Raw genomic sequence first — 144179 nt, forward strand, 5'->3', positions numbered from 1 at the left:
AATTCTGGTCCCAAGCTTGTGCGCCAGTTATCACATAAGTCCAAATCATGATCGACACAATTTCATATGTAAGGGTCCTGAAGGTTCGATCTGCCATGTTTTCCGTGGCTCTGGTGCTTTCTTTACTCTTGAATAATGTATCTAAGCAGGTTGTTCCTTTATCTTCACTGCTGTAAAGGTGGTCAGTAATCACAGAATCACAGAATCACAGAATCCCAAGGGCTGGAAGGGACCTCAAAAGATCATCTAGTCCAACCCCCCTGCAAGAGCAGGGTAACCTACAGTACATCACACAGGAACTTGTCCAGGCGGGCCTTGAATATCTCCAGTGTAGGAGACTCCACAACCCCCCTGGGCAACCTGTTCCAGTGCTCTGTCACTCTTACAGTAAAAGATCTGTAAAAATCTCTGGTACGGTCCGCTCCACTTCTCCTGTAGAGGATCTCCTGAAAAATTCTTAACATAAACCCAGTCTCCAGATCTGAAAGGGTGAATAGGATAATCCAAACCTCTTGCTCTTGTCCCTACTATTCTCTTATTTATCTCTTCCAATTGTTTTCCTAAATTAATCAAAAACTGTCGTAGATAGCCTTCTCCCACTTCCTGAAGACTTTCCCCTGTAAACTGGGACTGATATGGTCTTCCATACAAAATCTCAAATGGGCTAACCTCTTCTTTCGACCGAGGTTTAGTTCGAATTCTTAATAGAGCCAGTGGTAACGCCTGGTACCAATATAAATTTGTTTCTTGACATATTTTACTAATCTGTTGTTTAATCAGATGGTTCATTTCTTCTACTTGCCCACTGGCCTGAGGCCTGTATGGAACACGTAGTTGCCAATCAATTTCTAATTTTTTGGTAATTTCTTGTAACAATTTTGCACTAAAGTGTGAACCCCGGTCGGAAGATATTGTCGCTGGTACTCCAAAACAAGGTATTATTTCATTTAATAATGTCTTAATCACCTGTCTTGCATTATTTATCCTACAAGGGAATGCTTCTGGCCAGCCTGAAAAAGTATCCGTTAACACCAACAAATATCGATAGCCCCCTTTTCTTGGTAATTCAGAAACATCTATTTGCCACTGCTGTCCCAGATAACTTCCTTTCCCAATTGTCTCAATTTGATTTCTATTTTCAGTTTTAGGATCATTCTTAAGACATAGCTGACATTGTTTTGTTACTAATTGAACTGTGGTGTATAGATTCCTTCCTACAATTTGTTTGTCTAAATATTTATGCAAAGAGTTGCTACCCCAATGAGTTTTATTATGTTCTTCCTGAACTAACTTCCAGAGTTGGTTATAGGGGATTACAATTCGCCCATCAGGTATTTGAACCCAACCCTCTTTATTTTCCTCTCCCTTTAGATCCTCAATCAATTTTCTATCCTTTTTTGAATATCTAGGTTTAGATTTTTCAATTATTAATTTGCCGTCAGGGATTAAGGACATGATTTGAGATTGTTCAGCTGCTCGTTTGGCTTCAAAATCAGCCAAATTATTTCTAATTTCCTGATCAGAGTCACCTTGTTGATGTCCTTTACAGTACATAATAGCTACTTCTTCAGGTAGCTGAACAGCTTCTAGTAATTGTAGAATTTCTGCAGCATGTTTAATCTGTTTCCCTTGTGTGTTCAAAAGTCCTCATTCTTTCCAGATAGCCCCATGTGCATGTACCACGCCAAATGCGTACTTAGAATCAGTCCAAATATTTATCCTTTGATCTTTAGCCAATTCCAGGGATCTCATTAATGTTATTATTTCTGCCTTCTGGGCTGAGGTGTTTGCAGGTAAAGGTTTAGCTTCTATTACCTGTGAAGTGGTGGTAACGGCATATCCTGCCTTTAGTTCACCATTTTTCACAAAGCTACTGCCATCAGTGAACCAAGAATCAGCGTCTTCCAGAGGTTTTTCTTTCAAGTCTGGTTGGCTCGAATATACAGTCTCTGTGGTGGCCAAGCAGTCGTGTGTTAGTGGTTCTGTTGAGTGTTCCTGCAAAAAGGATGCTGGATTCACAACGTTAGAGACCACAATTTCTATATCATCCTGTTCCACAAGGGTGGCCTGGTATTTTAAAAAACGTGAAGGAGATAACCAGTGGGCTCCTTTCTGCTCCAGGACTGCTGATACCGCATGGGACACTAGCACAGTAATCTTCTGTCCCAAGGTGAATTTGCGAGCCTCTTCAATATTTATGATGACTGCGGCCACAGCTCTTAGGCATCCGGGCCATCCTTTGCTCGCTTCATCCAGTTGTTTTGAAAAATACGCCACTGTCCTTCTGTATGGTCCTAGTTTCTGAGCAAGGACCCCCAAGGCTATTCCTTGTTTTTCATGGGAATATAGCTAAAATGGTTTAGTTACATCCGGAAGTCCCAGAGCTGGAGCTCTCATTAACTCTATCTTTAAATTTCTAAAAGCCCCCTCTGCTTTATCAGTCCAGTCCAAAGAGGGAGGGTTTCCCTTCAACAGTTCATATAGTGGTCTTACCAGAACTCCATAATCATGGATCCAAAGTCTGCACCATCCAGTCATTCCCAGGAATGTCCAGAGTTCCTTGACGGTTGACGGTCGAGGAGTCTGGCAAATGGCTTCTTTTCTGGCAGTTCCAAGTTCTCTCTGTCCTCCTGTTATTTCATATCCTAGATAGGAAACTCGGGTTTGGATTAGTTGGGCTTTTTGTCTGGATACCCGATAACCATTCAGCCACAGAAAATTCAATAATTCCACTGTCCACTGGATACATTCTTCCTTTGTTTCTGTAGCAATTAGCAGGTCATCCACGTATTGTAACAGAGTCCCCGTCTGAGTAGGTGGCTTCCAGGATTCTAGTTCATGTGCTAGCTGATTTCCAAAAATTGTTGGACTGTTTTTAAACCCCTGAGGTAATACTGTCCAAGTTAATTGGGTTTTTCTTCCTGTATCAGGATTTTCCCATTCAAAAGCAAATAAATTTTGGCTTTCTTTGGCTAATGGCAAGCAAAAGAAAGCGTCCTTTAAATCCAGGACGGCAAACCATTTCTGATTTAGTTTTAGTTTGGTCAATAAAGTATATGGATTAGCCACCACAGGGTGAATATCTTCTAGTATTTTATTTATTGCTCTTAAATCTTGAACTAGCCTATAGCTTTTCCCATCTGCTTTCTTTACTGGTAAAATGGGTGTGTTATATTCCAATTCACATTACACTAATAAACCGTATCTTAAAAAAAATTATCAATTATTCCTTTAATTCCCCTTCTATCTTGTATTCTTAAAGGATACTGTTTTATTCAAACTGGGCAGGCCCCCCTTTTTATTTCAATTTTAATAGGCAAAGCATTTTTTGCCTTACCTGGAATTTCTGATGCCCAAACTCCTGGATATAACTGATTAAGGTTTTCTTCTATTTCACGGAGGTCCTCCTGTTTGCTTTTCTGCTGAATTAAAGATAAACTTAAAACTGCAATTAATTGATTATTTTTAACTCTAAATTCCATTTTGCCTACTTTAAATGTTGCTTCTCACCCTAATAAAAATTTTAGAGAATTTGGCATACATAAAAATTTATGCATTCCTATATATTTTCCCAATTTGTACTTTAAAGGCTTCAGAAAGAATGCCTCTCTTCTTTTCTTTTTTTTTTTTTTTTTTTCTTGGTGGCCAGTAGCTCCCACATCTGTAGCAAATTCTTTTCTCTCTGATTTAATACCAAAAAACTTGCTCCTGTAACCACTAAAATTCCACTTTATTTCCTCTAGTCCCTAGTTTTAATTTAACCAGTGGATCTGGTAGGGTAGATTCCCCAGGTCCTCGTCAGTCTAGTTGCAATTCAGTCACCGGAGCCACCCCATGGCACTGCCCCCCCCCAACCCAGGGCAGTCTCACTTCCAATGTCCAAACTCCCCATAGCAGGCACACCGATCCACTTCCACAGAAGAAGAGCCCACTCCCCCACCTCTGCCCAACATCCCTCCTCCCAGGCTCAAACACAGGAGCTGCTTGAGCTCCCCTCCTTTTCCCCTTGGTTTTCCCTTTTTTTTTTCTCTCACAGTTGCTCACCCTGCTCTGCAGGGGCTTCAGATGCCTGCCTCTGCAACAGCACTTCTGGTTTAACCCTTTCTTAACTCTGAATGTGAATCTGCCGCTTTTTGCCAGTGACAGCAGTCTCTTCCTCCTTATCAATATCAGATAGGACAGGTGCAGAGGGTGCTCCTCTCAGAGGTACCTGTGACACATAATTTCCCAACCTATCTTCCTGATTACTGTTTTTTAACTTTAAACATCTTTCCCCAATATCACAGGCTGAACAGCATCTCTCCATCTTAACTTTCAGTTTTTCCCTGTCCTTTTCCAAAGCCAAAATTAAGGGATCTGGCAGAGCTATATTAATTTTGCATTCAGTCTGTTACTCCACGTGGTTTCTTAAAGTGAAAAACATATCTGCATACATTACTTCATCCCATTTTCCTTGCCACCTCAAAACAGCATCAATTGTAACAATGTATTACAGTTCAGAGTTCCATTTTTAGGCCATTTTCCCTGATTTTCCAAAATATACAAAGGCCACCATCGGTTACAATATTTTACCAATGTTTTCTTATTTACTGAGCCCCCAGGAGACCCTCCAAGTTCCTTCCGGTGTGCCAAAATGCACCCTAAAAGACTCTTTTTCAATATCTCTTCACTCTGCTGATCTTCCATTATCAATCTCACATTCACACATACACATGGGATCCCACAGACACACTCCACACAGTTACAACACTTGAGACAGAGACTAAAATTCTATCAGACAACAGTTAATAACACAGTTATAGCATCCTGTCACCAATACCAAATCACACGACCAAAATCCTTAATGTAACAAGCCACAAAATAAATCAAATACCAACAAGATCCAAAACCATTTCCACAAGACACCCCCTGCGTCTTGTATGACCCAAACCACAAGATGCCCCCTGCTTCTTGTGGGTGTATACCAAACGGACGCTAGCAGCCGGGTATACGCCTTTACCTACGAGATTTTTTATCTCGATTTATGGAAGGCTTCCAAACCTTGCATAAGCTTACCAAACCAACCCAATTACCAATGCAGTCTTTATGCAAGATGCCCCCTGCACCTTACAGACCATACAAAAGAAAAGAATACCTTTTATGAAGATGGTCCTTGTCTGCTCCTGCAGTGATCCGAATGAGTCGAGGGGTCCCTCTGGGAAAAATTCCCGAGGGCCCTAGGGAGCCCTGTCCTCAGCGGGTCCTGCAGCCGAGCAGAGAGGGTCCCATCTGGGGTGCCGAATTGATTCGGAGAAAACTCCAGGAACAAACTTGCCAACAAAGTTTTCAAGCTGACAAGCAGGTATTCTTTATTGCGGCTCCGGAAGACATGGGGGATAGCTCCTCCTAACATGTGTCTCTTGCATCTTGCATAAAGACTGCATTGGTAATTGGGTTGGTTTGGTAAGCGTACGCAAGGTTTGGAAGCCTTCCATAAATCGAGATAGGAAATCTCGTAGGTAAAGGCGTATACCTGGCTGCTAGCGTCCGTTTGGTATACACCCACAAGAAGCAGGGGGCTTCTTGTGGTTTGGGTCCTACAAGACGCAGGGGGTGTCTTGTGGAAAAGGTTTTGGATTTTACTGGAATACACCCCCAAGAAGCAGAGGGCTTCTTGTGGTTTGGGTCATACAAGACGCAGGGGGTGTCTAGTGGAAATGGTTTTGGGTCCAGTGTGCTGTCAACAGCCCATAAGGGGTTTGATTCAGTGATGCTGTCAGTGTGGGTCCCCGAATAGGTTAGTTGAATCACCATCCGATACAGTGGGCTGTCCCGTGCGGTTCCCACAGTGAGACGCAGACAGGCTGGTCGGACACAAGGGTCTCGTCCTTCTTGGGACACTGACAGGCTGGTCAAATATAAAGGGTTCAAGGAATCCCCCCTATTAATGTTACAATACGGTCTGAGCCATAGGGGTTAGGAAGTGTTGCTTTTGATTCTACTGGTATTTGTCTTATTTTGTGGCTTGTTACAGTAATGATTTTGGTCTTGTGATTTTGGTCTTGGTGACAGGATGTTATAACTGTGTTATCAACTGTTGTTTGTTTGATAGAATTTTAGTCTCTGTATTTGTCTCAAGTGTTGGCACTGTGTGGAGTGTGTCTGTGGGATCCCGTGTGTGTGTGTCAATGTGAGATTGATAATGGAAGATCAGCAGAGTGAAGAGATCTTGAAAAAGAGTCTTTTAGGGTGCATTTTGGCACACTGGAAATAACTGGGAGGGTATCCTGGGGGCTCAGTAAATAAGAAAACATTGGTAAAATATTGTAACCGATGGTGGCCTTTGTATATTTTGGAAAATCAGGGAAAATGGCCTGAAAATGGAACTCTGAACTGTAATACATTGTTACAATTGATGCTGTTTTGAGGTGGCAAGGAAAATGGGATGACGTAATGTATGCAGATATGTTTTTCACTTTAAGAAACCACGTGGAGTGACAGACTGAATGCAAAATTAATATAGCTCTGCCAGATCCCTTAATTTTGGCTTTGGAAAAGGACAGGGAAAAACTGAAAGTTAAGATGGAGAGATGCTGTTCAGCCTGTGATATTGGGGAAATATGTTTAAAGTTAAAAAACAGCAATCAGGAAGATAGGTTGGAAAATTTTGTATCACAAATACCTCCGAGAGGAGCACCCTCTGCATCTGTCCTATCAGATATTGATAAGGAGGAGGAGATTGCTGTCACTGGCAAAAAGCGGCAGATTCACATTCAGAGTTAAGAAAGGGTTAAACCAGAAGTGCTGTTGCAGAGGCAGGCATCTGGAGCCTCTGCAGAGCAGGGTGAGCAGCTGTGAAAAAAAGGGAAAACCAAGGGGGAAAGGAGGGGAGCTCGCACAGCTTCCGTGTTTGAGCTTAGGAGGAGGGATGTTGGGTGGAGGTGGGGGAGTGGGCTCTTCTTCTGTGGAAGCGGATCGGTGTGCGTGCTATGGGGAGTTTGGATGTTGGAAGTGAGACTGCCCTGGGTGGTGGTGGGGGCAGTGCCATGGGGTGGCTCCGGTGACTGAATTGCAACTAGACTGACGGGGACCTGGGGAATCTACCCTACCAGATCCACTGGTTAAATTAAAACTAGGGACTAGAGGAAATAAAGTGGAATTTTAGTGGATACAGGAGCAAATTATTCAGTGTTAAATCAGAGAAAAAAGAATTCGTTACAGATGTGGGAGCTACAGGCCACCAAGAAAAAGAGGGGGAAAAAAAAAAAGAAAAAAAAAAGAGGCATTCTTTCTGAAACCTTTATAGTACAAATTGGGAAAGCAAATAGGAATGTATAAATTTTTATGCATGCCAAATTCTCTAAAATCTTTATTAGGACGAGAAGCAACATTTAAAGAAGACAAAATGGAATTAAGAGTTAAAATTGTCAAGGAGCTCTAGACATTCCTGGGAATGACCGGATGGTGCAGACTTTGGATCCATGATTATGGTGTTCTGGTAAGAGCACTATATGAACTGTTGAAAGGAAACCCTCCCTCTTTAGAATGGACTGATACAGCAGAGGGGGCTTTTAGAAATTTAAAAACGGAACTAATGAGAGCTGCAACTCTTTGACTTCCAGATGTGACTAAATCCTTTTGGCTATATTCCTACGAAGAACAGGGAATAGCTTTGGGGGTCCTTGCTCAGAAACCAGGACCATACAGAAGGGCAGTCGCGTGTTTTTCAAAACAGCTGGATGAAGCAAGCAAAGGATGGCCTGGATGCCTAAGGGCTGTGGCAGCAGTTGTCATGAATATTGAAGAGGCTCGCAAATTTACCTTGGAACAAAAGATTACTGTGCTAGTGTCCCATGCGGTATCAGCAGTTCTGGAGCAGAAAGGATCCCACTGGTGGTCTCCTTCACGTTTATTTAAAATACTAGGCCACCCTTGTGGATCACGATGATATAGAAATTGTGGTCACTAATGTTGTGAATCCAGCATCCTTTGAACTATTGATGGACAATACCACTAACACACGACTGCTCAGCTACTATAGAGACTGTATATTTGAGCCGACCAGACTTAAAAGGAAAATCTCTGGAAGATGCTGATTCTTGGTTTACTGATGGTAGTAGCTTCATGAAAAATGTTGAACGAAAGGCAGGATATGCCGTTACCACCGCTTCACAGGTAATAGAAGCTAAACCTTTACCCGCGAACACCTCTGCCCAGAAGTGTTTAACCCTATTACTGAACGGCACACTACATTTCATAGTTTTGTAAGGTGGCTAATTCCATCTTTGGGAGTAAGTGAATTAGAGAAAGCAATTCTAAATATCTCAGCAACCATAGAGGAAATGGAAAGTAAAAACATTGATAAAATCCAGGCGGAACAACAAGAGATAACTAGCCTATCTAAGGTGGTATTACAAAACTGAATGGCTCTAGACATATTATTGGCATCACAAGTAGGGGTTTATTCCATAATCAGTGAAAGTTGTTGTTCCTATATAGACCAAAGTGGCAGAATTGAAACAGATCTGGAGGAAATTTGGAAACAAACTAAGATACTTCATGATAAGGCCATGGATGACACCTCCTGGGGTTTTGAAAAAATATGGAAAAAGATAACTTCATGGTTACCTGATCTCTCCTGGTTGAGGCAACTGGTTGCAGGTATATTGGTTTTAATTATTTTACTATTGATTACTCGTGGTATGATACAATGTTCCCTCTGGTGTTGTAAATGATCTATGATAAATTACGAAGACTGGAAAAGGAATGAAATTAAGCACCAAGTAGAAACAGGAAATTATTTCAAAAAGACTTTTGATGGTAATGGCAATATATAAAATGTTGCAAAAGAATTTGCAAAAGGACAGAAAAAGGGGGGATTTGAGACAAGGGGGACACAAAATCACAAAATGGAATATATAAACCTTTAGAATCAGTTTTAAGTAATGTTAAGTTTGATGGCTTTGTAACAGTAGCAATGGAAAATTACTAAAGTGCATAATACATAGAAAAAAATAGAATGCAGCTAGAGAACACACTGAGCATTCTTGTACAAGATAAATTGTTATAGTTGACACAGTTTTAAGAAAAACAGTCTAGAAGAACAGGACACAGGGATAAGGAGTATCTGGGAATGGCAGGTGTCCAGGATGGGCTACAGTTAAACTAACTGATAAGTAGGAGGATAGGAGGATTATTATGTCTCTGGTGCTAACGAACCAATTAAACTGGTATGAGCCTCTTCTGCGCGTGCTCCAAAGGCTGCCAGAAGTGATGAAGATTGTTGGAAGAAGTAAACGACCCTCAGAGACCACCACCACCACAATTCTGTACGCATGCGGGGAACTTTCTGGAAAATGACGTAATGTATGTATGCCCAGGGACTATATAAGGACTGCTTGTGTAGCAACAGGGGGACACACATTAGGAGGAGCTATTCCCCGTGTCTCCCGGCACCGCAGTAAAGAATACCTGCTTGTCAGCTTGAAAACTTTGTTGGCAAGTTTGTTCCTGGAGTTTTCTCCGAATCAACTTAAAACTAATTCTAAAGGTTTATATATTCCATTTTGCTATTTTGTGCCCCCCTTGTCTCAGTTCTCAACATAAAAAGGACATGGAACTGTTGGAACAAGTCCAAAGAAGGGCCATGAGTATGAGTTGCTGAGGTGAGTAGCTTGAGAGAGGACGCCTGCAACACCGGAGCGGAGAGGGGAGAGATCAGCATCCAGGAGCCTCACCTCAGAGCGACAAGAGCCACTGAGGAGGGAGCCTCAAGTCTTCAACAGGACTTGCCCAGGACTCGGAAGCTCAGCTCCCGCGAGGGGCTGACTCACAGGGGGCGGAGCCAGGAGGAGTGGCACCTGCTGGGAGTGGCTAAAAAACCTTCCCAGGGAGCGCGGCGAACAGAGAGCGTCGAGGCAGTTTGCGCGGCAGTTCGTGCGGGCAGGGGAGCGTTCCATCCGTCTCATCGAGAGGACTCGCCTGGAGTACAGGAGGGGGAAGGAGTGCTGAGAGACGTAGACGGATTGATTGACCAGATAGATCATGGTTACAACACGATCGAAAGTTGTAGTGAGTACTAATGTGGGTATCCAGACTGAGCCTTCCTGCAGACATGCAGCTGTGCAGGTCTCTGGCTGCAGCGAATGCCTGAGCCTGGCACTTGTATTGGAGGGAGCCAGTGACACTGCTTGTGTTCGCTGTGAGCAAATAAATGACCTGCTCAGGCAGGTGGCTGAACTCAGGGAGGAGGTAGAAAGGTTGAGAGCCATTAGAGAGTGTGAAAGTGAAATAGATTGGTGGAGCCACACCCTAAGGCAAGGGCAGAGGGAAGTGGTTCAACAAGTTATGGATCCCCTTCCCTCCTACCATCAGACAGAAGGAGAGAGCTTAATGGACAAGGATGGATGGAGGGAGGTTCCTCCTCAGAGAGGTAAGCGAAAACCCTCACAATCCCTTCCTCCCTCCCAATTGCCCTTGAATAACAGGTACGAGGTCTTGGAAATTCAGGGCCAGGTGAATGGAGATGGTGAGGCAAATCTATCTAGTGAGTCACCCAGGGCTAGTCACTCACCCACATGCCTCAGAACTTCCCCAACCAAGAAGAAAAGAAGAGTAATTGTGGTGGGTGACTCCCTTCTGAGGGGAACAGAAGGGCCCATTTGTCGACAGGATCCGCCCCACAGGGAGGTCTGCTGCCTGCGTGGGGCTCAGATTAGAGATGTTAAAAAGAAACTCTCTGAACTGGTGCAGCCGTCTGACTACTATCTGCTGCTGGTTTTTCAGGTTGGCAGTAATGGGTTAAAACTTAAACAGGGGAAGTTTAGATTGGATTTAAGGAGGAAGTTCTTTCCTATTATGGTGGTGAGGCACTGGAGTAGGTTGCCCAGGGAGGTTGTGAATGCTCCATCCCTGGCAGTGTTCAAGGCCAGGTTGAGTGAAACCTTGGGTGAGATGCTTTAGTGTGAGGTGTCCCTGCCCATGGCAGGGGGGTTGGCACTAGATGATCTTGAGGTCCTTTCCAACCCTAATTGTTTTATGATTCTATGACTTTCTCAGTCTCATGCTCTGCCTGTGAGGAAGGTCACAGTAAGCCAGGAGGAAGCATAGGCAGGACACTTGACCCCAAGTAGCCAAAGGGGTATTCCATACCACAGCACTTCATGCCTACTACATAAATCAGGGGGATATACCTGGAAGGCCCAGATCACTGCTCGTGTCGGGCTGGGTATTGATTGTTGGGTGGTGAGCAATTGGATTGTGCATCATGTGTGTTTGTTTTCTTTTTCCCTTGTAGTTTTATATTGTCTCCCCTTCTTATTTCTCGTATCGTTATTATTGTTGGTGGTGGTAGTGGTAGTAGTAGTTTTGTATTATACCTTAGTTACCAGACTATACTTATCTCAACCTGTGGGAGTTAGTTACATTCTTTTCATTCTCCTCTCCATCCCTCTTGGAGCACTGGGGAGAAGGGAGGGTAGTGAGTGAGTGGCTGCGTGGTTCTGAGTTACCGGCTGGGTTTAAACCGTGACAGAATACTATTGTAAAAGTCTGCATTTAGACTAACATGGGTATTTACTTGTGTTTTAAGCACAAGCTGCAAAATTACGTATGTTCAAATGTACTAAAATTTAAAGGCAGTAATCCTTTTCACTTATTTCTCACAAAGCATAGAGTGAGGAACTGATTGTTGAATATAAATAGTAGGCAAGATTAAACAGATGGCTGTAACATAATTCTCAAGTCTCAACTGGCATTTAGCACTACTTTCAATTTGACAAATAAGACACATATGTTGACATACATGCGTTGCACTTTTATTTATGTAACTAACTGAGGTAAATTGCCTTGAAATGCAGATGTCTAAAGAAGAGAAAATGAGTAAGAGAATAGTATCATTGGTTTCAGTCTTCAATGATTAGTAGCTCTTTGTTTTTTTCTTCCAATATCCTTTACTTATAATATTCGTGCAAAGTCTCTGTCTTACTCCTCCACTAGATAGGTAGCTTGGGAAGATGGGAGGAAATCCACCATTTCTCAGCAAGAATTAGTTAGGCAGACTTTTTTTTTAATGAAGTATAACAAGCTAAAAGTGTGTGCATCTCAAGCTGCATATAATATGCTTTGAATATATACACTGTCATTATACACAAGCATCTTGTATAGACACTGATACCACCTTCACTAGGAAATCAGAAGTCAATAGATAGTGAACCTTGGGTCATATCTTCTCTTCTTCGACCATAAATTTCACACGGAATCTCCTCAATCACCCTGTCTTCTATGACTTGCTCAGGGCAGTCATGCACTTGTTTGAAAGTGTAACTATTCTTGAACGTGCTGTTAAACGTTTTCATTGGCTGAGGCTGTGCAAAGTCATTGCGGAAGGGAAGTTCCATGGAAGTGAGGTTTGTCCTGCTTTGTTCTGTATTAGAGGCCTGGGAACCACAGTGGTGGTCATGAATGCATCTGGAAGCTGTTGAAGGGCGTCTCATTTTCTGGTAGTTTTCAAGTTCCTCTGATAAATCTTCCAGATCTGCAGAAATTTCTTTGTCCCTTAGTGAAAATAGTTCATAATGTGGAGGATCAAATACTTCCTGGAAGCCAGCTTTATTGAAAGCAGTCTTGCAAGCCGTAAGCTTTTTGCGAGGTTGTTTTACTTGTACTAGAATTGAAATGATGAGAAGTACTAAAACTATCCCTGATGTGATGCCAATGATTGTTCCATGAGTTTTGGTGATTTGTTCAAACAATCCAGTTATTTTCTGTTCTGCAAAGAAAAAATTAGGCTTATGATGGTTTTATGATTTTTCACGTTTGTGATCATGCTTAATGACTTAATGGCATTGGAGACTAGATCTGTGTGTCAATGGGATTTATAATCCTGGATCTGTGCATTTGTTCAACAAGTCTAATTCCCTGTCTGTGTTACTGGCCACCACACAGTATTTCAGTGGCAGGTGGAACTCTGTGGCCAGTGTAGGCTGACTGAGCTAGGATGCGGCTTTAATCCTGAACCTCTACTGATCAGTTCACATTCCAAAATCCACAAGTTAAGTAGGCTTAAAGTAACAGCTACAGCTGATACTTCTCTTACCATGTTTTGCTCCCACTGGTAACATTCCCATTGATGTCAATAGAAGGAAACATAGATTTAAAATTATCGATTTCTTCCTTAAAAGGGAAATATTATCATAGTGATGATGTGAAGGTGACTGTACTATTTGTTTACAAGGAGCTTTAGCATAGATATATTCCAGTTTTAACAGTCCAGAAATCAAGTCAGATGGAAAAAAAAAAAAGAGCATCAGAACAAGATGGTTTGGAGATTAAATTTTTCCATTTGGATTTCTGTTCCATAAATGTACTTGTTTGGCAGTGTTCAAGGCTAGTTTGGACGGGCCTTGAGCAATCCAGTCTAGTGGAAGATGTCCCTGCCCATGGAAGGGGGTTGGAACTGGATGAGCTTTAAGGCCCCTTCAACCCAAACCATTCTATGGTTCTATGATTGCCCTAGGGGACTAAAATAATTCTACACTGAGACTCTGCAACATCCTCTACTGGAGGAAAAAAGCATTTAAGACTATGTAGAAGAAAATACAGTAGCCTAGATGTTGCATATTATTTTCAGATATCTGGCTCCTGCCATCTGGATATCTGTATTATGCACTTAAGTACTCTGCACACAGTGCCTGGAGACAGTTATATACCATCATACACTATTTGAAACAATTCATACACTAAACAGACTCCCAAGGAGTTGGCTAGTAAGAAGTTATGTCTGAAATACAGTTCTACTTCAGAGTGTAGACTGTCTACTCTGAGTTACACTTGTACCTTTAATGTGAAGGGGATATCTCCCTTGTCCTGCTGTCATGGTTTAAACATGCCTAGCTTAGATTTCAGCATTACCATACATTGTGGGAGGTATGAATTTCAGCGCTATGGCAGTTCTCTCATCTGTGTCTAGGTTTCTTAATTCTTGGAAGATACTCTGGTCAAAAAGTTCTTATGCAAAAGGTGATGTACTCTCCAATCTCTTAAAATAAATTGCACACAACTGACTTTCCTATCAATTTTTGTGCCACTGGGCTTAGGTCAGAACATGCTCAGATTTAGGTAGCTATCAGTACAGACTACATGAGAACTCTGGGTGCCGGCAGGAATTTTACACAACTGTGAGAAGCTTTCTTTTTAAGGCTAGATATTGCTTATTTGGTTGCAGCAGTCTCCCTTCAGTCTGCCTAAGCTGGTAATATGGATCCAGTATTAAGCTGTCTCTTCATTATCTGCTGTGCAAGTATTACAGCAGAATTTAGATTGTATTCAGCATAAAGCACGGTAGGTTGTTCAGCAGCAGATAGAGCAATTTGCAAATACTGGGAAAGACACTTTCTTCACATTGTGACACAGTTTTCATGGAATTAATTTTTTAAATACTGCAGTATGTAAAGTGTGAATTCTAATCAAAATTCTAGGAAGTAGTTGGTAAAGATGGGAAAGTGATCTGGAAATTGCACTTAAGAGGGAATACTGAATATTAACAAAGCTAAGCACTGTTTAGAGAAACTCACTTTTACGTTGAAAACTTGGGAGTTATGGATCAGTTCTGTTAACTGGAAAGCTTCCAGAATATACCTTGCATTAGAGTATTTATGAGTGGTGTGTATTTTTTTGTTTGCCCCAAATAAAATGTCAAAGTAAGTTTTTTAATATGTGTCTACTAAAAAAATTAAGCAGGATTTGTGTGTTGAAAAGCCATTTTATTTCAAAATTTTCTGTAAAGGAGGTTTTGACCCTTCCTGCAGGGTCAATTTCTCTTTGAAACGGAGTATGTATTTAAATTAAAAAAGTCATGTGTTCAGAGCATTTATGCCATTCTTTGTCTCAAAAAAAAAAACCTGATATTGAGACACATTTTTCCTGTAGCTGTGATGATTTCAACAATACTCCTGTGCCCCATCTTCTAAAAGCAGTGATTTATATGTGTTCATTTTCCATAGTGATGACTTCTGCTTCCTAAACAATTCCTCCTACCCATTTTCACATCATATGCAGCAGCTGCATTTACTCTGATATAGCCTGTGATTAACAACTTAAAAAAAGTGTTTTAAAATTGTCTCTTTGAAGATTGTTGCCCAAGAAAGGCTTTTTGTGCTTGAAGGCTTGTGTCTTTTTCAAGCTCTGTATTTTTTTTCTCTAAAAGGTATTACCTGTCCATACAATCTTTGCTTCCTTTAAAGTTTAGAAATAGATAGGCTAAAACCTGGCAAATACTAAATTCTATTTCCTGTTAAGATGACATCCCTTTAAAATAAGATACTTTATGCTGAAGAGGAAGAAATTTAATTATAAAGCAGTAAGGTCAATATTCAGGATGCTTGCATGTCTCCTGAGTTTAAATAAAAAATTTGGAACACCTGTCTGAGATTAGTAGAATAGCTGTCTTCAGCATATTTCTGTTGGAAAAGAGCAGAATTTTGTATAATAAAACAATTGTATAAAATAGTAGAAATGATTATGTTTGAGAAATTTATAAATCAATAGTGAGGTTTTGTATATTACAAAACTACAAAGTTATAACATTTTCTATCACGGCTGTTCTGTAACCAGTGTTGCAATGGTAGTCTTAGTAAAAACCTAACATAACCATATATGGTAAAAGGTGTATGGGTGGATTTAGAAAAATATGTACTGGAGACTATACCCAAGTAGAACCTGTGCATAAGATAGCCAGAAGAGCATACCAGAAGCAGTCAAAGGAAGATAAGAAAATGCTAGCGTCCACACAAGGATTGGAATATACTCAAGTAAGGGAAAGGTGAAGAGGACAACCTGAGGAAGACTTTTTACTTCATCTGAGGAAGACTTACTTCATCGGAACGACCACCAGGCGACCACCAGAGGGGGCTGCGCAAGCGCAGAAGAGGCTGATGTCGTAATAGACTGATGTGGCAATCCTTAATGCATATGTATTAGTTAAATGTTGTAACCCATGTTGAATATGTATTAATTGTGAAACTTTTAGGATATAAATTGCAGATGCGATGTGACGAGGTTGGAAACAGATTTGGGTGCGTACCCCTGGTTTCCCAGCGCTGCAATAAAGCACCTCATATAACCATTCCGGTGGTTATGTGTTTGTTCCTACGCTAACATTTCCAGGAAGAAGACATTTCATGACTTTCTTGAAAGGCAAATTGACCAGCCTAGTTCACAAAGGCTATACTTTGTATAATATTCACCTCTGCAGTGATTTTCATCCCAAGGGTATGCACAGTTCTGAATACCATTGCACACTAAAGAATTGTTGATGCACATGTTGCTATGGCAGAAGTAAGTGTTGCCTGAGCAGGGAGCTGCAGGAGAGAAGAGAAAGAAAACATTAGGAATTTTCAGTAATTGATGCACTGCAATAAAACTAGTAAATTCCTGAGGTTTTTTTTTTTGTTGGTTTGTTTTTTTGGTTTTTTTTGGGGTTTTTTTTGGGGTTTTTTTGTTGTTTTTTTTTTTGTTTGTTTGTTTTAACATGCATACTAATTCTTTATCTCCATTTCAAACACAAGCACTTTTCTTGCACATCACTAATTACTGGATGATTTATTCCCTTCATATGGTTTCTGGCAAAGACATTATCAATGCTACAAAAAAATTCTCTCTCAAAATGGGTAGCAGATAGAGACAGTCACAACACAGATAATGGAAGAAGGCTTTAATACTTGTCTTTAAAATAATACTTTAATACTTGATTTTAAAATACTTGGCTTTAAATACGTAAAAATTGTATGCTCAGAATCAGTTTATATTTATTCAGTCTGCTGTGCATCTGCTATGTAGATGTGAAGAAGTTCCTGAACATATGCATTGGAGAGCCCATTAATATCTTAAGGCAAATCAGATTTCAGCTTCTAGAGGACTGTTTCAGTAATTGCAAGAGATTTCAGAAAATGGAGGCATCTAAGTCATTCTTGCTTGTGAATCAAAGCTCCTAGATCCTCCTATTAGAGCTAATGCAGGGATTGAGAGAGTACAGTTTAGCTTTTTTTCTATCTGTTGATATATATTTAGAAATTTGAAGAAATAAATTAAGTAGAAAGTTGCCCTAAAGATTTTGTTTCTATGAATGTTTGGTATAGCTCCTTGACATTAAAAAATATATGCTAAAAATAGTAATAATTCTTTTCAGTATGTTCTGTAATATTCATAGGGAGTTCTTTATGAATTCAGAGCACTGGACAAGAAAATTATTTTCTCTTTGTCTCAGTAATGTGGTATTTTTATGATAGAAATATCTATTATCAGTGGAGTCAGTTATACATTAAACAGCAAAGATGTATGGTAGATGTTCTACTCTTTGGTTTCATAGAAGGCATTTACTCTTGAGCAGTCTGGATTCTCTGAAACACAATACAAAACCCAAAGGGGTTGGAGGAGGGTGACTAGTCCTGAATACAGAATTTCTCACTCCTCCTGTGAGGCTTCAGAGTCTGTGACAGAAAAAGGAGTAGGCAGGTTCTCCTGAATTTGGAAAGAAAGGCTGCACAAGCTTTACTTTATAAAGGATAAATAGGATTGTCATTTAAACAGAACAGATTAAAAAGGCTATGTTTGTAAAAGGCTCCAATACCTACTGAAGCATTTCCGACATAAAGGACGAACTATGAAATTTGTGTCCAGAGTGGTTATCATGGATCCATGTGTATCTGTTGGTGTTCCAGTATGGATCTGTATGGAGTTGTAGTTCTTTTGGAGGCACAGAGGAAGAGTTACGATGTAAGACACATTCCCTTTATTTCCCCTGAACAGGGGAATTTGTTTCATCTTTCTGTATATTTGGATGACGCATTCTTCTGTTGCTGCTTCTCCATCTGCCAGCACAGTCTCTATTTTACATTTCTATGAAGTCTCCTTAATGTTTTTTGGGGATGGCTTTTGTTCACAAGTTTATAAAGATGGAACAAATAAACAGACTTCATTTTACTTTTGTTTATCTATCTGGGGATTACCAAGTCTGAAAGTCACAATGATTGATTGTCTCCACTCCAGGGCTTCAAGGACATAGCTGGACTCTTCTCATAACAGCTGGTGCAATGTTCAGTGTTCTTTGTACCTAGCATTATTCATGTACTGAACCAAGCCAGAAATCAAATACATTGATTTTTAACATTTGTCAATTCTGCAAACAGCTCTAGGCATGTGTTAGGTGACTGTCATGCACAGTTAGTTCATTTATGTAATTTTTTTTCAGAAATACTGATCATTTTCATGGTTGGCTTCATATAATTACAAATCATTAGTAAGGTAGAAGAAAAAAATAGCCTCATGATCTGAAAATAAGATAAGCAAGATTCACTTTTTTTTTTTCAGTTAGAAAAATTGCTTACCCCACTTCTGGTAGGAGCTTCCTTTGATCCTGCCCTCTACTCTGCTCTCATGAGACCTCACTTGGAGTACTATGTACAGTTCTTGTGTCCTCAACATAAGAAGGACATGGGACTATTGGAACAAGTCTAGAGGAGGGCCATGAGGATGATCAGGGGATTGGAGCACCTCCCGTATGAAGATAGGCTGAGAAAGTTGGAGCTGTTCAGCCTGGAGAAGAGAAGGCTGCGTGGAGACCTCATAGCAGCCTTCCAGTATCTGAAGGGGGCCTATAAAGATGCTGGGGAGGGACTCTTCATTACGGACTGTAATGATAGGAAAAGAGGTAACAGGTTAAAACTTAAACAGGGGAAGTTTAGATTGGATATAAGGAAGAAGGTTTTTTACTGTAAGGGTGGTGAGGCACTGGAAGTTGTGAATGCTCCATCCCTGGCAGTGTTCAAGGCCAGGTTGGACAGAGCCTTGGATGATATGGTTTAGTGTGAGACGCCCCTACCCATGTGTCCTGGGTTTACCAGTAGCCGTTTTGCTCCTTCTTAGTAAGTGGTGCAAGCTCTGTGTTTTGACTTCCAGCCTGGGAAGAGAGCTGATAACACCGATTGTTTTTTAGTTGTTGTTAAGTAATGTTTATTCTGGCCAAGGACTTTGTGAGTCTCATGCTCTGCCAGGGACAAGGGGAGGCCGGGAGGAAGCAGAGACAGGACACCTGACCTAAGCTACCCAAAGAGGTATTCCATACCACAGCACGTCATGCCCAGGGAGGTAACTGGGAGCTTTAAATATTCTTTTCAGTTTTTAAGTAGATTGGTAGAACTTTTACATATTGTAGAGGGGCCCCGCCTCCAGCCAAGTGGAGGTAGGGGATAATCGGATTTACTGGACTGTGTGGGTCAAATGGCCTGGCACATCAGTCCCACAGAAGTATAAGGCTTTAGTAGATACCAGTGCACAGTGTACCCTGATGCCGTCAAGCTGTCAAGGGGTGGAACCCATCTATATTTCTGGAGTGACAGGAGGATCCCAAGAGTTGACTGTACTGGAGGCTGAAATCAGCCTGACTGGGAGGAAATGGCAAAAACACCCCATTGTGACTGGTCCAGAGGCTCCATGCATCCTCGGCATAGACTACATCAGGAGAGGGTACTTCAAAGACCCAAAAGGGTACCAATGGGCTTTTGGTATTACTGCTTTGGAGACTGAGGAAATTGAACAGCTGTCCACCTTGCCTGGTCTCTCAGAGGACCCTTCTGTTGTGGGGTTGCTGAAAGTCAAAGAACAACAAATGCCAATCGCAAACACAACAGTGCACTGGCAGCAATATCGCACCAACCGAGACTCCCTGATTCCTATCCATCACCTGATTCATAGACTGGAGAGTCAGGGAGTGATCAGCAGGACCCGCTCACCCTTTAATAGCCCCATATGGCCAGTGTGAAAGTCTAACAAAGAGTGGAGACTAACAGTAGACTATCGTGGCCTGAATGAAGTCACACCGCCATTGAGTGCTGCCGTACCGGACATGCTAGAACTTCAGTATGAATTAGAGTCAAAGGCAGCCAAGTGGTATGCCATGATTGATATTGCCAATGCATTTTTCTCAATTCCTTTGGCAGCGGAGTGCAGGCCACAGTTTGCTTTTACTTGGAGGGGTGTCCAGTTCACTTGGAACCAACTGCTCCAGGGGTGGAAACACAGCCCTACCATCTGCCATGGACTGATCCAGACTGCACTGGAACAGGGGCAAGCTCCAGAACACCTGCAATACATTGATGACATTATCGTGTGGGGCGATACAGCGGAAGAAGTCTTTGAGAAAGGGAGGGAAATAATCCAAATCCTGCTGAAAGCCGGTTGTGCCATAAAACAGAGTAAGGTCAAGGGACTTGCACAAGAGATTCAATTTTGGGAATAAAGTGGCAAGATGGACGTAGACAGATCCCCACAGATGTGATCAACAAGATAACAGCAATGTCTCCACCAATAAGAAAGAAACACAAGCTTTCTTGGGTGCTGTGGGGTTCTGGAGAATGCACATCCCAAATTACATTTCGATTGTAAGCCCTCTCTATCATGTGACCCGGAAGAAGAATGATTTTAAATGGGGTCCTGAGCAACAACAAGCCTTTGAGCAAATTAAACGCAAGATAGTTCATGCAGTAGCCCTCGGACCAGTCCAGACCGGGCCAGATGTCAAAAATGTACTGTACACAGCAGCTGGGGAAAACGGTCCTACCTGGAGCCTTTGGCAGAAAGCTCCAGGGGAGACTCGAGGTCGACACCTCGGGTTTTGGAGCCGGGGGTACAAAGGATCTGAGGCCAGCTATACCCCAAATGAAAAAGAGATACTGGCAGCCTATGAGGGGGTTCGAGCTGCTTTGGAAGTGATTGGCACTGAAGCACAGCTCCTCCTGGCACCCCGGTTGCCCGTACAGGGCTGGATGTTCAAAGGCAGGGTCTCCTGTACACATCATGCAACTGATGCTACATGGAGTAAATGGGCTGCACTAATTACACAACGAGCTCAAATAGGAAATCCCAGTCGTCCAGGCATTCTAGAAGTCATCATGGACTGGCCAGAGGGCAAAGATTTTGGAATGTCACCAGAGGAGGAGGTGATGTGTGCTGAAGAGGCCTCACCATATAACAAACTGTCAGAAAGTGAAAAACAGTATGCCTTGTTTACTGATGGGTCCTGCCGTATTGTGGGAAAGCATCGGAGATGGAAGGCAGCCGTATGGAGTCCTTGACGACAAGTTGCGGAAACTGCTGAAGGAGAGGGCGAATCGAGTCAGGTTGCCGAGGTGAAAGCCATCCAGCTGGCCCTGGACATTGCTGAACGAGAAAAGTGACCAGTACTTTATCTCTACACTGACTCATGGATGGTGGCAAATGCCCTGTGGGGGTGGTTGCAGCAATGGAAGCGAAGCAACTGGCAATGCAGAGGTAAACCCATCTGGGCTGCTGCACTGTGGCAAGATATTGCTGCCCGGGTGCAGAACCTGGTGGTGAAGGTACACCATGTAGATGCACATGTACCCAAGAGTCGGGCCACTGAGGAACACCAGAACAACCAACAAGTGGATAAAGCTGCTAAGATTGAAGTGGCCCAGATGGACTTAGATTGGCAACATAAAGGTGAATTATTTTTGGCCCGGTGGGCCCATGACACTTCAGGCCATCAGGGCAGAGATGCAACATACAGATGGGCCCGTGACCGAGGGGTGGACTTAACAATGGACACTATTGCCCAGGTTATTCATGACTGTGAAACATGTGCTGCAATTAAACAAGCCAAACGGTTAAAGCCTCTTCGGTATGGAGGACGATGGCTGAAGTACAAAATGGGGAGGCCTGGTAGATTGATTATATCACACTCCCACCAACCCGCCAAGGCAAGCGCCATGTGCTTACTATGGTGGAAGCAACCACTGGATGGCTGGAAACATACGCTGTGCCCCACGCCACTGCCCAGAACACTATCCTGGGCCTTGAGAAACAGATTTTGTGGCGACATGGCACCCCAGAGAGAATTGAGTCAGACAATGGGACTCATTTCCAGAATAACCTTATAGACACTTGGGCCAAAGAGCATGGCATTGAGTGGGTATATCACATCCCCTACCATGCACCAGCCTCTAGGAAAATCGAATGGTGCAATGGGCTGTTAAAAACCACACTGAGAGCAATGGGTGGGGGATCTTTCAAGCATTGGGATACACACTTACCAAAGGCCACCTGGTTGGTCAACACTAGAGGATCGGCCAATAGAGCTGGCCCAGCTCGGTCAGAACTTTTACATATTGTAGAGGGGGACAAAGTTCCTGTGGTGCACATGAAGAATTTGCTGGGGAAGACAGTCTGGGTTATTCCTGCTTCAGGTGAAGGCAAACCCACTCGTGGGATTGCTTTTGCTCAGAGACCAGGATATACTTGGTGGGTAATACGAGAAGATGGGGAAGTCCGATGTATACCTCAAGGGGATTTGATTTTAGGGGAAAACAGCCAATGAACTTAATTGTATGCTGTTGCCTGCTGTGTAAAACTTTTATAGCCCATCAATTAGATGTCTTCAGGTCACCAGCGGCTGGCCCCGACTTCCCTCCAACCATCATCCCAACAGAGAATGAATTCTGATAGAACCAGAGAAGTTCTGCAGTGAAGGAACAATCAGCATCAGCAGACAACGATCCAATCCTGCACACAGCTTTTCCTGCCCTGAAAGACTGTTACAAGGGATGGAACCTGACATCATGGACCAAATGGACTCGACAGCATTATAGGGATTGGTCCATGCACTAAGAAATGATTTTTCTTTGTGTGTGTATGTGGATGTATATATATATATATATATATATGTAAGAGAGATGGTATATTGAAAATGTGGGATCTGAGCATGATGTGAATGGTATGGAATAAGGGGTGGATACTGTCCTGGGTTTACCAGTAGCCGTTTTGCTCCTTCTTAGTAAGTGGTGCAAGTTCTGTGTTTTGACTTCCAGCCTGGGAAGAGAGCTGATAACACTGATTGTATTTAATTGTCGTTAAGTAATGTTTATTCTGGCCAAGGACTTTGTGAGTCTCATGCTCTGCCAGGGACAAGGGGAGGCCGGGAGGAAGCAGAGACAGGACACCTGACCTAAGCTAGCCAAAGAGGTATTCCATACCACAGCACGTCATGCCCAGGGAGGTAACGTGGAGTTACCCGGAAGGGCACGGTCTCTCTTCGGGGGGGTCGAACTCTTTCGGCGGTGGTATCGTATTCTCTTATTATTTTCTCTTATCAATATTATCATTGGCAGTAGCAGTAGTGATTTGTGGTATACCTTAGTTTCTGGGCTGTTCTTATCTCAACTCGTGGGAGTTACATTCTCTCGATTCTCCTCCCCATCCCTCCGGGAGCGGGGAGGGTTGGGGGGGTGGGGAAGGAAAGAAAGAGGGAGAAAGAGAAAGGGGAGGGGGGGAGTGAGTGAACGAGCTTTTGTGGTTGGGTTTAAACCATGACACCATGGCAGGGGGGTTGGAACTAGATGATCTTAAGGTCCTTTCCTACCCTAACTATTCTATTATTCTGATTCTATGATTTAAAAATACATGAAACTTTTTTCAGACACATAACTTTCAATTGCCCTATTCTATAAAGATGCTGTTTGAAGTTAGAACATAGAGAATAATAACCACATACCTTTTCAGGTTTTCTTCTGCCAATGACTTTTGAGTTGCTTTAAAATTGTAAGTTAACAAAGTTATCTAGCTTTAGGATTAGTTACTGTTTCAACCTCTTGCACTCAAAAAAACACCACAAAAAGTCCCCCCAACCCCCAAACTCAACAGAAGAAAAACACAACCCCACTCCAATATTTGTAATATAAACAGATAATTTCCCTGGCAAAATTCATAGCATTTTCTAGATTGGAAGCTGGAATAAATTGTACTACTACTAATATCAATAATTGCATTGAAATAAATGCTACTGGAAAAGCAGTTCTCAATTTTTGCAAGTTGTGAATTGCAGCAAATACCAGTTTTAAGCACAATATGTAACTTTTACTAAATGCCTCTTGTACCTTAAACAATAGAGTAGTTTGAACCGTGCAATTGTTTATTTTACATATAGGCAATAATCATTTTACCATCTAAGCAAAGTAAGCAATAAGATAGTTCTCTTAAGTCTCTGTCAGTCTTTTTAGAAAGATTGTTTTACAGAAAGTAACTTTTCACTTGTGTTAAAAAATTACTGTTTTATGGAACAAAATATAAAATCCACTTGTTATCTGTAACCTAAACTTTTTTGCAAGGTGGTGACCAGGATCCCTTTCAGGACTGGCTACATACATGTTCTGTCGAAAAAGGTATTTCTTTGACAGCAAATTTGTACTACTTATTCTTCAAGCAGAGTCTTTTGAAAACCTTTGGCACAAGCGTAGGTCTGATTTCCTGAAGTGGCAGATATGCTTTATTCAGCTCTCCCCATGTATCTCAGATCTTCTCTACAGTTCTGAACTTAGTCTATTTTAGTCCTGAAGATGATACTTATTTTCAGGTTCTGCAATGTGGACAATGTTGTCCTTTATAAATACGTGAGGCAACAAAATTTCAGTAAATTCAGAGAGAAAGTACTTCAAAGAAAATCTCAGTTTCAGGAAACATCTTCATTTACAATGGGAATAAAGACTATCTCCACCACAGGCTATGGGATCCAAACAGAAATCCAGTTTGCATTTGCAGCTCTGCTTTTAATATAGCCTTCTTAAATAAATTTGAATTTAACTGCTTATCCACAGTTGTGCAACACAACTGGACTTTCCTAAGGGAGCACGTGTGGGATCGCTCCAAGCCATGTGCAGCTGAGAAGGAGGTAGTAGCTTAGGTATAGCTGGAGTGGGTGTACTTCCAGATCCAGACTCTGCAGGGTCACACATGTTCTCTAGCCTTCTGAACATCCAGCATGGGCTTGAGAAGAGCTTGTTGTGGTATCTGGCAGAGAACTGGAAGATGAGGGCTAATGGGAGAGCACACTTCATTCACACTGCTGTCTTCTTTAAGTAAGCCTGTGCTCATCTGTAGAACTCTTTGTGAGAATGACATAGCTTAGGGCTGTATTATTACTAAATTCAAATGAAAAATAAACCTTTTAAGACTGGAGGAAAGCCTTTCTTCAGGAACCATGCTTATAACTGTAATAAAGCAAGTATTTAATTTAGATGCCAGTACATGAAGGAAATGGAAACAACCTTCTTCATGTGTTCCTGCTGCATAATATATAGCTGATGCTTTTCCTAAAATACCCAAAGAAGTACCCTGATCCCAGGAGAATAGGCAGTTTAAAATCTACTTACGATCCACAAATGAAGTGAACAGCATTCTGAATCTGCTTAGCCTACTGCCTTCGTCTGCCCACATCCGCACCACACCCATCCCAGTCTGCAGCATGACATCGTTTGCTACCGTACTGCAGAACTTTGCCTTCAGGTTTTCAATAGAACTACTTCCATCATACACAGCAACAAAGTTTCTTTTGCATTCATTTGAATGCTCCATTTGATAGTCGAGAAATCGTACATAAATCTGTTAGAAAAGAGAAATTAATGTCTCTAGGAAAAGTAAGAAGACAGCATTTCTTAGCAAATCTTGGAGATGTTTTGTCCCCTTACACATGTGTAACTCTCAATGCACAGCACTTTTAAACTTACATTTTCTCATGAAATGTAAATGTGGAGTATTATTTAAAGTTTGTCTTAAGTGTCTGTTTTGCTTTGGCCCCTTCCCCAAAACAATCTTTACTTAATAATTTACTCTGACATGTTTCTACTCCCCTTGGGAAAAAAAAAAAAAAAAGGTAAAAAAAAATGTAAAAAGCAACATACTTGCTGAAGATAGCCCTAAGCATCTCTCGTACATGTGCAGCCTATTACTCTAGAAGAGATATGAGAAATGCATAAATGTGCTGAAAGAATGCTAATGGTATTTTGACTGTTCTCTTTTCTTTCTTTTTAATTCCTAACAGCAGTGTTAAAATATAAGGGAAGGAGTCTAGTCAGGAAAGCTCTGAAGTAAAAATAAGGAAATTAAAATTTATTGCTTCAGAATGAAAGCTAATTACTAAACCATAGCATTGTTATGGAAGACACAAGCCATGAAAGTCAGGAGCAATTTGAATAAAAATAGAAGCAGAAGAAAAGTAAGCTGGCTATCTAGGAAGAGTTAATAAATTAAGCCAATCTTAATTCTTCCAAAAGCAGGAATCTAATCCAAGAGAAGGCAGCATATGTGTTAGGACATACGCAGCAAAGAAATTGGAAGACCAACATGGCACTTGGAAAATAAGCAAATAATTTATTTTGCCGGAGCAGGAAACTTCTGCAAGATTGTAATTCAGCTAGAATTACGTGAAAAGATCACAGGCCTTTTTCATCTCTTGAATGGTTGTATTGAGATTCTTAAAATTCTAGGGGAAGTTGATGAACTGTGTAACTCAAAATCAGTTACCCAGGCATGCTGCAAAGGCCATCCTTAAACTTTAAAAATTCCTCAGATAGCCATTATTTTGACAGAGAAGAAATCTATCCATGTGAAGGCAGAGGTCTTCTGCTCTGTGTGAGAAGAGATGCGCCTTCTACCTACGAGGTCTTCAGTATGTTCCTCAGATAAGCTTGGGTCTAGACTTGATGTGTTTTGAGTGAATACAGCCTACAGCTACATCTCAGGCTGCTATTACACACACTAAGGACCTTTTGCACAGTATGGTTTTTCATGCATCTGCCTAATGACAAACATCTCCAGCTCTTGTTTAATTTGTGAAGCAGGGGAGACAAGCATAGATGAATACCATGCTTACTACTGTTGTATTACCTATTTTTCTGTCCTTTTGCCATATCTCTCTTTTAACCTCAGCTACAGCCAAAGCCTTTTAAAACTGAATTGTAAAGAATTCACTAAACCAAAACCAACCAACTTTGGGGGAAAAAAAGATTTACAAACACTTAACAATCTCTACTGAAAACATGGTAAAAGAGCGAGCACAGGAAAAGGCAAGCAAAACTTGCACACCCTGGCTTTTCCTTTCCAGTGTTTTCCAGAGGCAGGTTGCCAGCTCTGTCTCCCCTTGCACACTATGAAAAGGTGCAGCCTGTGCCATACTATCTCATGCTTCATCTCACTATTGTGTGATTTTCAGTATCCATTTTTTTTATTCCTTTTTTTCTACTTCTGCTGTCTTTGTTCTCAGCTATATCGAGAACCTGTCTTCCATTGATGTCTTATCTCACAAACATGGGTGTGAGCTGTTAAACGCTATCATATGGGCTGAGAGATGGTATTTTCATTTAATGATTGACTTTATGTATCTGCTGTGAAATTACAAGGGAAGCTAAAAATAAACGAGGACACTTTTAGTAGAACTATTCTCTGTATGCATAAACATCTGTTACACAGATTTTAAAAGTCCTTTCATTGCTGCAGTTGTGTCAGTTTTAAAAAATTACTTTTATTACAAAATCTTATTGAGGAAATTAAAAATGTCTATGCTTATTTTTCTCAAGAGACTGCACCATATCAGAGCTAATAGATTTTATCATCATAATTCTGCCAGAATTGAAGCTTGAGAAACTACTCTTGGAATACCAAGAATTATTTTTCTGTAAAGTTTTAACTCTATAATTTAGGGTGATGATCTAATCTCAGGACTGACCCAACTATAACTCTGCCTTCTGCCAACATTCAATAATTTATTAAAGTACTTAAGCGTATCTCCAGTGTAGGAGACTCCACAACAGGGGGGTTGTGGAGTCTCCTACACTGGAGATACTCAAGGCCCGCCTGGACAAGTTCCTGTGTGATGTACTGTAGGTTACCCTGCTCTTGCAGGGGGGTTGGACTAGATGATCTTTTGAGGTCCCTTCCAACCCTTGGGATTCTGTGATTCTGTGATAAGACCTGATGCACTCAAATGGCAATGTAGGGAGAAAATGGTTTTATTATTGTTTTGAGACAAGGAAGTACAAAATCTTTTGTAAATAAGTAAAATCAGTTCTAAATAACATTGTTTGATGGCTTTGTAACATTAGCAATAGAAAGTAACTCAGGTAAATGTTTCACAAAAACTAGTCAGAATACACACAAAGAACATAACGAGAATCCTTGTATAAGATAAATCGTTGTAGTTGGTGTAGTTTTAGGTCCTTCTGACCTTAGTACAAAAATAATTGAAAGAAAAACAGGACAGAAAAACAGGACATGTAGATAAAGAGTATCTGAAACTAGCAGATGTCCAGGATGTGCTGTGGCTAAGCTAACTGAAGGACAGGATGATTATGTCTGCAGTGTTACCGAACCAATTAAGCTGGTGTAAGCATTATCTACTGCACATGCTTCAGAGATTGCCAGAAAGTGATGAAGATTGTTGGAAGAAGTAAATGACCCCCAAAGACCACTATCACGTTGTTGTGCGCATGAGGAAATAGATGTGGAATTATGTAAAGTGGTTTTCAGATGGTTAAAGAATATGTATGACATTTAAAGAATATTTATGTTAAGCAACAATATAACCACAGTCTGTTTGAGGTTCGGCTGAGACAAGCTAGGAAGAGCTATCCCCCGTGTCTCCCAGTGCTGCAATAAAGAATACCTGCTTGTCAACTTAAACTTTGTTGGCAAGTTCTTAGTGAGTACTACAAATCAGTTTCTGGAAGAACTGCTACTATTACTTAGTATAGGGCTCCTGGGAGTTGAGTCACTTCCTCAAAGGTTCAAATATATTAATGAAGTTTTAGTTTCTTTCTTGTCTTGTCCTCTTACTACCATCTTTTAGGTTGCTGGTTTTGAACTTTTAATTTGGAAGTTGGTTAATAGGGCTGTAAGCTAAAATGTTAAGTTGTAAATTAAAACCACTCTGTTAAGAACAAGATAGGCCAGTATGGCCTTGGGGTATGTATAAAAAAAGGGTAGCCTTTGAAGATAAGAAAGGAGTAAGCAAGACATATGGGGCCAGTTCTTCAAGATAAGGAACAAATAAGAACAAACTGACCTAAACCACAGAGAGTTTTTAAGTAATCCACAAGTCTTTTGCACCTGCGCAAGCACACAAATCAATCAGCAGACACAGTGAGGAAGACTGTTGGCAACCACCAGAGATCCCTCAAAACCGCCACTCAGCAAGGAAGCGCATGTGTAATTAAAACGCAAATATTACAATTAGCTCCAGGAAATCTAGTGAATATGTAAAGCATTACCCAGAAAGGCTGTAAATATGCATAAGTTCGTTGGATATATGGATGCTGCTTATAGACTCCAGGTGCGCTCACCTTTGCAAAATGACGTGTGTGTGCACCCAGCGCTGCAATAAGGAATTCCTGCTTTCTAAAACTCCAAATTGAGCCTTAGAGAGTTTCTTCGTCTGTCTTTTGTGGTAACAAGGCTGGTTAGTTAACCATTAAGGGTATGTAAGAAGGCATAGAGTAGGCTTGTCATCTTGGCGGCTACTGCTTAGAAATATTTTTTTAATTTTTGTGTACATGCAAGCAGTGATATGGACTTTAACACACAGGAGCAAAATGAAAGATGTGTATACTATATGGAGAAAAAAATATGCACTCTTCAGTGCAACTCAAGTTATTAACCATTCTATGTCTGAAACATATAGCTGTTGGGTTTTGTTGAACAGGCCAGTTTAAATTTCTTTTGGAATTATGAATAGAATTTTATCCTTCTCTCCAACCAACAATAAAGCTCAAGTTGTTTTAATGAGCATAAGATAGTGATGATTTCATAATCAGTCTCTAGATCTGCATGCACAATCACAAATACCAGGTACCCAGGTAATGTATGCTGATTTTTGGCTTGAACAGTTACTATGCCCCTTTAGGGCTTGGGCAGAAAAGCTCTAGCAAATTTTATTGTGGCACTTTAAGAGGGTGTGATGCTATAGCTAAGTCAGAAGAAGAGTGACAATTCCTTAGCTGCTTCCAGGTAAAGCCTTTCATTTTAGCTCAGGCTACTGATGAAAGTGGGGTTTAAGGTGCTGGACTGTGAATTACACTGGGGAGGAACAGGTACATGTTCTTTTGACATTGAACAGAACCAAATTTTCCAATAGAACCACTGGAGGCAAAATTTTAAGATGTGGCAGCAAGATTTAAAGGAACTTATCAAAGCTGTTAGCTAGCATCTTTGCCTGCTGTCTTCCAATAAAACCAGAGTCCAAGTCAAATGCCCTTGAAAATTGTTGCTTGAACAGTGTTCACAGTTATTTTGTATTTTAAGTTTCAAATAATAGGAAGTCAAGACTGTGGACTTACTCTATAAATTTAATTTCAGGAACAATCCTCTATCTGGATTTCTTAAGCCACTGGTAACTCACTCATTTCAGTGAAAGTGGGACATTATGCAAATCACAGCTAGTGACTATTACCTGTTACTAATGACTTAGAAACCCATTATATGTTGAATGATATGAATGAAACTCACCTTAGCATTTGGAGTAGCTTTAATTGTCCATATGCAGTCAACTGGTTGCCCTGGTTTTGTTTTTCCTTCTTGTTGTACTTGACTGGAATGTACTATTCCATCAGCTCCTGAGAGTTCAAACTGGCAGTCTAGGGAGAAGATATACCTTGCTGTCAAATTCAATATGATATTAATTTTAAATTTAATGTATAAAGAAATTGTTACTGTAATACTAGACCTGGGATGGGATTTAAAATACCTCCTAGGTAAGTAGAGTCAGGATCTGTAATAGAAAGAAGTAATGAATCACATGGGCTATCAGTATTTAATATTCACTTCAAGGTTTAGTATAATCTGAAGATTATGTCTATTATTATATCACAATAAAAATTGTTTACTGAATCAATTGCAGGGTACAGAGACATATTTTTATTTTTTTTTAGATAACGTTATTCCACAAAGATTGACCTTATCTGAATGAGGTAATTCTATACTGACAGCACAGATTTCCAGCAAAACACCAAAAAACACTATTTGGTATGTTGTTCCTACATTATGTTCTGAATTTAACTACCAATTTTCACTGAAAATTTTAACCTTCTGTGTGAACTGAGTGGGGGTGTACGTGCATGTCCCCTTCCATTTTCACAATTACAAAATATTTTACCACACTCCATGTAAATGTAGAGGAAAGAAAAGGAAAGAAAAATATTGGTCATTCAGTTACTGCAATCTATTGCAAAAATACTACACAGTTTAAATGTATATTTTACGTTCCAGCCTGGAACTAGGCTAAGTTAGTTTTGACAGTGATGTTAATGAAATGGCTTTGGAAATAAACTAAACTGAATGCATAAGTACTGACCCTATGAAAAGATTTTAGTGTGTTACTTCCAGTGGACCGGTCACAGAATCACAGAATCCCAAGGGCTGGAAGGGACCTCAAAAGATCATCTAGTCCAACCCCCCTGCAAGAGCAGGGTAACCTACAGTACATCACACAGGAACTTGTCCAGGCGGGCCTTGAATATCTCCAGTGTAGGAGACTCCACAACCCCCCTGGGCAACCTGTTCCAGTGCTCTGTCACTCTTACAGTAAAGAAGTTCTTCCTGATGTTAACGTGGAACTTCCTATGCTCCAGTTTACACCCATTGCCCCTTGTCCTATCACTGGATATCACTGAAAAAAGCCTAGCTCCATCATCCTGACACCTACCCTTTACATATTTGTAAACATTGATGAGGTCACCCCTCAGTCTCCTCTTCTCCAAGCTAAAGAGACCCAGCTCCCTCAGCCTCTCCTCATAAGGGAGATGTTCCACTCCCTTAATCATCTTTGTGGCTCTGCGCTGGACTCCTTCAAGCAATTCCCTGTCCTTCTTGAACAGAGGGGCCCAGAACTGGACGCAATATTCCAGATGCGGCCTCACCAAGGCTGAGTAGAGGGGGAGGAGAACCTCTCTTGACCTACTAACCACTCCCTTTCTAATGCACCCTAAGATGCCATTTGCCTTCTTGGCCACAAGAGCACATTGCTGGCTCATGGTCATCCTCCTATCCACCAGGACCCCCAGGTCCCTTTCCCCTTCACTGTGGTAATCTGAAGAGTTTCCAAGTCTAAATCCCTAGTAAGGTATACAGTTCTATGAGCAGTAACACATAATCATGTAGAGTGTTTTCATGTGCTATACAGGTAAAGACCAGTTGGGTAAAGGTGACATTAAAAAGTTATGCCTGTGTATACATTTATAGTAGTAGTAGAGCTGACATTTGTATATTGTCCTTTGTCACAAAAGACAATAAAATGCTGATAAATACATGTGCAATATCTATGAAGTACAGCAGTCAAGCACTGTACAAGGACACCAAATCAAATTTTCCTGTAAAAAGAATGCCCTGCCAGTTTTAAGTGGCTCCACAGAGCAGATGTACTTTTGTTTTTCTAAAGGCACTGTCAGCATATTATCCTCTTCATACCTTGTAAGCTACACAGTACTTTGAGCAAAGAACAATTGTCTGAGCCTGTGGGTTGAGGGAATCTAGTTATACTGAGAGCTGATGCTTGGACTGTATAGATATTTCCTCTGGCTTGTCAGAATGGAGATTTAATATGTTTTGCATCTGGCTGGAAGTGCTATTGTAGATGTGCTTCAGGTGTTTTTGTCATAGTGTCTTACATTCCTGGATGATAGACTGTTGAAAACACCAGCTATTTGTCTACATAAATGCTCTTTCCATTACTACCACTGGTGAGGTACTGGTACAAGTTAGAGTAGTAACAAAGAGGGAAGTTGCTAAACCCTTCAGCACAAACAAGATCAACTGACTTCTCTAGCAAACTATAGACCTGCAATTTCCTTCAGTCAAATTTTAGTTTTTAGTCAAAATTTTAGTCAAATTTCAGTGGTTTTAGTTAAGCATGCTGTGGGATTAGCAGGATCGAGACTGTAACTATCACACTGTTGCTTTGTCTTCATAAGCACTTAGGATGAATTACAGCTCTAGACTGCCAGCATAAACACATCATAGAATTCCATGGGAGCAGATGGTTATTAACTCAGTCAGAATGTTAGGCATCTTTACCTGGTATAAATGAGTACTTTGCTTGAAATCCCTTTCCTTCCAGCTCTTCATCAGAAGTAAACTTGATCCACATAAATCTCCCCGCTGATCTAATTAGTGCAGGACTTTTCAAACCACAGTAACGATTAATGAGAGGGGAGAAACCAAAAGGTCCATCTCGAACCTCCAGATGATCAAACCGACATTCAAATGAGGGTTCTATGTAATAAGACTCATCAAAGGTCAACTCAATTCTTTGTCGTGGAGCAGCTAGACATAAAAAATTGAGCAAAAGATTAAATGAAAATCTATATAAAAAGCACATGAAGACATGGAATAATGAAGAGACAGACCTCCAAGACAGCAAGATAAAAAAGAGACTGGAAACTTCTCAAAATACATCAGGCAGTCTGCTACAAAAACTCAGATACACTGTAATAAAAAATTTAAAAATTATTGTATAGGAGATCCTTTTTCATGGATTCTTTTTTTTTGCTTGCTGATCTTTATTGTTGAAAATTCAGAAATAACATAAATTGAATTCAGCACATGTAACAGATACTAACATATATGCAAAGGTATTCAAACACAGTTTAATATTAAATTAAAAATCAGTGTTCTATGAAAACAAAGTACATAAAAAAAGGACAAAACAGTGAGGGATGCAGAAAAGAATGGAAAAGAAAAAGTTATGAGGAACTACTCACTGGTACATTTCCTAAACATCAAGCCCAAATGTGGAGATCCTTTGGCAGGAGACACCTTTTATTAGAATATTCAGAGAAGTGTAAATGCTTCATATACATTATTAATATGCAGACGACTACTAAGTCTGAACCAGTGGCAGCCTAACATCAGGACTTGGATCAGATCCCTAAATCCTGAGTTGATGCAGCTGTGGCTACTTTTTGACCAGACTTCCACATCTGTAGTTCAGAACTGTGATTTATATTATATGAATAGCTTAAGTGTTTTTTGTTCTTGTCATCTATTAAGCTACATGAACTTTCAGATACTAATTGGTTATCTGGAATGACAGCATTAAAGAATCACATACTGTCAGCTTCTGAATGCAAAAAGTATTTACTTGTATGTCTCTAACACTTCTTTTAGAACTTACACCTTATACATGAGTTAAAAACATTTGTAGCTGGTTGCACATATTGGCAGAAGTCTGTGGCTCTGTGCCCCATGAAAACTGCCTCATGCCAGGGAGATCCAGCAGTGGATCTGGTATGTCCCAACACTGAAGCTGGACAGATCTGCTCCCCAGTGCCTTCACTGGCAGGGAAGATACAGAACTTCAGATGTGAATGCATACAAGCAAAAATGAGGGTGTCTGTGAACTACTACTATACTGTACATATAAAACCTCACTGAAACATGTTACTTTAAATATTTCAGTTAATTGATATGAATCTGATCATTAAGCTGACTAATGTTTTTAGCTGACTTCAGTGGGTTTTGGATGCATTCTAATAAGAGGAAAAAATAATTAGTGTTCCAAGTCTTGCAGCCAAGATATTCTCATTGGAATGTGGTTTTATTCTAGTTAATTAAATTTTTTTGTCCTCATCACATTATTTCAGTAGTGACCTCCCCAGTGCTAACAAATCTCTATATTTTTAATACAGTGCTATGGCAGTAAGATGTGTGGTTTTTATTAATAAAGGACAGCATAAAGATTTTCTACCTATGGAATACACTTTGAATAATCCAGTATGGTCTGGTAAATGCTGAAGACGGTCTTCAAGCATCTTTTGCAGTTTATCATCAGCAATATTGGAAGTGATATTAAGATAACAAGATAGATACAATTTTTATCTTAGTAGTTCTGTGTCTTCATAGATTACAATAGATCTGATGCTGCTTTTTTTGTCTGTGAGGGTATGTATTATTCCGTATAGCTAATTCCTGAATTATGGCATTTTCTATTAATATATTGTTATTACTTCAGAGAACAAACTTAACTTCTTGTTTAACCAAATGACTGCAGAATTGATTATATTACCAGTAAAGCTATACAGTATTTGACAGTATAGTAAGATGACACAGTTTTAACAGTTCAAGATTATACACTGAACAGTAAGATTACAACACAACAAAAGAGAAATACAGCATGTACCTTCTAAGATATAGATGCACTCTTGATTTGGTGGGTACATGTTAGGGTAGTTTGGTGAAGCAAAATGTCCTCCATTACTTGTCCGTACCCAATTGTCACACCGGGTGGGAGGAATACGATTCACACCAATATTTTGCCCACCTTAAGTGGGAAAAAAAAAGTGATCAAATAAATTTCTCCTACAAGCACACAAGTTTGATTTAAAAAAAAAGTAAAACACTGACATAACCCATATCCTATGAAAGAAGAAAGTAATGTATTTTGGTGGAAACCCCTCATCTATGCCCCTTGCTAATATCTAGTTAGGAAAATATTATGTTTAATTTAGTGATGTGGTGTACCCTAAAGAGATCACAGTTTAGGAATATCAAATATGTCCAGTAATCCTTGGGAAAGGAAGAGAGGGAGTAAATTTTTTTTACCCAAGTCAGTTTAGACTTTTTGATGCTCTTCTTTCTAAGTCAGTCACAGTAGCTGCCAATATAGCAGCATTATTTTATGGCTTATGTCTTCTCCACTTCTATGCAAATATAATCTAAAATACTTGTTAGCTTTTACTATTTTTGCCTCGATTCCAGATTATACTGAAGTATGTGACCTTTAGCCTAAATATATATTAACAATATTTTTTTTTAATACAGAATGTTTAGAACAAATTATAATTTGCAAAATACACTAAATACAACAATGGTAGCTAATAAAATCACTAGCAATAGGTAGATTGCACTGGTAGCTAAGGGTCTCATTTAAGATGAGCTACAGGTTGGGTGGAAAAGAGATTCAGAGCACCCTGTGAAGAAGGACTTGGGGGTGTTGCTCAATGAGAAACTTAACTTGAGCCAGCTTCACTGTGCACTCACAGCCCAGAAAGCCAACTGTATCCTGGGCTGCATCAAAAGGAGAGTGACCAGCAGGTTGAAGGAGGTGATCCTGCCCCTCTACTCTGCTCTTGTGAGACATCACTTGGAGTACTGTGTACAGTTCTGGTGTCCAAATGTAAAAAGGACATGGAGCTGTTGGAACAAGTCCAGAGGAAGGCCACAAGGATGATCAGGGGGCTGGAGCACCTCCCGTATGAAGACAGGCTGAGAAAGTTGGGGCTGTTCAGCCTGGAGAAGAGAAGGCTGCGTGGAGACCTCACAGCAGCCTTCCAGTATCTGAATGGGGCCTACAAGGATGCTGGGGAGGGACTCTTCATTATGGACTGTAGTGATAGGACAAGGGGTAATGGGTTAAAACTTAAACAGGGGAAGTTCAGGTTAGATACAAGGAAGAATTTTTTTACTGTGAGGGTAGTGAGACACTGGAATGGGTTGCCGAAGTAAGTTTTGAATGCTCTATCCCTGGCAGTGTTCAAGGCCAGGTTGGATGGAGTCTTGGGTGACATTGTTTAGTGTGAGGTGTCACTGTCACCTAGCAGGTGGGTTAGAACTAGATGATCTTAAGGTCCTTTCCAACCCTAACTATTCTATGATTCTAAGATCATTCTGGATGCACAGGGAAATATGATCCTTGACTGAGATTATGTACTTTACTAATCTAATGCACCATGCTGGACCATTCACAGGAGCTTTGTTAGTTCAGATTTCTTTATCCAAAGACAAAGGAGTTGGGAATAGTATGATCTCTGACATTCTTCTCAAGTACCTTTGTACCTTCTCCTTGTTATCAGCAGAACTGGAGAGAGTAAGACACAGGACATGTGGCTTTCACTAGATTTTTCCTAAATCTCACAGGGTGCTCTCATAATGTTATTTATATTTACAGTTTTAATTGGCTGCCTCCAGTAAATTATATCACCTTCCACTGGTTTCTTGGCAGCTTTTAGATTTATGTGGGTTAAAATTTATTCTCTCCTGCAGAAACTGTTAAAGGAAATTCTGTAGGCGTCAGTTCTAGGAATTGTCTCCTAAGTGTGTGTTAATCCCGCATATAAGAAAATAAATTTTGTGAAACTGATGCCTTCCCCACTCAGCAAGCTTCAAAAATGGTTGTGGGTGGACTATTTGAAAAGCTTGTCATACACAGAAAACATTAATTTCTGTGGTGTTTAATTTCCCACTTCTAAGGTCTAAACCCATAGAATTTTAACTAAGTGAACTTCCATGTTCTTTGTGACTGGATGGCTTTGTTCACTTGGAAAAAAGCGTAGTAAATAGGGGGTAATGGAAAAAAATAGAATTCACATTGGTAATTCAAGAGCTATTAATATCTGAACACAAATACTTTCACTTATATTGCTTAATTAAAAATGAGACAACCTTTACATTTTTTGAAAGAAAATCATCAAACCAAAATTGTACCTTGTGTCTTCTGTGCAATGGCAATCCTTTCCACTACAAAGGTTATTACTAGTAACACTGATGAGAGAAATTGGACAGGAAAAACATCAGTAATTCATCAAAATTATAGACCATTTTCTGCAGTCCTGAATCATGCAAATCCTAGAAAACATTAACCACGACAACTTGGAACATGCAAAAATACATAATGCATTTATGTGCTTTCTTAAAATTTCAACTTTAGGAAACCAATACAGTAGTCTAAGTGCAGTGTTGGTTCTTCCAGGTTCCTTATGAAAGCATATATGAGAATAGCAATTTTTATTGTTTGAGGGAACTTCAAGAATATTTTCTAGAGCATCTACTAATGTGCAAGCATTTCATAAAATTACATGGTACCTGCTCTATAACTTTTATATCCTGAAACAAGATGTTTCTCTGCTATATTGAACAACATTTATTCTAAACCTCCATTTGTGTAACGTGTACAAATGGCTTTTCCAGCTTCCCAGAAATTAATCGGGACTAGGGAGACACTATGTGGTCTTACCCCCACATGGACTTCAGGTGCACTATAGAATTGTGCTCATGAGACTGATGGTTGAGATGCAGCCACAGTAGCACTGATTTCTCTGAATGATGTGGCAGTAGAAAATAAGCAGACACAAGTTCTAACAATGGAGAGACTTACTTTGAGCAGTGACAACAGCTAAGATATGGACACCTAGGATGTACGCTGCTGCAAGCACTCTGTTTTGCTGGAGTGTTGTTAGTCTCAGGTGTTGACATGCTAGTGTTTTCTAGATTTGAATTGATTGACTAATAAACCTCTTAAAGATTCTGTTATACTCTTTCCTCCAACCCTCTTTCTTCCTTCCTTCCCTAAAAAGAAGCTGTCTAGGAAGTTTTGCATTTGGCCTTTACCTTATGCTTGTACTTTTCTTGCACCCAAGAAGCATTGGTCTGAACAGCATGTAGTAAAGATTCCATATTCCACTATTCATCAACATTTACAAAGCAAGCTCAATGTCCAGATTTTCCTAAAATGCTTTGTCCTCTCAATGTATTAGTGATTACCAGGAAGGGAAAAGAGAATGAAATAAAGTATATTAATCACTCCAGTCTTCAAATCTTTCATTTGCTTATGTCTTGAGTATATCTCTGTCAATTCTGAACAGGTATTGGAGAACTTCCTAAGTAGGGGCAGCACTTTGGCCTGAACTACTGCTGGCTGAGGGGAGATAGGATACAAGTTATAAAAAGTTGGGAAAGTGTCCTTGAGATGGTGAATAGATAGCAACTACTTGTCTCTTCCAGTACAGGAACCAGAGGTATCAGACAAAGCTAGCAGGTGGCATGTTCAAAGTAAATGAGATTTTTTAAATTTTTTTTTTATTTAATGCTCATACTTCATAACACATTCTTGAGGTAGATAATTCTGTTTCAGAAACCCCTTAAGCCATAAGTTGCTGGAACTCTAGAATACTATTTTGGGAAAATATAATTTGCTCTACTTTTACACTCTTTCTGCTTTTATATCTCTGTGAAAGAACAGATCCAGATTAAATAGACCTTTGATTTGAGCTGGTATGGCCTTTTCTATATTCTTAATCTGCTTGTTAATACTAAGTCAGACAGGCATAGCCTTACCACTGCAGGGAAAAAGATTTCAGCAGGAATTTTATTGTCACATTCGAGAAGTCCATTTTATTTTCACAGTTTTCCCCTCTCATTGCTCAGGCATTTTATTGGTTCATGCTGAAATAGCATTTTCTCTATCTGTGATTTTCCCTGTGTTGCTGCTAGACTTTGAGCCCTTCACACAGTTCCAGAGTAAGCGTGCACTCAATGACTATGAACTATGGTGATTTCAACTAAACTCATCTAGACGCAATGTTGGCGTATGATACGTTGTCTTGGGGAAAGAGGAAAGGAATCAAAGTCTGCCCTCGAGAGTGTCCCTCTAGCATTTGCAGTTTATTATATGTGTTTTTGATGCCCTTTTTTCTCTCTCCCCATATTAAAACAGGCTGTATGCCATTATAAGACTTTCATCCCTTGTACATTGAGTTCAGAACTGTGAGTGTTCTAAAATATGATATGGGTCTTTCTTGCAAACAACTGCTATGTTCCTAGAAGCTCATTTGATTTTTAGGGATGGATTATGAGGTAGTAGGTTAAGACTTAGGTATCTTTGCAATAATTCTGCATTTTTAATATACTGAAAAATATACTTCCTAACTGTTTGTCCGGGGTTCAGCTGTAACGGTTCTTTTTCTCTTTCTTAGTAGCTGGTGCAGTGCTGTGTTCTCGACTTCAGTCTGAGAACAATGCTGGTAACACACCAATGTTTTAGTTGTTGCTAAGTAATGCTTACCCCCATCAAGGACTGTTCAGTCTCTCATGCTCTGCCAGTAAAGAGTGGCACAAGAAGCCAGGAGGAAGCAGAAACAGGACACCTGACCCAAAGTAGCCAAAGGGGTATTCCATACCACAGCACTATATAAACTGGGGGGGAGTCACCCAGAAGGCCCAGATTGCTGCTTGAGTTGGGCTGGGTATCGCTCAGCAGGTAGTGAGCAATTGTATTGTGCATCACTTGTGTTAATTATTTTTCCCTTTCCCCTTTAAGTTTTATATTCTCTCCCATTGTTATTTCCCTTATTATTATTGTTATTAGTGGTAGTAGTAGTAGTTTTGTATTATACCTTAGTTACTGGACTGTTCTTATCTCAATCCGTGGGATTTAGATTCCTTAGACTGTCTTCCCCATGCCACTGGGAGCGGGGGGGGGAAGAAGGGGGAGAGTGAGCAAGTGGTTGCGTGGTTCTGAGTTACCGGCTGGGCTTAAACCATGACACTGTCATTATCCCAATACAAATTATCAACTGTTAATCATTCCTGACTCATCCTAGACTGAAAATTCATCCTTCAGAAGAAAGTATCTAGTACCCATTACTGGTCTTCAAGTTGTTGGAAAGAGCAGAATTTTGTATGATAAAACAATTGTATAAAATAGTAGAAATTATTATGTTTGAGAAATTTATAAATTAATAGTGAGGTTTTGTACATTAGAAAATGCTGTGACTTCGTGGTTTTGTATCACGGTGGTTCTAATGTTGCAATATATCACAGCTGTCTTGTACCCAATGCTACAAAAACATAGCATAACCAAATATGGTAAAAGGAGTATAAAAGGATTTAGAAAAGTATGTACTGGAGACTATACCCAAGTGGAACCTGTGTATAAGATAGCCGGAAGAGCATACCAGAAAGAAGATAAGAGGGTGCTAACGTTTACACAAGGATTGGAATATACTCAAGTGGGGGAAAGGTGAAAAGGACAACCTGAGGAAGACTTCTTACTTCATCTGAGGAAGACTCTTACTTCATCGGAACGACCACCAGACGACCACCAGAGGGGGGCCGCGCAAGCGCAGAAGAGGCTGATGTCGTAATAGATGGATGTGGCTGTGGGAATCGCCGGGAGACGAGCTCATCAGATGATGACCAACAAGTCTCGTTTATTGCTAAGCAGATGGACACTTATATACTTTGCATACAGAGATCATTGGCTCATAGCTTTTACATGTTACAAGATCATTGGTTTATAGCTTCTACATTTTTGCAGCTACACCGTGCACCCCCCCACCATCCTCCTTCTCATGCACTTATCACTTAGTGGCCTTGGCTGTGATTGGTCATAGTTTGTTGCTGTTTGCCGGTGTCCTTCATTTCCTCATTATCTGGCATGAGAGGTTTGCACCATGTTCTACACAGATGTCTTGTTTCAGCTCGTTGATGGGAATGTGACCTTTTGACCTTTTTCGACAAGCCAATCCTCCACAATTCCCCCTTTTTCTTTATAAAGGAATAAGGAGTGAGTCAGGAGTCGTTGTAAACAAGCAGAACAACATTGCAAAGCATAACAAAGTAACAAACCCCCTATAATTATGAGACCTATAACAGCGAAGCAGCTTGTAAAGCAAACGTATATGCAGCTCTATGAAGTGAAACTTCTAAAATCAGCTAAATATTTCTGAAGCGCTCTAAGCGGGTTACATAAAAGATAATTTGACAGACTATACAAAAAGTCTTTGTTTCAGCCAACTCTGATGAAGATGCCTTATAGACTGACAACCACCACAATATAATTCTACTGTAGGGTCACACTGATGACAAAAACTACAGAGTTATCGAAGCACTTGTTGTATCACCAATCTCAGTTGTACCACTATATGCCTGTGGCCATGGACCGGATCTAGGAGGGCGACCGTGCTCAACGAAAGCTCTGTGTTGATTAAGGAGTTAAGTTCTTCTATTAGTGGCTGTAGCGCTCGGCGCAAGCAACGCTCCTCCCGGGCCTGCGAGTCAGGGTCCATACACTAGCTCGGAGATGCCGTCACTGGAGCTTCTGCAACAGCCGGTCTTAGTCACTTGGATGGTACCCACAAGGGTCCTGCAGGAGCACAAACACAGGCGTAACCACGGCCCAGATATATTACTTCTGCTGGTCCCTGCCACAAATCTGTATTAGGATCTCGATAGTACGCCTTAAAAGAAGACTTTATCTTCTGTTTGTACAAAGTGCTTAATAACCGCTGGAGTTTGTTCATCACCAAAGATGCATAAATAATTTAACGTAATTTCACCCATATAATCAGCATCGATGACACCTGGAACAATGAATAGTCCTTTCAACGCAGATGGTAATCTCCCCAGTAGCAAGGCTAGTCTCATAGATTCTTTTAACAATTCTGGACCTAGCTGGACTTGAGCCTCCTTAGTGGAGAACTGTCCAGTTCCCATCAGGTGTTGTAATTGCACCCCAATCAGGGGATCTCCCTGGCCTCGCTGAACTGCAACTGCCTCTTGACAGGCTTCCTGCCAATACATTTTCCATAACAACAACTGCGAAGGGGTGAGGATCAATTTCACAATACTTTTAATATAACAGCAAATCTGTTCCCCAAATATATGACAACATCTGCCTAGTGGGTTCAAACCGAATGCCTGTAGAAATAACAGTTTGCCTTAACTGAGATAGCAATTTCCAATTTAAGGGAGACATTTCAGCATTTACTGCCTGACCTTGAGCGTTAATCTGGTACTTAACAGGAAAGGCGAGAATCTTTTCCTGCAACAATCAAAATCATTGTTTGACAGAGCCTCTCTCTGAATAGATTTCCAATCTATCACCTGGATTCGCATTTGTCTACCTGTGCTCTGCAACTTTACCTTCCTTTCTTCTCTCCCCCCCTCTTTTTTTTTTTTTTTTTTTTTTTTCCAGAAGTTGTTCACTCTGCTTTGCACAGCTACAAACAGCAGCCTGTTTGGCAGCAGCTACAGCTGCCTGCCTGTTTCAGCAGCAGCCATAAATACCTGTCAGCAACCACACTTTTGCATTAACCCTTTCTTGCCTGAAATGTTAAACCACTACCTGTTAAAAACTTTTACATGAACACGATAACAAAAAAAAATACATAGAACACCATCTGCTCTCATCACACACACACACACACACACACATACGTATGCATATGGGATCCCACAAGCACATTTCACACAACTACAATATTTGAAACACAAAATCCAGACAATCATTACTCCCACTACACAGTCCCACATACAGAACGTGGCACAAGGACTCTGTGAAGACTATCAGGAAACCAGCTCCAACAAGCATCATCGCAGTCTGAGGTGGCAGGCTCAGCCCTAGCGAGCGTCCCCGCAGAGGCTCTGCCTCCCTCACATCGCATGAGGCTTGGGCTTTTATACTAACCAAAATGCACACTCATTCTGACAAAGGTGGCCAGTCTATGTCAGAAGAAGTGGCCAGCAATATCTATAAAGGTTTCCAAGCATCAATAGAATCGTAGACATATTTGCTAACTTCTAGTACATGAGTATCACAGAGAGACTGTACCAAATGAGTTGTATATGGGACCCCAAGTCCACAGTCCGTCACAGTCCGCCACAGTCCTCCCAATACCCCTGATAAGGGCATACGAGAGACCTTCCCACCGCGGGTCTTGATCCAGCACATACATCACAGGAAAAGCACACAATACATCTGCATCCCACACCCATCTCGCTTCTCCCTTTACAACTGTCCATTTATCATGAGGATCTGGGGGATATAAATTAGGCTTCTTTTCCGGCTCCATGTCAAAAGGATCATCCAGGTCAGCATCAGAATTAACAGGCGTCAGAACTTCAGAAGCAGCAACAGCAGCCTTATGAGCACACACAGGTTCTTTCTTGGGGTCAATAGGGTCCGGGTCAAAAAGAGTGTCTTCATCTCTGTCTTCAGACTTTGCAGCCGCGGCGGCAACTGGCAGAGGCTCAAGGGTGGCCAGGGGTGGGGGGGGGACACTGGGTTCCATGATCTCACTTTTTGACTTTAACATCTCTAAAATAGTTCTCCAAATGACCAACAAATGTTTCACAGTGTCACTGCCCTCCGTGGCTGCGTTCTTCGGAGCTTTTCCGATCCCTGCTGTCTTCCCAGCCTTTTGTTTTAACAGGGTATTATATATAGCTTGCCAAATCTTATCTCCAAATTTTCACCATTCTGCTAATTCATGGGCAGTGTGAGGGTTAACAAAACATCCCTTAGTCTGTTCATAAATTAACAATCCCTGCAGATCCTTCTGCAGGTTGATCCCTTTAACCTGCCGCTTCTGTAAGAAGGCAGTAAATAAATCATACGCCACTTGCCTTTCCATACCTTTAGCGCGCTTGTTGCAGCCCCTTCAGGTTTCGGCGGCGCGTATCGGCCGGGCTCGTCTATACGGTCACCCAGGGTCCGGCGCTTAAAATCTTGAGATCTTGGCGCTTTGACCGTCCTGTGGCTGCGATCAGGACCCGAGCAGAACTTACGTCGTCCCACCGTGGTGTTCGAGGGATCGCGTCGGGGTCACCATTTGTGGGAATCGCTGGGAGACGAGCTCATCAGATGATGACCAACAAGTCTCGTTTATTGCTAAGCAGATGGACACTTATATACTTTGCATACAGAGATCATTGGCTCATAGCTTTTACATGTTACAAGATCATTGGTTTATAGCTTCTACATGTTACAAGATCATTGCTTTATAGCTTCTACATTTTTGCAGCTACACCGTGCACCCCCCCACCATCCTCCTTCTCATGCACTTATCACTTAGTGGCCTTGGCTGTGATTGGTCATAGTTTGTTGCTGTTTGCTGGTGTCCTTCATTTCCTCATTATCTGGTGTGAGAGGTTTGCACCACGTTCTACACAGATGTCTTGTTTCAGCTCGTTGATGGGAACGTGACCTTTTGACCTTTTTCGACAAGCCAATCCTCCACATGTGGCAATCCCTAATGCATATGTATTAGTTAAATGTTGTAACCTATGATGAATATGTATTAACTGTGAAACTTTTAGGATATAAATTGCAGACGCGACGTGACGAGGTTGAAGCCAGATTTGGGCGAGTGCCCCTGGTTTCCCAGCGCTGCAATAAAGCACCTCAGATAACCATTCCGGTGGTTATGTGTTTATTCTTACGCTAACAAAGTTATGGATGTTTACTAGTCTTTAAAGCATATAAAATAAACAAATATCCCATCTTTATTAACATGTGATTGATATTAGCTTTCAGATATTTTTATTTAGCATTTCTTCTATAGAAGCCACTATTTCAAAATTATTTGCAGTTCATTTTTGTAGCTTCTGTGTTTAAACTGTGCACTCAGAAGATCAGAGTTTAAAGTGCATGAACTTGTAATGCATTTGTACTCCTGAGATGGCTTGTCCCTAACAATCTTGATTGTGGCTATAAAGTTGTCTATGTATTTTCTTTGCTTTTTTTCTATACTGGTTTTAGAGCAACAGCTCAAAGTTGGCTTTTATCATTAAAGTAAATGCAGTTTCCACAATCCTATGTAAACCACGTGTCACTATGTTCTTAAAGATTTGCTGTGTCCACCCTCTGTTTTGCAAAGACATGGCAATGTCTATACAACTTGTTGTGATGCCTCTTAAAATGCAAAATGGGTTTTGTCTTTTTTTCTCAAAGCAAACACACACAGAAATGTGTTGTGGTTTAAACCCAGCCACACGGCTTGTCCACTCACTCCCCCCCTTCTTGCCCTCCCCCTACTCCCGGAGGGACGGAGAGGAAAATCCAAAAGAATGTAACTCCCACGGGTTGAGATAAGAACAGTTTAGTATCTAAGGTATAACACAAATCACTACTGCTACCACCAATAATAATAATAATAAAGGAAATAACAAGGGAAGAGAAAACAACACCTCATCACCAGCTGACCGATAACTTGCCCCACCCCGACTGAGCACCAAATGATACCTAGTCCAACTCTGCAGTCAACTAGCCCTTCTGGGTAACTCTCCGTTACATCCTGGGCATGACGTGCTGTGGTATGGAATACTTCTTTGGCTAGCTTGGGTCAGGTGTCCTGTCTCTGCTTCCTCCCGGCTTCCCCTCCTCCCTGGCAGAGCATGAGGCTCAGAAAGTCCTTGGTCAGACTAAAACATTTGTGTTATCAGCTCTGTTCCCAGGCCACAAGTCAAAACACAGAGCTGCACCAGCTACCAAGAAGGAGAAAAATAACTGCTACTGTTGAACCCAGGACAGTAAGTAAAATAAGTATTTTGATGACTAACAAAACTAATGCAGATAGTCACTTTCAAGTGAAAAATCTGGGGGTTTGTTGATTTGCTTTGGGTTTTTCTAGTAGAGCTATCTACTATGGCTAACACTGTTACAATATACCTTTTTTTTCTTTTTCCCCCAAGAGTACAAGATTGTGCTCTCTTGTACAGATAGAGACAATGTGAGATGTTCAATTACACTAATCAGTGATTTCCCTTCTTAAAATGATGTGGATGCAGGAACAAAACTCCTAAAAGGAATTCAGAAAATCTGATTGGCTTTCATTAAAGCCTGTGCCATTTCTATAAATAGTTCAGTGTATGTGTGTGTAAGTACAAAGGAATAGTGCATATTTCCTGCAGAACAGCATGGATATGCAGTCAATTACAGAAGATAAATGAGCTGAATATTTGTCTTGCTGTCTTCCTTTTGTCATGCTATATGGATGAGTGGATATAGTAAGTATGGACCATCACCTCTTTGTTCCCTGCCCTTTTCATCCTCTTCATTTTTAATCTCTTCCATCTCTTGCCTTTCCCTGGCAATTCCTATCCTTATGCTCTCAACAACCCTTAAGATGTATTCAAGGCAGGTAGCAAATATTTAAGGGCCTTCCTTTGCTGTTAGTTTTATCCCAAACGACAGTATGATAAAGAAAAGCAGTGTTGATGCAGAGGGTTGACCAATGTACAAGGGGGTTCTACAAGTGGGTCGTACAAGGGGGTTGTACAAGGGGATCGTACAAGGGGGGATAAAGGAATTTTGCCTGTTTAGCAGAAAGCATTGTTTGCAAATACCTGTCAAGCTTGCCATGCAGTACCAGGACAATAGGTTATTGATAAGGGGGAAAAACAGTCTGATAAGGGGAAGAAACAGACTGATAAGGGAGAGGAACAGTTACTAAGTTCCAGTGAAGACCAGCTTTGTGGTTTGGACTTTGACCAGACTCCTAAAGAGCATGCGTGACAGCTAGAGGTGAAAAGTTCAGGCTCGAGGAAGACTCATTTACTTCATCTTGAAGACCCCTACTCACAAGAGGAAGACTCACTTCATCTTGAGACCCTCACCCATGACCAGCGGGGGCACTGCGCAGGCACAAAGGACCTTCTAGGTCATTATAATACGAAGCAGGGATAGGACATGAATATGTATAGGTGTATTGTGCAACCTTATGAATATGTATAACTTTAAAGAACAAATGTAGAAGGAAACAACACTGATCCACGCATGCCTTTGGAGGAGCTATCCCCTATGCGTCTCAGCGCTGAATAAAATCATACCTACTTTACAACTTTAACGAGTTGTGGAGTCTATCCGTGTATCAAACAGAAGGGAAAACTCCACCAATTTTTTAAATATAGACTTAATAGAGTATTACACATTCTTAGTATAGTGGTAGCCAGAATCCTAGGGATAAAGATGACAGACATTGCTTAAAGCTGGATTCACTGTTTTATCTCTGTGCTGTGCTCCCTGAATTAGGCAGCACCTTGCATACATATAGTCCAAATAGACAGTAATTGGAAACACACAAGTCATGCATGCTGGAAAATCTTGACGCGATGCCTGCTCCTTTCTGGCAGATACAGCCTAGAGCAACAAATGCTTGATCTTAATTATATACTCTGTTTTGCCTTATGGGAATAAAACCTTTTCTGTGTGCTATTCTTAAACCTAGCTCCTAATTTGCCCTGTATGCTAAAATTAATATTACATTCAGTAATTGCTAATCACAGTATCCCAGCTTTTACATCCAAGAGTTTGTGCACTTTCTGCTCTAATTGCAGATGTCTGTCAGCACTCTTCACCATTCCTGCAGTGAATTATACTGTGAATTTCTGACAGGTTCATAAATGATGAATAGCTTATGAAGTTTCATTCTGGGGGTAATTTTTCTGTCTAATCTTTCTCCATAATTTAACCTCAGGCAAGGTGCTGAAAATCTTAGCTTTTCCATTAGATAGGGATACATAATTCAATAGCTCCTTTAGCTTCAATCTGGTGTTAATCTGTACTGCAACTGCAACTATATGCCTGATTTATATGCTGAATTTTTCTATTACCATCGATGTAATGATAACATATTAATATTTTTAATTTATGCTACTCTGGGAGTGGTATATTTGGAGTATTAAGTTTGTATATGTATTAAAAGGAAGGCATAATGCATACTACCAGATACTTTCCTTCTACAGTTACTTGAGTTACTTCTACGTAACTGCTTAGTGGTGCAAGCTGGTGCAGCAGAAAAGGTTGCAAGTAGATCCTGTTTTGAAGTTAAAAATGAAATTCTGACTTACACTTGATACTGCCTTCATTAGGGCCACTGTAGCCTCTAAAGTCAGTACTTTGTTTTTGGTTTCAGTGGACAAATCATGAAATCATTAACAGATTTATAAATGATCTTTTTTCTCTGCTTGCTTTCAGCTTTTTGAGCCATCACCTTCTGATTTTGGAAACAGGAGTCCTGGATTCCTGGCTTGTAAGTGGAACAAAGCATTACTTCCTAACACTACTTGTTTGTGAGAAATTAATTAGCTGTTATAATCATGCCAAAATGTAAATGAAGGGTCTGAGCAGAATGACAGGAAGTTAATCATAGTAGCCTGCATTCTTGCAACCTGCCAGATTTGGAAATAATTCTGTAGCTCATTGAAAGGCTGTGAACATCAACTTTCCATAAGTAGGAATGATTTGTTCTAGCCCCGGCTGCTTGTTGCATTATCAGGACAGAAACTACAGAATTCTCATTTTGGCTTTTAAAGTTAATCCAATATAATAACTGAAATGATCATAAACTAATGTACAGTTAGGATTTAACATAGGGTTTGTGGTTTCTTTTTCTTAACCAAATAGCAGCATATGGAAATGAAAGAGGAGGCATATTTGAAGAATGGGAACAAGCTCTTAGCAATCACATTTGGGGGAATAGCAGATATGAGGAAATTACAGATAGCTATATTTACTTCCAAAGCATAACAGGAACATGGATTTATTAAGAAAGCAGCTGATTTTCTCCCTTATGAAGTAGAGGGTTATAATGCTTTACTGCTGTGGAGCAGTTGCATTTTGCAAGATGTGTTAGGATTAAAGAATGATTCCAGTGTGTTTAAAATCTCATTGAGAACTGAAGATGGAAGGAAGAGGCTTTGTCTTTCAACAGCCAAAACACAGTGAGCACCTTGACCTCTGATGGGTTACATCCACTACCAAGGAAGTAGGTGGGCCTTGTCTGGGCTCCACCACAGCAAAACCTGTAGCTACTGCAGGCTCATAGCTGTCCTGGCCCACCACTGCTGCCAGGCAGCACAGCTAGCTGCAAGAACTGCATGGGAGCACACCCTCACTGCGAGGTTGGGATTCAGCAGGAGACTTTTACAAGCTTTGCTGAACACTTTGGACAGAGGCAATAGGAATTATATTAAGATACTTATTTAAATCAGCCCTTATTCTTGATAGCTGAGGAAGAACAGAGTAGTTCTGAACAAGCATTACAGAAGAAATCTGAATTACCACAAAATGAGTATGATGGGCTGTCCTCTGCCCTGAGATACAGCTAAAAAATACAACCTCTGTGAATGACAGAAATGTATATATGCATTCCATGTTAAGAACAGGAGATTAAACTGTTTCTAAGCATTATTAAAAGTTATGTAATTTTTCACAATATACTGAGCTTCATGGCACTTCATGTGTGGTTTAGCAGAACTCTCCCAGTTCTGCACACAAAGCTCTTTGTATGGAGAAAAAAAAATTACTGCCACTCTAAGTAGAGCTTCCATGCAGAACTTGAGACGCAACTTGTAAAATACATAGGCTTGCTTTGAAAGTGATTCTCAACAGCTTCATTTGGGGATTAAACCTCTGTATATATTAATAGGAATATTTTTTTTTCTTTCTGATTAGATGTAATAATTAGACTATAGGAAGACTTCTAATGAAGAAGAGATAAAAGGGAGTGTGTGATGCTAAGTAATGATAGGTTGCTTCTGTAGTTACGGCAAGCGATGCGTTTAGAATGCTAACAGCTACTTGACTAAAGGCTTTGTGCAATTTATAGATTATGAATAATAAAAAACTTCCTGTAGAGGGACTTTGTACCTGGACTTGTATGATTATAAAAGATTAGCATGAGGTCTGCTCAGGAGGAAACCTGGACATTCAAATGTGCAGCAAATGCATATTTCTGAAATGCAATTAAACCTGCAGATGTAGAAAATAATTAAGAAGTAAATATGCAAGTTGTAATTTATGGGTATTTTACAGTGGTTTAAATGCCTTTTCTCCCCATGTAAGCTTTATGTTCCTGTTATCTAAACTCAAAGGATGGTTAATACCTACATAGACATTTATTAAGAGCAAGTATTATCTGTCTCTTAGTTATTGTGCCAGTAACAGAAAAATATTTATTTAAACCCTCAAGACATCTGGCCTTCAGGCCAGAAACATGGGATTCTATGGGCTGTGGAAACATTCTGAGTTTAAAACAGACTTATGCACAAGTTTTATATGCAGGGAAGACATCAATGCATACCAGAAACATTTATCCTGCCTACAATAATGCCTTGGCTTCAGTAATGCAAGCAGATACTCCAGAATTTCCTAACAAAATAATTTAATGATTTTATTTTTTTTTTAATCCCTGATGGTTCAAGTCTGCTATTGCTGAAAAAGCCTTCCAGTATCTCAAGGGGGCCTACAAGGATGCTGGAGACATCACAGACTGTATCAATAGGACAAGGGGTAATGGGTTCAAACTTAAGCAGGGGTTCAGGTTAGATATAAGGAAGAAGTTTTTTACTGTGAGGGTAGTGAGGCACTGGAAGAGGTTGCCCAAGGAAATGGCAAATGCTCTATCCCTGGCAGTGTTCAAGGCCAGTTTGGACAGAGACTTGACCAATATGGTCTAGTGTGAGGCATCCCTGCCCACGACAGTGGGGTTGGAACTAGATGATCTTAAGGTCCTTTCCAACCCAAACCATTCTGTGATACTATAAGATACTGAATGCTAGAAAATAATCTTGAGGCACACGGTTAACTGCCATATCTAGCTTTACTTCCTAAGAGAAAACCCTTGCCCATTGTCGAGCTATGCAAATGATAGTGGTATCAAAGACAAAGAAATGCTGGGATGAGGAACCTTCCTCACTTGTTTACCTTTGGGCCTAAAGAAGTTAGAAACAAGATTTAAAAGCCTGGGGAGGAAGAGAAGCACAGGTAAATATGGGTCAGGAAGCCGCTTGTCACTCAGGTGACTCATTTTATTAAAACCTTGCTGAAAAAAAAGATCCTGCTCTCGATCACAGTACGATAATTCAGTCGCTATCAGACAGCTTGTTAAGAGAGTTCCGAAAGCACAAAGAGCGTTTTTACTGCGAAAAGGCTGGAGCCCTCGGGAACAGACCGGGCACTGGGTCTGCCGCCGTGTCCCGCGGCGCTGCAGGCGGGCCCCCCCTCAACCCGAGGTGCTCCCGCCGCCCACCGGGGACGGGGGCAGCCCGGGCTGGCCGCGGGTTCCCAGCCCCGCGCCGGGCTCCCAGCAGCGCCCGCCCTGAGGCCCCGCGGCGCCGGCTTTCGCGCGGAGCGGAGCAGGGCCCGGCAGCAGCACGGCCGGGCGGCGGAAAGAACAGCCCCGGCAGTAGCGGGGCGGCCGTGCCCTCCGCAGCCCCATGCGCCGCGTACCAAACCTTCAGCCGGCGGTAGAAGGGCGGCCGGGGCCGAGCTGGGTGGGAGGGGGGGGTGTATCACACGTGACAGCCAAAGGAGGCGGGGGGGAGGGGGCGCCTCTGGCCCGCTTTTCCCGCGGAGGGCGCCATGCCGCCTGCGGCTCCTACCTTCCAGCACCGAGCAGAACGAGTGCAGGGCCATCGTCTCTCGGTGAGGGCTGCGGTGGTGACTCCGCTGCGGCGGCGACCCCACTGCGGCAGCGATCACCGGCGCTCCGTGGCCGCGAGCGGCGGCTGCCCCCCGCGAGGGCGCTGTGTCCTGCGGCTATGGCTTGGCTGGTCCTCGCCCGCCCGCGGCCATGCCCAAGCCCCCGCGGGGGTGCGTTCAGCCGCCGCGCTCAGCCCCATCTAGAGCGGAGTGCGGCTGGGCCGCCCCGGAGGGCGGAGACTGGGGGCTCCCCAGGGGGCGGCTTAAACGCAGCTCCACGCCCGACTGAAGTGGTTGCTGGTAAATGAAGCTCACTTAAGATGTGTGGGGTATTTACCTGGATGAGCCACTTGAACCTATGTGTCCTCCCCCCGCGGAACACCACAAGTAGCCGCATCTGGTGGGGCCGCCGTGCTCCTTAACGCAACTTAAGGAGCCGCAACTTAAATGCATTTGCGCCACTACCTGCAGCATGGGCAACAAACAGGAATAGCTGGAAGTTATTGTGCAGGAGGGAAATCATGACATAACTGCCATCACAGAAACGTTGTGGAATGATTCATATGATTGTAGTGCTGCAATGGTTGGCTATAGGCTCTCCAGAAGGGATAGACAAGGAAAAAGAGGTGGCGGGGTTGCACTGTATGTCAGGGAGTGCATTGAATGCCTTGAACTCAGTGCTGTGAGTGAGAAGGCTGAATGTTTGTGGGTGAAGATCAGGGGGAAGGCCAACCAAGCTGATATCCTGGTAGGAGTCTGGTATAGACCACCCACCCAGGATGAAGCTTCAGATGAAGTGTTCTTCAAACAACTGGGAGAAGTTTCATGATTGCTTGCCCTTGTTCTAGTGGGGGACTTCAACCTACCAGATATCCGTTGGAAGTACAACACAGCAGAGATTAAATAATTCAGGAGGTTCTTGGAGAGTGTGAAAGATAACTTCCTAACGAGGCTGCTGAGTGAGCCAACTAGGGGAGATACCTGGCTAGATTTGCTATTTGCAAAGAGAGAATGACTGGTGGGTCATATGATGGCTGGAGGCCGTCTTGGGCAAAGTTATCACTAAATGACTGAATTTTCAGTCCTTGGAGAAGTCAGGAAGAAGGTCAGCAAAACCTCCACCTTAGACATATGGAGGGCTGACTTTGCCCTGTTTAGGATGCTGGTTGGCAGAATTCCTTGGGAAACTACTAAAGAACAAAGGGGTCCAGGAAGGCTGGACACTTTTCAAGAATCATAGAATAGTTAGGGTTGGAAAGGAACTCAAGATCATCTAGTTCCAACCCCCCTGCCATGGACAAGGACACCTCACACTAAACCATGCCACACAAGGCTTCATCCAACCTGGCCTTGAACACCGCCAGGTATGGAGCACTCACAACCTCCCTGGGCAACCTACTCCAGTGTCTCACCACCCTAACAGGAAAGAATTTCCTCCTTATATCCAATCTAAACTTCCCCTGTTTAAGTTTTAACCCATTACCCCTTGTCCTGTCACTACAGTCCCTGACGAAGAGTCCCTCCCCAGCATCCCTATAGGCCCCCTTCAGGTACTGGAAGGCTGCTATTAGGTCCCCACGTAGCCTTCTCTTCTCCAGGCTGAAAAGCCCCAACTTCCTCAGCCTGTCTTCATACGGGAGGTGCTCCAGTCCCCTGATCATCCTCGTGGCCCTCCTCCGGACTTGTTCCAGCAGTTCCATGTCCATTTTATGTTGAGGACACCAGAACTGCACACAATACTCCAGGTGAGGTCTCACAAGAGCAGAGTAGAGGGGCAGGATCACCTCCTTCGACCTGTTGGTCACTCTCCTTTTGATGCAGCCCAGGATACGGTTGGCTTTCTGGGCTGCGAGCGCACACTGCCGGCTCATGTTCATTTTCTCATCGACCAGCACCCCCAAGTCCTTCTCTGCAGGGCCGCTCTGAATCTCTTCTTTGCCCAGTCTGTAGCTGTGCCTGGGATTGCTCCGACAAAGGTGAAGGACCTTGCACTTGTCATGGTTGACCTTAATAAGGTTGGCATCAGCCCACCTTACAAGCGTGTCAAGGTCCCTCTGGATGGCATCCCTTCCCTCCAGCATATCAACCAGACCACACAGCTTGGTGTCATCAGCAAACTTGCTGAGGGCGCACTCAATCCCACTGTCCATGTCAGCGATGAAGATGTTAAACAAGACCGATCCCAACACCGATCCCTGAGGGACACCACTCGTTACCGGTCTCCAGACGGACATCGAGCCATTGACCACAACTCTTTGTGTGTGGCCATCCAGCCAGCTCTTTATCCACCGAGTGGTCCATCCATCGAGTTGATATCTCTCCAATTTAGAGATAAGGATGTCGTGTGGGACAGTGTCAAACGCTTTGCACAAGTCCAGGTAGATGACATCAACTGCTTTACCCTTATCCATCAATTCTGTAGCCCCATCATAGAAGGCCAAATTGGTCAGGCAGGATTTCCCCTTAGTGAAGCCATGCTGGCTGTCACCAAGCACCTTGTTGTTTGTCACGTGCCTTAGCATGCCATCCAGGAGAATGTGCTCCAAGATTTTAGCAGGCACAGAGGTGAGACTGACTGGTCTTTAGTTCCCCCGGTCTTCCATTTTCCCCTTCTTGAAAATGGGGGTTATATTTCCCTTTTTCCAGTCGTCGGGAACTTCACCTGACTGCCATGATTTTTCAAATATGATGGCCAGTGGCTTAGCAACTTCATTCGCCAGCTCCTTCAGGACCCGTGGATGGATTCCATCAGGTCCCACGGACTTGTGTGCGTTCAGATTTTTAAGATGGTCTCGAGCCAGAACCTCTCCTACAGTGGGCCCAAGGTCTTCATTCTCACAGTCCCTGCATCTACCTTCTAAGACCTGGGTGGTGCAGTCAGAGCCTTTGCCAGTGAAGACTCGGGCAAAGAAGTCATTCAGAATCTCAGCCTTCTCCAAATCCTGTGTAGCCAGTTCTCCCGAAAGCTTCCTCAGGGGGCCTATTTTGTCCCTAGTCTGTTTTTTGTTTGCTACATACCTGTAGAATCCCTTCCTATTATCCTTAACATCCCTGGCTCGGTTTAATTCTAACTGGGCCTTAGCCTTCCTAACCTGGTCCCTAGCTTCCTGGACAACATCCCTGTACTCTCCTCAGGCTGCCTGTCCTTGCTTCCACTTTTTATAAGCCTCCTTTTTCCTTTGAATTTTCCTCAGCAGCTCCTTATCCATTCAAGGACGTCTCCTGGCACTCCTGCTGCACTTCCTTCTAGTTGGGATGCAACACTCCTGAGCTTGTAGCAGGTGATCCTTGAATATCAACCAACAGTCTTGGGCCCCTCTGCCCTCCAGGGCTATATCCCATGGAACCTGAAGAGGCCAAAGCCTGCTCTTTTGAAGTCCAGGGCAGTGAGCTTGCTACACGCTCTTCTCACTGTCCTGGGGATCTCAAATTCGACCATCTCGTGATCGCTGCATCCAAGGCTGCCCTGGAGTACCACATTCTCAACAAGCCCTTCCCTGTTGGTGAGCACAAGGTCAAGCATGGCACCTCTCCTTGTCGGTTCCTCTATTACTTGCAGAAGGAAGTTGTCTTCCACACAATCGAGGAACCTCCTGGACTGCTTGTGCCGTGCAGTGCCATCGTTCCAACAGATGTCAGGGTGGTTGAAATCCCCCATGAGAACAAGGGCCTGCGAGCGTGAGGATTTTCCTATCTGTCTGTAGAGTGCTTCATCCACAGGTTCTCCTTGATCAGGCGGCCTGTAACAGATTCCCACAGTAATGTCTCCCAGAGCTGTTTTCCCTTTAACCCTGACCCACACACTGTCTGCAAATTGCTCACCTGCCCCCAGACAGAGTTCCATACTCTCCAGCCTATCCCTAACATAAAGGGCAACTCCCCCTGCACGCCTGCCAGGCCTGTCCTTTCTAAAGAGCCTGTAACCTTCCATTCCAACACTCTAGTCATAGGAGCCATCCCACCATGTTTCTGTGATGCCTATTATATCATACCCCCGTAGATGTGCACACATCTCTAATTCCTCTTGTTTCTTCCCCATGCTACGGGCGTTTGTATAGAGGCATCTGAGACGAGCTCCAATTGAAGCCAGCTCATTGGCTGGAGCAGCTGGAATATATCTACATTGTTCCGAGCATTTATTATAGGTGCTGGCAACTGACTGGGTGTGTAGGGATGGAATGATGCCCCCCTCCCCCAACACATCTAGTTTAAAGCCTCCTTGACCAGTCTGGCAAGCCTCCTACCAAAACTGTTCTTCCCCTTCTTTACCAGAGCAGCTCCACCAGCCCCCAGTAGATCTGGCCTACTAACTTCAGTCCCATGTTCAAGACACCCAAACCCCTGACTATGACACCACCTTTTTAACCATTTATTGACCTGGCCAATCTTCCTAGCTTTTTCTTGGCCCTCCCCTGTGTCCTGGAGAATTGACGAAAAGACTATCTGAGCTCCAGAGCCCCTAACCACCTCTCCCAGGGCTCTGTAGTCTTTCTTTATGGTCCCCAGTCTACTACTACCTATATCCCTAGCACCCACATGGATCACCAGGAGTGGGTAATAGTCCATGGAACTTACTAGAGCAGGCAGCCTCTCTGTAACATCCCTGATCTGTGCTCCTGGTAGGCAGCACACCTACCTCGAGACAGGGTCAGGCCGACAGACGAGTGCTTCTGTCCCTTTCAAAGTAGAGTCCCCTATTACTACGACCCGCCGCTTTTTCTTTGTAGCGCCAGTAGAGATCTTTACCGGTGCATAATCCGGCTGTTTGTGGTGCAAGTGCGTTTCCTCATTAGTCTCCTGCAGGACAGCAAAGCGGTTCTGCATGGGGACAACAGATTTAGGAGGAAGCTCCTTGCTTTTAATTGTCCTTTTCCTCCTTCTTTTGTTATTTTTCTTTGTCACTAATTCCCAATTTCCCGGGTTGGTGGCCTCCTTCTTTCCTTCATGAGTTGGAGGGGAAGCTTGAGGCCCCTGCACAGTATGGGGCTGGAGCAAGCAGCCCTGCTTCCTCTCAGCTACCCTGACATCTTGAAGCCCGCTAATATCATTCCGCAGCTCAGCCACCTGCTGCAGGAGGACCTCCACCAGGGAGCACCGAGTGCAGCCCTGTCCATCGTGCACCTTTCCCTCACAAGAACAGTGCAGGCACCCTTTACCCTCCGAGCTCTGCACTGCAGCCTCCCCTGTCATCTGCTCTGTCTGGGTGCCTACACTGGCCACCACCGGGGCAGCCACAGCAGAGCTCCCAGAGCGAGCCCTGGCCATACAACGGGTACTCACCATCCCACTCGCCTGCCCGCACAAACTCACTCGCACTCCCTGGGGCAGGTTTTTAACTACTCAGGGTTGGTGCCACTGCTCCTGGCTCCGCCCCCTGTGAGTCAGCGGCTCGCGTCAGCGGAGCTGCCGGCTCCTGGGCAGGTCCTGTCGAGGACTTGAAGCTCCTTCGGTAGCTCTGGCTGCTCTGAGTTGAGGCTCCTGGATGCTGATCATCCCCCTGTACTCGGCACTGATGAGGCCACACCTCAAGTACTGTGTTCAGTTCTAGGCCCCTCACTACAAGAAAGACATTGAGGTGCTGGAGCGGGTCCAGAAAAGGGCAACAAAGCTGGTGAAGGGTCTGGAGAACAAGTCTTATGAGGAATGGCTGAGGGAACTGGGGTTGTTTAGCCTGGAGAAGGTTCAGGGGGACCTTATCGCTCTCTACAGCTACCTGAAAGGAGGTTGTAGTGAGATGGTGGTTGGTCTCTTCTCCCAAGTAACAAGTGATAGGACGAGAGGTAACGGCCTCAAGCTGCACCAGGGGAGGTTTAGATTGGTTATTAGGAAAAAATTCTTCATAGAGAGGGTGATCAGGTATTGGAACAGGCTTCCCAGGAAAGTGGTGGAATCACTGTCCCTGAAAGTGTCCAAAAACTGTGTAGACGAGGCCCTCAGTGATATGCTTTAGTGGTGGTCTTGTCAGTCCTGGAATAATGGTTGGAGTTGATGATCTTAAAGGTCTTTTCCAACCTAGTTGATTCTATGATTCCTCCCACCCGGCTGAGCACAGGGTGGGAGAGACAGCCATCCTTGCCCTGGCCCTATGGGGAGCCAGTAGGAGCTCCATTGAGGCACTCGCTTCGGTCCCCTGCCATGCCCCTGACCATAGGCACCATCCTCCCTGCCTGCGGCGAGGGGCCCAGCAGTGCTGGTGACCCATGAGGCCCCTCTCCCAGACATGGTGGTTTGGGTGAACTTGAATGATGGCTGCCCACCTTTGTTTGGGATCTGAGCGATGTCCCAGTAGGGCAAAAGAAGCCCTTCATCTTCTGTTCCTCCCCTTCTCCCCCTTGTTTGTGGCAGAGCCCATGCAGCTCCAGCAGTGTGGCCTGCAGCTCATGCACTGGCAAGAGCCCTTCACATGCAGTTGTGTGGCTGCTGTCTGACGAGACTGACAGCTAAAATGGAGCTATTGCTTTACACAAAGTTAATAAAAAGGCACACTTAGCCTGCTGCCTGCCCTGGCTCCCATCCCCCTGGTTATCCATCACATTGGGCTAGCTTGTGAGGGGAGGTGTTGCCTAGGGAAAGGTCCCAAGGCGGGGGCAGGTGTCAGGGGTCAGGTGATGGTGCTGATATAAGGAAAGCAAGTGCCTGGAAAATATAGGGTTAAAATACTTTTAGCTTAACTTAGGTCTAAGAGAACAATGTGTTGTAAGTCTGTGGTGTGATAACAGAATTTAGTAGCCCTACTAACATGAGTGAATTATTTCTTACCATCCTTCTAATTATCAGTTAGTTTGGAGACAGTGCCTCCTGAACATCTGCTAGCTTCAGATACTCCTTGTCTGCCCATCCTGTTTTGCTTGCAATAAATTTTGTACGAAGGTCACACTGTTCTAAAACTTTGTCTGCTATCAGAAAATTACAGATATGTCTGGTTTCCAGCTAGTTTTGTGATTACTGAGGCATCCAACTGTGCCAAAGGTGAAAAGTACATCATGAGGAAGACTGCTTACTTCATCTTGAAGACCCCTGCCCACGACCACTGGAGGGCAGTGCGCAAGCGCCAAAAGGAGGAGACTTATGATAATGAGTTCCTAGAACTAATTGTAATAGTCCCACCGCTCTCTCGGGAACCTTATGAATATGCATGTTTGTGTGTAATAAATATCTGCTCGCTTAACCCCTTGGTGTGCAAGTTAGGAGGAGCGATTCCCCTTGCACCCGGCGCTGTAATAAACATACCTGCTTTATAATTCTTGAGTTGTAGAGTCTGATTCCGTGCATCAGTGCCCCCTGGGCACATCCAAGCTGGTGATGGAGCTGCATAATGTCGAGAGCTGAGACTGTTCTGGACAGCTGGGGCACGGCTGGGAGAGGCTGCCAAGCTGAGGGGCTGCATATGAAATGATAGCAACACGTGTAAATCCATGAGAGATTCTTTCAACTCTCCCATAGGCAACGTGGGCTGAAGGATCACCAGATAGCAGATGTCTTTCCCAGGTGCTGGTGAGGCAAGTCTCAGTGCTTTTGCTCAGGGTCCTGCAGCACTGGCACGTGGGTGTGTCCAGTGCTGTGCGGAGCACACCACAGAGCGTCCCGCAGCCCGAGGCTGCGGTGCCCCGTGCCACAAGCAGGCTCCACCAGGCTCTGGTTTTCCTCCATCGCGGCCGTGCACAATGATGCACCTCTGGCCCCTGGGCGCCCCCTGCGGAACTGTGCTTGCCGAGCTCAGGCACGTTGTGGGAGCTATGTGGAGCCCACTGGAGAGACCCGATAGGTTTGGCAAGCGGTACATTACATGCATAGTTGTAACTTATGATTTTGTCTGCTTAAGGAGCAGGGCCGCTCACTGCAGCGGTGAATCTTTGATTTCCTTGTGATTTGGTGCTGTGTGTTTGAATGTTAAACTCCTATACCATTCAAAGGTCAGCATATCCTGTTAGAAAAGATCATTCTCTCACTTCAGATTGTCAGTTAAATGTTCCAGGCTTTTCAGGTCAATATGATTGTTAGTTAAGGCAAACTGTGTCATGGATGGAGGAGCCGCTGGCTGAAACCGGTGGGGAGTTCCCCAGGGCAGGCAATGATCCTAGTCTGTCCATCTGAAGCTTCTGTGCTCTACTCGGCCATGGGGCGCTGGGGAGACCTCATTGTAAAGGTCCTGGGCATTTCTGGGCATTAAAGACCCATTTCAGTGTTCTAAGATGCTTGATGAAGTATTAAGCTTGATGCTCTGGCAAAATCCTAAGTTACATAATTACATTATTCTGCTTACTTGAATTGTCCTTTCAATTTCAAATAGTGATGATACAGTCCTTCTCAAAGGGTAGTTTCCCCATTAATTGTTAATGGATAAAGCAATTTCTCTGTATTCAGAGAAATTAACCATGTATCTATAATGGTGTGATGAAATATTAAATTCTATAGCGAAAACTCCCCCACAAAGAGAAGATCCACATTAGGTGGATCTACTTTGCATTTTTTCCTTACTAACAAAACTGTTTAATAACAGTTAATAGTTTGATCCTGGAGTTTTCTCTGAATCAATTCTCTCCCTTTGTTATTTCCCTTATCATTATTATTATTGGTGGTAGCTGTAGTGGTTTTGTATGGTACTTTAGTTACTGGACTGTTCTTATTTCAACCTGTGGCAGTTACATTCTTTCCATTCTCCTCCCCATCCCTCTGGGAGTGGTGGGAAGAAGAGGAGGGGTAGTGAGCAAGCAGCTGCATGGTTGAGTTACTGGTGGGGCTTAAACCACAACAGTTCTTTTTAACACCCAGCCTGGGACACGAAGGCTTGAGATAATGACAGATCTGACCACAGTGTGCCTAATTGTTTTTGTTATAAGCATTCATTGTTTCAGATTAATGGTCACTCGTCAAAATTGTTGTGGTTTAAACCCAACCACAAAGCTCGTTCACTCACTCCCGCCCCCTTTTTTTTTCTCCCTCTTTCTTTCCTTCCCCCACCCCCCACCCCGACCCTCCCCGCTCCCGGAGGGATGGGGAGGAGAACTGAGAGAATGTAACTCCCACGGGTTGAGATAAGAACAGCCCAGTAACTAAGGTATAACACAAATCACTACTGCTACCACCAATAAGAGAAAATAACAAGAGAAGAGAATACGATACCACCACCAAACGAGTTCGACCTCCCCCCCCCCCCCCCCCCCCCGAAGAGAGACCATGCCCTTCCGGGTAACTCCCAGTTACCTCCCTGGGCATGACGTGGTGTGGTTTGGAATACCTCTTTGGCTAGCTTGGGTCAGGTGTCCTGTCTCTGCTTCCTCCCGGCCTCCCCTCATCCCCGGCAGAGCATGAGACTCACAAAGTCCTTAGCCAGAATAAACATTAATTAGCAACAATTAAAAACAATCGGTGTTATCAGCTCTCTTCTGAAACAAGGGGGACAGAAAATCACAAAATGGAATAAATAAACCTTTAGAATCAGTTTTAAGTAATGTTAAGTTTGATGGCTTTGTAACAGTAGCGATGGGAAATTACTAAAGTGCATGATACATAGAAAAAAAAATAGAGTGCAGCTAGAGAGCACACTGAGCATTTTTGTACAAGATAAATTGTTATAGTTGACAGAGTTTTAAGAAAAACAGGCTAGAAGAACAGGACACAGGGATAAGGAGTATCTGGGAATAGCAGGTGTCCAGGATGGGCTACAGTTAAACTAACTGATAAGTAGGAGGATAGGAGGATTATTATGTCTCCTGTGCTAACGAACCAATTAAACTGGTATGAGCATCTACTGCGCGTGCTCCAAAGGCTGCCAGAAGTGATGAAGATTGTTGGAAGAAGTAAACGACCCTCAGAGACCATCACCACAATTCTGTACACATGCGGGGAACTTTCTGGAAAATGACGTAATGTATGTATGCCCAGGGACTATATAAGGACAGCTTGTGGAGCAACAGAGAGAGACACAGGTTAGGAGGAGCTATCCCCCGTGTCTCCCGGCGCAGCAATAAAGAATACCTGCTTGTCAGCTTGAAAACTTTGTTGGCAAGTTTGTTCCTGGAGTTTTCTCCGAATCAATCTGGCGACCCAGATGGGACCCTCTCTGCTCGGCTGCAGGACCCGCTGAGGACAGGGCTCCCTAGGGCCCTCGGGAATTTTTCCCGGAGGGACCCCTCGACTCATTCGGATCACTGCAGGAGCAGACAAGGACCATCTTCATAAAAGGTATTCTTTTCTTTTGTATGGTCTGTAAGGTGCAGGGGGCATCTTGCATAAAGACTGCATTAGTAATTGGGTTGGTTTGGTAAGCGTACGCAAGGTTTGGAAGCCTTCCGTATATCGAGATAGGAAATCTTGTAGGTAAAGGCGTATACCCAGCTGCTAGCGTCCGTTTGGTATACACCCACAAGAAGCAGGGGGCATCTTGTGGTTTGGGTCCTAAAAGACGCAGGGGGTGTCTTGCGGAAATAGTTTTGGATCTTGTTGGTATTTGATTTATTTTGTGGCTTGTTACATTAAGGATTTTGGTCGTGTGATTTGGTATTGGTGTCAGGATGCTATAACTGTATTATTAACTGTTGTTTGATAGAATTTTAGTCTCTGTCTCCAGTGTTGTAACTGTGTGGAGTGTGTCTGTGGGATCCCGTGTGTGTGTGTGTGAATGTGAGACTGATAATGGAAAGTCAGCAGAGTGAAGAGATCTTGAAAAAGAGTCTTTTAGGGTGCATTTTGGCACACTGGAAGTAACTTGGAGGGTCTCCTGGGGGCTCGGTAAATAAGAAAACATTTGTAAAATATTGTAACCGATGGTGGCCTTTGTATATTTTGGAAAATCAGGGAAAATGGCCTGAAAATGGAACTCTGAACTATAATACATTGTTACAATTAATGTTGTTTTGAGGAGGCAAGGAAAATGGGTTGAAGTAATCTATGCAGATATGTTTTTCACCTTAAGAAACCACGTGGAGTGAGAGACTGAATGCAGAATTAATATAGCTCTGCCAGATCCCTTAATTTTCGCTTTGGAAAAGGACAGGGAAAAACCGAAAGTTAAGATGGAGAGATGCTGTTCAGCCTGTGATATTGGGGAAAGATGTTTAAAGTTAAAAAACAGTAATCAGGAAGATAGGTTGGAAAATTATGTGTCACAGGTACCTCTGAGAGGAGCACCCTCTGCACCTGTCCTATCTGATATTGATAAGGAGGAAGAGACTGCTGTCGCTGGCAAAAAGCATCAGGTTCACATTCAGAGTTAAGAAAGGGTTAAACCAGAAGTGCTGTTGCAGAGGCAGGCATCTGCAGCCCCTGCAGAGCAGGGTGAGCAACTGAGAGATAAAAAAAAAGGGAAAACCAAGGGGGAAAGGAGGGGAGCTCGAGTAGCTCCTGTGTTTAGGCCTGGGAGGAGGGATGTGGGGCAGAGGTGGGGGAGTGGGCTCTTCTTCTGTGGAAGCGGATCGGTGTGCGTGCTGTGGGGAGTTTGGACATTGGAAGTGAGACTGCCCTGGGTGGGGGGACAGTGCCATGGGGTGGCTCCAGTGACTGAATTGCAACTAGACTGATGGGGACCTGGGGAATCTACCCTACCAGATCCACTGGTTAAATTAAAACTAGGGACTAGAGGAAATAAAGTGGAATTTTAGTGATTACAGGAGCAAGTTATTTGGTACTAAATCAGAGAGAAAAGAATTCATTACAGATGTGGGAGCTACTGGCCACCAGGAAAAAAAAAGGAGAGAGGCATTCTTTCTGAAGTCTTTAAAGTACAAATTGGGAAAACAAATAGCAATGCATAAATTTTTATGAGTGCCAAATTCTCTAAAATCTTTATTAGGACACGAAGCAACATTTAAAGAAGGCAAAATGTAATTTAGAGTTAAAAATAATCAATTAATTGCCGTTTTGAGTTTATCTGTAATTCAGCAGAAAAGCAAACAGGAGGACCTCCCTGAAATAGAAGAAAACCTTAATCAGGTATATCTAGGAGTATGGGCATCTGAAGTTCCAGGTAAGGCGAAAAATGCTTTGCCTCTGAAAGTGTAAATAAAAAGGGGGGGGCTTGCTCAATTAGAATAAAACAATATCCCTTAAAATTAGAAGATCAAAGGGAATCAACAATCACTGATAAATTTTAAAATATAGATTATTAATTGAATGTGAATTGGAATATAACACTCCTATCTGGACGGTAAAGGAATATGATGGGAAAAGTTGCAGATTGGTTCAAGATCTCAAGGCAATCAACAAAAGAGCAGAGGATATTTGTCCAGTAGTAGCTAATTTTTATGATTTATTGACTAAATTGAAGAATAATCAGAAATGGTTTGCCGTCCTGGATTAAAAGGATGCTTTCTTTTGCTTACCATTGGCCAAAGAAAGCCAGAGTTGTTTGCTTTTGAATGGGAAAATCCTGACACAGGAAGGGAAACTCAATTAACTTGGACAGTATTACCTAGAGTTTAAAACAGTCCAGCAATTTTTGGAAATCAGTTAGCATGAGAACTAGAATCATGGAAGCCACCTACTCAGACGGGACTCTGTTACAATATGTGGATGACCTACTAATTGCTACAGAAACAAAGGAAGAATGTATCCAGTGGACAGTGGAATTATTAAATTTTCTGGGACTGAATGGTTATTGGGTATCCAAATGAAAGGCCCAACTAATCCAAACCTGAGTTTCCCACCTAGGATATGAAATAGCAGGAGGGCAGACAGAACTTGGAGCTGCTAGAAAAGAAGCCATTTGTCAGACTCCATGACTGTTGACCACCAAGGAGCTCCGTGCATTCCTGGGAATGACCAGATGGGTGCAGACTTTGGATCCATGATTATGGTGTTCTGGTAAGAACACTGTATGAACTGTTGAAAGGAAACCCTCCCTCTTTAAAACGGACTGATACAGCAGAGGGGCTTTTAAAAATTTAAAAACAGAGCTAATGAGAGCTGCAACTCTGTGACTTCCGGATGTGACTAAATCCTTTAGGCTATATTCCTATGAAGAACAGAGAATAGCTTTGGGGGTCCTTGCTCAGGAACTAGGACCATACAGAAAGGCAGTGGCATATTTTTCAAAAAGCTGGCTGAAGCGAGCAAAGGATGGCCTGGATACCTAAGGGCTGTGGCGGCAGTTGTCATGAATATTGAAGAGCCTTGCAAATTCACCTTGGGACAGAAGATTACTGTGCTAGTGTCCCATGTGGTATCAGCAGTCCTGGAAAAGAAAGGAGCCCACTGGTTATCTCCTTCACGTTTTTTAAAATACCAGGCCACCCTTGTGGAACGGGATGATATAGAAATTGTGGTCACTAATGTTGTGAATCCAGCATCCTTTTTGCAGGAACAACTGACAGAACTACTAACACACAACTGCTTGGCCGCCATAGAGACTGTATATTTGAGCCGACCAGACTTGAAAGAAAAACCTCTGGAAGGTGCTTATTCTTGGTTTAGTGAGGTAGTAGCTTCATGAACGAAAGCATGTGAATGAAAGGCAGGATATGCCATTACCACCACTTCACAGGTAATAGAAGCTAAACATTTACCTGCAAACACCACTGCCCAGAAAGCAGAAATAATAACATTAACGACAGCCCTGGAATTGGCTGAAGATAAAAGGTCTAAATACACATTTGGTGTAGTCCATGCACATGGTGCTATCTAGAAAGCGCAAGGACTTTTGAACACACAAGGGAAACAGATTAAACATGCTACAGAAATTCTACAATTACAAGAAGCTGTTCAGCTACCTGAAGAAGTAGCTATTATGTACTGTAAAGGACATCAAGGTGACTCTGATCAGGAAATTGGAAATAATTTGGCCGATTTTGAAGCCAAACGAGCAGCTGAACAATCTAAAATCATGTCCTTAATCCCTGATGGCAAACTAACAATTGAGAAATCTAAACCTAGGTATTCAAAAGAGGATAGAAAATTGATTTAAGATCTAAAAGGACAGGAAAATAAAGAGGGTGGGGTTCAGATACCTGATGGGAGAATTGTAACCCCTATAACCAACTCTGGAAGTTAGTTCAGGACGAACATAATAAAACTCATTGTGATAGTAACTCTTTGTATAAACACTTAAACAAACAAATTGGAGGAAGAAATCTATATACTATAGTTCAATTAGTGACAAAACAATGGCAGCTATGTTTTAAGAATAATCCTAAACTGAAAATAGAAATCAAATTGGGACAATTGTGAGAGGAAGTTATCTGGGACAGCAGTGGCAAACAGATTTTTCTGAATTATCAAGAAAAGGGGGTTATCGATATTTGTTGGTTATCGATTGTTGGTGTTAAAGGATACTTTTTCAGGCTGGCCAGAAGCATTCCCTTGTAGGATAAATAACGCAAGACAAGTGATTAAAATATTATTTAACGAGATCATACCTCATTTTGGAGTACCAGAGGCAATTTCTTCAGACCGAGGTTAACACTTTAGTGCAAAATTGTTCAAAGAAATTATCAAAAGATTTGAAATTGATTGGCACCTATGTGTTCCATACAGGCCTCAGGCCAGTGGGCAAGTAGAAAAGATGAACCATCTGATTAAACAGATTAGTAAAATATGTCAGGAAACAAATTTATATTGGTACCAAGCTTTACCACTGGCTCTATTAAGAATTTGAACTAAACCTTGGTCAAAAGAAGAGGTTAGCCCATTTGAGATTTTGTATGGAAGACCATATCAGTCCCAGTTTAATGGAGAAAGTCTTCAGGAAGTGGGGGACAGTTTTTGATCCATCTGGGAAAACAGTTGGAGGAGATAAATAAGAGAACAGTAGGGACAAGAGCAAGAGGTTTGGATTATCCGATTCACCCTTTCAGATCTGGAGACTGGGTTTATGTTAAGAATTTTTCAGGAGATCCTCTACAGGAGAAGTGGAGCGGACCACACCAGAGATTACTGACCACCTTTACAGCAGTGAAGATAAAGGAACAACCTGCTTGAATACATTACTCAAGTATAAAGAAAGCACCAGAGCCAGAGAAGACATGGCAGGTCAAACCGTCAGGACCCTTGCGTATGAAATCTCATAATTTGGACTCATATGATAACTGGAGCACAAGCTTGGGACCAGAACTTTTACCTGAAATTAGTGCAGAATGTCACTAAGGTTTTCAATCGTAGTGACTGTTGGGTGTGTGCACAGTTGCCTAAATCAGGAGAAAGCCTGGATCTCCCATTAATTGGAGTTCCAATTCCTAACACTGTCTCATGGACAAAGGTTAAAATTTGGATGTATTACACCGGGAACCAGGGTAGGAGATCATGCTTGTTTAAATGCCACAGATGTAGGTCACCATTCAAATTGCAATCACACTACTAATATAGATGGTATCGTAGTTCAGTGGTGGCCCATTCCTAAAGGGAAAGGATGGTATTGGTTATGTGGAGAAAATGCTTATAAGACTCTAGCCCCTAACTAGAAGGGGGCAAGCACCTTAGGTGCTGTAATACCCAATTTTGCTAAACAGATTAAGCAAGGGTTTAACCCTATTATTGAACAGCACACTGCATTTCATAGTTTTGTAAGAGGGCTAATTCCATCTTTGGGAATAAGTGAATTATAAATTATAAATATCTCAGCAACCATAGAGGAAATGGAAAATAAAAACATTGATATAATCCAGGCAGAATGAGAGATAACTAGCCTATCTAAGGTGGTATTACAAAACCGAATGGCTCTAGACATGTTATTGACATCACAAGGAGGGGTTTGTTCCATAATCAGTGAAAGCTGTTGCTCCTATATAGACCAAAGTGGCAGAATTGAAACAGATCTGGAGGAAATTTGGAAACAAACTAAAATATTTCATGAAATGGCCATGGATGACACCTCCTGGGGTTTTGAAAAAAAAAAAAAATATGGAAAAGGTTAACTTCATGGTTACCTGATCTCTCCTGGTTGAGGCAACTGGTTGCAGGTATATTGGTGTTAATTATTTTAATATTGATTACTTGTGGTATGATACAATGTTCTCTCTGGTGTTGTAAATGCTATGATAAATTATGAAGACTGGAAAAGGAGTGAAATTAAGCACCAAGTAGAAAAGGGAAATTATTTCAAAAGACTTTTGATGGTAATGGTAATATATAAAATGTTGCAAAAGAATTTGCAAAAAGGACAGAAAAAGGGGGGATTTGAAACAAGGGGGACACAAAATCACAAAATGGAATATATAAACCTTTAGAATCAGTTTTAAGTAATGTTAAGTTTGATGGCTTTGTAACAGTAGTGATGGAAAATTACTAAAGTGCATGATACATAGAAAAAAAAATAGAGTGCAGCTAGAGAGCACACTGAGCATTCTTGTACAAGATAAATTGTTATAGTTGACAGAGTTTTAAGAAAAACAGGCTAAAAGAACAGGACACAGGGATAAGGAGTATCTGGGAATAGCAGGTGTCCAGGATGGGCTACAGTTAAACTAACTGATAAGTAGGAGGATAGGAGGATTATTATGTCTCTGGTGCTAACGAACCAATTAAACTGGTATGAGCATCTACCGCGCGTGCTCCAAAGGCTGCCAGAAGTGATGAAGATTGTTGGAAGAAGTAAACGACCCTCAGAGACCATCACCACAATTCTGTACGCATGCGGGGAACTTTCTGGAAAATGACGTAATGTATGTATGCCCAGGGACTATATAAGGACAGCTTGTGGAGCAACAGGGAGACACAGGTTAGGTGGAGCTATCCTCCATGTCTCCCGGCGCAGCAATAAAGAATACCTGCTTGTCAGCTTGAAAACTTTGTTGGCAAGTTTGTTCCTGGAGTTTTCTCTGAATCACTTCCCAGGCTGGAAGTCAAAACATAGAGTTTGCACCAGCTACTAAGAAGGAGAAAAACGGCTACTGGTAAACCCAGGACACAATGTTGATTTAGTTGCTCTCAGAGTTGTTGTGCTTGGTCTTGGAGTTTTAGCATGTCATATGTTACTTGCAGCCAGTATTTGCTGTTTTAATGTTTATCAGCTGGGGGGCCTGGGCTAAGGTTCTTGCTTCACTGTACTGACTTGTAATACAATAGAACCATTGATCATGAAATTGGTCTGGTATGCGTTCTCGGCGTGCTCATCACCTCTATACTGTGGGAAGCATATAATGGGAATTTTTAGCAATTACACATCTTTGTTTTCCTCCTTGGGGGCTCAACCTATGAAGGGGACATTCCCTCACACCCTCCACTCCCCCACCAGGCTATTTACAACAGCATTTCAGAATTCTAAAGGTTTTGGATGGCCTTTGGATACCCTTGAAACCTGACTGCTGCTTTTGCTTGGAATCAGCATGCTGCCACAAATACTGCATGTGATTTACCCATGGCCATCCCACCTTGAAAACACCCTATTTCATCTAATCTCAAAAGTTAAGCAGGGTCAGGCTCGGGTCTTGTGTAAGGTTAAATGATGATCTAAGAAGACCACCAAGAGATTATCCCCGAGGCTGGACATGCATGAGTGGCAGGGTGTGTGGAATAGTATGAGCAAGTATCTAGGCCAGTGGGCCCCTCCAGTGCTTTGGAACTTCACCCCGAACAAGTGTGAAACCTGGAAAAGCTAGTAAAACACTTAAACAAGGTGTGCTGTCATCCTAGCAATACCAGAGAGGAACAAATCATGGCAACATGCTGGGCCTTGGCCTATGCCTGCAGAGTGTCTCTAGGAGAAGATGCCTCTGGACCTGATGGCAAAGCAACAGGCAGTGCAGCTACTCCACCCCCAAGCACAGCAGCTACACCAACCCCCATGACAGACACTGCAGTCACTCCAACCACAGTGATAGATACTGCAGCTAAACAAAAGTACCAATCTGTGCCAGTATTGGTTGCCCCTATAAGCAAGGGGAAAAGCAAATGACAGCCACAAAGAGACTCATGCAGTGAAGAAAGATGAAGACCTAATGCACGTACTACAGGGAATGGCATCTGAACAAGAGTTATTAATACAGGAATCAGAGGAGGAAGAAGAGGTAACTTCTTGATTCCAGACCTCAACTGAGCTACGGAATATGCAAAAAGAATTCAGCTGTATTACAGGGGAGCACATTGTCACCTGGTTGCTCCGATGCTGGTACAATGGGGCTGACGATCCCCCCCTACTAGACAGTAGAGAAGACAAGGAGCTAGGATCACTTGCTAGGGAAGGGGGAATTGACAAAGCAATTGCAAAAGAGAAACGAGACCTTAGCCTTTGGAGGCAGCTCTTGGCAGCTGTGAAGGAAAGGTATCCCTACAAGGACAATGTTATGTGCCGCTCAGCCAAGTGGACCATGATAGAGGCATCCAGTCCCTGAGGGAATCAGCCATTCTAGAGATGATCTATCGTAGGCCGGATTCCGGGAATGCACCCGTAGATCCAGAGAAATTCCATGTGGCAGAAAATTAAATGGAGTGTGCCATCATCATATGCGCACTCACTGGCATCAGTGACCTGGAAAGAGACAGCACCACCAACAGTGGATGAGCTGGCTTGTCAACTCTGAGAGTTCAAAAAGAATCTCACCCCTTCCGTCATTTCAGCTGTGGAAAAACTGTCCCAGGAGGTCAAAAAATTGAGAGATGATCTATCCAATCTATCCAGATCCCCAGGTGTACCAACTCCATATCAAATATTAAAAGAAGGAGCCCTATTGCCCAAGAAAGAAGATAGAGGAGGTACACGCCACTGGGAACCCTATGATTTTATATGTGAGAACACGTAGCAGACATGAGAAAGTGGGATGGAAAACCTACCTCAGCTCTGGAGGAGCGGGTGCGTGAATTGAAAAGGATGATGATCCTCCCAAGAAAGCTGCTGCTCTGCTCATTGGTGAGCAGCTTCCCATATGGAGTGGAAGAGCTGATTTTACTCCAGCTCCTGTGATAAGGAATTCTAATCCCTTTCTACAAGACGTAAGTGGAGAATCTTATGATCACTAGTAGAGGGGCCCTGCCTCCAGCCAGGTGGAGCTAGGGGACAATTAGATTTACTGGACTGTGTGGATCAGATGGCCTGGCACATCAGTCCCACAGGAGTGTAAGGCTCAGTACACAGTGTACCCTGATGCCATCGAACTATCAAGGGGTGGAAGCCGTTTGTATTTCTGGAGTGACAGGAGGACCCCAAGAGTTGACTGTACTGGAGGCTGAAATCAGCCTAACTGGGAAGGCATTGCAAAAGCATCCTACTGTGACTGGTCCAGAGGCTCCATGCATCATTGGCATAGACTACCTCAGGAGAGGGTACTTAACAGACCCAAAAGGGTACCGATGGACTTTTGGTAGAGCTGCCTTGGAGACAGAGGAAATAAAGCAGGTGTTCACCTTGCCTGGTCTCTCAGAGGATCCTTCTGTTGTGGGGGTTGATGAAGGTCAAAGAAAAACAAATGCCAATTTTGACCATAATAGTATGACTGCGGCAATATCGCACCAACCGAGACTCTCTGATTCCCATCCATAAGGTGATCCATAGACTGGAGATCAAAGGAGTTATCAGCAGGACCCGCTCACCCTTTAATAGCCCCATATGTCCAGTGCGAAAGTCTAATGGAGAGAGGAGACTAATAGTAGACAATCGTGGCCTGAATGAAGTCACACCACCCTTGAGTGCTACCGTACCAGACAGTGCTAGAAGTCAATATGAACTGGAGTCAAAGGCAGCCAAGTGGCATGCCACAAATGATATTGTAAATGCATTTTTCTCAATTCCTTTGTCAGTAGAGTGCAGGCCATAGTTTGCTTTTACTTGGAAGGGAGTCCAGTACACTTGGAACCGACTGCCCCAGGGGTGGAAGCACAGACTTACCATTTGCCATGGACTGATCCAGACTGCACTGGAACAGGGGTGTCCTGGGTTCAGCAGTAACAGTCATTTTTCTTCTTCTTAGTAGCTGGTGCTGTGCTGTGGTTTTGACTTTCAGCCTGGGAACAACACTGATAACACCAATGTTTTTAGTTGTTGCTCAGTAATGTTTACTCTGGCCACGGACTTTTCTGAGTCTCATGCTCTGCCAGGGAGGAAGGGAAACCAGGAGGAAGCAGAGACTGGACACCTGACCCAAACTAGCCAAAGAGATAGTCCATACCACAGCACGTCATGCCCAGGATATAAACTGGGGGCAGTTACCAGGAAGGGCTAGATCACTGCTCTGGTTGGACTGGGTATTGGTTGGCGGGTGGTGAGCGGTTGTTTTCTCTTCCTATGTTATTTTCCTTATCATTATTATTATTGGTGGTAGCAGTAGTGGTTTTGTATGGTACCTTAGTTACTGGACTGTTCTTATCTCAACCCGTGGGAGTTACATTCTTTCGATTCTCCTCCCCATCCCTCTGGGAGCGCGGGAAGGAAGGGGGGGAAGTGAGCGAGCAGCTGCATGGTTCTGGGTTGCTGGCTGGGTTTAAACCACAACAGTTCTTTTTGTCACCCAATGCAGGGCCCGGAATGTTGAGATAATGACAGATCTGACCAGAGCGTGTCTAATACTATTTGTGATAAGCATTTATTGTTTTGGATTAAAAGTCACTTGTCGCAATGTTGATTTATTGGCTCTCAAAGTTGTTGCTCTTGATCTCGGAGTTTCTGCGTGTCATACTTTACTTATATCCAGTATTTGCTGTGTTAGTGTTTATAGGCTGGGGGGCTTGAGCTAAGGTTCCAGGAAGTCATCATGGACTGGCCAGAGGGCAAAGATTTTGGAATGTCACCAGAGGAAGAGGTGATGCGTGCTGAAGAGGCCCCACCATATAATAAACTGTCAGAAAGTGAGAAGCAATATGCCTTGTTTGCTGATGGGTCCTGCCCTTTTGTGGGAAAGCGTTGGAGAAGGAAGCAGCTGTATGGAGTCCCAGATGACAAGTTGCAGAAACTGCTGAAGGAGAGGGTGAATCGAGTCAGTTTGCAGAGGTGAAAGCCATCCAGCTGGCCTTGGACACTGATGAGTGAGAAATATGGCCAGTACTTTATCTCAGTATAGACTCATGGATGGGGGTAAATGCCCCATGGAGGTGGTTGCAGCAATGGAAGCAGAGCAACTGGCAATGAAGAGGTAAACCCATCTGGGCTGCTGCACTGTGGGAAGATATTGCCTCCTAGATGCCAAATCTGGTGGTGAAGGTACATCACATAGATGCTCATGTACCCAGGAGTTGGGCCACCGAGGAACACTAGAACAACCAACAAGTGGATCAAGCTGCTAAGACTGAAGGGGCTCAGATGGATTTAGATTTGCAGCAAAAGAGTGAATTATTTATTCACAATTATTATCTTGGGCCTTGAGAAACGGGTCTTGTGGTGACACAGCACTCCAGAATGAATAGAGTCAGACAATGGGACTCATTTCTGGAACAACCTTATAGTTGTTCCTCTCCTCCCCCTCTACTCAGCCTTGGTGAGGCCGCATCTGGAATATTGCGTCCAGTTCTGGGCCCCTCTGTTCAAGAAGGACAGGGAATTGCTTGAAGGAGTCCAGCGCAGAGCCACAAAGATGATTAAGGGAGTGGAACATCTCCCTTATGAGGAGAGGCTGAGGGAGCTGGGTCTCTTTAGCTTGCAAAAGAGGAGACTGAGGGGTGACCTCATCAATGTTTACAAATATGTGAAGGGTAGGTGTCAGGATGATGGAGCTAGGCTTTTTTCAGTGATATCCAGTGATAGGACAAGGGGCAATGGGTGTAAACTGGAGCATAGGAAGTTTCACGTTAACATCAGGAAGAACTTCTTTACTGTAAGAGTGACAGAGCACTGGAACAGGTTGCCCAGGGGGGTTGTGGAGTCTCCTACACTGGAGATATTCAAGGCCCGCCTGGACAAGTTCCTGTGTGATGTACTGTAGGTTACCCTGCTCTTGCAGGGGGGTTGGACTAGATGATCTTTTTAGGTCCCTTCCAACCCTTGGGATTCTGTGATTCTGTGATTCTGTGAAACTGTGCCAAAGAACACATCATCGAGTGGGTTTATCACATCCCCTACCATGCACTAGCATCTGGGAAAACCAAATGGTACAACAGGCTGTTAAAAACTGCACTGAGAGCAATGGGTGGTGGGACTTTCAAACACTGGGATACACATTTACCAAAAGACACCTGGTTGGTCAATACTTGGAGGTCTGCCAACAGGGCTGGCCTAGCCCAATCGAACTTTTACGTATGGTAGAGGGAGAGAAAGTTTCTGTAGTGCACATAAAGAATTTGTTGTGGAAGACAATCTGGATTATTCCTGCTTCAGGTAAAGGCAAATGTGATGGGTTTCCCATCATTCGTGGGATTGCTTTTGCTCAGGGACCTGGATATACTTGGTGGGAAGATGGGGAAGGCTGGCATGTACCTCAAGGGGGTTTAGCTTTGGGGGGTAAAAAGCCAATGAACTCAATTATACGCTGTTGCCTGCTATATAACACTTCTATAGCCCACCAGCTAGGTGCCCATCTCCACCACTCTGGCCTTTGAAAAGAATCTTTGTGCTATCATGATCATCAGCAGAGAATAAAGTCATGGGAAAAGCTGGCTACAGCAGAAGTGTCTTCAGGTCACCATAGACTGACCCTGACTTCCCTCTGATCATTAAAGATCACAAAGAATTTGGCGGTGTCATCAGTAGGCAACAATCCAGCATTCCACACCGTCTCTCCTGCCCCTGAAAGACTGTTACAAGAGATGGAGCCTGACACCATGGACTGAATGAATTCAGCAACTTTATAAGGATTGGTCCATGGACTAAGGAATGATCTCTCTCTCTTTGTGTGTGTGCAGATGTATATATATGTATATATTTATATGAGACAAAAAACGATGGTATATTTTACAATAAGGGATCTGAGCATGATGTGAATGGTATGGAATAAGGGGTGGATACTGTCCTGGATTCAGCTGTAGCAGTCATTTTTCTCTTCCGTAACTGGTGCAGTTCTGTGTTTTCGACTTCAGCCTGAGAACAGTGCTGATAACACACCAATGTTTTTAGTTGTTGCTAAGTAATGTTTACTCTGATCAATGACTTTTCAGCCTCTCATGCTCTGCCAGTGAGGAGTGGCACAGGAAGCTGGGAGGAAGCAGAGACAGGATACCTGACCCAACTAGCCAAAGGGGTATTCCATACCACAGCATGTCATGCCCACTATATAAATTGGGGGGAGTTACCTGGAAGGCCCAGATCACTGCTCAGGTCGGGCTGGGTATCAGTTGGTGTGTAGTGAGCAATTGCATTGTGCATCACTTGTGTTTATTGCTTTCTTTTATTTTTCCTCTTTTAGTTTTATATTATCTTCCTATTTCCCTTATTGTTATTATTATTGGTGGTAGTAATAGTAGTAGTTCTGTATTATACTTTAGTTATTGGACTGTTCTTATCTCAACCTGTGGGATTTACATTCTTTCAATTCTCCTCCCTATCCCTCCAGAAGCAGGGGAGGGAAGAAGTCTGGGAGTGAGCGTGTGGCTGCCTGACTCTAAGTTACCAGCTGGGCTTAAAACATGACAGTTCCTTAGCAATTACGTACTAAGAAACAACAGTGGCTTCAAGATACCTAAATAGAATCTTGTAGCCACATGAAAAAGAATCAACATAATATTTAGTAAACACAGGATGTATTTTTCTGGATTTGTTCACTACATCTGGCAGGCTAACAGATATCTATAAAATCATAAGTAGCATGAAGAAGATAGAGGACATGGCTGCATCCTTTCACAGAACAGAAGAACTGCGAGGTATCAAAGAATCTTTAAGGCAACGGGGTCAAAATAAATGGAAAGCAGCATTGCTACATGCAACTTTTAGCCTAACTAGAGGTTTAATTGCTTGAGATGTTGCAGATGCCACAGTTTGCATGAGTCTAAAAGCAGAGGATACAAAAAGAGAATAATCTGTTAGGCCATGGTTCAAGCAGTGTCTAATGTTAGAATATCCTGGGGTTTATGTTGCTTTCTGGGGCATGTACTAGTGGTTCCTGGAAGACACAGGTGACTGCTAAGTAATATCTTGGTCTAACTTATGACTGGTAATCTGAGGACCATAAAAATCCTGATCGAAGTATGCATGTCTATAGGTTGCACCATTCCAACTCTTTCTTAGTAGTGGCAGTCATCTCAATCTGTATTAAGTCTTATTTCTAATTAAACTCAGATTTAAAAAAAGATTCCCATAGTTCACTGGGAAAACTGTATTCCGTATAACAGTAATTTAGGCAATAGCAATAATTTAGGGGAAAAATTGCTAACATGTTAACATCCTAAATTGTTGATGATGCTCTCACCTTGAATACTGTGCTGAGGACTGTTAATTCAACTCTAGAAAAAAAGAAAGAGAAAGAAGTTGTTCTGAAACATGAACCTGATATTCTGTAGTACTTCTGTATTTGTACATGCTGAAATATGGGTTTGAAAGCTTGAGCACATTATCCTACATTTTAATCAGACAAATAACTAATGCTAACAGGAAAATGCAGAGTATTTTTTCTAATTGTTGCACAAATTCAATTTAATAAACTAATCGTCCTGCCAGTTGTACGCTCAGCTCCATTGCTCTGAAGGCTTTCTTCGTAAGCTAAATTTAAAAAGAGCTGATATGTTCTCTTAAAACCCCATGACAAGTGTCGAGATTTCTAGCTACATTGCTCTCACTTAGAGGATCAGACCCATGCCCTTAGGCAGCTGGCTCTGGTGGGTAACAGCTGTCATCTCTCCTCATTTCCAGTTACCAAGATGAAGGCTTGCAAGCTTTGTCGACCAAGTCACAGTGCAGCCCATCTTGTTAACCATGTTGGAAAACACCAGTAAAGGCCTTCAAAGGATCTTTCTCCTCCCTCAAAAGCCTGTATTCCTATGGATGTGAAGCTTACTTCAGTATGCTGTCGGTTTGGTTATTTCTGGCCCCTAATAACTATGACTGGGTAGTCCTGTAGAGATTTCATGCTATGAACATCATGCTGCCTTTAGTCATCAGCAGCTTTTTACCCTTCTGATGCCACTTCCCCTTTCACCACAACTGAACTTTTCTGTCTTCCTGCTTGCTTTCTCCCTCTTCTGTGTAACATCTGAACACTCCAATACCTTCTCTTTCTCTCTGTAGGAATTTCTAGTGATTCGGAGAAAACTCCAGGAACAAATTTGCCAACAAAGTTTTCAAGCTGACAAGCAGGTATTCTTTATTGCGGCGCCGGGAGACACGGGGGATAGCTCCTCCTAACGTGTGTCTCCCCAGTTGCCACACACGCTGTCCTTTTATAGTCACTGGGCATACATACATATTCACGAGGCTAGTAATTAATATTAAAGTAATTAACATCAATATTCCTGCAACCAGTTGCCTTAACCAGGAGAGACTGGGTAACCATGAAGTTAACCTTTTCCACATCTCTTCAAAACCCCAGGAGGTGTCATCCATGGCCATTTCATGAAATATCTTAGTTTGTTTCCAAATTTCCTCCAGATCTGTTTCAATTCTGCCACTTTGGTCTATATATGAACAACAGCTTTCATTGATTATGGAACAAACCCCTCCTTGTGATGCCAATAACATGTCTAGAGCCATTAGGTTTTGTAATACCACTTTAGACAGGCTGGTTATCTCTTGTTGTTCCACCTGGACTATATCAGTGTTTTTATTTTCCATTTCCTCTATAGTTGCTGAGATATTTACAATTGCTTTTTCTAATTCACTTACTCCTAAAGATGGAATTAGCCCTCTTACAAAACTATGAAATGCAGTGTGCCGTTCAATAATAGGCTTAAATCCTCGCTTTCCTGACATATTATACTAATCTGTTGTTTAATCAGATGGTTCATTTTTTCTACTTGCCCACTGGCCTGAGGCCTGTATGGAACATGTAGTTGCCAATCAACATATAATTTTTTGCTAATTTCTTGTAACAATTTTGCACTAAAGTGTGAACTCTGGTCGGAAGAAATTGTCACTGGCACTCCAAAATGAGGTAATATTTCATTTAATAATGTCTTAATCACCTGTCTTGCAGAATTTATCCTACAAGGGAATGCTTCTGGCCAGCCTGGAAAAGTATCCGTTAACACCAATAAATAACGATAACCCCCTTTTCTTGGTAATTCAGAAAAATCTGTTTGCCACTGCTGTCCTGGATAACTTCCTCTCACAATTGTCCCAATTTGATTTCTATTTTCAGTTTTAGGATCATTCTTAAGACATAGCTGACATTGTTTTGTTACTAATTGAACTGTGGTGTATAGATTCCTTCCTACAATTTGTTTGTCTAAATATTTATGCAAAGAGTTGCTACCCCAATGAGTTTTATTATGTTCTTCCTGAACTAACTTCCAGAGTTGGTTATAGGGGATTACAATTCGCCCATCAGGTATTTGAACCCAACCCTCTTTATTTTCCTCTCCCTTTAGATCCGCAATCAATTTTCTGTCCTTTTTTGAATATCTTGGTTTAGATTTTTCAATTATTAATTTGCCGTAAGGGATTAAAGACGTGATTTGAGATTGTTCAGCTGCTCATTTGGCTTCAAAATCAGCCAAATTATTTCCAATTTCCTGATCAGAGTCACCTTGTTGATGTCCTTTACAGTACATAATAGCTCCTTCTTCAGGTAGCAGAACAGCTTCCAGGAATTGTAGAATTTCTGCAGCATGTTTAATCTGTTTCCCTTGTGTGTTCAAAATTCCTCGTTCTTTCCAGATAGCCCCATGTGCATGGACCACGCCAAATGCGTACTTAGAATCAGTCCAAATATTTATCCTTTGATCTTTAGCCAATTCCAGGGCTCTCGTTAATGCTATTATTTCTGCCTTCTGGGCTGAGGTGTTTGCAGGTAAGGGTTTAGCTTCTATTACCAGCACCTTCCAGAGGTTTTTCTTTCAAGTCTGGTTGGCTCGAATATACAGTCTGTATGGTGGCCAAGCAGTTGTGTGTTAGTAGTTCTGTCAGTTGTTCCTGCAAAAAGGATGCTGGATTCACAACATTAGTGACCACAATTTCTATATCATCCCGTTCCACAAGGGTGGCCTGGTATTTTAAAAAAGGTGAAGGAGATAACCAGTGGGCTCCTTTCTTTTCCAGGACTGCTGATACCACATGGGACACTAGCACAGTAATCTTCTGTCCCAAGGTGAATTTGCAAGGCTCTTCAATATTCATGACAACCGCCACCACAGCCCTTAGGCATCCGGGCCATCCTTTGCTTCCTTCATCCAGCTGTTTTGAAAAATATGCCACTGCCCTTCTGTATGGTCCTAGTTCCTGAGCAAGGACCCCCAAAGCTATTCTCTGTTCTTCATAGGAATATAGCCTAAGGGATTTAGTCACATCTGGAAGTCACAGAGTTGCAGCTCTCATTAGCTCTGTTTTTAAATTTTTAAAAGCCCCCTCTGCTGTATCAGTCCATTCTAAAGAGGGAGGGTTTCCTTTCAACAGTTCATATAGTGGTCCTACCAGAACACCATAATCATGGATCCAAAGTCTGCACCCATCCGGTCATTCCCCGGAATGCACGGAGCTCCTTGGTGGTCGACGGTCATGGAGTCTGACAAATGGCTTCTTTTCTAGCAGCTCCAAGTTCTGTCTGTCCTCCTGCTATTTCATATCCTAGGTAGGAAACTCAGGTTTGGATTAGTTGGGCCTTTCATTTGGATACCCAATAACCATTCAGTCCCAGAAAATTTAATAATTCCACTGTCCACTGGATACATTCTTCCTTTGTTTCTGTAGCAATTAGTAGGTCATCCACATATTGTAACAGAGTCCCGTCTGAGTAGGTGGCTTCCATGATTCTAGTTCTCATGCTAGCTGATTTCCAAACATTGCTGGACTGTTTTAAAACCTTTAGGTAATACTGTCCAAGTTAATTGAGTTTCCCTTCCTGTGTCAGGATTTTCCCATTCAAAAGCAAATAACTTTGGCTTTCTTTGGCCAATGGTAAGCAAAAGAAAGCGTCCTTTAAATCCAGGATGGCAAACCATTTCTGATTATTATTCTATTTAGTCAATAAGTCATATGAATTAGCTACTACTGGACGAATATCCTCTGCTGTTTTGTTGATAGCCCTGAGATCTTGAACCAATCTGCAACTTTTCCCATCATATTCCTTCACTGTCCATATAGCAGTATTATATTCCAATTCACATTCAATTAATAATCTATATTTTAAAATTTATCAGTGATTGTTGATTCCCCTTGATCTTCTAAAAGGGATATTGTTTTATTTTAATTGAGCAAGCCCCCCCCCCCCCCTTTTTTTATTTAAACTTTTAGAGGCAAAGCATTTTTCGCCTTACCTGGAACTTCAGATGCCCATACTCCCAGATATACCTGATTAAGGTTTTCTTCTATTTCATAGAATCATAGAATCATAGAATAGTTAGGGTTGGAAAGGACCTCAAGATCATCTAGTTCCAACCCCCCTGCCATGGGCAGGGACACCTCACACTAAACCATCCCACACCAGGCTTCATCCAACCTGGCCTTGAACACCGCCAGGGATGGAGCACTCACAACCTCCCTGGGCAACCGATTCCAGTGTCTCACCACCCTAACAGGAAAGAATTTCAGGGAGGTCCTCCTGTTTGCTTTTCTGCTGAATTACAGATAAACTCAAAACTGCAATTAATTGATTATTTTTAACTCTAAATTCCATTTTGCCTTCTTTAAATGTTGCTGCTCACCCTAATAAAGATTTTAGAGAATTTGGCATGCATAAATATTTATGTATTCCTATTTGTTTTCCCAATTAGTGTTTTAAAGGGTTTTTTTTGTTAGTTTTTTTTCATTTCCTGGTGGCCAGTAGCTCCCACATCTGTAACGAATTCTTTTCTCTCTGATTTAATACCAAAAAACTTGCTCCTGTAACCACTAAAATTCCACTTTATTTCCTCTAGTCCCTAGTTTTAATTTAACCAGTGGATCTGGTAGGGTAGATTCCCCAGGTCCTCGTCAGTCTAGTTGCAATTCAGTCACCGGAGCCACCCCATGGCACTGCCCCCCCCCAACCCAGGGCAGTCTCACTTCCAATGTCCAAACTCCCCATAGCAGGCACACCGATCCACTTCCACAGAAGAAGAGCCCACTCCCCCACCTCTGCCCAACATCCCTCCTCCCAGGCTCAAACACAGGAGCTGCTTGAGCTCCCCTCCTTTTCCCCTTGGTTTTCCCTTTTTTTTTTCTCTCACAGTTGCTCACCCTGCTCTGCAGGGGCTTCAGATGCCTGCCTCTGCAACAGCACTTCTGGTTTAACCCTTTCTTAACTCTGAATGTGAATCTGCCGCTTTTTGCCAGTGACAGCAATCTCTTTCTCCTTATCAATATCAGATAGGACAGGTGCAGAGGGTGCTCCTCTCAGAGGTACCTGTGACACATAATTTCCCAACCTATCTTCCTGATTACTGTTTTTTTAACTTTAAACATCTTTCCCCAATATCACAGGCTGAACAACATCTCTCCGTCTTAACTTTCAGTTTTTCCCTGTCCTTTTCCAAAGCAAAAATTAAGGGATCTGGCAAAGCTATATTAATTCTGCATTCAGTCTCTCACTCCACGTAGTTTCTTAAAGTGAAAAACATATCTGCATACATTACTTCATCCCATTTTCCTTGCCTCCTCAAAATAACATTAATTGTAACAATGTATTATAGTTCAGAGTTCCATTTTCAGGCCATTTTCCCTGATTTTCGAAAATATACAAAGGCCACCATCGGTTACAATATTTTACCAATGTTTTCTTATTTACCGAGCCCCCAGGAGACCCTCCAAGTTCCTTCTGGTGTGCCAAAATGCACCCTAAAAGACTCTTTTTCAAGATCTCTTCACTCTGCTGACTTTCCATTATCAGTCTCACATTCACACACACACACGGGATCCCACAGACACACTCCACACAGTTACAACACTGGAGACAGAGACTAAAATTCTATCAAACAAACAACAGTTAATAACACAGTTATAGCATCCTGTCACCAATACCAAATCACACGACCAAAATCCTTAATGTAACAAGCCACAAAACAAATCAAATACCAATATCCTCGGTTTACTTGGAGCCGATTTGCTCCTTCTTAGTAACTGGTGCAAGCTCTGTGTTTTGACTTCCAGCCTGGGCAGAGAGCTGATAACACCGATTGTTTTTAATTGTTGCTAAGTAATGTTTATTCTGGCCAAGGACTCTGTGAGTCTCATGCTCTGCTGGGGACGAGGGAGGCCGGGAGGAAGCAGAGACAGGACACCTGTCCCAAACTAGCCAAAGAGGTATTCCATACCACAGCACGTCATGCCCGGGGAGGTAACTGGGAATTACCCGGAAGTGTACCTCTCTCTCTTCGGGGAGGTCGAACTCGTTCGGCGGTGGTATCGTATTCTCTTGTTATTTTCTCTTATCAGTATTATCATTGGCGGTAGCAGCAGTGATTTGTGTTATACCTTAGTTACTGGGCTGTTCTTATCTCAACCCGTGGGAGTTACATTCTCCTGATTCTCCTCCTCATCCCTCCGGGAGTGGGGAGGGTCGGGGGGGGGGGGTGAGTGGATGACCTGTGTGGATTGGTTTAAACCACGACAACCAACAAGATCCAAAAGCATTTCCACAAGACACCCCCTGCGTCTTGTAGGACCCAATCCACAAGAAGCCCCCTGCTTCTTGTGGGTGTATACCAAATGGACGCTAGCAGCCGGGTATACGCCTTTACCCACGAGATTTCCTATCTCGATTTATGGAAGGCTTCCAAACCTTGCGTACGCTTACCAAACCAACCCAATTACCAATTTAGTCTTTATACAAGATGCCCCCTGCACCTTACAGACCATGCAAAAGAAAAGAATACCTTTTATGAAGATGGTCCTTGTCTGCTCCTGCAGTGATCCGAATGAATCAAGGTGTCCGTCCGGGAAAAATTCCCGAGGGCCCTAGGGAGCCCTGTCCTCAGCGGGTCCTGCAGCCAAGCAGAGAGGGTCCCATCTGGGTCGCCAGATTGATTCGGAGAAAACTCCAGGAACAAACTTGCCAACAAAGTTTTCAAGCTGACAAGCAGGTATTCTTTATTGCTGCGCCTGGAGACATGGGGGATAGCTCCTCCTAACGTGTGTCTCCCCAGTTGCCACACAAGCTGTCCTTTTATAGTCACTGGGCATACATACATATTCATGAGGCTACGTATTGATTACATCATTTTCCGGAAAGCTCCCCGCGTGCTTACAGAATTGTGGTGGTGGTCTCTGAGGGTCGTTTACTTCTTCCAACAATCTTCATCACTTCTTGCAGCATTTGAAGCATGCACAGTAGATGTTTACACCAGTTTAATTGGTTCTTTAGCACCAGAGACTCCTATCCTCCTATTTATCAGTTAGTTTAGCTGTAGCCCATCCTGGACACTTGCCATTCCCAGATACTCCTTATCCCTATGTCCTGTTTTTCTAGACTGTTTTTCTTAAAACTATGTCAACTATAACAATTTATCTTGTGTGAGAATTCTCAGTATGTTCTCTAGCTGTACTCTATTTTTTCTCCATGTATCCTGCACCTCAGTAATTTACCACTGCTACTGTTACAAAGCCATCAAACTTAACATTACTCAAAACTAATTCTAAAGGTTTATATATTCCATTTTGTAATTTTGTGCCCCCCTTGTCTCAGTAGCCTTGAAGCCTGCCTGTCTGCACCAGCAGACAGAAGGGTAAGGCTGGTAGCTGTGCTCTGCCATAACCTCAGCAGTGCTACCTGTCCCCTTGGTGTGTGTATGAGCCTGAGGCAGGAATGCTCGCAGCTTCCTCTTGCCATCTCCGTGATAAGGACATAGGGGAGGCTGTTACTTTGTGCAGTGTGTCCATACCCAGACTGTTTTATGTACCATGGGGCTTGGATGTACCAGATGAACCCTTGTGATTATACAAGCTAGGCCCAGCCTTACTGGAGCTTCAGATTAATATATTGTTTCAGTTTTCCCCTTCCACTTAAAAAGGGGGAATATCTTCTGTATTTCAACCTGTGCTACAGGTGTCTTAATTTTCTTTCTTAAAGTTAAAATATGCTGATAGAGTTTGAAAGAAATAGGGCCATAGTTGCAGTTTGTGCCTACAAAACTATATTAATCCTGTGGACCAGGAACCGCAGAACAATAAATGTTTAAGGTTTACTCAAAGATCAACATCCAAATGTAGGCATGATATTATCATAAGAATAGATTAATCAAATTGCTCATATGGATCAAGTCATGACTTGTTCAAGCATCTGTATGACCGAAGCTGTATGGATTGACAATAGCCTTTGCAATTCCTGTTTCAGAGCTCTTTCATTTTTCTTATTTTGCTTTGTTTTGTTTTAAACCTTCCATGGCAGAATGAATTTTCACATGCTGTAAAGTTGTGCCCTTCTCTTTTTTTGAAGGCTGCTTACTCTTCCCTGATGCTGCATTGAGTTCTCATGCTGTTTAGCTAAATTGGATTATGAGGTGAACACAAATGTCTAGCAGCTATTATACTAATGATTTTAAGCATAAACACTGCAATATGTACCAGACAAATGCAAAATAAGCTTGATTTCAATAGCCATTTGACTATTCAAGATTCATTATGTAGAAAGAAGAGTTTATTCATGGAACAAGCGGGAATAATTTAATATTTAAATAGCTGGGTTCTATTAAGAGGGGTTTTCTATTAAGAGTTGCTGAGGTGAGTAGCTTGAGAGAGGACGCCTGCAACACCGGAGCGGAGAGGGGAGAGATCAGCGTCCAGGAGCCTCACCTCAGAGCGACAAGAGCCACTGAGGAGGGAGCCTCAAGTCCTCAACAGGACTTGCCCAGGACTCGGAAGCTCAGCTCCCGCGAGGGGCTGACTCACAGGGGGCGGAGCCAGGAGGAGTGGCACCAGCTGGGAGTGGCTAAAAAACCTTCCCAGGGAGCGCGGCGACCAGGAGCGCGGCGAACAGAGCCGGCAAACAGAGAGCGTCGAGGCAGAGGGTCGAGGCAGTTTGCGCGGGAACAGAGCCGGCAAACAGAGAGCGTCGAGGCAGAGGGTCGAGGCAGTTTGCGCGGGAACAGAGCCGGCAAACAGAGAGCGTCGAGGCAGAGGGTCGAGGCAGTTTGCGCGGCAGTTCGCGCGGGCAGGCGAGTGGGCAGGCGAGCGGGCAGGGAAGCGTTCCAACCGCCTCATCGAGAGGACTCGCCTGGAGTACAGGAGGGGGAAGGAGTGCTGAGGGACGTAGACAGATTGATTGACCAGATAGATCATGGTTACAACACGATCGAAAGTTGTAGTGAGTACTAATGTGGGTATCCAGACTGAGCCTTCCTGCAGACATGCAGCTGTGCAGGTCTCTGGCTGCAGCGAATGCCTGAGCCTGGCACTTGTATTGGAGGGAGCCAGTGACACTGCTTGTGTTCGCTGTGAGCAAATAAATGACCTGCTCAGGCAGGTGGCTGAACTGAGGGAGGAGGTAGAAAGGTTGAGAGCCATTAGAGAGTGTGAAAGTGAAATAGATTGGTGGAACCACACCCTAAGGCAAGGGCAGAGGGAAGTGGTTCAACAAGCTATGGATCCCCTTCCCTCCTACCATCAGACAGAAGGAGAGAGCTTAATGGACAAGGATGGATGGAGGGAGGTTCCTCCTCGGAGAGGTAAGCGAAAACCCTCACAATCCCTTCCTCCCTCCCAGTTGCCCTTGAATAACAGGTACGAGGTCTTGGAAATTCAGGGCCAGGTGAATGGAGATGGTGAGGCAAATCTATCTAGTGAGTCACCCAGGGCTAGTCACTCACCCACATACCTCAGAACTTCCCCAACCAAGAAGAAAAGAAGAGTAATTGTGGTGGGTGACTCCCTTCTGAGGGGAACAGAAGGGCCCATTTGTCGACCGGATCCACCCCACAGGGAGGTCTGCTGCCTGCCTGGGGCTCGGATTAGAGATGTTAAAAAGAAGCTCTCTGAACTGGTGCAGCCGTCTGACTACTACCCACTGCTGGTTTTTCAGGTTGGCAGTGATGAAATTATTACGAGGAACGTAAGGGCAATGAAGAGAGACTACAGGGTCCTGGGACGGCTGGTTAAAGGGTCTGGAGCGCAAGTGGTGTTTGCCTCCATACCTGTTGCAAGCGAGGGTGAAGGGATATATAAGAAGACTCTGCAGGTTAATGTATGGCTACGTGACTGGTGCCAAAGGCAGGGGTTTGGGTTTTTCAGTCACGGGCTGCTGTATGGGACACCTGGTTTGCTGGTGACAGGCGGGATACACCAGTCCCAGAGAAAAAAAAGGGTTTTGGGGCAGGAGTTAGCAGGGCTTATTGACAGGGCTTTAAACTAGTTATGAAGGGGGGAGGGGATTTAACTGGGCCTGTTGGGGACAAGCCCAAGAGGAACATGCTAGGGATTGAAGGATGGCGGGCTTAGGAGGACTATCAATCTCTTGTTTCACTTGTGGGAAAGGATAGCTTTTTAGACCCTGTCCCGCAGGGGAAAAAGGGTACTAGGACTGGCTCCCTGAAATGCCTGTACACCAATGCACGCAGCATGGGGAATAAACAGGAGGAGTTAGAAGTCTGTGTGTGGGCTAAAGGTTATGATCTAGTGGCGATTACAGAGACATGGTGGGACAGTTCACATGACTGGAATGTGGTCATGGATGGCTATGTCCTTTTTAGGAAAGATAGGTCAGCAAAGCGAGGTGGTGGAGTTGCTCTTTACGTGAGAGAGCAACTAGAATGTATTGAGTTCTGTCCGGGGTCGGATGAGGAGCAAGTGGAATGTCTGTGGGTACGAATCAAGGGGCTGACTGGCACGGGTGATACAGTTGTGGGGGTCTATTACAGACCTCCTGATCAGGACGAAGGAGTTGATGAGGCTTTCTACAGGCAACTGGAAGTAGCCTCGCGACTACATGCCTTAGTCGTCATGGGGGACTTTAATTACCCCGATATTTGCTGGAAGACTCACACAGCCAGTCATTCACAGTCTAGGAGGTTCCTCGAGTGCATTGATGATAATTTCTTAATGCAAATGGTGGACGTACCAACTAGGGGAGCAGCGCTGCTAGATTTAGTACTCGCCAACAAGGAGGGTTTGGTCGAAGTGGTGACGGTCAATGGCAGCCTTGGCTGCAGTGACCATGAGATGGTGGAGTTTAGGATCCTGTGTGGGAGGAATAGAATACCTAGCAAAGCCACAGTTCTGGATTTCCGAAGGGCCAACTTTGGCCTCTTCAGTCAACTGCTAAGGGAAGTCTCATGGGAAAGTGTACTAGGCGGTAAAGGGGCTCAAGATAGTTGGTTAGCATTCAAGGACCGCTTCTTCCAAGCTCAGGATCGGAGCGTCCCAATGAGTAGGAAGTCAAGTAAGGGATCTAGGAGACCGGCGTGGTTAAACAAGGAGCTGCTGGGCAAACTCAAGTGGAAAAGGAGAATCTATGGATTATGGAAGGAGGGGCTGGCCGCTTGGGAGGAATATAGGACAGTTGTTAGAGGATGTAGGGAGGCAATTAGGACAGCTAAGGCCTCCTTGGAACTCAATCTTGCTAGTCGGGTTAAAGACAATAGAAAGGGCTTCTTCAAATACATAGCAAATAAAACTAAAACAAGAGGCAATATAGGCCCACTGCTGAACGAAGTGGGTACCCTGGAGACAGAGGATATAAAGAAGGCAGAGGTGCTGAATGCCTTCTTTGCCTCTGTCTTTACTCCTGCAGACTCTCGCCGAGGGCCCCGGATTTCTATAGCCCCAGAAGGAGTCAGGACAAAGGAGGAGTTTGCTTTGGTAGATGAGGATTGGGTTAGGGATCAGCTATGCAAACTGGACATCTGTAAATCGATGGGTCCGGATGGAATGCACCCACGGGTGCTGAGGGAGCTGGCGGAGGTCATTGCTAGGCCACTCTCCATCATCTTTGGTAAGTCGTGGGAAACGGGCGAGGTGCCTGAGGATTGGCGGATGGCAAAGGTCACACCAATCTATAAGAAGGGCAAGAAGGAGGACCCGGGTAATTATAGACCGGTCAGCCTTACCTCCATCCCTGGAAAGATGATGGAACAACTTATTCTTGACTCCATCACTAGGCATATCAAGGATGAGGGGGTCATTAAGAACAGCCAACATGGTTTTATGAGGGGGAAGTCATGTATGACCAACCTTATAGCCTTCTATGAGGAAGTGACTAGGTGGAGGGATGATGGTAGAGCGGTAGATGTAGTTTTTCTTGATTTCAGTAAGGCATTTGATACTGTCTCCCACAGCATCCTCATAGATAAGCTAAGGAAGTGTGGGCTTGACGATCAAGTAGTGAGGTGGATCGAGAACTGGTTGAAAGGAAGAAGGCAGAGAGTTGTGGTCAATGGCGCAGAATCTAGCTGGAGGTCTGTGACTAGTGGAGTTCCTCAGGGGTCGGTGCTGGGACCGGTGCTGTTTAATATTTTCATCAATGACCTGGATGAGGGAACTGAGTGCACCCTCAGCAAGTTTGCTGATGACACAAAACTGGGAGGAGTGGCTGACACACCAGAGGACTGTGCTGCCATTCAGCGAGACCTGGACAGGCTGGAGAGTTGGGCGGGGAGAAACTTGATGAAATTTAACAAGGGCAAGTGTAGAGTCTTGCATCTGGGGAAGAACAACCCCATGTACCAGTACAGGTTGGGGGTTGACCTGCTGGAAAGTAGTGAAGGGGAAAGGGACCTGGGGGTCCTGGTGGATAGGAGGATGACCATGAGCCAGCAATGTGCTCTTGTGGCCAAGAAGGCAAATGGCATCTTAGGGTGCATTAGAAAGGGAGTGGTTAGTAGGTCAAGAGAGGTTCTCCTCCCCCTCTACTCAGCCTTGGTGAGGCCGCATCTGGAATATTGCGTCCAGTTCTGGGCCCCTCTGTTCAAGAAGGACAGGGAATTGCTTGAAGGAGTCCAGCGCAGAGCCACAAAGATGATTAAGGGAGTGGAACATCTCCCTTATGAGGAGAGGCTGAGGGAGCTGGGTCTCTTTAGCTTGCAAAAGAGGAGACTGAGGGGTGACCTCATCAATGTTTACAAATATGTGAAGGGTAGGTGTCAGGATGATGGAGCTAGGCTTTTTTCAGTGATATCCAGTGATAGGACAAGGGGCAATGGGTGTAAACTGGAACATAGGAAGTTCCACGTTAACATCAGGAAGAACTTCTTTACTGTAAGAGTGACAGAGCACTGGAACAGGTTGCCCAGGGGGGTTGTGGAGTCTCCTACACTGGAGATATTCAAGGCCCGCCTGGACAAGTTCCTGTGTGATGTACTGTAGGTTACCCTGCTCTTGCAGGGGGGTTGGACTAGATGATCTTTTTAGGTCCCTTCCAACCCTTGGGATTCTGTGATTCTGTGATTCTGTTTTCACGTTCCAATAGGTGGGAATACCCTGCTAGTGCGTTGTTCTATATAATTCTTGTTTAGAAAACTTGTGTGAACCGGTAATGTTGCATGCAATATTACCAAACTTCAACTATTTAGGCATCACAAATCAGACAACTTTCCCCTGTCAAAAAGGGGTGGAATATCAGCAATATGATAATTTTATTGTTTGGTTGGGTTTTTAAAAGAGCTTTTAAAGAGTTTTTAGTTTTACTTCTATAACTTCATGGTGTAAAGTTATTCTCAATGAAAGCACATTCTCATATAAATGCATCAGATATGGAGTTTGGGGTTTCATAAGAAGTATCATAAGCGTTAGCAGCACTGTGAGGAATAGGCTATGGTCAGTTTGCATTCTCATCAAATCTAGAAAGAAATATGGTAGTCAGCTTTTTTTTTTGTTTGTTTGTTCCGTGCTTATTTAATGATGCAAGTAACCATTTTCTTTTGTTCTGGAAATAAAATTCATAGAATCAGAATAGTTAGGGTTGGAAAGGACCTTAAGATCATTTAGTTCCAACCCCCCTGCCATGGGCAATGACACCTCACACTAAACCATGTCACCCACGGCTCTGTCCAACCTGGCCTTGAACACTGCCAGGGATGGAGCATTCATAACTTCCTTGGGCAACCCATTCCAGTGCCTCACCGCCCTCACACTAAAGAACTTCTTCCTTATATCAAATCTAAACTTCCCCTGTTTAAGTTTTAACCCATTAACCCTTGTCCTATCACAACAGTCCCTAATGAAGAGTCCTTCTCCAGCATCCCTATAGGCCAACTTCAGATACTGGAAGGCTGCTATGAGGTCTCCACGCAGCCTTCTCTTCTCCAGGCTGAATAGCCCCAACTTTCTCAGCCTGTCTTCATATGGGATATGCTCCAGCTCCTTGATCATCCTTGTGGCCCTCCTCTGGACTTGTTCCAACAGCTCCATGTCTTTTTTATGTTGAGGACACCAGAACTGCACACAATACCCCAGGTGAGGTCTCAAGAGAGCAGAGTAGAGGGGCAGGATCACCTCCTTCGACCTGCTGGTCACTCTCCTTTTGATGCAGCCCAGGATACGGTTGGCAGGGCTGATCTGAATCTCTTTGCCCAACCTGTAGCTATGCCTGGGATTGCTCCGACCCAGGTGGAGGACCTTGCACTTGTCAGGGTGAACCTTCATGAGGTTGGCATCAGCCCACCTCACAAACGTGTCAAGGTCCCTCTGGATGGCATCCCTTCCCTCCAGTGTATCAACCAAACTACAAAGCTTGGTGTCATCGGCAAACTTGCTGAGGGCACACTCAATCCCACTGTCCATGTCACTGACAAAGATGCTGAACAAGACCAGTCCCAAAACCAGTCCCTGAGGGACACCACTCGTTACTGGTCTCCAGCCAGATATTGAGCCATTGACCACAACTCTTTGTGTGCGGCCATCCAGCCAGTTCTTTATCCACTGAATGGTCTACCTATCAAATCGATGTCTCTCCAATTTAGAGAGAAGGATGTCTTGTGGGACAGTGTCGAACGCTTTGCACAAGTCCAGGTAGATGACATCAATTGCTTTAGCCTTGTCCATCAGTTCTGTAGCCCCATCATAGAAGGCCACCAAATTGGTCAGGCAGGATTTCCCCTTAGTGAAGCCATGCTGGCTGTCACCAAGCACCTTGTTGTTTTTCATGTGCCTTAGCATGCCTTCCAGGAGAATGTGCTCCAAGATTTTACCAGGCACAGAGGTGAGACTGACTGGTCTGTAATTCCCCGGGTCCTCCATTTTCCCCTTCTTGAAAATGGGGGTTATATTTCCCTTTTTCCAGTCGTCGGGAACTTCACCTGACTGCCATGATTTTTCAAATACGATGGCCAGTGGCTTAGCAACTTCATTCGCCAGCTCCTTCAGGACCCATGGATGGATTTCATCAGGTCCCATGGACTTGTGTGCGTTCAGATTTTTAAGATGGTCTCGAATCAGATCCTCTCCTACAGTGGGCCCAAGGTCTTCATTCTCACAGTCCCTGCATCTACCTTCTAAGACCTGGGTGGTGCAGTGAGAGCATTTGACAGTGAAGACTCAGGCAAAGAAGTTATTCAGAACCTCAGCCTTCTCCAAATACCGTGTAGCCAGTTCTCCCGAGAACTTCCTCAGGGGGCCTACGTTGTCTCTAGTCTGTTTTTTTATTCACTACGTACCTATAGAATCCCTTCCTGTTATCCTTAACATCCCTAGCCACGTTTAATTCTAACTGGGCCTTAGCTTTCCTAACCCGGTCCCTATCTTCCCGGACGACATCCCTGTACTCTACCCAGGCCGCCTGTCCTTGCTTCCACCTTTTATAAGACTCCTTTTTCCTTTGAATTTTCCTCAGCAGCTCCTTATCCATCCAAGGAGGTCTCCTGGCTTTCCTGCTGCACTTCCTTCTAGTTGGGATGCAACACTCCTGAGCTTGTAGCAGGTGATCCTTGAATATCAACCAACAGTCTTGGACCCCCCTGCCCTCTAGGGCTATATCCCATGGAACTTTACTAAGCGGGTTCCTGAAGAGGCCAAAGTCTGCTCTTTTGAAGTCCAGGGCAGTGAGCTTGCTGCGCCCTCTTCTCACTGTCCTGAGGATCTCGAATTCGACCATCTCGTGATCACTACAACCAAGGCTGCCCTGGAGCGTCACATTTCCAACCATCCCTTCTTTGTTGATGAGCATGAGGTCAAGCATGGCACCTCTCCTTGTCGGCTCCTCTATTACTTGCAGAAGGAAGTTGTTTTCCACACAACTGAGGAACCTCCTGGATTGCTTGTGCTAGGCCGTACCATCCCTTCAATAGATGTCAAAGTGGTTGAAGTCCCCCATGACAGCAAGGGCCTGTGCACGTGAGGCTTTTCCTATCTGTCTGTAGAGCACTTCATCCACAGTTTCGTCTTGATCAGGCGGCCTGTAACAGATTCCCACAGTAATGTCCCCCATTGCTGTTCTCCCTTTAACCCTGACCCACAAACTGTCTGTAAACTGCTCACCTGTCCCCAGACAGAGTTCCATACTCTCCAGCCTATCCCTAACATAAAGGGCAACACCCCCTCCCCGCCTGCCAGGCTTGTCTTTTCTAAAGAGCCTGTAACCTTCCATTCCAACACTCCAGTCATGGGAGCCATCCCATCATGTTTCTGAGATGCCTATTATATCATATCCCCGTAGATGTGCATGCATCTCTAATTCCTCTTGTTTGTTCCCCATGCTATGGGCGTTTGTATAGAGGCATCTGATCTGAGCTCCAATTGAAGCCAGCTCATTGCCTGGAGCAGCTGGAATATCTCTACATTGTTCCGAGCATTTATTATAGGTGCTGGCAACTGACTGAGTGTGTTGGGATGGAATGATGCCCCCCTCCCCCAACACATCTAGTTTAAAGCCTCCTTGACCAGTCTAGCAAGCCTCCTACCAAAACAGCTTTACCAGAGCAGCTCCACCAGCCCCCAGTAGGTCTGGCCTACTAACTTCAGTCCCATGTTCAAGACACCCAAACCCCTGACTATGACACCACCCTTGTAACCATTTATTAACCTGACTCATCCGCCTAGCTTTTTTAAGGTCCTCCTGGAGAATTGATGAAAAGACTATCTGAGCTCCAGAGCCCCTAACCACCTCTCCCAGGGCTCTGTAGTCCTTCTTAATGTTCTCCGGCCTACTACTATCTATATCACTGGCACCCACATGGATCACTAGAACTGGGTAATAGTCAGTGAGACTTACTAGAGCAGGAAGCCTCTCTGCAACATCCCTGATCCGAGACCCTTGTAGGCAACACACCTCCCTTGAGACTGGGTCAGGCCGACAGATGAGTGCTTCTGTCCCTTTCAAAGTTGAGTCCCCTACTACTATGACCCAACACTTTTTCCTCACAGCACCAGTAGAGATCTTCTTTACCAGTGCATCAGCTGGTTGTTTCTGGTGTGAGTGCATTTCCTCATTAGCCCCCTGCAGGACAGCAAATCGGTTCTACATGGGGACAACAGATTTAGGAAGAAGCCCCTTGCTTTTAATTGTCTTCTTCCTCCTTTTATTGTTGTTTTTTTTTTTTTTGTTACTTTTTCCCATCTTCCCGGGTTAACTGCCTCCTTCTTTCCTCCATGAGCTAGAGGGGAAGCTTGAGGCCCCTGTACAGTTTGGGCCTGGAGGAAGCATTCCTACTTCCTCTCAGCTTCCTTGACATCTTGCATCCTATTAATGGCATCCTGCAGCTCAGCCACCTGCTGCAGGAGGACCTCCACCAGGGAGCACCTAGTGCAGCCCTGCCCATTGCATACCTTTCCCTCATGCAGGCACTCTCTACACTCTGAGCTCTGCACTGCAGCCTCGCCTCTCAACGTCTCTGTGTGGGTGCCTATGCTGGCCACAGCCAGGGCAGCCAGATCAGAACTCCCAGACCGGGCCCTGGTCATACGGCAAGTGCTCACCATCCTGCTCGCCTGCCCGTGCAAACTGCGTGGAAACTGCCCCGACCCGCCCTGTTTCCCCGCTCTGTTTGCTGCGCTCCTGGTTACTCGCCCTCCCTGGGGCAGGTTTTTTACCAATCAGGGCTTGTGCCGTTTCTCCTGGCTCCGCCCCCTGTGAGTCAGCTGCTAGCATCAGCTGAGCTGCTGGCTCTTGGGCAAGTCCTGTCGAGGACTTGAGGCTCCCTCGGTGGCTCTTGCTGCTCTGAGTTGAGGATCCTGGACGCTGATCTCCCCCGTCTCCGGTGTTGAAGGCGTCCTCTCTTGAGCTACTGTGATAAACACATAAATGTTTTTCTCATAAATGGCTTTCACAAATCATAGGTGTGGTTATGTGGATATAACTGTACAAGTTTACAATAACAGAAACAAAGCTTGCTAAAGACAGAAGATTAGACAACACAACCGAGATCTGATTTAGGGATATCTCCTTATGAAATTATGTTTGGATTACCTTTTATGACAACCCAAAAGGAGACCACTACTTATGAAGGAGGAGAGGTGAGTATCAGAAGATATATATTACCACAATAGCTCAGACTCTGGAACATTTAAGATCAAATGGATGGATTCTCCAGAAGATGCCTTTAGACTTTAAAATTCATAACATTAATCCCGGGGAGTGGGTATTGATTAAGACCTGGAGAGAGCAATCTTTAACTCCGCAGTGGGAAGGTCCCTTTCAGTTATTGCTGGTGATGGAAGCTGCGGTCTGGACCAGAGAAAAAGGATGGACCCATGCCAGCAGGATTAAAGGACCTGTGTAAGAACCTATGGAGTGGACTGTTGTATCTGCACCAGGTGACACCAAACTGACTGTCAAGGAGAGGACTATGTAGTAATATACAGGTAATAACTTGCGAACACAGGGAGACAAAAGGTTAAGTGCGAGCTTATATGACTGGCCTCAAATTCCCTCGTGGGATACTTTGAGGAAACTCTTGTTCTCTTCCTGGGGAGGTAATATTCCCCAATTTGAGGATCTGGATTATATTATTCAGATATACATGGGATCTGGCTTGAGCTTGTGATCCTGTAATAAAGGAACGAGAGTCTACACCAAGGTATGGGACAAAAGGTTAAGTGTGAATTTATATGACTGAGGTATTCTGTCAGTGTAAGACTTGTAAGCAGAATTCATATAGACAGCTATTACAGGATGCTGACATACTTACTCTACTCTGTGGCTGGGAGTTATTGGTACCATCAGAGTGGAGGAAACTGAAGATAAGTGGGAATCCACTATAAGGGCTTGTGAATAAAGTCTGCATGAAAATTGAATAGGAGAAAATAAGATGTCCGAGGGCAAGCCCAGGTTGGCCTCTATGCCTGCCACCGAGAAGCACAAACATACCTCGGCTGTGGGCAGCAACCCCACAGGCCGGAGGGGTGGAGGTATATGTCATACTGGACCTCTGATTATTTTATGGCTCCTGTCCCTATCACGAGTACGAGCCTCCTCTGATTGCACGGAATGTATAAAGACCACTTTGAGTGGGCACTTGACCACGCAAACTTTAATCTATCAATCACACCCATTATCAATGCAGTGGAACCCCACTCGAGTTGTGTACCCATAACGATACAGAGTACACCAGGTGTAATGTTAAAGGCAAGATAATATGTTATGATCCTAAAGTGAAAGTAAAGGAATGGCGGTTGGAAGTGCGATCCCTGGAGAAAAACGGAATAGTAGTCTGATCCGGGGAACAACCACAAGGTAGCAATAAAAACTCTCCAACCTAATACTGAAGATACTGAGGAATCAGGGGAAGAGGAGGAAATAAAGTTCCCTCCTCCCCCTCCTTCCTTATATCCACCGCTATCTCCATCTACCCCGAGATCTATCCCAGGGACGCCACTAGAAGCTGAGATAGCAACTGCCACTAGATCGTTAGAAGGACAGGGCGACAGACAGCTCCAGGAATTAATCAAGCACCTGGAACATCTTGAGTCCGAGGGAAAAGCCCAGCTGTCATCACAGATCAACTCTAATCTGTTTTCGCTTTCAGGACCCTATCCTCCACTGGCGTTTCCACCTACCCAGCCTGTTAACCAGCTGCCGCTGCCACCTCCTATTAACCCTCCGATGTCATTTGGGGGGGGAGGGGGGGGAATGATAATCCAGTGGTCCTCTGGAAAGGGATTATTCGAGATGCGGTAGTAGCTAGCGATTTTTTATCAGCTTTTCCAGTTATAATGGGGCCAGGGGGAGGAGGGAAATGGGTCGTGTTAGACTGGAAACTTTTAAAAGAAGCAAAATCTGCAGTAGCACAATATGGTTTACATTCACAATTTACGGCGTCTATTTTACAGCATATTTTTACAGCTAACCTTTTAACTCCTTATGATACCCACATGATAGTTCAGGCGTTAGTGCCTCCATCAGCGCAATTGCAATTTTATCACAAATGGCAGGTCTTATGTGACGAAGCGGTTGCTGTGCCCAGGCAGCAAACAGACCCCTTGTATGGGGTTCAAACTCAAATGCTAATGGGTACAGGACCCTTTGTGCGAAGTGATTTTCAGGCACAATTTCAGACAGAAGTTTTACAGTTATCCCAACAGTTAGCTTACCAGGCACTTCAAAGCATACATTTGCCCGGGCAGGGTATACCAACTTTTAACACAGTAAGACAAAGCAATACAGAACCTTTTGGTAAATTTATCAGTCGACTACATGAAGCAATTATGGGGCACCCTGATCTCAACCTGGAAATGAAAACAAAGGTATTTGATATGTTAGCATTTGAAAATGCTAAAGAAAAAGCAAAAAAGGTGATAGGAGTATTGCCTAGGGGAGCTAGCGCTGCAGAAATGCTAGATGCAGTAGAATGAATGTTAGAAACAGAAAAAGCTGCATATGTGGCTGCGGCTGTAGGGGCTGCTGTTCACCCCATGGTCCAGGGTAAGCCAGAAAAAATTGGAAAAAAGGACAAGAAATGTTTCAGTTGTGGAAAAAAGGTTCATCTTAAGGCTCAGTGTAAAGCTCTGATAAAACAACAAAAGGAATCATTTGGGAAGTGGTGTGATAACTGCAAAAAAGGTAATCACAACACAACAGAATGTAGAAATAAGGGAAACGGGAAATCGAGCGCATTGCCCCTACGCACTACGACACAAATGCAGGGTGCCTGGATAGCTGCTGCACCACCACCGCAGGGAGTGCCGGAGTGGACGTGGCAACAGCAATAGATGTCACACCTCTCAAGAAGTCAAAGTGATAGATTCTGATAAAAAAGGGCCTATAGGCTATGGCCTAAGTGCATTATTGTTAGGAAGATCTTCCACTACAAGACAAGGAATTTTTGTATTACCAGGAGTAATTGATGCTGATTACACGGGCATTATTAAGATCATGCTTTATACAATAACACCTCCAGCGGCCATCCCAGCTGGAAGTAAAATTGCCCAATTGATTCCATTTAAATCACAGATTCCTCATTCACTCGATGTTGTTTGAGGATAAAAAGGATTTGGCTCCACTGGGAGCCCTCAAGTATTATTTGCTCTGGACATCGAAAAGGGAAAGCCAGAAAAGAAAATAATACTTGAGTGCCCAAATGGAGAGCAATTGATATTATCTATGATTATAGACACAGGAGCAGATGTCACTATCATTCCGGCCATGAAATGGCCTGCTAACTGGCCTGTGATCAATCCACAATCAGGGATTTTTGGTATTGGCGGAGTTCAGGCTACTCAAATGAGTAAAGAAGTAATCACTTTTAACTTTAGGGATAGGTCAGCAGTCTCAACCCGCCCATGCATATTACACATACCAATTGCCTTTATTGGCAGAGATTTACTTAGTCAGATGAGCGCCAAAATTGTTACACAACCTTTTCAGGAGCGGCTATTGATCCAGGGCAGCCAGTGTTAAAAATTTCGTGGAAAACAGACAAACCAATTTGGATAGATCAGTGGCCGCTAAAACAAGATTGGCTGCAGCAGATTCAAGATTTAGTTCAGGAGCAGTTGGATGCGGGCCATATTGTGCCCTCTACCAGTCCATGGAATATGCCCATTTTCACCATTCCTAAGAAAAATGGAAAATGGCGACTATTGTATGATTTGCGGGCTATCAATGAAGCTATGAATGATATGGGAGCCCTTCAACCTGGGTTACCCTCCCCTGTAACGTTGCCAGAACAATGGGAACTATTAATAATTGATTTGAAGGATTGCTTTTTCACGATTCCCTAGCATCCAACAGATGCAGAACGGTTTGCCTTTACAGTTCCTTCTGTGGACAAGGCAGAGCTGGCAAAAAGATACCATTGGGTGGTCTTGCCCCAAGGAATGAAAAATTCACTGATGATATGTCAGATATTTGTTGCCTGGGCACTAGAGCCAGTGAGAAAACTTTATAAGGACTTGTTAATTTATCACTATATGGATGATTATCCTAATAGCTGGACATCAGATGGACAAGAAAAAAATTTTGAGAGAACTAAGCAACATATTGGAATCTTGAGGTCTACAAATTGCCTCAGAAAAAAATCAAATGGACTCCCTATGGCGCTACCTGGGTTGGATTATTATGGGTAGCACCATCAAACCACAAAAACTGACTTTAACAACGGAAATTCACAACCTTAATGATGTACAGAAACTGGTTGGAGATATTCAATGGGTGAGAACCATTTGTGGAATCACTAATGATGATTTAAGACCTCTGACCCAGCTCTTAGGAGCATCCACCCAGGCAGATAACACGCGTCATCTAGGAAAAGAGCAGGAAATCAGCCTTTGTAAAATAATGCAAAAAATTACAGACTGTCATGCTAGTCGAGTAATTTTAGACCACCCACTCATGCTCATGATTACCAATTCAGGCCAACAGCAAAAGCATCCTTTTGCATTAATCATACAATGGATACCAGATCATCAGGATCCATTAAAAATTTTGGAATGGATATTTTTGTCCATTCGACCCAGGAAAACTATTGCAACCAGAGTAGAATTATTCTCTCAATTAATTATTAAAGGCCGCAACAGAATTGTAGAAATTTCTGGAAATGAACTGAGCACAATTTTTATATCTATTGTACGAGAATATTTGGAATGGTTAATGCATGTCTCATTAGAACTGCAAACAACTCTAGCAGGATTTCCTGGCATAATTTCCAACAAATACTACACAATGCAACAACAAATCCAACACAAGTTACTTACTATCTTTCACAATCAACAGATTGAATCCAGACCTTATAACTCTGAAACTCCAGTTAAAGGACCTACAGTCTTTACAGATGCAGGGAAAAGATCAAAAAAGGCTGCCATAACTTGGCAACAGTCTAATGTTTGGCATGAAAAAATTCTAGAAGGATCATGGAATGATTTTTTACAAACCCTTGAGCTGACTGCAGTTCTATGGGCCCTACAAAACTGGCATCAAACTCCACTTAATATAGTTTCAGACTCTCTATATGCTGTAGGAGTTGTTAAACATATTGAATGATCAATGATAAAGGAAGTGTCTAACGCTAAATTGTATACCTTATTAATCAACCTTTTACAAAGCTTAAATACTTGGCAACAACCATATTTTATTACCCATATCTGAAGTCATCAAGGTGTAGCAGGTTTGGCTATTGGTAACAACCGTGCAGATCAACTGGCAGCTCCTGCTTGGACAGGACCTCCAGTTAATAATTTTGAACAAGCTCCTCTTTTGCATGACTTTTTTCACCAGAGTGCTAAAGTTTTGGCTCGCCAGTTTTCTCTCACCTGAACTGATGCCCAAGGCATTGTAAACTCTTGTCCTGCATGTCAACAGACAGGCTTTGGCCTTGGTATTGGAGTAAATCCTCGAGGCATTTTACCGCTACGACTTTGGCAAATAGATGTCACTCAAATTCCAGAATTTGGAAGCCAAAAATATGTTCATGACTCTGTTGACACCTTTTCCATGGCAATTTGGGCCATTGCTCAAACTGGAGAAACTGCTCGCCATGTTGTGAAACATCTTTACGCCTCTTTTGCCGCCTTAGGTGTACCCCTATCTCTTAAAACATATAATTGCCCCGCCTATACTTCATCTAGGGTTCAGCGCTTTTGTTCTCTTTGGGGTGTGAAGCATCTCACCGGACTCCCTCATTCACCCACTGGACAAGCAATTGTTGAGTGGGCTCACCAGTCCCTTAAAAACCTGTTAGTTAAACAAAAAATGGGGGAGAGTGGTGTAGGACATAGTGAACATTTGGCAAAAGCATTATATGTGTTAAATTATTTACGCTTGGCAGAAGAAAGGGAAGAACCGCCCATGGTAATTCATGGTAGTGCCTTAAAATCAGGGTTAAAAAAGGAAAAGATCTTGGTTCAATACAAAGATCCCAAAACGGGAGAATGGAAGGGACCTGTTGAGGTTTGTATGACTGGTCGAAGCTATATGTGTTTAATTACAGGAGAAGGTCCTCGCTGGATTCCAGCGCGATGGGTAAAACCTTGGAAATCACCGATCGAGGAAACCTCAGAGCAGCCTCATTTATAGGATGGTGGATGATGACTATGACTATAAGTCAAGCATTACATACTATAGAACCACGAGAGAACATGTGCATCGCCTGGGCAAATCAAACGAACCAGTCATCCATCTGTCTCTCCATGGCCACCCTGGGGACCCCTTTCGTACTTGTTTAATCGGCCTTCCTTATCTACACCTGGTAGACTGGACCAATTGAATAAATAACAGGATGGTCTTAAATGGCTCTTTTATTAACCAGACATGTCATAGAATTCATGATTGTACTGTTCCAGAAAACAAACCAGTCTGCTGTTATGAGGAAGTAAATCAAACAGGAGTGGCTGGAGCAATGATCATTAATGCCTTGAACACCACAGTGACTTGGGACCCTCAGGAGTTAGGTCTTTGGGGATCCTTAGCAGGAAATGGGTCATGTTTTTATTTTGGGGGATCGGCATCTACAGGCATAAATTTTTATGAGAAATATATTTGGACACAATGAAACAATATGTCAAGTAATTATGATTATAAAAATTATAGAAAAAAACAGATATTGTAATGGGGCAAAAGGTGCTGAGACACTAGGTAGTAAATTTTCTATTTGGAATAATAATTCGACAAAACAATTTCCTAAAGGATATTTTTTAATCTGTGGACATAGAGCTTGGCAAGGGGTACCAAAAAACGTTCAGGGAGGACCATGTTATACAGGGAAGCTGACTATGTTTGTTCCCAGCATGAGAGATATGATATCATTTTATAAATATAAAACCAAACAATGAAAAAGAAGATTAGTAGAACAACTAGGGCCAAACTGCAATGATAATGTTAAAATGTTAGATAAAGTAAGAAGAGTTTTTATGTCCACTTTTATTCCTGGGGCGGCGGCTGGGATGGCACTTAAAGACATAGAACGTTTAGTTTGCTGGACTGCAAAGCAGATTAATATCACATCTAATGTCTTAACAGAATTATTAGAAGATTTAAACAGTGTTAGGCATGCAGTTTTACAAAATCATGCAGCTATTGATTTTTTGCTTTTAGCACAGGGCCAAGGTTGTGAAGACTTTGAAGGAATGTGCTGTATGAATCTATCTGACCATTCTAGTTCAATTCATCAACAAATATACCAATTAAAACAAAACATAAAAAAAATAATGATCAATCATGGTTTGGATAGTTGGCTCCAAACTTTAGGTATTACTGGATGGTTTGCAGATTTGTTTAAATCAGGCCGTATGATGTTATTAAGTATTATAATCTTTTTATAATCTTTGCTATTATCAGTATAGTACGGCATTGCTTAATATCTGTAGGATCACGACCAGTCAGTCTCACATCTGTGCCTGGCGAAATCTTGGAGCACATTCTCCTGGAAGGCATGCTAAGGGACATGAAAAACAACAAGGTGCTTGGTGACAGCCAGCATGGCTTCACTAAGGGGAAATCCTGCCTGACCAATTTGGTGGCCTCCTATGATGGGGCTACAGAACTGATGGACAAGGCTAAAGCAATTGATGTCATCTACCTGGACTTGTGCAAAGCGTTTGACACTGTCCCACACCACATCCTTCTCTCTAAATAGGAGAGATATCAATTTGATGGATGGACCACTCGGTGGATAAAGAACTGGCTGGCTGGCTGCATGCAAAGAGTTGTGGTCAATGGCTCAATGTCCAGCTGGAGACCGGTAACAAGTGGTGTCCCTCAGGGATCGGTGTTGGGACCGGTCTTGTTTAACATCTTCGTCGCTGACATGGACAGTGGGATTGAGTGCGCCCTCAGCAAGTTTGCCCATGACACCAAGCTGTGTGGTCCAGTTGACATGCTGGAGGGAAGGGATGCCATCCAGAGGGACCTTGACACGTTTGTGAGGTGGGCTGATGCCAACCTTATGAAGTTGACAAGTGCAAGGCCCTCCACCTGGGTCGGAGCAATCCCAGGCACAGCTACAGACTGGGCAAAGAAGAGATTCAGAGCGGCCCTGCAGAGAAGGACTTGGGGGTGCTGGTCGATGAGAAAATGAACATGAGCCAGCAGCGTGCGCTCACAGCCCAGAAAGCCAACCGTATCCTGGGCTGCATCAAAAGGAGAGTGACCAGCAGGTCGAAGGAGGTGATCCTGCCCCTCTACTCTGCTCTCGCGAGACCTCACCTGGGGTATTGTGTGCAGTTCTGGTGTCCTCAACATAAAAAGGACATGGAACTGCTGGAACAAGTCCAGAGGAGGGCCACGAGGATGATCAGGGGACTGGAGCACCTCCCGTATGAAGATAGGCTGAGAAAGTTGGGGCTGTTCAGCCTGGAGAAGAGAAGGCTGCGTGGAGACCTCTTAGCAGCCTTCCAGTATCTGAAGGGGGCCTATAGGGATGCTGGGGAGGAACTCTTCGTCAGGGACTGTAGTGACAGGACAAGGGGTAACGGGTTAAAACTTAAACAGGGGAAGTTTAGATTGGATGTAAGGAGGAAATTCTTTCCTGTTAGGGTGGTGAGACACTGGAATCAGTTGCCCAGGGAGGTTGTGAGTGCTCCATCCCTGGCGGTGTTCAAGGCCAGGTTGGATGAAGCCTGGGGTGTGATTCGGAGAAAACTCCAGGGACAAACTTGCCAACAAAGTTTTCAAGCTGGCGAGCAGGTATTCTTTATTGCGGCGCCGGGAGACACGGGGGATAGCTCCTCCTAACGTGTGTCTCTCTGCTGCTACACAAGCTGTCCTTATGTAGTCCCTGGGCATACATACATTACGTCATTTTCCAGAAAGTTCCCCGCATGCGTACAGAATTGTGGTGGTGGTCTCTGAGGGTCGTTTACTTCTTCCAACAATCTTCATCACTTCTGGCAGCCTTTGGAGCATGCGCAGTAGATGTTTATATCAGTTTAATTGGTTCGTTAGCACCACAGACTCCTATCCTCCTACTTATCAGTTAGTTTAGCTGTAGCCCATCCTGGACACCTGCCGTTCCCAGATACTCCTTATCCCTATGTCCTGTTTTTCTGGACTGTTTTTCTTAAAACTATGTCAACTATAATGATTTATCTTGTGAGAGAATTCTCAGTGTGTTCTCTAGTTGTACTCTATTTTTTCTCTATGTATCCTGCACCTCAGTAATTTTCCACTGCTGTTACAAATCCATTAAACTTAACATTACTCAAAACTAATTCTAAAGGTTTATATATATTCCATTTTGTGATTTTGTCCCCCCCTTGTCTCAAACTCCCCCCTTTTTCTGTCCTTTTGCAAATTCTTTTGCAACATTTTATATGTTACCATTACCATCACCATCAAAAGTCTTTTTGAAATAATTTCCCATTTCTACTTGGTGCTTAATTTCACTCCTTTTCCAGTCTTCATAATTTATCATAGCATTTACAACACCAGAGGGAACATTGTATCATACCACAAGTAATCAATATTAAAATAATTAACACCAATATAGCTGCAACCAGTTGCCTCAACCAGGAGAGAACAGGTAACCATGAAGTTAACCTTTTCCATATTTTTTTTCAAAACCCCAGGAGGTGTCATCCATGGCCATTTCATGAAATATCTTAGTTTGTTTCCAAATTTCCTCCAGATCTGTTTCAATTCTGCCACTTTGGTCTATACAGGAGCAACAACTTTCACTGATTATGGAATAAATCCCTCCTTGTGATGTCAATAACATTTCTAGAGCCATTCTGTTTTGTAACACCACCTTAGATAGGCTGGTTATTATTATTCTGCCTGGATTATATCAATGTTTTCACTTTCCATTTCCTCTATGGTTGCTGAGATATTTATAATTGCCTTCTCTAATTCACTTATTTCCAAAGATGGAATTAGCCCTCTTACCAAACTATGAAATGCAGTGTGCTGCTCAATAATAGGGTTAAACCCTTGCTTAATCTGTTTAGCAAAACTTCTAATTGAGGTCCCGGAAGGATACCTGTCGATAATAGTAAAATCGGGTATTACAGCACCTAAGGTGCATGCTCCATTCCTGTTGGGGGGTAGAATCTTGTACGCATTTTCTCCACATAACCAATACCATCATTTCCTTTAGTAACAAGCCACCACTGAACTATGATACCATCTATATTAATAGTATGATTGCATTTTGAATGGTGACCTACGTCTGTGGCATTTGAACAAGCATGATTTCCTACCCTGGTTCCTGGTGTAATACATCTTTGTGCACAGGTGTAATATTTATTACTTGGATTAAGATTAACTATTCCAAATTTTAACCTTTCCTTTGGATACAGATTACTAGTGTTCACCCACAAATTTGTCCATGAGACAGTGTTATGAACTGGAATTCCAATCAATGGGAGATCCAGGGTTTCTCCTGATTTAGGCAACTGTGCACATACCCAACAGTCACTACGATTAAAAATATTAGTAACATTCTGCACTAATTTCAGGTACAAATTCTGGTCCCAAGCTTGTGCGCCAGTTATCACATAAGTCCAAATCATGATCGACGCAATTTCATATGTAAGGGTCCTGATGGTTCGATCTGCCATGTTTTCCGTGGCTCTGGTGCTTTCTTTACTCTTGAATAAAGTATCCAAGCAGGTTGTTCCTTTATCTTCACTGCTGTAAAGGTGGTCAGTAATATCTGGTGTGGTCCGCTCCACTTCTCCTGGAGAGGATCTCCTGAAAAATTCTTAACATAAACCCAGTCTCCAGATCTGAAAGGGTGAATCGGAAAATCCAAACCTCTTGCTCTTGTCCCTACTATTCTCTTATTTATCTCTTCCAATTGTTTTCCTAAATTAATCAAAAACTGTCGGAGATAGCCTTCTCCCACTTCCTGAAGACTTTCCCCTTTAAACTGGGAATGATATGGTCTTCCATACAAAATCTCAAATGGGCTAACCTCTTCTTTCAACCGAGGTTTAGTTCGAATTCTTAATAGAGCCAGTGGTAACGCCTGGTACCAATATAAATTTGTTTTTTGACATATTTTACTAATCTGTTGTTTAATCAGATGGTTCATCTTTTCTACTTGCCCACTGGCCTGAGGCCTGTATGGAACATGTAGTTGCCAATCAATTTCTAATTTTTTGATAATTTTTTGTAACAATTTTGCACTAAAGTGTGAACCCCGGTCAGAAGATATAGTCGCTGGTACTCCAAAGCGAGGTATTATTTCATTTAATAATGTCTTAATCACCTATCTTGCATTATTTATCCTACAAGGGAATGCTTCTGGCCAGCCTGAAAAAGTATCCTTTAACACCAACAAATATCGATAACCTCCTTTTCTTGATAATTCAGAAAAATCTGTTTGCCACTGCTGTCCCAGATAACTTCCTCTCACAATTGTCCCAATTTGATTTCTATTTTCAGTTTTAGGATTATTCTTAAGACATAGCTGACATTGTTTTGTCACTAATTGAACTATAGTATATAGATTTCTTCCTCCAATTTGTTTGTTTAAGTGTTTATACAAAGAGTTACTACCACAATGAGTTTTATTATGTTCCTCCTGAACTAACTTCCAGAGTTGCTTATAGGGGATTACAATTCTCCCATCAGGTATCTGAACCCCACCCTCTTTATTTTCCTGTCCTTTTAGATCTTGAATCAATTTTCTATCCTCTTTTGAATACCTAGGTTAAGATTTCTCAATTGCCATCAGGGATTAAGGACATGATTTGAGATTGTTCAGCTGCTCATTTGGCTTCAAAATCGGCCAAATTATTTCCAATTTCCTGATCAGAGTCACCTTGATGTCCTTTACAGTACATAATAGCTACTTCTTCAGGTAGCTGAACAGCTTCTAGTAATTGTAGAATTTCTGCAGCATGTTTAATCTGTTTCCCTTGTGTGTTCAAAAGTCCTTGCTCTTTCCAGATAGCCCCATGTGCATGTACCACACCAAATGGGTATTTAGAATCAGTCCAAATATTTATCCTTTTATCTTCAGCCAATTCCAGGGCTGTCGTTAATGTTATTATTTCTGCCTTCTGGGCAGAGGTGTTTGCTGGTAAAGGTTTAGCTTCTATTACCTGTGAAGTGGTGGTAACAGCATATCCTGCCTTTCGTTCACACGCTTTCGTTCATGAAGCTACTACCTCAGTGAACCAAGAATCAGCACCTTCCAGAGGTTTTTCTTTCAAGTCTGGTCGGCTCGAATATACAGTCTGTATGGTGGCCAAGCAGTTGTGTGTTAGTAGTTCTGTCAGTTGTTCCTGCAAAAAGGATGCTGGATTCACAACATTAGTGACCACAATTTCTATATCATCCCGTTCCACAAGGGTGGCCTGGTATTTTAAAAAAGGTGAAGGAGATAACCAGTGGGCTCCTTTCTTTTCCAGGACTGCTGATACCACATGGGACACTAGCACAGTAATCTTCTGTCCCAAGGTGAATTTGCGAGCATCTTCAATATTCATGACAACCGCCACCACAGCCCTTAGGTATCCAGGCCATCCTTTGCTCGCTTCATCCAGCTGTTTTGAAAAATATGCCACTGCCCTTCTGTATGGTCCTAGCTTCTGAGCAAGGACCCCCAAAGCTATTCTCTGTTCTTCATAGGAATATAGCCTAAACGATTTAGTCACATCTGGAAGTCACAGAGTTGCAGCTCTCATTAGCTCTGTTTTTAAATTTTTAAAAGCCCCCTCTGCTGTATCAGTCCATTCTAAAGAGGGAGGGTTTCCTTTCAACAGTTCATATAGTGGTCTTACCAGAACACCATAATCATGGATCCAAAGTCTACACCCATGCGGTCATTCCCAGGAATGTCCGGAGCTCCTTGATGGTCGACGGTCATGGAGTCTGACAAATGGCTTCTTTTCTAGCAGCTCCAAGTTCTGTCTGTCCTCCTGCTATTTCATATCCTAGGTAGGAAACTCAGGTTTGGATTAGTTGGGCCTTTCATTTGGATACCAGATAGCCATTCAGTCCCAGGAAATTTAATAATTCCACTGTCCACTGGATACATTCTTCCTTTGTTTCTGTAGCAATTAGTAGGTCATCCACATATTGTAACAGAGTCCCGTCTGAGTAGGTGGCTTCCATGATTCTAGTTCTCATGCTAGCTGATTTCCAAACATTGCTGGACTGTTTTAAACCCTTTAGGTAATACTGTCCAAGTTAATTGAGTTTCCCTTCCTGTGTCAGGATTTTCCCATTCAAAAGCAAATAACTTTGGCTTTCTTTGGCCAATGGTAAGCAAAAGAAAGCGTCCTTCAAATCCAGGATGGCAAACCATTTCTGATTATTCTTCAATTTAGTCAATGTCATACAAATTAGCTACTCTGCTGTTTTGTTGATTGCCCTGAGATCTTGAACCAATCTGCAACTTTTCCCATCATATTCCTTCACTGTCCATATAGCAGTATTATATTCCAATTCACATTCAATTAATAATCTATATTTTAAAATTTATCAGTGATTGTTGATTCCCCTTGATCTTCTAAAAGGGATATTGTTTTATTTTAATTGAGCAAGCCCCCCCCCCCCTTTTTTTATTTAAACTTTTAGAGGCAAAGCATTTTTTGCCTTACCTGGAACTTCAGATGCCCATACTCCCAGATATACCTGATTAAGGTTTTCTTCTATTTCATAGAATCATAGAATCATAGAATATTTAGGGTTGGAAAGGACCTCAAGATCATCTAGTTCCAACCCCCCTGCCATGGGCAGGGACACCTCACACTAAACCATCCCACAAAAGGCTTCATCCAACCTGGCCTTGAACACCGCCAGGGATGGGGCACTCACAACCTCCCTGGGCAACCGATTCCAGTGTCTCACCACCCTAACAGGAAAGAATTTCAGGGAGGTCCTCCTTTTTGCTTTTCTGCTGAATTACAGATAAACTCAAAACTGCAATTAATTGATTATTTTTAACTCTAAATTCCATTTTGCCTTCTTTAAATGTTGCTTCTTGCCCTAATAAAGATTTTAGAGAATTTGGCATGCATAAAAATTTATGTATTCCTATTTGTTTTCCCAATTAGTATTTTAAAGGGTTTTTTTTTTTGTTTTTTTTTCTTTTCCTGGTGGCCAGTAGCTCCCACATCTGTAACGAATTCTTTTCTCTCTGATTTAATACCAAAAAACTTGCTCCTGTAACCACTAAAATTCCACTTTATTTCCTCTAGTCCCTAGTTTTAATTTAACCAGTGGATCTGGTAGGGTAGATTCCCCAGGTCCTCGTCAGTCTAGTTGCAATTCAGTCACCGGAGCCACCCCATGGCACTGCCCCCCACCACCCAGGGCAGTCTCACTTCCAATGTCCAAACTCCCCATAGCAGGCACACCGATCCATTTCCACAGAAGAAGAGCCCACTCCCCCACCTCTGCCCCACATCCCTCCTCCCAGGCTCAAACACAGGAGCTGCTTGAGCTCCCCTCCTTTCCCCCTTGGTTTTCCCTTTTTTTTTATCTCTCAGTTGCTCACCCTGCTCTGCAGGGGCTGCAGATGCCTGCCTCTGCAACAGCGCTTCTGGTTTAACCCTTTCTTAACTCTGAATGTGAATCTGCCGCTTTTTGCCAGTGACAGCAATCTCTTTCTCCTTATCAATATCAGATAGGACAGGTGCAGAGGGTGCTCCTCTCAGAGGTACCTGTGACACATAATTTCCCAACCTATCTTCCTGATTACTGTTTTTTTAACTTTAAACATCTTTCAACAATATCACAGGCTGAACAACATCTCTCCGTCTTAACTTTCAGTTTTTCCCTGTCCTTTTCCAAAGCAAAAATTAAGGGATCTGGCAAAGCTATATTAATTCTGCATTCAGTCTCTCACTCCACGTGGTTTCTTAAAGTGAAAAACATATCTGCATACATTACTTCATCCCATTTTCCTTGCCACCTCAAAACAACATTAATTGTAACAATGTATTATAGTTCAGAGTTCCATTTTCAGGCCATTTTCCCTGATTTTCCAAAATATACAAAGGCCACCATCGGTTACAATATTTTACCAATGTTTTCTTATTTACCGAGCCCCCAGGAGACCCTCCAAGTTCCTTCTGGTGTGCCAAAATGCTCTCTAAAAGACTCTTTTTCAAGATCTCTTCACTCTGCTGACTTTCCATTATCAGTCTCACATTCACACACACACACAGGATCCCACAGACACACTCCACACAGTTACAACACTGGAGACAGAGACTAAAATTCTATCAAACAAACAACAGTTAATAACACAGTTATAGCATCCTGTCACCAATACCAAATCACACAACCAAAATCCTTAATGTAACAAGCCACAAAATAAATCAAATACCAACAAGATCCAAAACCATTTCCACAAGACACCCCCTGCGTCTTGTATGACCCAAACCACAAGATGCCCCCTGCTTCTTGTGGGTGTATACCAAACGGACGCTAGCAGCCGGGTATACGCCTTTACCCACGAGATTTCCTATCTCGATTTACGGAAGGCTTCCAAACCTTGCGTACGCTTACCAAACCAACCCAATTACCAATTTAGTCTTTATGCAAGATGCCCCCTGCACCTTACAGACTATACAAAAGAGAAGAATACCTTTTATTGCGTTGGGAGGCACGTGGGATAGCTCCTCCTAACGTGTGTCTCTCTGTTGCTCCACAAGCTGTCCTTATATAGTCCCTGGGCATACATACATTACGTCATTTTCCAGAAAGTTCCCCGCATGCGTACAGAATTGTGGTGGTGGTCTCTGAGGGTCGTTTACTTCTTCCAACAATCTTCATCACTTCTGGCAGCCTTTGGAGCACGCGCAGTAGATGCTTATACCAGTTTAATTGGTTCGTTAGCACAGGAGACATAATAATCCTCCTATCCTCCTACTTATCAGTTAGTTTAACTGTAGCCCATCCTGGACACCTGCCATTCCCAGATACTCCTTATCCCTGTGTCCTGTTCTTCTAGACTGTTGTCGTGGTTTGAACCCAACCACAAACCTCTTTTACTCACTCCCCCCCTTCTTGCCCTCCCCCTGCTCCTGGAGGGACGGAGAGGAGAATCAAAAAGAATGCAATTCCCACGGGTTGAGATAAGAACAGTTTAGTAACTAAGGTATAACACAAATCACTACTGCTACCACCAATAATAATAGTGCTAAAGGAAATAACAAGAGGAAAGAATACAACACCTCAACACCAGCCGACCAATAACTCACCCCACTCCCCCCAGCCAAGCACCGACCAATACCTTCTCCAACCCTCCAGTCCCACTAGCCCTTCCGGGTCACTCCAAGTTACATCCTGGGCATGACGTGCTGTGGTATGGAATACCTCTTTGGCTAGTTTGGGTCAGGTGTCCTGTCTCTGCTCCCTCCCAGCCTCCCCTCCTCCCTGGCAGAGCATGAGGCTCAGAAAGTCCTTGGCCACACCAAACATTCGAGCGGCAACTGAAAACATCGGCGTTATCACCACTGCTCCAAGGCCAAAAGATCAAAACACAGCACTGTACTAGCTCCTAAGAAGGAGAAAAATGACTGCTGCTGCTCAAAACCAGGACAACTGTTTTTCTTAAAACTCTGTCAACTATAACAATTTATCTTGTACAAGAATGCTCAGTGTATTCTCTAGCTGCACTCTATTTTTTTTTCTATGTATCATGCACTTCAGTAATTTTCCATTGCTACTGTTACAAAGCCATCAAACTTAACATTACTTAAAACTGATTCTAAAGGTTTATATATTCCATTTTGTGATTTTCTGTCCCCCTTGTTTCACCACACACAAAGAGTTGTGGTCAATGGGTCGATGTCCGCCTGGAGACCGGTAACGAGTGGTGTCCCTCAGGGATCGGTGTTAGGACCGGTCTTGTTTAACATCTTGTTTAAAATCTTCATCCCTGACATAGACAGTGGGATTGAGTGCGCCCTCAGCAAGTTTGCCCATGACACCAAGCTGTGTGGTCCAGTTGACATGCTGGAGGGAAGGGATGCCATCCAGAGGGACCTTGACATGCTTGTGAGGTGGGCTGATGCCAACCTTATGAAGTTCAACTATGACAAGTGCAAGGTCCTCCACCTGGGTCAGAGCAATCCCAGGCACAGCTACAGACTGGGCAAAGAAGAGATTCAGAGCGGCCCTGCAGAGAAGGACTTGGGGGTGCTGGTCGATGAGAAAATGAACATGAGCCAGCAGCGTGCGCTCACAGCCCAGAAAGCCAACCGTATCCTGGGCTGCATCAAAAGGAGAGTGACCAGCAGGTCGAAGGAGGTTATCCTGCCCCTCTACTCTGCTCTTGCGAGACCTCACCTGGGGTATTGTGTGCAGTTCTGGTGTCCTCAACATAAAATGGACATGGAACTGCTGGAACAAGTACAGAGGAGGGCCACGAGGATGATCAGGGGACTGGAGCACCTCCCGTATGAAGATAGGCTGAGGAAGTTGGGGCTGTTCAGCCAGGAAAAGAGAAGGCTGCGTGGAGACCTCATAGCAGCCTTCCAGTATCTGAAGGGGGCCTATAGGGATGCTGGGGAGGGTCTCTTCGTCAGGGACTGTAGTGACAGGACAAGGGGTAATGGGTTCAAATTTAAACAGGGGAAGTTTAGATTGGATGTAAGGAGGAAATTCTTTCCTGTTAGGGTGGTGAGACACTGGAATCGGTTGCCCAGGGATGTTGTGAGTGCTCCATCCCTGGCGGTGTTCAAGGCCAGGTTGGATGAAGCCTTGGGTGGGATGGTTTAGTGCGAGGTGTCCCTGTCTATGGCAGTTGGCTTGGAACTAGATGATCTTGAGGTCCATTCCAACCCTAACTATTCTATGATTCTGTGATTTTATATTATGTACTGTAAAGGACATCAACAAGGACGGCTTTTGTAGCAATATAGACACACGTTAGGAGGAGCTATCCCCCGTGTCTCCCGGTGCCGCAATAAAGAATACCTGCTTGTCAGCTTGAAAACTTTTTTGGCAAGTTTGTTCTTGGAGTTTTCTCCAAATCAGTATTTACATGTACTTGGTTATTTGCAGTATTCCCTAAACCTAGGAGGAATGGCACAAATATTACTCTAAATGGAAACCTCACAGGTGACAAACACGGGCAGGATTAATAAGATATTTAAGGGTTTCGTGAATTTTGCTTCTGTAATATTTGCTCTTCTTTCTCATGACTTCCTCCAAGAGGAAAAGTACTCGTTTCTTTCAAAAGCACAAGAGCAGGTATGATTTTTTTTTTCCTTAAATTAATGAAATCAAGTTTTCAGCCTTGGGTTCTGAACTCTGCTATTCACTTCCTATATGACCTTTTTCAGGTCTTTCCATCTCCTTATCCTCTATTTTCCCCTCTAAGAATAAACTTACGAGTATGTCACTGCTGCAACAAGAAGCAGGAAGTGGGGAAGAAAGCAGCCAACCCAGAGAGTGAATGTTGTATAGTAGCAATAGTGGGGTGATGTTTTTCTGTTATCTGCTTTGCCATTCCCAAATGATGTGAGATAAAGTCAGCCAGAAAAACAATGGGAAAGAGCAATGGAAAGGCAATTTAATTTTTTTCCTGTTTGGTCAGAATTTGAAATGTTAAGAAATCTTTTGCTGACTCAGAGTAATATTTGATCTACTGCTGTTCCCATGTAAATGGAAGAAATTGGGAAAATAGTATACAACCCTGTGACTTCTTAAAACAAAAATCTTCTAAAGAATAAGAACCAAATTATTTCCCCCTCTCTTTGTGTTACAAAAAATCACAACCCTCTGATTTGGACCGCATTTCAGCTTCCAGTGCAGCTCTGTAAAGTTTGAAAGAGTCTATAGTGAGTGATATTCTAATTTACTAGCACTAGGGCTGAGAAAACAGGGATAAGTATAGAGGAAGAGAGAAAGGGAAATTCAGAAGAAAATAGAAGAAGATAGAAACCACAAAAAAATATGTTCTTGTTACTAAACTTCTCAAATCTTGCACTGATGAGCACACTGTTCAGCACACTTCTGGAAGGTTCCATCTCAATGGCTAAGCTTCCCCTGAGTTTGCAAGGCCAGTTTTAAATGCCACAAGCCTGCTTGGGGTCCTGACCCCTAGTTTGGGATCCACATATGGGAAGGATGCTCCAGGCAGGCAGGCAGCCTTTAATGTACCAACACACACAAACTTTCCACATCTTAATAAGTAAAAATGGCAAGAGCTGATGTCAGTGATTTGATCCTATGAATTTTATTCCAGTTAGCAAGGGAAACTTTTATCAGATGAGAAGGTTTTGTAGCATTTCTAAAGACAGGCAAGCTTTGAGTTCACCTGACAGTCACCAGAAGCAAAGTTGATTTATTAGGAACAATATGTCTAGGGGTGAGTGAGTCATTGTACTTAATCGCATGCCTTCACCCAGCACCTCCATCTGGCATTACACCAAAAGGATTCAACATTCAATACATTCCCTTGTTTTTCTTTGGCTTTGTATTTTTTTCTTTCAATTTCTGAACTTCTAAGTCCCAACCAAGTCGAGAAAAGCCCAAAGCACCATCAGAAAAGACAGTTCACTTTTCACCAGGAACTGGGGGAGAAGAAAACTAGAGCATACTTTCAAACCAGATAAAACAGTTCCCAATATTTATATTCTGTGATGCACCAGTTTAATTTTTGCTAAGTGAATAGCTCATTCCCTCTTCAAAATCCACTTGCCAAAAAAAAAGATCGATTAAATAAAGGAAAGGAGAACATCCCCAGAGCCCGTATCTAGTTAGCAGATGAACTATCATTAATGGAAGGAAGGTAGAGGTTGATTTCTAGCAGTCAGAACCTTTCCACAGTGATAATCAAGGAAAAAACACAGGGAAAGTTTAAGATAGGGTTGACTTGCTTAGGAAAAAGATCACATGAAGTGGTTGCTTGTGCTTAGGAGAGAATTTGACTTGACAATCCAAATTTTTCCTTTCTATGAACTGTGTGAAATCCCCCACTGCCATTTTCAGCAGAATCTGCATCTTTTGAAGAAAGTTTAAAACTTTCTCCAAAGGCAGATGGTTTGTTTTCAGTGTTAGAGCTTGGAAAAATGTGAATCCTACCACACCTGGGTGCAGAATCAGGGATCCCATAATGTGAGTTGTTTTACACATGAAAACCAAGGTATATACAAATTAAGAGTTTAGGACTGTACCAGCATGCTCTGTCACTAAGCCAGCCTCTCTCTGCAGGAGTGAGGTTCCAGCTACATCAGGAAGTAAATCTACTAAGGCAAACACTACTGGTATGCCATGAGATAGCAGGGGAATTCATTGCCTATCTCTAGTGTGCTGGTTTCTCAAATGAAAGCAAAGCATTTATAACCTTTAACAACCTCTTCCATTAAGGAGGGGAGGTAGAAATGGATCCTTTAGCTGTTGGTAGGACCTCCAGAGAGAGTTCTTTGTCACAAGTTTGCTAAAGATAGCATGGTAAATGGACTAAAGGAATTTACTCCATCAACTAATTTAGTGTGAGGGAGAAAAGAAGCATTACCTTCAAACATGAGGTCAGGGAGGCAGGAAACTGCCTTGAGTCCACCACAGCATCCCTCTGAGGGGTGGTTGAAGGGGAAGGGGGATGCAGGAGACCTGGCTCTTACCCACTGAGTCAGCCAGAGAGAGGAGCTCCAGCACACAAATGCAGAACAGCGGTGAGAGCTGACTGCTGCAAGTTTGAAAAAACAAATGGACTGAATCCAAAGCTGTTTTATTTGCCTTTGCTCTCTCAGGCACTAGATGAGCCCAGATCCAGCCAGCCTGGTCCAAGGGCAACAAAGTGCAGGCTTTTTTCTCCTGCTTTTTGCAGGAGAAGGATCCTTTAGCCAGTCCCTGGAGGATCACCTGACATTTCTTTTAAAAATTAAGAAAACAAAGCTGTGTGAGTTGAGTGAAAGTGCAATTACATAATGCTTTAAGGTGCCTTGCTAATCCTTTTGCTCCCTCAGGACATGAAGCACAGGTTTGCAGAGTGACAGCCACATCTCTTCACCCAGACGTTGACACTGGCTCACAGCAAAGGCGGTGGAGGAACTGCTGTCTCAGGAGAACACCATGCACATGGACGGAAAGTGGCCAAAAGATCCTGTCCATACAGACAGCCCTTTGCTACTACCATGAGCAGAGAAGGAGGAGAAATCCCTTCAGAGACAATAACCCCAATGGATGCAGATGCAGCCATTACTGGTGATAATTATGAAGCCAATCTAATCTCCTGGGGGTGAAACCAAAAAAGACTATGGTCTTCTACAGAATGTAGTCTCTATACTATTTCAGGATACCACAATACAGTTCCAGGATACTCTATAGAAGAAGTAAGGCCAGGTGAGGCTGGTGTGGACCCCACCCTGCCTGTCTTCTTCTTAACCCTGACACAGCTTTGAAAGGAGCTGCGGTTTTGCCTCCTGCCCTGTCAGTACCTCCCTCTTGGAGCCAAGGGATACCACAGCTGCAAAGAGAACAGCAAGCCATGGGGCTCACAGATGGACTCAGGAGAGGTGTTCCCACCTGCCTCCAGCATGTTGGCAGAGCCATCTGCCCTGATCTATTTACACAGCATTTAATGCTCTTGATGTCAGTGTGGAGATGTGTTAATAACCCAATTAAACTGTTCATCCAGTTATGTCAAATCTAATTGCTTGAGGAAGGCTTATGTGTTTTGCTTTGTAATTCTTGTACTGCATTACAGCATGTAAAAGTGATGTCCTTGTACCTGACACCTAACCCCAGCTCATCATCAGCAGGATCTCATGCAATATTAGGCAGTGAAGTGCTAACATCTAAAGCTGTCTTGTATGAACACCACCTGTGTGGCTGACATGACTGTGTCTCTGATTTCCCATCCAGCAAAAGAAGGCAGAAATGTTTCCCTGCCCCACTCAGTTGCTTGGGAGGCTCCAGTCACTCCTGTCTGTGAAGGGATCACAGGTCCAAGGCACTGTTTTGCAGAGGTGTTTACCAGAAAACGCCAGCTATTAATGTCCCTCTATCATTACCCTTGACTGTTCCCCTCTGGATGTGATAAGCCTGTGAAGCACCACACATGTCCAGGTATGTATGTGTCCATATATATCCATATATGCAACAGATCTATGTGTATATCTCATTGTATCAACCACCCAATATTTGAATTATGTTGATTGTATTTCCTTTAGATTGACCTCACTTCCTTCTCTACTGATCAAGATCTGCAGGCTCTGGTTGTCCTCAACACTGTCCCCTCAACTACCAGTTTAATTCAAACTCTTCCTGAAGCAAAGAAATTGAAAATGTGGTCCCACTAGAAGAAACATCTCCCCTCCAGACAGTTCTTAAGCATGTACTTAACTGTAGGCATGTTTAATGCCAGCTGGTATCCACAGAGCTGAAAAACACATCAGTAAAGCTGAAGTTAGCTTCAACAATTCACTTAAGGGCTGTTCTGAACAGGGACTGACTTAAGCACGCGTTTAAATATTTTCTTGAATCTAAGCCTATATCAGTGGAAAAGTTATTGTTCCATACTAGATTTTTATGTCTGTGACTTTAGGATAGTTTTAGTATTCTCAATAGATTGCTTCTTTGGATGGATTCCTCCACTCATTATTAATATTTGGCATCAACTGTCTGTCTTTCTCATCCATTCCCGGAAACAAGGAAAAATTTTTCCCTCCTTTCCACAAATGTATTTATGTTCCCCATGGACTTTATGATATATGAACTATTTTCAGAGAAGTTTAGCAAAGCCTAAAACACAAAAGGGAAGAAAACACCTTGAGTTTGACTTCATAAGGGGAAAAGTTGGGATTGCAGTGATGTGTAATGTGAATTTTTTCTTGAGTTTGTTAATTCCATTATATCCCTAGCCATAAATAAGACTCCTGAATAATCCTTAATTTTTGTCCCTATATCTACCCCACATTAAATTAGGAGGGAATAGTTAGGATCTGTCAAGATGACAAAGTATCCTTTATGGTGGCCGAATCAAAGAAAGAATATAATTTTGGAAAAAGCAATATGCTTTTCTTCAGCATATAATTTCCTCCACAGAGACATCATCACAGACTGTCAGAAGCTGGGCAACTCTCCAAAGGTTAGAGACAGAGGCAAAACTTACAATTTTTGCTTCACAGAGGGCCATTTCAGTCTCTGAGATTTTAAATATTGTCTCCCCACAGCTGTGAAATTCAGAGCTTGCAGACTGCAGGTAGCACAAGATGTTAGCTCGCCAGCTGGTGATATTTCACATCTAGGGCTCTGCGAGCTATTTTTAGTAAACTAGCTGGAAATGGGTTTTAAAGCGTGAATGCCAGGACAGACGCAGCCTGATCTTGCAAGATGACTTGTAATCGCTGCAACCATCATGGGAAAGCTCGACTCTGCTGCTCTCCGCCTTCCTCCCTCCGCTATGAGACACATGGACCTCTCCATGAAGAGCCCAAACCAAACCACCCTCAGACCCGCTTCCCCGAATAACCTTCCCTTGCCATCAGCTAGAGTGGCAGGAAAGCACCTCCAAGGCCAGCTCCTTGTCCTTCCCTGCCGTCGTGGTTTAAGCCCAGACGGCAACCCAGAACCACACAGCTGCTCACTCACTCCCCCCATTCCTCCCCTCCCTCCCAGAGGGATGGGGAGGAGAATCGAAAGAATGTAACTCCCACAGGTTGAGATAAGAACAGTCCAGTAACTAAGGTAGAACACAAAACCACTTCTGCTACCACCAATAATAATAATGATAAGGGAAAAAACAAGGGAAGAGAATACAACTGCTTACCACCCACTGACCAATACCCAGCCTGACCCGAGCAGTGATCTAGCCCTTCTGGGTAACTGCCCCCAGTCTATATACTGGGCATGATGTGATGTGGTATGGAATACCTCTTTGCCTAGTTTGGGTCAGGTGTCCAGTCTCTGCTTCCTCCTGGTTTCCCCTCCTCCCTGGCGGAGCATGAGGCTCAGAAAGTCCTTGGTCAGAGTAAGCATTAGTGAGCAACAACTAAAAACATTGGTGTTATCAGCATTGTTCCCAGGCTGAAAGTCAAAAGCACAGCACTGCACTAGCTACTAAGAAGGAGAAAAATGACTGATACTGCTGAGCCCAGGATGGTATCCACCCCTTATTCCATACCATTCATGTCATGCTCAGATCCTAGACTTTTTAATATGCCATCACTCTTGTCTCATATATATATATACACACATCTACGCACACACAAAGAGAGAGATATCATTCCTTAGTGCATGGACCAATCCCTATAAAGCTGCTGAGTTCATCCAGTCAGTAATGTCAGGCTCCATCTCTTGCGAAAGTCTTTCAAAGCAAGAGAGATGGTGTGCAGTGTTGGATTGTTGCCTACTGATGGGACCTCTGAACTCATCTGGTCACTGCTGAGCTCATCTGGTTTCATCAAAGTTCATTCTTTGTTGGACTGATGGTCAGAAGGAAGTCAGGGCCAGTCACTGGTGACCTGAAGACATCTAGTTGGTGGACTATAAAAGTACTACATAGCAGGCAACAGCATACAATTGAGTTCATTGGCTGTTTTCCCCTAAAATCAAATCCTCGTGAGGTACACATTGGACTTCCCCATCTTCCTGCATTACCCACCAAGTATATCCAGGTGCCTGAGCAAAAGCAATCCCACGAGTGGGCTTGCCTTTACCTGAAGCAGGAATAACCCAGACTGTCTTCCCCAACAAATTCTTAATGTGCACCACAGGAACTTTATCCCCTTCTACAGTATGTAAAAGTTCTGACTGGGCTTGGCCAGCCGTGTTAGCCAATCCCCTAGTGTTGACCAACCAGGTGGCTTTTGGTAAACATGTACCCCAATGTTTGAAATTCCCACCACACATTGCTCTAAGTGTAGTATTTAACAGGCCATTGTAACGTTCAATTTTCCCAGAGGCTGGTTCATGGTAGGGGATGTGATATACCCACTCATTGCCATGTTCTTTGGCCAAAGTGTCCATAAGTTTGTTCCAGAAATGAGTCCAATTATCTGACTCTCTCTGGGGTGCCGTGTTGCCACAAGTTTTTTTTCCATTGACCCAGGACATTGTTCTGGGCAGTGACGTGCGACACAGCGTAAGTTTCCAGCCATCCGGTGGTTGCTTCCACCATGGTAAGCACATAGCGCTTGCCTTGGCGGGTTGGTGGGAGTGTGATATAGTCAATCTGGCAGGCCTCCCCATATTTATATTTCCGCCATCGTCCTCCATACCAAAGAGTCTTTAACTGCTTAGCTTAATTGAAGTACGTTTCACAGTCATGAATAACCTGGGCAATAGTGTCCATTGTTAAATCCACCCCTCCATCACAAGCCCATCTATATGTTGCGTCTCTGCCCTGATGGCCTGCCATGTCATGGGCCCACAGAGCCAAAAATAATTCACCCTTATGTTGCCAATCTAAGTTTGTCTGAGCCACTTCAATCTTAGCAGCTTTATCCACTTGTTGGTTGTTCGGGTTTTCCTCAGTGGCTAGACTCTTGGGTACATGAGCATCTACATGGTGTACCTTCACCACCAGGTTCTGCACCCGGACAGCGATATCTTGCCACAGTGCAGCAGCCCAGATGGGTTTCCCTCTGCGTTGCCAGTTGCTTCGCTTCCATTGCTGCAATCACCCCCACAGGGCATTTGCCACCATCCATGAGTCAGTGTAGAGATAAAGTAGTGGCCACTTTTCTCGTTCAGCAATGTCCAGGGCTAGCTGGATGGCTTTCACCTCGGCAAATTGACTCGATTCACCCTCTCCTTCAGCAGTTTCTGCAACTTGTCATCGAGGACTCCATACGGCTGCCTTCCATCTCCGATGCTTTCCCACAATATGACAGGACCCATCAGTAAACAAGGAATATTGCTTTTCACTTTCTGACAGATTATTATATGGTAGGGCCCCTTCAGCATCACATCCTCCTCTGGTGACAATCCAGAATCTTTGCCCTCTGGCCAGTCCATGATGACTTCTAGAATTCCTGGATGACTGGGATTTCCTATTTGAGATCATTGTGTAATTAGTGCAGCCCACATACTCCATGTAGCATCAGTTGCATGATGTGTAGAAGAGACCCTGCCTTTGAACATCCAGCTCAGCACGGGCAACTGAGGTGCCAGGAGGAGCTGTGCTTTAGTCCCAATCACTTCTGAAGCATCTCAAACCCCTTAATAGGCTGCCAGTATCTCTTTTTCATTTGGGGTATAGCTGGCCTCAGATCCTCTGTATCCCCGACTCCAAAAGCCGAGGGGTCAACCTCAAGTCTGCCCTGGAGCTTTCTGCCAGAGGCTCAGGTAGGACCATTCTCCCTGGCTGTGGTGTAGAGTACATTTTTTACATCTGGCCCGGTCTGGACTGGTCCAAGGGCTACTGCATGAACTGTCTCACGTTTAATTTGCTCAAAGGCTTGTTGTTGCTCAGGGCCCCACTGGCCTAGATACTTGCCCATACTGTCCCACTCATGACTGTCCAGCCTTGGGGAAAATCTCTTGGTACTCCTGTATTGTCACCTAACCCTAGACAAGACCCAAACACGACTCTGCTTAACTTTTGAGATCAGATGAAATGGTCATGGGCAAAACACACTCTGTATATGTTCCAACATGCTGATCCACATCACAACCAGCAGACAGTTCTCAGTGGTACCCAAAGGCCATTCAAAACCTTCAGAACTCTCAAATGATGCTGTAAATAGTCTGGTGGGGGGGCTGGGAACGTAAAGGTATGTCTCCTTCATAGGTTGACCACCCGCATAGGGGAAAAAAGATGTGTAATTCCTAAACACTTCTATTATATACCTCCCAAAGCATAGAGGTGGTGACCACACTGGGAACCCAAGGCAGACCAGTTTCATGATCAATGAGTCTATTGAATTGCAAGTCATTACCATAAAGTACGGTGGAACAAGAACCTTAGCCCAGGCCCCACAGCCGACAAACACTAAAACAGTAAATACCGGCTGTAATTAGGGTATGACATGCTGAAACTCTGAGATCAAGAGTAACAACTTTGAGAGCCAATAAATCAGCATTGTGACGAGTGACGATTAATCCGAAGCAGTCTAAGCTTATCACAATGATACACAGATAGACTCCATAACTCATTAAAGTTTTAAAGTAGGTATGCTTTGATTCAGCGCTGAGGCCCATGGGGGATAGGTCCTCCAAAGGCATGCGTGCCTCAGTGTTGTTTCCCTCTACATTTATTCTCTAAAGTTATACATATTCATAAGGTTGCACAGTACGCCTATACATATCCATGTCCTATCCCGCTTGGTATTATAATGAGCTAGAAGGTCCTTTGCGCCTGCACAGTGCCCCCCTGGTCATGGGCGAGGGTCTCAAGATGAAGTAAATGAGTCTTCCTCTTGTGAGTAGGGGTCTTCAAGATGAAGTAAATGAGTCTTCCTCGAGCCTGAACTTTTCACCTCTAGCTGTCACGCATGCTCTTTAGGAGTCTGGTAAAAGTCCAAACCACAAAGCTGGTCTTCAATGGAACTTAGTAACTGTTCCTCCCCCTTATCAGTCTGTTTCTTCCCCTTATCAGACTGTTTCGCCCCCTTATCAATAGCCTATTGTCCTGGTACTGTATGGCAAGCTTGACAGGTATTTGCAAACAATGCTTTCTGTTAAACAGGCAAAATTCCTTTATCCCCCCCTTGCACGACCCCCTTGTACAACCCCCTTGTACATTGGTCAACCCTCGGCATCAACAAATACTATTAGACACACTCTGTTCAGATCTGCTGTTATCTCAACCCTTCATGCTCCATGTTGGATGCCACAAAGAACTGTCGTGGTTTAAGCCCAGCCAGTAACTCATAACCACACAGCCACTCGCTCACTCCCCCCATTCCTCCCTCTGCTCCCAGAGGGATGGGGAGGAGAATCGAAAGAATGTAACTCCCACGGGTTGAGATAAGAACAGTTTAGTAACTAAGGTAGAACATAAAACCACTACTGGTACCACCAATAATAATAATGACAAGGGAAATAACAAAGGAAGAGAATGCAACCACTCACCACCCACTGAACAATACCCAGCCCGACCCAAGCAGTGATCTAGCCCTTCTGGGTAACTGCCCCCAGTCTATATACTGGGCATGACGTGATGTGGTATGGAATACCTCTTTGCCTAGTTTGGGTCAGGTGTCCAGTCTCTGCTTCCTCCTGGTTTCCCCTCCTCCCTGGCAGAGCATGAGACTCAGAAAGTCCTTGGTCAGAGTAAGCATTAGTGAGCAACAACTAAAAACATTGGCGTTGTTCCCAGGCTGAAAGTCAAAAGCACAGCACTGCACTAGCTAATACGTGGCATTTCACGACACGGACTCAAGTTGATGAGAAGACTCAAATCCTTATTTATTACCACCAAGCCCTTTTTATCCCCTTGTTCGGTACTTTCCCATCCTGCACATCCATACAATGTTCAATCTCATTGGCCCCTGTAAAACTCTCCAGGTAAATAGTCTAATCATAGTGTTGCAGACCCTCTCACAACCCCCATATCCTCTGGCCTCCAACTGAGATTCGCCACAACTACATCCTGGCCCATCCACCCAAGGCTTGCTTGTTTATGTTTACTGTCCTTCAACATTCCAACTCATCACCCCAGGGCTTGTCAAGCACCAAGGCCTCAGAGCTCATTCCCAAACTCTTTTTCATGCAAATCTTATTGCCTTTACTCCCCACACTAAGAAGGAGAAAAATTACTTCTACTGCTCAACTCAGGATACCTGCCAATGCATTTAACTGGATAGTTGCTTATTCTGCACTGAAGCTGGGATTGTGCAGTTTGCACACACCCTGAGCACACCTGATCTCTGTGTTCTTGGAAAGATTCTGTAATTAAAATGCATGGGTTTTCCCTCTGTCAGGGGCTTGAGTTTGTTTGTTTGTTTTCCCTGCAACAGAAATCATATATGGACACATAAAGAATTTGTTCATGAGACTTCAAAGGGCTGAATCACATATCTGTCAGGTCTTGGGATGTCTCTGTTCAGCCAGAAGACTTATCAGATAAGTGTATTTTTTGCACGCTTTGATACATGATTTCATTTCATGCTCTTGATACAGGGCTAACCAATGTACAAGGGGGGTAATACAGGGGAGTCTGACTAATGTACAGGGAAGTGTATAAGGGGGTTAGAAGAATTCACTTGCTTAAACAAAAGTATTGTCTGTTGTAAACACCTATCATGCCTACTAAGCAGAACAAAGGCACAAACTACTGATAAGGGGAGAAGCAGAGGCCTGGTTCTATTGATAAGCAACTATTGATAAGGAAAAGCAGACGCCTGAGTCTACTGGTAAGGGGGAGAAGCAGATGGTTTATGGCTGGGATACCAACCAAACCCTAAGGCCATGTATGAAGATTAAAAGGTGAAAAGTTTAAGAAGAGGAAGACTTATTTACTTCATCTTGAAGACCCCTACTCACAGGAGGAAGACTCATTTACTTCATCTTGAGACCCCTGCCCATGACCAGAGGGGGGCACTGTGCAGGCACAAAGGACCTTCTAGCTCATTATAATACAAAGCAGGGATAGATACTAAATATGTATAGGCATATCAGTAATCTAATTCATATGTATACCTTAAGAGAATAAATGTAAAGGGAAAAACGACCCTGGGTGTGCATACTTTGGAGGAACTATCCCCATGCACCTCAGCGCTGAATAAAAAGCATACCTACTTTACAACTTTAACGAGTTGTGGAGTCAATTTGCGTATCACTCTAAATAAAAATATTTTCTTAATTTTATACAAACTACAACTACAGGTTTTTCCCCTTTGTTTTGCTAACAGCTGATGTGTGGTTTGCTATTGATGTTCAAGCCATAAGTAAAATACCTCTGAAATAAGCTAAGAAAATAAAACTGGTCAAGCAAAGGTTTCAAGAGACCCATCATGCTGCATAGGAGTGCAGAGCTGCTAGGTGCCTTGTTTTACGCTTTAACTTAGTCTGTTACTATTTACTTTCATTAAATCCAGAGTCATCTGGCTTAATTTAATTTGCCAGGAATTTAGGATAATTTAGAGTAGGATCAGAGTCACTAGGCTGCCCTGGGTTCAGCTGTAACAGTAATTTTTTCACGTTCCAAGCAGTTGGTGAAGTGCTCTGTTTCCAACTTTAGTCTCAGGAGAGGATACTTCAAAGACCCAAAGGGTACAGATACAAGTGCCAGTCGTGACCACAACAGTGCACTGGCAGCAATAACAAACCAACCGAGACTCCCTGATTCCCATCCAGAAGTTGATCCGTTGACTGGAGAGCTTTTACTTGGAGTGGTGTCCAATGAACTTGGAATAGACTGCCCCAGGGGTGGAAAAACATCCCTACCATCTGCCATGGGCTGATCCAGAAAGAAATACAAGCTTTCTTGGGTGTTGTGGGGTTCTGGAGAATGCACATCCCAAATGACAGTCTGATTGTAAGCCCTCTCTATCACGTGACCCGGAAGAAGAATGATTTCAAATGGGCCCCGAGCAACAACAAGCCTTTGAACAAAGGAAACCTGAGAGAGTTCATGCAGTAGCCCTTGTACCAGTTGAGACCAGGCAATTTATGAAAAGTGTGCTTTACAGATCAGCCAGGGAGAATGGTCCTACCTGAGCCTCTGGCAGAAAGCACCAGGGGAGACTCGAGGTTGACCCCTCGGCTTTTGGAGTCAGGGATACAGAGGATCCAAGGCCCATTACACTCCAAATGAAAAAGAGAAACTGGAAGCCTATGAAGGGGGGTGAGGTGCTTTAGAAGTGATTGGCACTGAGGCACAGCTCCTCCTGGCACCCCGGATGCTGGGCTGGATAATCATAGAATCATAGAATCAAAGTATCACAGAATCATAGAATAGTTAGGGTAGGAAAGGACTTTAAGAAAATCTAGTTCCAACCCCCCTGCCATGGGCAGGGACACCTCACACTAAACCATGCCACCCAAGGCTCTGTCCAACCTGGACTTGAACACTGCCAGGGATGGAGCATTCACAACTTCCTTGGGCAACCCATTCCAGTGCCTCACCACCCTAACAGGAAAGAATTTCTTCCTTATATCAAATCTAAACTTCCCCTGTTTAAGTTTTAACCCATTACCCCTTGTCCTGTCGCTACAGTCCCTAACGAAGAGTCCCTCTCCAGCATCCCTATAGGCCCCCTTCAGGTACTGGAAGGCTGCTAAGAGGTCTCCACGCAGCCTTCTCTTCTCCAGGCTGAACAGCCCCAACTTCCTCAGCCTGTCTTCATATGGGAGGTGCTCCAGTCCCCTGATCATCCTTGTGGCCCTCCTCTGGACTTGTTCCAGCAGTTCCATGTCCTTTTCTTATGTTGAGGATGCCAGAACTGCACACAATACTCCAGGTGAGGTCTCGCGAGAGCAGAGTAGAGGGGCAGGATCACCTGCTTTGACCTGCTGGTCACTCTCCTTTTGATGCAGCCCAGGATACGGTTGGCTTTCTGGGTTGCGAGTGTACACTGCTGGCTCATGTTCAGTTTCTCATCAATCAATACCCCCAAGTCCTTCTCCTCAGGGCTGTCATCAGCAAACTTGCTGAGGGTGCACTCAATCCCCCTGTACATGTTGCCAACAAAGATGCTGAACAAGACCAGTCCCAACACCGACCCCTGAGGGAAACTGCTTGTTACTCTTTTCCAGCCAGACATTGAGCCATTGACCACAACTCTTTGCATGCGGCCATCTAGCCAATTCTTTATCCACCAAGTGGTCCACCTATCAAATTTATGTCTCTCCAATTTAGAGACAAGGATGTTGTGTCGGACATTGTGAAATGCTTTGCACAAGTCCAGGTAGATGATGTTCTTCTCCTCTCTATCTGAACAGATGACATGGAAAAGCCATGTGTGGTTAGTCATTCTGCCTGTTGGCAATAATACCCTTTTTCTTGGTATTCGTCCCCTGTGTTACATCTGTGGCCTGATCCCAATTAATTCCAAATTGCCGCTCATAACTATTTGCTCGGTTCTGAGTTCATTCAAGTTAGTGTCACTGTTTTGCTAATTTTACTTTCTCAAGTGAAACTAAAATCAAGCTCAGTGTGGCTTTTAAAAAAATAAATCCCCTTTGCATAGAAAAAGTTGAATCTCAAAAAACCCATGATAAAAACAGACATGGTGTACATTTCAGACTGGAATCCTAGTGTGAGAATTATTCCTTCAGATTTAGGGGTTATTTTTTTAACAGGACTTTCCAGTAAAATATGCCTTTGTACAGAAAGGGCCCTGAGATGGAGGATGTGCACCTGTATGAGTGGGAAAGGAATAAAAACCCTGTTTGCAGGTCCAAAAAGGTACTTTGGGAGCTGGAACAGGAGTTGAGCAATACCAAAACTGGAGAGTCACATCTGGGGTGCCAAGTTAGGAGGGGAAAACCTAGGAGAAGGGAAAGGAGAAGGGAAGGAACCTATAAGGCAAAGGGAAGGAGGGGAGCCTGAAGAAATAGGTTAAAAATGCTCGGAGGGGGGATTTTTCTTTGTGTGGGGCTGTTCTCACACTTTGTGCATGCAGAAGCAAGTGCTCACCCTCATGAGCTAAGCTGGATCTTTTCCCTATCCCTGCAGCTTCCCAGGAGTGATGTTGCCACACGGACTCCAAAATGACTGGTGATGTCAGCCCCGAGCCTTGAACAGAAACCTCCTCATGAGGTGGCCACTTCTTTAATTGGTTGTAATGCCTCTCTGGTTACACACAGGAGTGGCACTGTAGGGACTGAGGATTTCACACAGAGAGCATGAACCCTCTCAGCACTTGCCCAGCCTTGTAAATTATGGTTGGAACACACATGGCTTTTTCCCCTCTACAAGTTATTTGGTTTTGTTTTTCATTCCATGCCATAGTTTTAAACAATAGATTCAATAGATATTCAAACAGGAATTGTCAGAAACAGGAAGCATATAAGGGATTTTATTTAAATAAAGTCTAGCTTAAATATCTATATAAAAAGCCCCCATCTCCTTTTTGATTCTCTTTTTTTCCCACAGTGAGAAGCTGCAGCTCTGCCTATCTAGGGATCCACCTGTGAGCATCCTTCTTTTGGGAAGCTCAGCATCAGTTCCCACCTTTGGGAGATTTTCTGTACTTCCCCAGATGAGAACTCTTTGCCTTGAGTTGAAATGAGCTTCCCTGAGCTCCTGGTCCAAATGTCAAGGCAGTTTGATGCCAAAGTTGAATCACAACTTAACTGAGAAACTCAGTTTTCCAGTAGTCCAGGTGCTAATTTAAGGACAGACTTTGCTAGTGAGACAGGGTGGGAGAGAGGAAGAAGAGAGAAGGAGAAACAATCATTTTGGGAACATTATCTTGGTCACAAGGAATGGGTGACTTCCCAGGGCCCTCCCACCTTTTTAGCCTCTCCCACATTTCACCTCTCCTGTCAGTGTGGTCCATCATGTCATTGCCTGGATATTTGTACCAGAGCTCATTGGTGCATCCAGCAGCAGACCCTGCTTCTTTGACCTCTGGCCACATGAGCCAAGGGGTGTTTTACAGCGCATCAGCCACAGTCCTGAACAAAATACTTTTATTGGATATAGGTTTGGTTTCATAATGAAAATTGAGAACATAGATTTTATTTTTTTTTCCAAAAGGGCATTTGTCCACTAATATACAAAAAGCTTCTATTTATGGAAAAAAAAAAAAATAAATAGCCTGATAGCTTGTATTGTGTCTGTATTCTTCCTTTTCTAAGAAAAAAGAAAACTTGGGAAACATATGTGATGTCTTTTGTCCGGGTTATTAACACAGCTACTTCAAAACGCCAAGACCATCTTCCACAACCCTACTTCAGTCTTTTTTGTCAGAAGCAACTAATCCCAGAAAGATATGGAAACTGGCCGCATCTCCACATTCACAACAGTTCGCTCCTCGGTCTCCCTCTCTCTGGCCACATCAGTGAGACAGAAACACTGTTGCAATATTAGAGAAGCACAGGTGCTAGTCAGGACACCAATGTGTGATAATGCTTATGTATACAGTGCTGGGTCAAAGTGAACAGGATTGTACAGAATAAACCTGGATTGTTTGGTTTGCCCTTGCTTCAGGCCCGGTTACCTGCCTTTTACCTGCTCAGAGGACTGGGCCAGTAGACCAGTATTAGAAATTATTATGGTGCCCCTGCTTCCTTCTCTGCCCCTCCACCACTGTGGGAAAAGAAAACTGGTTTACCTTTAAAAGTTGATCTGGCATGGGGGGTGGGAGGCAATTGCTAAACAGAGCTCAACAGCAATGCATGTCTTGAAAATGCCCTGAAATCCTGAGTCTCCTTTAATATCACTTTTTAGGGGTGCTTTTGGTCTTTACCCACCTGGCAAGGGCTGATGTCGTGAAAGGAAGACTTGGACGACTCAATATGAGTTACCAGCAAGCTTCGTTTATTGCAAGTCTTAACACCTATTTATATGTTTTCTAACTAGGTCACACATATTTTGTTAGATACAGTGTAGCTTTACAAGGACACTGTTTATGGTTTCTAATCAAGTTCTACATATTCTGCTAGATACAATGTAACTTCCCGAGGATGCTGTGTCCTTGGTGATAACTTGCTGCTCCATTCTCCTCCTGGTCTTAAACCTGTTGATTGTGGTGTTTACCACATTCCTGCTCCACCAGCTGCAGCATGTCTATGTGACCCTTTTTGACAAGCCATTCCCTCACAGTCTTAAACCTGTTGATTGTGGTGTTTACCACATTCCTGCTCCACCAGCTGCAGCATGTCTATGTGACCCTTTTTGACAAGCCATTCCCCCACAATTCCCCCGTTTTTATTTGGGGTGTGAGGGCCCCACATTTGTGTTATTGACTGCAAGACTAACTTATAAGTACATTGTAGAAAGCAAGGAAAAAGCATTAATATAGCAAGCACTACTAATAATATGAGAATTCCAGTTTGAAGGAGCTGGTGCAGCCATCCAGTGATGCCCCAATCTTCCCATGGGATACCGAAAAAATCAGTGGTTGTTTTAATCTTAGAGGTATGTTCCTTAAGCCATTGAATTTGTTTATATATGGACTCTCCATGTTGAGATATATTAAACCAACACATACCTTCAAATTCTACGCAACCGTGTCCTTGGGCTAAAAGCAAAAAATCAATTGCTGCTCTGTTCTGTAAAATTGAATGTCGCACGCTGTTCATGTCCTGAGATAGTTGTTCTAACACTTGTGTAGTAACATTAGATTGCTTGCTGACCCAACAGGCTAATTTGCTGATTGATGTCAAGGCGTGTGCTGTTCCTATATTTGGTACAAGCAAAGCAAAAACTCGGGAGGTGCTGGACCATAATTCAACGTTATCGTCACAGTTTTGAGAAAGTGGCTGGGTGCTGCGTTTTCTACGAGACGCAGCCCGTAAGGCACTGATTGTTGTTTTATTTAGTGCTAATAATGACAACTGACCCAAATAACATGGTCCCCCGTGTGCAAAGCGAGGTATCCCATGACATTCACGATCTCCACAAATGAGAAAAATGTTTGGGGGAAGTGCTAAGGCACTTTGGTTAGCCCAAATTCGCACGTGATTGGACCCCCACCCATATGCTCGATATTGACCACACAGGTTGGGAATATTAAAGGTGGGGTTTTTAGGTGTTAACCAAGTTGTATTTTGTTGTTGATTAATAAAGTTACCTAAAAGTACGCAACCAGTTTTATTGGCGGTTACGTTTAGACTACGGCTGCCTAACAATTCGATTTCTTGAGGATCCCATGGCAAGGAGACATTTAACCCGGACAATAATAATGCCATACACTGGCTGCTATTGTCCGCCCGGGTACAATTGTTAACAGAATATGCTGCAAAACTCTGATTATTATAGCTGGGGATCCCTATTAAACAGGTACGAAAGGGATCCGTGGCAGAGGCAATAGCTAGGCAAAAAGAATTAGTATTAGTCTGATTGGCCCATGTCACCCACAGGTTAACTCGGGGATCAATGTGCTGTAGCACGCCATTTACCCCGAGCGACACACAACCGATGCCCAGGATCAAGAGGCCTAGTGTGGCGACCGCCATTCCCTCTACAGGGGGCAGTGGACTTGCCCTCTGGGCTTGAAGTATTATGGATCGTCAGTTGGTTAAGTTCTGCTCGGCGAGTTCTGTCGAGCCGGCCTCTGTGGTCGAGCCAAGTGTCACCGCAGGTTTGGCCCAACGACTAGGCACCCAGATGGTACCTGTGGGGGTAAGAACACACAGATAACCCCGCCCCATATATATCACCTTGGCAGGGCCCCCCCAAACACCTGTCTGTGGATCCCTGTAGTAAACCTGCATATCAATTGGGGGACGATCAGACATTTTAGGAAAATGAACAACAATGGGAGGTTCGTTATGGTGGCCAAAAATACATAGATGATTGAGCACAAACAGCACTTTGGCTAAACGTTCTCTTGGATCAGAAATGTCATCCTTTAGTTTCGACAAATAGTTTTTTAATGTAAAGTTCGCTCGTTCTACGACTGCTTGCCCAGTTGGGGAGTGTGGAATGCCAGTGACGTACTTAATGTCCCATAGCTGTAGGAATTGTTTAACGCTGTTGCTGCTGTATGCTGGACCGTTGTCCGTCTTAATAGAGGCAGGCCTTCCCATAACTGCAAAGGAGGCCGTCAGGTGCCTTTTGACGTCTCGAGCTTTCTCTCCTGGCTGCACAGTCGCCCAAATCATATGGCTATAAGTATCTATTGTTACATGTACGAATTTTAGTCGACCTAACTCTGGGACGTGAGTAACATCCATTTGCCACAGTTCGTTGGACCGTAGTCCTTTGGGATTTACTCTGATTCCGAGGCCTATCCCCTGATTGTGGAAGCTACACACGGGACAGGCCTGAACGATAGCTCGCGCTTCAGTCAGTGAAATGCCAAAGCTGCGTTGGAGACCCTTTGCATTCTGATGGAAGATCATATGCGCCCTTCGGGCCCTGTCGAAAGCGGGAATCGGGGCCTCTATTATTGCGACGAGGCGGTCTGCTCTTGCATTGCCTTCCCCGAGTCCTTCGTTCCATTGTGACTACGAATATGCAACACTGCATAACGCTCCGATCTGAGGTCAATAGCACGCTTTAGCTGCATCAAGAGACTCGCCAGCCGCTGGTTCTTCAAATCACGTATGGCGGCATTCCTCAATACGATTAGCTACTCTGGCCACATAAAGGGAGTCTGTTATAATGTTGATCTTCTGGTGAAGCCATTGGAGGAATACCCACACCACAGCATACATCTCCAAGGTTTGAAGCGTATCCTCAGGTTGCACCTGTAAAATCTGGTGCCACCAGTCAGCCCCATCTTTCCACGTCACCGCTGCTGTTCGTGATCGTTGGCCAGCGTCTGTAAACACCGTGATTGCGTTTGCAAGGGGCTGAAGCGACCGTTTGGGTTTCTTTAACCAATGGTGGTTAGTCATCCATGCCAGGGTAGGTGACTCCAATGGCCACGTAGTGATCAGCGAACCACTTTCTAATAGTGCCGCTTGAAGTTCCATAGAGGAGCACAGATACCAATCTAAGTCGGTCTGCCTCATGGGAATTTGGATTTCTCTTGGGGGTAGCCCCGTAATGGCAAGGATGCGCAGTCTGCCCTTTTTTATCAAGTCCGCCAGAATAATAATATATTCTTGCACTGTACGACGTGGCTGCAGCGGGGGGGGGGCGATCCATTCCAATACTATCAATTAATTGTAGTTTTGAGTTTATCTGTAATTCAGCAGAAAGCAAACAGGAGGACCTCCCTGAAATAGAAGAAAACCTTAATCAGGTATATCTGTGAGTATGGGCATCTGAAGTTCCAGGTAAGGCGAAAAATGCTTTGCCTGTTAAAGTGTAAATAAAAAGGGGGGGGGGGGGCTTGCTCAATTAGAATAAAACAATATCCCTTAAAATTAGAAGATCAAAGGGAATCAACAATCATTGATAAATTTTAAAATATAGATTATTAATTGAATGTGACTTGGAATATAACACTGCTATCTGGACAGTAAAGGAATATGATGGGAAAAGTTGCAGATTGGTTCAAGATCTCAGGGCAATCAACGAAACAGCAGAGTAGCTAATTTGTATGACATTGACTAAATTGAAGAATAATCAGAAATTGTTTGCCGTGCTGGATTTAAAGGATGCTTTCTTTTGCTTACCATTGGCCAAATCCTTTAGGCTATATTCCTATGAAGAACAGAGAATAGCTTTGGGGGTCCTTGCTCAGAAACTAGGACCATACAGAAGGGCAGTGGCATATTTTTCAAAACAGCTGGATGAAGCGAGTGAAGTGGTGGTAACGGCATATCCTGCCTTTCGTTCACCTGCTTTCGTTCATGAAGCTACTACCTCAGTAAACCAAGAATCAGCACCTTCCAGAGGTTTTTCTTTCAAGTCTGGTCGGCTCAAATACAGAATCACAGAATCACAGAATCCCAAGGGTTGGAAGGGACCTAAAAAGATCATCTAGTCCAACCCCCCTGCAAGAGCAGGGTAACCTACAGTACATCACACAGGAACTTGTCCAGGCGGGCCTTGAATATCTCCAGTGTAGGAGACTCCACAACCCCCCTGGGCAACCTGTTCCAGTGCTCTGTCACTCTTACAGTAAAGAAGTTCTTCCTGATGTTAACGTGGAACTTCCTATGTTCCAGTTTACACCCATTGCCCCTTGTCCTATCACTGGATATCACTGAAAAAAGCCTAGCTCCATCATCCTGACACCTACCCTTTACATATTTGTAAACATTGATGAGGTCACCCCTCAGTCTCCTCTTCTGCAAGCTAAAGAGACCCAGCTCCCTCAGCCTCTCCTCATAAGGGAGATGTTCCACTCCCTTAATCATCTTTGTGGCTCTGCGCTGGACTCCTTCAAGCAATTCCCTGTCCTTCTTGAACAGAGGGGCCCGCAGTCTCTATGGTGGCCAAGCAGTTGTGTGTTAGTAGTTCTGTCAGTTGTTCCTGCAAAAAGGATGCTGGATTCACAACATTAGTGACCATAATTTATATATCATCCTGTTCCATAAGAGTGGCCTGATATTTTAAAAAACGTGAAGGAGATAACCAGTGAGCTCCTTTCTGCTCCAGGACAGCTGATGCAACATGGGACACTAGCACAATAATCTTTTGTCCCAAGGTGAATTTGCGAGCCTCTTCAATATTCATGACAACTGCTGCCACAGCCCTTAGGCATCCAGGACATCCTTTGCTTGCTTCATCCAGCTGTTTTGTAAAGTACGCCATTGCCCTTCTGTATGGTCCTAGTTTCTGAGCAAGGACCCCCAAAGCTATTCTCTGTTCTTCATAAGAATATAGCCTAAAGGATTTAGTCACATCTGGAAGTCACAGAGTTGCAGCTCTCATTAGCTCTGTTTTTAAATTTTTAAAAGCCCCCTCTGCTGTATCAGTCCATTCTAAAGAGGGAGGGTTTCCTTGCAACAGTTCATATAGTGGTCTTACCAGAACACCACAATCATGGATCCAGAGTCTGCACCATCCAGTCATTCCCAGGAATGTCCGTAGCTCCTTGGCGGTCGACGGTCATGGAGTCTGACAAATGGCTTCTTTTCTAGCAGCTCCAAGTTCTGTCTGTCCTCCTGCAATTTCATATCCTAGGTAGGAAACTCAGGTTTGGATTAGTTGGGCCTTTTGTTTTGATAGCCAATAACCATTCAGTCCCAGGAAATTTAATAGTTCCACTGTCCACTGGATACATTATTCCTTTGTTTCTGGAGAAATTAATATGTCATCCACATATTGTAACAGAGTCCCTGTCTGAGTAGGTGGCTTCCATGATTCTAGTTCTTGTGCTAGCTGATTTCCAAACATTGCTGGACTGTTTTACACCCTTTAGGTAAACCATCCAAGTTAATTGATTTTCCCTTCCTGTGTCAGGATTTTCCCATTTGAAAGTAAATAATTTTGGCTTTCTTTGGCCAATGGTAAGCCAAAGAAAGCATCCTTTAAATCCAGAATGGCAAACCATTTCTTATTATTATTCAATTTAGTTAATAATTCATACGAATTAGCTACTACTGGACGAATATCCTCTTCAATTTTGTTGATTGCCTTGAGATCTTGAACCAATCTGCAACTTATCCCATCATATTCCTTTACTGTCCAGATAGGAGTATTATATTCCAATTCACATTCAATTAATAATCCATATTTTAAAAATTATCATTGATTTTTTGATTCCCTTTGATCTTCTAATTTTAAGGGATATTGTTTTATTCTAACTGTCCAAGCCCACCCCTTTTTTCTTTCCACTTTAACAGGCAAAGCATTTTTTGCCTTACCTGGAATTTCAGATGCCCATACTCCCAAATATACCTGATTAAGGTTTTCTTTTATTTCAGGGAGGTCCTCCTTTTTGCTTTTCTGTTGAATTAAAGATAAACTCAAAACTACAATTAATTGATTTTTTTTAACTCTAAATTCCATTTTGCCTTCTTTAAATGTTGCTTCTCACCCTAAGAAAAATTTTAGAGGATTTGGCATGCATAAAAATTTATGCATTCCTATTTGTTTTCCCAATTTGTACCTTAAGGGTTTCAGAAAGAGTGCCTCTCTTTTTTTTTCTTCTCTTTTTCTTGGTGGCCAGTAGCTCCCACATAGAATCATAGAATCATAGAATCATAGAATCATAGAATAGTTAAGGTAGGAAAAGACTTTAAGAACATCTAGTTCCAACCCCCCTGCCATGGGCAGGGACACCTCGCACTAAACCATGCCACCCAAGGCTCTGTCCAACCTGGACTTGAACACTGCCAGGGATGGAGCATTCACAACTTCCTTGGGCAACCCATTCCAGTGCCTCACCACCCTAACAGGAAAGAATTTCTTCCTTATATCAAATCTAAACTTCCCCTGTTTAAGTTTTAACCCATTACCCCTTGTCCTGTCACTACAGTCCCTGACAAAGAGTCCCTCCCCAGCATCCCTATAGGCCCCCTTCAGGTACTGGAAGGCTGCTATGAGGTCCCCACGCAGCCTTCTCTTCTCCAGGCTGAACAGCCCCAACTTCCTCAGCCTGTCTTAATATGGGAGGTGCTCCAGTCCCCTGATCATCCTCGTGGCCCTCCTCTGGACTTGTTCCAGCAGTTCCATGTCCTTTTTATGTTGAGGACACCAGAACTGCACACAATACTCCAAGTGAGGTCTCACAAGAGCAGAGTAGAGGGGCAGGATCACCTGCTTTGACCTGCTGGTCACGCTCCTTTTGATGCAGCCCAGGATAAGGTTGGCTTTCTGGGCTGCGAGCACACACTGCCGGCTCATGTTCATTTTCTCATCGACCAGCACCCCCAAGTCCTAACAAATTCCTTTCTCTCTGATCTAAGACCGAATAAGTTGCTCCTGTATCCACTAAAATTCCATTTTGTTTCCTCTAGTCCCTAGTTTTAATTTAATCAGTGGATCTGCTAGGGTAGATTCCCCAGGTCCCCATCAGTCTAGTTCCAATTCATTCACCGGAGCCACCTCATGGCATTCCCCCCCGGGCAGTCTCATTTCCAACGTCTAAACTCCCCACAGCACACACACTGGTCTGCTTCCACAGAAGGGCCCACTCCCCAACCTCCTACCAACATCCCTACTCCCACGCTTTCAGCTGCTCGAGCTCCCCTCCTTTCCCCCTTGGTTTTCCCTTTTTTTTCTCACAGTTACTCACCCTGCTCTGCAGGGGTTGCAGATGCCTGCCTCTGCAACAGCACTTCTGGTTTAACCCTTTCTTAACTCTGAATGTGAATGTGCTGCTTATTGCCAGTGAAAGCAATCTCCTCCTCCTTATCAATATCTGATAGGACAGATAAAGAGGGTGCTCCTCTCAGAGGTATTTGTGATACATAATTTTCCTATCTATCTTCCTGATTACTGTTTTTTAACTTTAAACATATTTCCCCAATATCACAGAGAGAACAACATCTCTCCAGCTTAACTTTCAGTTTTTCCCTGTCCTTTTCAAAAACCAAAATTAAGGGATCTGGTGGAGCTATATTAATTTTGCATTCAGTCTCTCACTCCACGTGGTTTCTTAAAGTGAAAAACATATCTGCATACATTACTTCATCTCTATTTCCTTGCCACCTCAAAACAACATTAATTGTAACAATGTATTATAGTTCAGAGTTCCATTTTCAGGCCATTTTCCCTGATTTTCCAAAATATACAAAGGCCACCATCGGTTACAATATTTTACCAATGTTTTCTTATTTACCGAGCCCCCAGGAGACCCTCCAAGTTCCTTCCGGTGTGCCAAAATGCTCCCTAAAAGACTCTTTTTCAAGATCTCTTCACTCTGCTGACTTTCCATTATCATTCTCACATTCACACACACACACAGGATCCCACAGACACACTCCACACAGTTACAACACTGGAGACAGAGACTAAAATTCTATCAAACAAACAACAGTTAATAACACAGTTATAGCATCCTGTCACCAATACCAAATCACACGACCAAAATCATTAATGTAACAAGCCACAGAATAAATCAAATACCAACAAGATCCAAAACCATTTCCACAAGACACCCCCTGCGTCTTCTAGGACCCAAACCACAAGATGCCCCCTGCTGCTTGTAGGTGTATACCAAACGGACGCTAGCAGCCGGGTATACGCCTTTACCCACGAGATTTCCTATCTCGATTTACGGAAGGCTTCCAAACCTTGCGTACGCTTACCAAACCAACCCAATTACCAATTTAGTCTTTATGCAAGATGCCCCCTGCACCTTACAGACTATACAAAATAAAAGAATACCTTTTATGAAGATGGTCCTTGTCTGCTCCTGCAGTGATCCGAATGAGTCGAGGGGTCCCTCCGGGAAAAATTCCCGAGGGCCCTAGGGAGCCTTGTCCTCAGCGGGTCCTGCAGCCGAGCAGAGAGGGTCCCATCTGGGTCGCCAGATTGATTCGGAGAAAACTCCAGGAACAAACTTGCCAACAAGGTTTTCAAGCTGACAAGCAGGTATTCTTTATTGCGGCGCCGGGAGACACGGGGGATAGCTCCTCCTAATGTGTCTCCCTATTGCTACACAAGCCGTCCTTATATAGTCCCTGGGCATACATACATTACATCATTTTCCAGAAAGTTCCCCACATGCATACAGGATTGTGGTGATGGTCTCTGAGGGTTGTTTACTTCTTCCAACAATCTTCATCACTTCTGGAAGCCTTTGAAGCATGTGCAGTAGATGCTTATACCAGCTTAATTTGTTAGTTAGCACCAGAGACATAATAATCCTCCTGTCCTCCTACTTATCAGTTGGTTTAACTGTAGCCCATCCTGGATACCTGCCATTCCCAGATGCCCCTTATGCCTGTGTCTTGTTCTTCTATAGAGTTTGAAACTATGTCAGCTATAATGATTTATCTTGTACAAGAATTCTCTGTATTTTCTCTAGCTGTACTCTACCTTTTTTCTATGTATCCTGCACCTCAGTATTTTTCCATTGCTACTGTTACAAAGCCATCAAACTTAGCATTACTTAAAACTGATTCTAAAGGTTCATATATTCCATTTTGTAATTTTGTGCCCCTCCTTGTCTCATCTGAATGACTATTACAAGAGATGGAGCCCAACATCATGGACTGGATGAACTCAGCAGCTTTCTAGGGATTGGTCCATGCACTAAGGAATGATATCTTTCTCTTTGTGTGTGTGTGTATGTATATATATATATAAAACAAGAGTGATGGTATATTGAAAAATGTGGTATCTGAACATGACATGAATGGTATGGAATAAGGGGTGAATACTGTCCTGGGTTCAGCAGTAGCAGTCATGTTTCTCCTTCTTAGTAGCTGGTAAAGTGCTGTGGTTTTGACTTTCAGCCTGGGAACAGTGCTGATAACACCAATGTTTTTAGTTTATTCTGAATAATGTTTACTCTGACCAAGGACATTCTGAGTCTCATGCTCTGCCAGGGAGGAGAGGAAGCCAGGAGGAAGCGGAGACAGGACACCTGACCCAAACTAGCCAAAGAGGTATTCCATACCACAGCACGTCATGCCCAGTACATAAACTGGGGGCAGTTACCTGGAAGGGCTAGATCACTGCTCGGGTCGGGCTGGGTATCGGTCGGCGGGTGGTGATTTATTGTATTCTCTTCCCTTGTTTTTTCCCTTTTCATTATTATTGTTGGTGATAGCAGTAGTGGTTTTGTGTTCTACCTTAGTTACTGAGCTGTTCTTATCTCAACCCATGGGAGTTGTGTCCTTTAGATTCTCCTCCCCATCCCTTCGGGAGCGGGGGGAGGAAGGGGAGGGAGGGAGGGAGGGAGGGTTGCCGGCTGGGTTTAAACCACGACATGATCACAGAAATATTCCACCTACCCATGAAACATCACATCTTTGGTGTGAGGAAAGACACACTTTCTCCCTCATTCTTTCTGAAATCGATTGCTCATGCATAGCATTATGTTGCTATTAGCTTTATATCAAATGTGCTCAGATGCCCTCTCTGATAGTGATCCTGTAAACCACCTAAAAAGAGCAGTGGGAGGATCATGCTAAGAAATCCTGACTATTAGTTCTTTGAACCTGTCTACTCTGATTCCAAGATTTTTTTTTATTTTGTAAAATGGCGTCCTGGCAATCCCTGACGCTAAAAAAGTGCTTTATTTCAAGAGCACATATGCCTTGCTGTGCTATGTCCTGGGTTTATTCATGCTTACCTCTTATAATCATCAACATAAATGTAGATATGTAGGCTTAAATCATAGGTTTAAACTAACAATAGTGTGTGTGCCTTTAACGTAGTAGAGTAGTCCTAACTCTTCTAACTTACTAACACGCAGAGAGAAAGTAATGTTCTGCTGATGGGGGAAGGAACATCACAGGACTGATAACAACTAAGGAGACAGTAAATAAGACCAAGGATGCTAGCCTTCAAGATAAAGTGGTGCCCAGCATGGAGTGAGACTGGAACAGAATAGAAGCAAGGACATACCAACTGCTAACGCAGCATTAGGACCTTGCAAGCGTGCACAAGCACTGAGGTCATTCAGTAAACACAGTGAGGAAGACTATCAGCAACCACCAGAGACCCCCACTCAGCAAGAAAGCGCATGCATAATTAGAATGTGGATATTATAAATAAGTCTAATCAGTACAACTGGCAAAGGGCACAAAATTCAGCCTGCTAGTGGCTTCTGCTGAGTTTGGGCAGACCAGTTTACCTTCTGGACCTGAGAATGGCACAGATACATGTTGACATACTGTCACCAGCTCACTGAGTGCTCTGTAATTGATGTAAGGCCTGGAAGTGAGGCAAAAGAAGGCAACTAGAGAATGTGATCTTTAAATCTTAATGGGTGTCTATCCTCTGGGCAAATTTTTTTTACCGTATGTTACTCATCTGTTGACTTGCTATAAATTTAAATAGAAAATTTGAACACTGTGGGACATTTTTTTTCCCTGGTCGCCATAAAGTCCCTAATATCCCAGTTCCCAGTTCTGATCTCATACTGTTAATACCATTACTAAACACACACTTGATAGATAAATGCTTTGAAGATATCCAGACACACAATGCATATACGCAATGCGATATTATTGCTACAAATCTTATTACTTTCAGCAAGCATCAGTGGAGAAGTGACCTCCTTGCAATGCGAACACAACCAGAAAACACAGTCCCAAGGCCCCCTTTCAAATTGAAATTTCCTCATCTCACACTGCTGTACCAAATACACAAATATGCAACAATGGATGGAAAGAAAATGAGGCTTCTCTGTATGACTGTTGAATTAGAAAGGAATGTCTGGAAAACCTAAATTGTAGTAGAAGAACATTCCAACTTGGGGATCTGATGACACTGGAGCTGAGCTCTGCTCCTGTGGTTTACAGTACCACCAAACTGGATAACCTTGCACTGAAATAGCTTCATATGAATTATGTGTGTGTTATTTTCCTCCACCATAATCAGAGCAGCTACTATTATCATTAGATAAAGATGAAAAGTTAACCTGGGGAAAAAAAGGTTGTTTTATTATTATTTGGTTATATCTAAAATTTCAAAGGGTACAGTGGGAGTGTTAGCGTAAGAATAAACACATAACCACCGGAATGGTTATATGAGGTGCTTTATTGCAGCGCTGGAAAACCAGGGGCACTCGCCCAAATCTGGCTTCAACCTCGTCACGTCGCGTCCGCAATTTATATCCTAAAAGTTTCACAGTTAATACGTATTCAACATAGGTTACAACATTTAACTAATACATATGCATTAGGGATTGCCACATCCATCTATTACGACATCAGCCTCTTCTGTGCTTGCGCGGCCCCCTCTGGTGGTCGTCTGGTGGTCGTTCCGATGAAGTAAGAGTCTTCCTCAGATGAAGTAAGAAGTCTTCCTCAGGTTGTCCTTTTCACCTTTCCCCCACTTGAGTATATTCCAATCCTTGTGTGGACGTTAGCACCCTCTTATCTTCTTTTCGGTATGCTCTTCCGGCTATCTTATACACAGGTTCCACTTGGGTATAGTCTCCAGTACATACTTTTCTAAATCCTTTTATACTCCTTTTACCATATTTGGTTATGCTATGTTTTTGTAGCATTGGGTACAAGACAGCTGTGATATATTGCAACATTAGAACCACCGTGATACAAAACCACGAAGTCACAGCATTTTCTAATATACAAAACCTCACTATTAATTTATAAATTTCTCAAACATAATAATTTCTACTATTTTATACAATTGTTTTATCATACAAAATTCTGCTCTTTCCAACAGGAGCAGAAGATATCCTCTGGAACATGCTGTCAAGAACTGCAAGTTGATACAGATGTATTGATGTAATCAGCCTGCATGATGCCATTTATTTATGCAAAACATCTGTGACAAAAATGTGGCACTTTGAAGGCACAGTGATATGTGCTTGGTCTCGTCTTGCACATGAAAGTGTGTGATAAGAGCATCTACATAGCTTGGAAGGGTAGATTTTAAGGTGTATTTGTACCACCTACGTTCACATTATCCAGGGTAGCTCAAAGCCTAGAGAGGCTATAAAAGCTTTTTCAAGGACTGCAGTAAATTTTAGATATGAATTTAAAATTGTATTCCAGCACATCAGATTGAAATGGGCAAAGAAACCGGAAAGCACAAACATTAAAAAAAAAGAATGTATTTTTCTGGAAGGCCTTCAGTGTGGTGGTTCAGAGAGAAAGGGCACTAATATGCTAAAAATTAATCCTTCACCCTATTTTAGGTGTCTTTAGGATGGGCTGTGTTGCAGAAGGTGGACCTTGTGATGAAGATCTGGTCCTTGCTGAGATGGTTTGGGCCATTCAGTGAGAGACATGGTGCTTGCACTCACTTCTACTGGCACAGTGTGGCCTTGAAGGAAAAGCTTCATTTCTGGGAAAGCCCAAACCATCTAGCGTGGATTCTAGCCTTTAAAAAAATATATGAAAAAACTGCTTTTATAGATCTGCCAGGTTGCATGTTTCTTCTGTGTTGCCATAGCAACCCCAGATAGACATTAGACAGCAAGACCTTGATGTGATGCAGTGTCCTGGGTTTACCAGGAGCTGTTTTGCTCCTTCTTAGTAACTGGTGCAAGCTCTGTGTTTTGACTTCCAGCCTGGGCAGAGAGCTGATAACACCGATTGTTTTTAATTGTTGCTAAGTAATGTTTATTCTGGCTAAGGACTTTGTGAGTCTCATGCTCTGCTGGGGATGCGGGGAGGCCGCAAGGAAGCAGAGACAGGACACCTGACCCAAACTAGCCAAAGAGGTATTCCATACCACAGCATGTCATGCCCAGGGAGGTAACTGGGAGTTACCCGGAATGGCACACTCTGTCTTCGGGGGAGCCTAACTCGTTCAGCGGTGGTATTGTATTCTCTTGTTATTTTCTCATATCAATATTATCATTGGTGGTAGCAGTAGTGATTTGTGTTTTACCTTAGATACTGGGCTGTTCTTATCTCAACCCGAGGGAGTTACATTCTCTCGATTCTCCTCCCCATCCCTGCGGGAGAGGGGAGGGTCGGGGCAGGGGGGGTGAGTAGACGAGCTGTGTGGACAGGTTTAAACCATGACATGCAGTAAGCCCTGATTCCATGCTGATTCGGAGAAAACTCCAGGAACAAACTTGCCAACAAAGTTTTCAAGCTGACAAGCAGGTGTTCTTTATTGCGGCACCGGGAGACACGGGGGATAGCTCCTCCTAACGTGTGTCTCTCCCTGTTGCTCCACAAGCCGTCCTTATATAGTCCCTGTGTTAGCGTAAGAATAAACACATAACCACCGGAATGGTTATATGAGGTGCTTTATTGCAGCGTTGGGAAACCAGGGGCACTCGCCCAAATCTGGCTTCCACCTCGTCACATCGCGTTCGCAATGTATACACTAAAAATTTGGTTACTAATACATATTTAAAACGGATTGCATCATTAACTAATACATATGTATCAAGGATTGCCACATCAGTCTATTACGACATCAGCCTCTTCTGCGCTTGTGCAGCCTCCTCTGGTGGTCGCATTGATGAAGTAAGGAGTCTTCCTCAGATGAAGTAAGAAGTCTTCCTCGCTCTGTCCTTCTTCACCTTTCTATTCTTTGGATATATCCCAATCATTGTGTGGATGCCAGCATTGTCTTGTTCTCACTTGACTACCCTGGTGTGTCCATTAATTTCTACTTCGATAGACTTTCACAATACCTTTCAAATCCACCCGTATGCCCTTTACCATATGTAATTATGTTAGCTCTTGCCACCTAGCCTACCATTGTTAACATTGGTTACTGAATAACTGTGGTACAAAACTACAAACAGTATTGGAAAATTACAGTATTTCCAAACCCACACTACTGATTTATAAATTTTCAAATATAATCATTTCTAATATTTAGTTATCGTAAAATTTTGCCCTTTTCTCTAACATTTCCCTCCTTTGAAAATACTTCGCTTAACTTAAGTAAGTATTTTCATTCTCTTAGGTAGCTGTCTCCTGATAAGTCAGTGGAGGTGTAGGGTATTTCAGATGTTTCCTAGTTACTGCCTCTATGATTTGATGGGTCCATGCTCTGTTTTGGGCTATTTCCTTTCGAATACAAAGATACATCAAATATAGCATTAAAAAATACAATCAGTATCACAATTATAGTTTGTACGAGGGAATGGACCCATCCTGTGAGGTGAAGGCCCAAACTATCAAAGAGCGCTCCAGTCCAATTTTGTTCAATATATTCTCTTTTTTTTTCTGCTTCCTGTTCAACTTTAGTCAATTGGGAAATATTATATTCTATGTTCGCAGTTACATTGGGAATATGAATACAACAATGGTCTATTCTATCTTTCAAATATTCACAAACACCATGTTCTTTAATCAGTAACATGTCCAATGCCATTCTGTTCTGCAAGGTCATTTTAGTTGTGGCTTGTAATTGCAAATTTATATCTTTGAATCCCTTTTTGTTATTTTAGCTAATCTTTCTGTCTGACCAATTAGATCATAAATCATTCCTCTATTCTGATATACTGCAACTTGAGTAAATAAGGATTCCATAGCCCATCCTACTTTAGTTCCTGTGGAGGGTTCCTGCCAAGTATAGCTTTCCATAGAGGATCTCATAGGGGCTTATTGACATTCCACTTCGGGGTTTTACTCTGATTCGTAACGGAGCTATAGGTAATGCTTGTGGCCATTTTATTCTGGCCTCTTGACATATTTTACTGATTTGTCTCTTTATTGTTTGATTCATCTTTTCTACCTGTCTACTAGATTGGGGCCTTCAGGGAGTATGTAAGTTCCATGATATCCCTAATAGTTTACTAACTTCTTGTACTATGGTTGGCAATAAAATGTGGACCCCTATCTGATGATATTCCTAAAGGAACTTCAAACCGTGGGATGATTTCTCTAAGTAACCATTTCACCACTTCTTTTGCTTGATTGGTGCGACAGGGAAAGGCTTCTGGCCATCCAGACAAGGTGTTAACCCCTACTAGCAGATATTTGTACTCTTGTACTTTTGGTAGTTCTGCAAAATCAACCTGTCAGTAATCTCCTGGTTCCACTTCTATCCTAATTCTTTCCATCTTAATTTGTCTTTTACTACTGGATTATTTTTCAAACAAATTTCACATTTTGATCCCACTGCTTTTGCCATCGTTAACATCTGTGTGGAAATTATTCCTAGCCTTAAATAAGTTACCAATACTTCTGCACCCCAATGACATTTTTGGTGTTCAGTTTGTAGGATTTTTTGCATTATTGCTGGTGGTACTATTATTTGTCCAGTTGTTGTTGTTGTATACCACCCTTCAGAATTCTTTTGAGCCTCCAATAGTCCTGCCAGCTTTTCATCTTCTTTTGAATAATTAGGATCTTGTGAAAGATAGGTATGGAATGGGCTA

At 43.2% G+C, this 144179-nt stretch overlaps 1 protein-coding gene and 1 long non-coding RNA gene across 5 annotated transcripts; one reads left to right on the top strand and one right to left on the bottom strand.

The window, feature by feature from the left end:
- Positions 1-11773: 11773 nt before the first annotated feature.
- Positions 11774-52020, bottom strand: LOC136004490 (neuropilin and tolloid-like protein 2). 4 transcript variants are annotated; one of them, XM_065661024.1, is made up of 9 exons: positions 51748-52020; positions 37291-37347; positions 34988-35128; positions 32884-33132; positions 30560-30583; positions 30322-30449; positions 25197-25425; positions 16224-16337; positions 11774-12748 (listed from the first exon to the last, which is right to left on the bottom strand). In XM_065661024.1, the coding sequence occupies exons 1-9, from the start codon at positions 51779-51781 to the stop codon at positions 12171-12173; spliced, it is 1554 nt and encodes a 517-aa protein (XP_065517096.1). In that variant the 5' UTR covers positions 51782-52020; the 3' UTR covers positions 11774-12170. The 4 variants fall into 4 exon arrangements, with proteins under 4 accessions (XP_065517096.1, XP_065517095.1, XP_065517097.1 ...); XM_065661023.1 differs by having other exon boundaries at positions 30539-30583; XM_065661025.1 differs by lacking the exon at positions 51748-52020 and adding an exon at positions 40636-40914 and having other exon boundaries at positions 30539-30583.
- On the top strand, positions 22199-59015 carry LOC136004494 (uncharacterized). The gene is made up of 4 exons (XR_010608494.1): positions 22199-22293; positions 22412-23111; positions 48341-48395; positions 58691-59015. It is a non-coding gene; the product is annotated as an uncharacterized LOC136004494 (long non-coding RNA).
- The last annotated feature ends 85164 nt before the right edge of the window (positions 59016-144179 follow it).

This window comes from Lathamus discolor, chromosome W (assembly GCF_037157495.1).
Source record: "Lathamus discolor isolate bLatDis1 chromosome W, bLatDis1.hap1, whole genome shotgun sequence".
NCBI classification, from domain to species: Eukaryota; Metazoa; Chordata; class Aves; order Psittaciformes; family Psittacidae; genus Lathamus; species Lathamus discolor.

Bases quoted from the DNA above. Each gene is read 5' to 3' on its own strand.
- LOC136004490 (XM_065661023.1), bottom strand. From the start codon at position 51,781: ATGGCCCTGCACTCGTTCTGCTCGGTGCTGGAAG. The intron at 35,129-37,290 runs GTACAATTTTGG...TTCCCACTTAAG, and splicing joins CATTGCACAGAAGACACAAG to GTGGGCAAAATATTGGTGTG. The intron at 12,749-16,223 runs GTGAATATTATA...TTTTCTTTGCAG, and splicing joins GGATGAAAATCACTGCAGAG to AACAGAAAATAACTGGATTG.